General features: G+C 40.7%; 3 protein-coding genes across 3 annotated transcripts; 2 read left to right on the top strand and 1 right to left on the bottom strand.

Moving 5' to 3' along the window:
* The first annotated feature begins 4621 nt into the window (after window positions 1–4621).
* On the top strand, window positions 4622–60798 carry si:ch211-212o1.2 (uncharacterized protein LOC492735 homolog). Its single transcript, XM_049574024.1, has 6 exons — window positions 4622–5188; window positions 34910–35029; window positions 35354–35445; window positions 46854–46998; window positions 54477–54689; window positions 60460–60798. The coding sequence occupies exons 1-6, from the start codon at window positions 5029–5031 to the stop codon at window positions 60582–60584; spliced, it is 855 nt and encodes a 284-aa protein (XP_049429981.1). The 5' UTR covers window positions 4622–5028; the 3' UTR covers window positions 60585–60798.
* Window positions 60799–93608: 32810 nt separating this feature from the next.
* Window positions 93609–96529, top strand: LOC125887273 (uncharacterized). Its single transcript, XM_049573969.1, has 8 exons — window positions 93609–93747; window positions 94466–94704; window positions 94808–94908; window positions 95034–95203; window positions 95551–95745; window positions 96020–96106; window positions 96198–96446; window positions 96525–96529. Exons 1-8 carry the CDS (start codon window positions 93609–93611, stop codon window positions 96527–96529), a joined length of 1185 nt encoding a protein of 394 aa, XP_049429926.1.
* Window positions 96530–97337: 808 nt separating this feature from the next.
* Window positions 97338–100589, bottom strand: LOC125887507 (uncharacterized). The gene is made up of 5 exons (XM_049574371.1): window positions 100551–100589; window positions 99590–99737; window positions 99240–99488; window positions 98853–99123; window positions 97338–98548 (listed from the first exon to the last, which is right to left on the bottom strand). The coding sequence occupies exons 2-5, from the start codon at window positions 99685–99687 to the stop codon at window positions 98348–98350; spliced, it is 819 nt and encodes a 272-aa protein (XP_049430328.1). The 5' UTR covers window positions 99688–99737; window positions 100551–100589; the 3' UTR covers window positions 97338–98347.
* Window positions 100590–121896: the final 21307 nt, after the last annotated feature.

Genomic DNA, 121896 nt, shown 5'->3' with positions numbered 1-121896 from the left:
GGGCTCAGCCTTAGAGATAGGGTGAGGAGCTCGGACATTTGGAGGGAGCTCGGAGTAGAGCCGCTGCTCCTTCGTGTCTAAAGGGGTCAGTTGAGGTGGCTCGGGCATCTGATCAGGATACCTCCTGGGCACCTCCTGCTGGAGGTGTTCGGGGCACGTCCCACTGGTAGGAGGCCCCGGGGCAGACCCAGAACACGCTGGAGGGATTACATATCTCATCTGGCCTAGGAATGCCTTGGGCTCCCCCAGGAGGAGCTGGAAAGTGTTGCTGGGGCGAGGGATGTCTGGGGTGCTTTGCTTGGCCTGCTGCCCCCACAACCCGGCCCAGGGTGAGTGGATGAAAATGGATGGATGGTTCTCTCCTGCAGCTTGACTGGATGTTGTTGATTGCTTCAAACAAAGCTCATCTGGGGAATTAAGTGTTGACTTGCTGGGGATAAATAGCGTTAATGTTAGTTGATTAGCACACAGCACACTTTTTAAATAATATACTTTACTGGGGCTTGAGGAATGTATTACATATTTTCAAGTCAAAAGGCTCAAGTTCAAATGAAGTGACAACTCACTGGTGTTAAAATCTAAATTGAGTTGCAATTCTTTTTTGATTTTGTCAAGCAGAATCTAAAGTCACTTAATTTGTGATTCAGGTCTGATTTGAGTCAAAGTCATGTGACTCAAGTTCACACCTCTGGACCACAGCAAGCAAAACTTGCTTCAGTGCTTCTACTGAAAGCATCTATTGCTTTAAAGACAGACTTGACATTTTGTGACCTATACTTGAAGCTAACTATTCCGACAGTATTATCATGTTGCAACTCAAAATGGGAACAGGAACATATTGTAAGATTGTCATTGTGCTTAAACATTCACAAAAATGGTGAGTCCATTAGTCTGTGACATATTGCCCAGTGGTCCGTCTCACCAGAAAGAGCTCCTCTATGGTCGAGTATTGAACAAGATGTGTGCCTGCTCGTCACTCAGCTAGCATGTTTATCTACTAGACTGTCATCTGAGATGCAGTCCCCCCATTCCTTTCTCATCTACAGGACAAATGGAAAAGGCTAACTAAGACCCTTAACATAGACATTCACCTTAACTTGGAGTCCAGCATATCGTTTAACCTGAAGTTTTGAATTGGTGGAGCCCTGTTCTTATGGAAAGTGTGGATAAAAAAGGGATTAGGACACTTGGAGATCTGTTTAAAAACTATTTATTGACATTTTTTGAACGTTTAGTGCAGAGGTTTAGTCTCCCTCAATCCAGTAGGCTACACAGTACTTACAACTTAGGCACTAGTTGTTTACTGTGCTGGACTCTCTGAGAGCACATTCTAAACTGCTCTCTGATATCATCAAGATGCTTGGACTGGGTCATGAGGCCTCTCAAGACAACACATCCAACAATCAATCAATCATCATTTATTTGTCACATAGAAATAATACATGGTACAACTCCAGTGAAATGCGATCCCATCAGTTCCTTTAACTTGTGCACTGTAATTTAGTCCTTTTTTGTGCCCGCTTACATCTCTGGCTGGTGCCTTATAATTGTCCATGGCTCTGGATGGTTCTGGTAATCCATGGTTTCTGGTTGTGGATTTAACTGTCCGCGCATTCTGACCTCAACAAGACAATCTGCAGGGTCGCTCCTCCTGAACATGGGAGGAGACTGGTGAGCTGATTTCCTCATCCTGATGATAACCTGCAGACACATGCCACCATCGTCTAATGCAAAAAACAGAAAGCACCACCATGACTCGCAAAATACACATAAAAGCATACATTTAGCAAAAGTTTAGCAGAGCTGGCAGAGAGGGAGCTGGAAGCATTTGTGCCTATGACATAGTATAGCATCAGAACTATCAGGGAGAAAGTTTTAAACCTTTCATTTAAAGAGTTAGAATGGAAGAAGATATGCCAATACCAAATATAGCTGTCAAGATATATAAACACAGGACTTATTCATTTTCATATCCTTAATTGACTTTACTGGACACCATCTATATTAAATCGATTAGGCCTCAGACAGAAGCAGTGGTGTTACAAGGCCTGGGTGTCTGAGGCTTCAACCCTACCCTACTTCAACCCTAAATGAGCACAGAGCAAGTTGCCATTCACCTCAGTCCGTGTTGAACTAAGCTAAAAGTCTCTCTGGTGTTTGCCACCAGGCTTTTAAAAGATTTTTTGTGAACAGTTTTTGGTTCTACCTATTCTTACCAAAAAGTAAGAATAGGCTAAAGAAAGCCCTTGATCTAATAATGTGCCCTCAAAAATAATATGAAATTGTTGATCAAAAATGCAAGTCCTTATTTTGTTTGATCGTGTGCAGAGACAGAGTGCATTGGTAATCACTTTAATGTTGCACCTGAGAAAGGTGGAGCTCATTTTAAATGCTTTATATACTGCTGTGGAGTTTAATCTATAAATATATATCATCATTTCTTCTTGATTATATTTTCTATTATTAATCTAAGTTTTCAAAACAAACAGTTTCTCAGGCAAATAACATGCCAGAGTGCATAAAAAGTATCAAAATAGAGCTTGATCATAAAAAAACATTCATGGGGGAGGATCCCTCCGGCCCCCTTTACAGAGGTCCAGGCAAAGTCCCCGATGGCCTCTAATCCTAGAAACACTCCTGCTCAGAAAGACAGTGGACAGTTGGAAATGTCAAAACTGAGAGGGTCCATCATTCCATGCTCTCTGGTATATGCCCTATGAAAACAAGTCCACAGGAGATCTCTAACAATGACACTGAATTTTCTTCCAGGTTATATATGCTAGGTGACGGCTGCACATGAAAGATTGTGGAAATGCAGACCTGCAATAATGGCGAGTAGACAGACTTTATTAAGGGGAAGTAAAAATGGAGTGTTTCACAGAACTTGGAAGAAGGCCACATATGAACAACTCTTTTATAGAAAGAATGACAGATAGGAGGATTGAACCTTAACGAGGGGAAAATATCTCTAAGAATAAACAATGTTTTATTCATTCAATATTTGTATCTGTATGTTTAGGCTGCCCTTAATGGCTTTGGTGGGTATGTTGTGTTGCTTATTATTTATCAAATTTCTTCCCTTTTTTCCACCTGATATCTATTATTATTATTATTATTATTGTTAATATTGTTATTATTATTAACATTATTTATTTCTAGTATGTTCGTTACTGTTTCTCAGAGCTGTACAATGCTAAGTGTTATGTATGCAAAAATTTAAAATTGGCAATAAACGTTCATCATGAAAAAGGTGAGACCTGCAATACCACACAAACAGAGTGTATTTGAATTTAAAAAATGTATGACTTAAATTAGATATTTAGATGGCTTTTTTTCCATTTCAGCCATATTGTATTTTTTTTTTAACTCTTTATTTAAAATATTTTTAGATGTTATGATAAAGCATAAACAGTATAGAGAGCACTGTGTGGGGGCACACCAGTTGAATACATGAGTCCAAGTGTTTAATGTCCTTTTATTGCCCACAGACATTCACAGTGAAGCGGCATCCACATCTTCTGAAATAAAGACAGTCCATTTCTACCTTTTTCTGAGGAATATTGTTCCTCGAGACCTCAGAAAAATTTGATCTTTTCCATTGTAAAGATCTCCTTGATGATGTCCATCCATTGTTTAAGGCTTGGAGGCTCAGTTCTTTGTAATCGCTCGCTTACTGGCAATAAACAGTATAAACACACAAATACCAATCTTTCTTTATTAATCACATCTTCTCCTATTGCACCCAAATACAGTTTTAGAATGAAAAATATTTTTCGCCAAAATACTTGACCTTCTGGACACGTTAAAAAAATGTGGGAGTGACTGGCATACATGCATCCGCACTGTTGCCAACACTGCTGTTGTGACTGGGATAGTTTGCCCTTAATGTGGGGTGTGACAAAGAAGCTGATCAATACTGTAACTTTTTAACTTTTTTTTCCTTCTGGCGACTGGACTGACAGACTTGTTTAGATGTATATTTTTGTCAGTTTGCAACCTTTGTTTCAGCAGTATCCATGTGTACAGTCAGCTGACAGCGTCCCTGTCAGAAGGCTGTTGCTTTAACACTTGCGTATCACTAGAACAGTTAAACATTTCCTCTGTAGGCTCATATTCAGTATTATTATGTAAATCCACTAGTTGTAAGGTTTTCTCCAGCAAATGGGCCCACTGAATCTGTAAAACAATTGCATGGCTGACCCTTAAAGCATGGTCTTTAGGAATACAGTAACATTTCTCCTTAAGTTGAATTGTTATGTGTTTATATTGGTAAACAATTAAGTCACATATGTTATTTACAACCACATAAATAAATGACATATCAGAAATAGAGTAAATTCGTCATTCTTCAGCATGTTACACATTTCATTTTGCTACTTCTCACCAGAGGCAGCTTCTTAGGAGGAGCTTGGACCTCACTGAGCTTTCTTGGAGCTGGGAATATAGGGAAAACTTTAAGGCGGAGGTAGTTAAGCTCCCACTAGATGTTAAAATGCATTAAAGCATCCTAATTAATGTCTCTAATGTTGTGTATAGGGGGACAGACAATATAATAATTTAAGGCACCACTTTCACTTTTTATCATAAGTGTAAAATGCAGACGGTCCCTGCAGCTGACGCGACAGCTGAACTGGAGGCATAAATAAAGTTTGTTGAAGAAAACCCGTGCGCTACGTGCCGTGCTACAGGAGCCTCACGTTTTCTATGTAAACACACATGCAAACATTGTGTCTCTCTTACAAAGTGACAGCTGTGTGTAACAAGCTGCAGCGGTAAAACCCCGTGAAATAGGTCTGTGTGTCAGCGCAGCTCCGTCCGTGTATTTCCGGGTGGTACGAGGCTGCTCCGGTACATCCCAGCTAGCATCAGTTGTTCCTGCCTCCGCTCTCAATCCAGCCACAACAACAGCTACCGGAGGCCGGGACGTAAACAAAAACAACCAGTTACTGACCCAGACAGATCTATAATTGATGTCTCATAGCTGAAAGCCAAAGCAGGGGGCAGCAGGGCGGGCAGCGGGCAGGAGTTATGGCGGCGTCGCTTCTCTCCGAGACCGACATCAGGCACCGGTCCATGGCGGAGGAGGATCCGAACGGGAATGAGCACGGGGCGGCTGCACGCAGCGCGGCGCCTCGCTGGGGACCGCAGCACGCCGGGGCCCGGCAACTAGCAAGGCTCTACTCTCCCGGTGAGGACGTGTTTATTGTCGTGTGCGTTAATGTTGTTGTCACTTGCTGTGTCGGTAAAGGGGCTGAGAATGAGGCATGGTAGCAGCAGAGGCCTAACAGCCACAGTGCGACATCAGTGGTGATGATGGTAACAAGGTGAAGCTGACGGTGAGACACTGTGGCCATAGGCTGATTGTAATGATATAATCAGCCTGCTACACATACAGGAGGCTACAGTCTGTCATATAACCTGCTGCAAATTAGTGCATTAAAAGCTGTGGAGGCCTGTCACCAGCTAAAACCACAAGTTCATCCTGCAGCTCACTGAAAGCATTTTTGTCCTAAATATATTTTGCTTACTGATATCTGCTAGACCATGTCTGCTCTATAGGCTGTAATAACACTGTGCAAAATACAGTATTTTAAAAATCAGTCTCACTCAGTTAGTGTTTCTCTTTTAACTCAAAGTGGACCTCCAGAGGACATTGTACCCAAGGCCTCTGTAAAGTTAGGTCTGTCGTCAGGTCTATAGAAACATAAAGCCTGCTTTACATAATTAAACTAAATGTCCAGGAGCAGTTTCTGAACTTAGACCTACTGAGTCTAACTTTTTTGTAGACTGGCTAAAAGACTAGTGACTGTTCACATCATACCAGCCATTCATCAAATAAGGTTTGTTTGTTGTTTGTTTGTGTATGTTGGCTGGAGAGTGGAGCAAATCTACCAGCCACTTGTAGGCAGGGTTAGGCAGCCTGCAGCTCTGGAGCTACATGCCCCTCTCCAGTGGATCCCTGTGGCTTGACAAAAACATTATATGAAAATGAATAACAGTTTAAAAAAAAAAAAAAAAAAAAAAAATATATATATATATATATATATAGTTCTAATGTTCATTTATCCTTGTTATAGTAGGCCCAAAGTGTTTACAGACTATCACAGGGCCAAGTTCCAAACAATCATGAATAGCTACATTGTGGTAAAACTAATGAATGCTCATTTAGCCTATTAGTAATGCTATTAGGTTAATTTACACGTAAACATTGTGCTACGGTTATAGGGCTCAAATATGTTTTGCAGCTGCTTAAAGGGATAGTGCACCCAAAAATGAAAATTCAGCCATTATCTACTCACCCTCATGCTGAGGAAGGCTCTGGTGAAGTTTTAGAGTCCTCACATCCCTTCCGGATATCGGCAGGGGGAGCAGCTAGCACACCTAATGGTAGACAGCGCCCCAGACTAACGTCCAAGAACACAAAATTGAAACCACAAAGTATCTCCATACTGCTCATCTGTAGTGATCCAAGTGTCCTGAAGCCCCGACATAAAAAGTTGTTTCAAAAAACGTCATATGAACTCTGTTTTCAGCCTCACTGTAGCCTGTAGCTCTGACTGCTTCTCTGTGATCCGCGCTCATGTGTACGCACTTGCGCGAGACCAGCGAAAGCGTGAGCTTTGCTTACCACTGTTTACATCACGTGACATGTGCACGGCAGGGGGAGACAACAGTAACCACAGTAGCTAAAAGATAATTTGCACTACAGTCTTTTAGCAAAGGACAGCCCAACATGTCTGAAGCCTTCCTCAGCATGAGGGTGAGTAGATAATGGCTGAATTTTCATTTTTGGGTGCATTATCCTTTACAGATTTTTTTTTATTTTTTGATAAAAAATCCATTTTTGATAGTAAAGATTGCTGACCCCCGGGCTAGCAGATGTTGCTAATTTTGTGCCATGTTTCTATCCATACTTACAAAGACCCTGAAACTTGGGGGTTAGGGTGAAGGCAACGAACTGCAACGTTTGTGTCCTGGCTGGGAATCTTTGTTGCACCTCATGTCCCCATCTCCTTCATCATATTTCCTGTCATCTAATTACACACACACGCACACACACACACACACAACAAACAAAAAAATATTACAAGGATATTTGTGTATACTGAACTTTACTTAACCTGGTACAAGTAATTTTATGTCTGTCCACAGTCCAAATTGTGGAGGTCAGGCAGAACTTTGTTGTACTGCTCTGCTAACACATTTTAGTGATAAACATTTAACAGCAGCAGAAAAAACAAAGCAAGTTTAAATCCTGTGTTTTGCTTTTGCTGAGAGGGTGACCTCTGTGAAAGGGGAACTCAAGGGGTTTTACACATCAAGATTTCATCATGGAGCACTGCTCAGTCTGGAAATGCTGTTGCATGATGTCTTCTGTGGATCTGAAGGCAGCCTTTCAGATATTGAATGTTTGTAAGATATGGGCATTCTCCAGGCATGAAGGATTCTAGAAAATGATGAGACGCATTATGGAACATTTAGGAGCCAGTGTTTTTGGGTTTTGACCTGAACTGGAGGTTAAAATCAGGATATCTCAGACTAGCTAAATACATTTTAAATATTTTCTTTCAAATATGTCTCTTGCTAGTCCCCTGGTATTACAGACGTGCAATTATTAATTTTTATCACAAACCCCCTTGACATATGGAAGATTGGGTCTTAAAGGCCAACCCCTGTCAAGTGCTCATATGTTTAAAAAGCCCCTAGCATTTGCAGTCAAATACCTCAGGTAAAGTCCCTTACTCACTCCTTCTGGATTCATGGGTACGTTTTTTTAGATGCTAGTGAAGTTGTTGCCTTCAGTTCAGAGAGGCGTTTAGTCTTGGGACAAAATCAATGTGTGTGACACAGTCTACAGCAGTAATCTTCAAGTCCAGTCCTTGGGGTCCAGAGTGTTGCTGGTTTTCTTTTTTCCCTGCTAGTTCAAATTCACCTGGCGTCCCAGTCCAAATAAGTCTCTGATTAGACGTCTAGAATAAAAACTGCCTGGCAGAATAAAAACTAAGCAGCAGTCTGGACCCTGGAGACTAAATTTCAGGAGCAACGGTGCACAGGCTACAAATTCTTACATAAAATGACAGCAGTTGTTATTGTTGGCAGAATTACCTGCCTCCATCATAACTAAGTGCTGTGTCTGTGTCATAACCCTGAGGCCTCATGTAGCAGCATGCATTTTGGTCTTGCTAAATAATTTCTAGAGAATATTTTTCCATCAGACAGATGTCCCATTTGAATTTAGCAGCTTTTTTGAGGGAATTGTTTTGACCTTAATTGCCTGATTTCATGGCAAAAAAATTTTAGGAGCAAGAGATATAACAAAAAAAAAAAATAGTTGCAATTTTGTCATTATTTAGTGATAATAGTTTTGTGTTGTCAGTCAATGACTTTGTGTTCCACCTAGGGATGGGAATCGAGAACCGGTTCCTGTTAAGAACTGGTTCCAACTGGTTCAATTCATCGACATCATTAGCCTTTATGCTCAACGATTCCCTTATCAATTCTTTTCATTACTCCAAATCTATGCTTGTCAGTCAGCAGCACGTTCAACAACAAAGAAGACGTAATGGTGGAGAGACAGAAGCGGTCAAAGCCGTGGCTTCACTTCACGCTGTTAATAGACTCCCTGAAGCTGCTAGCCCGCTGTGGAGCCTCGCGCATCCCTGCTCCAGGTACATGGCGGCAGGACGCTGTTGTTAGCCTCACTGGAGCTGTTAGCCCGCTGTGGAGCCTCGCACATCCCCGCTCCAGGTACACGGCGGCAGGACGCTGTTGTTGTTAGCCTCACTGGAGCTGCTAGCCCGCTGTGGAGCCTCGCGCATCCCCGCTCCAGCTACACGGCGGCAGGACACTGTTGTTGTTAGCCTCACTGGAGCTGCTAGCCCGCTGTGGAGCCTCGGCGCGTCCCCGCTCCTGTTGTCCTGTTGGGGCTGCTTTTTTTCAAATCTTTCTCATCGTCTTTCTAAACTAGACCATGGCTTTAAGGTTCATAAAATGTCTTGAGTTACAAACAACAGGAGGTGATATCATTAATTCACAGGAGGAATCGATAAAGAATCGGATCGATAAGCAGAATCGATAATGGCATTGATATCAATAAAATCCTATCAATTCCCATCCCTAGTTCCACCACAACGTTGCACATGGTTTAGAACAGTTAACCCTCGCTTTCGTGCAGAACATCAGGGAATTGCATTGCAAAGTCTATAGCAATAATTTCCGTTGGTAATTGTGAGATGTTTGTATTACACATGCCCATATCTTCACAAGCAGAAACAAGGAAGTGAGTTTGGCGACGTTATGGTGATGCTATGATTGGTAAAAGTAATGTACGCCAACAATGACTGGTCAGATTTGTAGAGAAGTTGCAGTGTTTGGACAAAATTGCAATGTCGTTCAGAATTCACAGGGATTGATTGAATATGTGATAATTGTTGCCATCACCACATTGTAACATCCTGCAGGGGTTGATCAGTCCCACCACTCTCTACTCTCTATTGTGTTTGTTTCAGTAGCCCTTTTTTATGCAGAGATCTCACTGTAGGGCAGCTACGAACAGAACCAGATAACAGCGGTGTCATTCTGCTCCCGTGTGTGATTTTAGATAGCATGCCGTCTAGGGATGCACCGATCCGATATCTTGATCGAATATCAGACCCGATATCATCAAAATACATGGATCAGGTATCGGAAAATGCAACCTATACCGATCCTTTCCCTTTAAATCTATTGCAACGCCAGCTACGTCACACGTCACGGAGCGAAGGAGAGAATCTGCTGTGTGGACAGACGTGACTTGTAACACATTAGTATTGGCCTCTAGCGTAACATATAACATACGCATTGGCTATAACAATGGGTTAACATGGCAATAGCAATCGTTTATCGTCCCTGTTATATGGTGGCTGATCTCACCCACTGCTCAGAAGGTAAGGGGCTTGCAGACCTCATTGTTTTTCCAATGGGCTGACATTTTCGGCTGCTGTTCTTCTCCTCTGAGTTAGCCGCTGACTGCTACAAGCTACCTTTTAAAACTGCCTTCATGGGTCACACACATAACTGGTTGTCAAAATGTCACACCTTTGCTGCCCATGATCCCATCCTGCTAGCTGGCCCGTTTATACAGACATCATTTTGGCGCTGTTACTTTGTTCATGCCCAGCTCAGAGGCGAGACAACTTTGTTTTTCCCGCCTTGAGTAGGCAGTGTAAAAGGGGCTAGTTACCATCTTTTCGTCTCAATCATATTAGCTTCAGGAGTCAGTCTTCTTTCCCTTCTGGAAAGCAAGAAGTAACGCACACTAAGAATCATAATGAAGTGTTGATCACTGGCAATGGACTTGATTGTAGAAAACAAGTGTCGCACACTTTGGTTCCATACACATTTCTTTTATTTTAATGGCATTTCGGCCTTTGGGCCTTCTTCAAGATCAAAAAACATATGCATTGGATCGTGTGCAATGTGCAAGATTTTTTTTGCTGACACTACATATAAAACAAAAGCTAGAGACTGTCGTTTTAAGTAGCTGTGAGCTGTAAATTCACCACTTCCAAGCAGAAGACAGAAGGTCATGCTATCTCGTTGACTTGATGGTGGAAAGTGTTTCCTGCTTTGTGCCACCACATTAGGTCTGCAGCTGACTGTACCAAATAGTAGTGTGACAGTTGAAAGTATTCACTCTGCAGCAAAATCTAGGGACTAAAATATCCCAAGAAGTACACTGCACAACACACTAACTAGCAAAAAAGGTCTCTGACTGACGATTCAAATCTCCAACCTTCAAAGGGCAGCCCTAAAAAAGACTGATGAGTTCCATACTCGTTCCCATTCTTTCTTACGTAAACCTGCTCAGTGTTTTCAGAATTTTAACTTTATGATCTGTGCTTGTATTCCCAGGCATGTTTGTCACTCTCTGCAGCCGTTTGGCATCACAGCTCAACGCTGACATTTATTGGCTGCCATTGGATTGTGATCAAATGTGGGTTCAGAATAGTGAGTGGGAAAGCAAAATTTAAACAAGATAAATTGAGCCATTTTACCACTGTAGATGCATTGATTTTAGCGTAATGATGGAAGGCACCCTGTGCCTCAGACCTTAGCAAATAAAACCTGCCTTACCAGTTGTGCATCAAGCTGGACTGTGCCACATTTTGCCTGACCATCTGCCCTGCTTCTCACTTCACTGAGCATTTTAATTGCCTCTAGCCGGACCATGTTGGCCACTTGTTAACACTTCCTAAAATAGGAATGATGATCAGAGAAAAGAAGGGTTTGCACTGTTACAACCACATTATTGTGAAGTTTGTATAAGGGCACGACATGTGTCACTGTGTTGGCACTTGAAACCAAAGCCCTTACAGCGCTTTAAGTGCGTCCACGTTCACACACCACTGACCCCGGCAGTGCCTCCCTCGACTCACTGAGCTGAAAACGATATTCTGACCTGACTGGTGACTTTTGTAAACTTTATTATCATTGAACATCTGTCAGCATGCCGGCTGTCTCAGAACAAACCCTTCATTCAGCTGAAGTTGGTGAGACAGGTAGTCCTATTTTTAGACACTGTGAGTGAAGGCGTCACCTTCGCCATTAATGGAATTGGATCTACTTTTTTATTCACTGTCATTACATTAGAGAGATAACCATCTCCACTCTGGCATTAGGTCTTTTCTACTGCTAGACAACGCTAACATTTCACATTCATGTAAGCAGGAGAGCTCACATACGTGCAGTCACACACACACACACACACACACACACACGGTTTATTATGTAGCTTAATTGAAGCTGGATAGGAGCTGATGACAGGGAGTGAGAGAGATGTTGGACCAGGACCATGAGGGTTTTGTGTTTGTTTTGAAGTGTGTTTTTATTTATTCATGGATCACAGCGGGAACTAATCAGCATTAGTAATAACTGTATCAGAGATGTAAACATTTTAACAACTGACGGTTTAAGCACTGGCTCATTGATTTGGCAGCAATTTACAATCAACCTCACTGGTGTCTTCAAAGATGGCTGATTTACTGTTGATGCCTGGAGATCAGCCACTGCAAAATGTGGAAAATATGTCAGCTAGCAAAGTGTGATAATACTGTGCTTATGCTTGATCTTGCACTTGGAAGCTGGGTGACCCATTCAACTTGTATTGATAGTGAGGGATTTAAGCTACTGAAGGATTTTGTCAGAATATATGCCGTCCCATGTAATAGAAAAATGTAGCATCCTTTTAGGTGATATCTCACTGTTTTCATCTGTGTTAGTATCCATTTAAGAAGATATAAGAATTTAAAAGTACACTTATCTTTGCCAAAATGAACACACGATACAATATAGATTCTAAAATTATAAGTCCTGAAATTAAATTAAAATGCAGTAGGCTACACTTAAAGGGACGGTACACCCTGAATTCAAAATATATATTTTTCCTCTTACCTGTAGTGCTTTTCATTAATCTAGGTTGTTTTGTTATAAGTTGTGAAGTGTTAGAGATATTGTTTGCAGAGATGTCTGCCTTCTCTCAGATATAATGGAACTAGATGGCACTCGGCTTGTGGTGCTCAAAGTGTCAAAAAATCTCTTTCTACCAAACTACACCTACCAACAGTATCACCGCATGATACTAAATATAAGAGGAGGGTGAAGCGCTGGGAGAGCTTAATAGACAAAACACATGGTAAACGTATGAAATGACAAGGATGCAGATGAGAACCTGAGTGGTGTTTGCTTTGCCGGCCTGTTGTTGTTGAGTGTAGCACTGATTGAGGGTTAAGAGGATCACACATGCATTTGGGGTCCCGACTCTTTATCCCCTCTCACTTAGTGGCCACAGAGCTTAGGTAGACTGACTGTGGGTAAAAATAGCCCAGACGAGGCTGCGATATGAGCGGCATTCTGACGCAACACACACATTTTGCTGCTCAACTCCAAACTGGTGTGTTACACAACTATACTCATCAGTGAAGTTCATACTTCATCATTGAAGTTGAAGTTTTGGTGAAGCTTTAGTTGAGATTGTTTTAGTGATGCTTTTTTTAGAAAGACCTAAAGAACAGGTTGACTCTCGAGGCCGATTCACACCAACACTGTTTTCAAGTACACTTGTATTTCTGCTGTTTTTTCGTCCTCCTGAAAGCAGTTATTCAAATCGCACACATCTCCTTCTTTTGTATGCTGTGAACGTGTGAACCTTACCTGGGGCTGAGAGAGAGCATGAGCAAATATGAGAGAAATCACCTGAGCCTGTTCTGTTGAACAATGAGTAACCAACAGTAAAACCTTACCAAGAAGATGAGCAATAAAAGCATCATAAAAATGTGAATGTGGCTCTTTAAGTTTTAATTCTTTAGAAATCTCACACCCTCCAAAAATTATTATCCCCACCTAATCCTTTTGGTATTCTTACAGATAGCTTTGGTTTTATGTGGCAAGGTTCTCAGTCAATCACTGAAAAACTTGTGAACTCTGCAAACAGTTTTCATTGAGGAGTACCTCATGTTAAGAAAAGGTTAAGTGTAAGGCAGCTGTAAGACAGAGCTTTGTCATGATGAATTTACTACTGTTTGAGAAATGCTGAATCACTTATGATCCTTTTGTCCCACATTTGGGCAGTCATGAAGAGAAATATTATTTAATTGACAGTGAATTCTTATTTCAAGACACTTTTGTAAGAGAACCCAGCTGATGCTGGCTGAGAATTTGAAAACAGGATCTGGATGTGAAGGTGGGGGTTTGATTCCACAGCTCCTCCTGTTCGCATCTCAAAATGTTCTTAAGCAAGACACAGAATTTGAAATTGCTCTCGATGGTTAGGCCAGTGCCTTGGTTTGGCACAGTAGCCAGCTTTGGTGTGTGATTATTTTTGTCTGTGTGCATGAGTAACTTAAGGGCGAATTGTAAAACATGTTTTTACTTCGGCCACGGAGGTCATGTTTTTGGTGCTGTTTGTGCATTTGTTTATCAGCAGCATTACAGAATAGCTAATAGCCCAATTGTTATGTAACTCGGAGGGCGGAAGTAGCATGGGCCAAGGAAAAATCCATTATTTTCGGAGCAGATCTCCGTCATGCCACAGATCCACAAATGATTTTTACTGTGAAGTGCTTACAATGGCAATAGTGACAGAGCTAACATTGTTTTTGAGCTGTCTGTTTGTCCCATTTTGTTTGTGGAACTCGTTGCGTGAATTTCTTTAAATTCTGTACAAACATCCACCTGGACTCAAGGATGAACTGATTAGATATTGGTGGTCAAAGGTCACTGTGATCTCACAAAACACATTTCTGGGAAATAATTCGTATGCTAATAATAACAAATTTCAGACAAACTTCTAATTACATAAAATGATGAATTTTATATCTGAAAGGTCAAAGGTCATCTTCACTGTGACATAATAACGTTCTACAAAAACACTTTTCTGGCCATTACTCAGTACTAGGGGTGTAACGGTACACAAAAATCACGGTTCGGTACGTACCTCGGTACACAAGTCACGGTTCGTTTTTTTTCGGTACAGTAATGAAAAAAATAGACAACTATTAAATACCTTTTACTTATTGGTAACCTTATTAAATCATACCACCACAGCAGTTAACTCTTTTTACACAATTTTTGAATGAAACAAATATATATAAAATCCTGCTTTTTCACATTGTTTGAATGAAAATAGAAATATAAAAGTGAAAAATAAAATTAAATAAAATAAAAAAATTTAACACATTTTTTGAATGAAAAATATAAATATACATTTCTGCTTTAACAGTTTTACTCAATTAAAATAAAAAGTATAGTGCAGCTGGTCAGCTTTAAAGCCTGCTCAGATTCAGTTTTACTAGGAACTTACTTAGCTTTCCCACTTTGTTAAAGTGCAGTAAACAAAACATGCTGGGTGGGTCTTCAGGTTCGTCAGGCTCACTTGCCATGTTGTCAAAATGCGAGAATGCGCTGCACAAAGTTAAAGCGGAGATTTACGGGACTCGGTCCGTCACTCAATTATGTCCGTCGGAGAACTAGATATTTTAAATGGTTCGGCTCGCAAAAACGGAATTAAAATAAAACAAAATAAAATTATATCCTGCGCCCAATAATTTGGTACAGGGTCGTGCCGAACCGAAAGTCGCGTACCGAACGGTTCGACACAAATACATGTACCGTTACAGCCCTACTCAGCACTCAGATACTAAACTGGTGACACTAATCCTGAAACTGCTGATTGTATATATTCTGTGCTGTGGGGGAAGATGTGTGTGAAGCAGCATCCATATTTTCACAGACATAGATGTAAACTATAGTGCAGCTCGATTGGTGCGCAGAGGCATACGACTGCAGTACAATATTTATAGTTTCTCTTTTTCACTTAGATTTTTAAATGACCTCAAACATATCTTTGGCATTTTTTACTGCAGTTTCTCATCACATATGGCCAAAATACCTGTAACTGAAATGATAGTAACCACTAGTGATGCACGGGTCTGGGTTTTTTCCAACCCGCGGGTCCAGCATTTATGAAATAATTTGACCAGCTCCGTCCCGCCCGCACAACCGCATCTATTTTCACAACCCGCCCCTCCACTATTAAATACATGTTAAATATGTCATTGAATAAGGCTTTTATTTGGTCTGACAAAGGTGCTTGAAAACAGCCCTTCAAGTGGCACTGGAAACTGGCAACAACAAATTCAAATCTTAAGCCTGGTATAAAAATAAACAATAAATAAATCCTAAAATAAAATAAAATTAGGCTTGCATTTCTGTAGCTATTATTTGCAATAAAAAGAATAAAAGAACATATTAACTACATTAGGCTAAACCAGAGCGTCCCTGTTTGGGCAAACGAAGGAGACTAATAATAAACATAAATACTTTCAAACATTCCAAAAGATGCAAAAATAACAACAAAATAAAGCAAAACCACAGATTGCATTGCTCAAAAAGCGACACATCGCATCAAAGTGCATTATGCTCAGTCAACTGTGTGTGTGCTAAAGTTCATCTTAATAATAGACTAATAACTTAAATAATAGGCTAATAACACCTTTACACTTAAATGCAGAAAGTAAAGAACCTCTATCACAAATTAGCCTAAATTATTTTAAATCTAACAAAACAAACAGAACAGCCTTAGGCTACACCTGTTTTCTAAAGATTTCTTATAGCACATAATACGCCACCGAATTATAAACTGTTCCACATATGGCTATTTTCATGAAGGCATTAGCATTTAACTTGCGACACTCTGCAAACACAGAATGGCATCAACTGTTCCGGGATTTAGTCGTTTCGCCTGGACTCGAGCACCCGGCCAACTGACTTGAACGTACGCTTGCTCCAATCAATTGTTGCTGGGATGCAGAGAATCATCCTTGCCACCTTGGCAAGCAGAGGGAAGGCCTTTGACTGCGACTCCCAGAAACTTAGAAGATCACCCCCATCCCACAAGAACTGGCTGTCAATGTAGCGCTGAACCTCGCCTTTCTCTCCATCTTCTTCACCATCATCCTCCCACTCGCTGAACTCATCCCTTTTTCTTTTGGCTCTCTCGGGTTCCTCAACTTAAAATAAAATGGAATAATATAGTTTTACTATTTTGATTTACATTATTCTGCTGTAGCAAGTTGTTGTTAAATAAACCATTGTATTAATACACTGTTATAAGATTGGGCCTATAGACTATTTGTTGTTAGGCCTATTATCATTATAGTCACTGGCGCTAACGTTACTTACCTTGAACGTGGCCTCTGGCTCCCCCGCTGGGGGTGGTGTAAGCGCTCTGTCAAATTCTCTCCTCAGCTGGAAACATCTTGAGGGACTTGAAACGTGGACAAAGAAACGTCCCAAGCTTGTGGGTGATGCCGATGGACAGTTTCTCGTTTAAGAGCTGCATTGCCCGTGCTCGAATATAAACCATGTACTCCGGGTCATCGTATTATGGCTCGCAGTGTTTCTTCAGTTTGTAAAACCAAAGCACCACTAGTTGAATGGTTGGATACTTGTCACCTTCCAGCTCTTCACTCGCAGTTTTAAAAAGCAACAAGAACTCAGTGATCGTGTTCAACGCGTCCAGCTGATTGCTGTCAAGCTGATCTTTCTCTTCCATGGCTTGTTGGATTTCATGGTACTGTTTGCTGACTGACTGCATCATTGCAACTTTACTGTTCCACCGTGTTTCACATTCCTGTATCACAGCGTGCAGGAGGTGTACAACGGTGCTGGATTTCTTGAGGTAAGTCACAAGGCTTTTGCATTTGTCAATTACATGACTCACGTTTTGCATATATGCTGGTGTGTTCTCTTTGACATCAAATGTGTGTTTGAGGACGATGTTGATGACATGGGCTGCGCATGGCATCCACTTGTAGCTGCGGATGGCAGCTGTGATGTTGGCTGCCTGGTCACTCACGAACATGACTTTTGGTAAACGACCAGCTTCCGTACCAAAGTCATGCAGCTCCTTGATCATCTGCTCGTGAAGGTTGTAAGCTGTCTTTTTGAGAGTAGAGTCAAATTCAGCTGTCGTTATGACGCAACTCTTCAATTTCCAGTCTTCACTGATGAAGTGACCGGTAAATGCTGTGCATGCCCGTTTGTTGTAATCATCAGTCCACGTCAGTGGTAATTGCAATGCCACAATCCAGAGCTTTATTAATCTCTTTGTGAGAGTTAATCTCTGCCTATGAGGGAGTACACTGCTGGCATCCACACATCCATAATGTGCACCTACGTTAATAAGGCTGCCTTTACACTACCATGTCTTGATGCCCAATTCCGATTTGTTGCCTATATCCGATTTTTCCTGACTGCTGTTTACATGTTCTATTCACCTTATTTTTCACGGAGACAGGGAGGCAAAACAGAACGCAGCCAGCTTCCGTTTTTTGTGCGACACTTCCGGTCCAGCACTCTTGACCACTGTGTAGATGTCCCATGGTATTTGCTACAGTGACGTTACTGCGCACATGGAAATATTTACATTACTGAAAGCAATTTTAAGGACTAACTTTAAATATTTGAAGTTAATCGTTAAAGAATAAATCACCTGGAAATAATGAAATAAAAACAACATGTCCTGTTTTAGGAGTGAATCTGCTGAATCTGATCTGACAATATCTGATACCATGCGTTTTTTTTCCTGTTTACATGTTCATGTTGCAGATCCGATCTGTGCCACTTGAGAGGAAAAAATCGGAATTGGGTCACTTGAACCATGTAGTGTAAAGTAGGCTTAAGAGACTGGGCTACAGCACAAAATCCATCACCAGAAACAGTGTCAAAGGGCCACAGATCTTGACAGCACAATTCAACACAGGCGTCAGTGACCTCAGATTTGACTTGCGCTGGAATTTTGTTACTTTTTAGGAAGGCGGTTATACTACTCTGAGACACGTTCTTCTTCTTAGACCCTCCACAAACATGTCCACAAGTCAACATGTCAAGATGGCCCACCTACAGTATATTTATCCACCGTCTTTGCTGTTAGTCTCCTAAAGGGGCGTGGTGGTCGCGAACCCCACGTGTCACTGATAGAGGAAGCTGACTCGCAGTGGACCGTCTTGGTTTATCCACCATCTTTGATTTACCTAACCTACAGCAGTGTTGTTAACAAGTAGGCTATATCCGTTATATTTAATCTTAAATGACCTGCCCCACCCGCCCCGCCAATAAAATGAACATTTCTTGACCTGACCTGACCCGACCCGCGGGTTACAGGTCGGCCCGCGCATCACTAGTAACCACCATCCTGCATATCTGTCAGTCAACTTGGGGTTTATTGTGTAAGTGATGGCAACTAGAAACCTTAAATTATTTCTTTTTTTTTAAACATGCAGTGTCTTCATATATATTTTTTGTGTCATTTATATGTTGTTTGTTTTAGTTTGTTAATAATTATCATTATGATCTCATGAACTTGAGAGTTGACTGAAGTCATGTATTAAGGTTTTCCAGCTCTCTCCATCTGTCCCCTGCACAGCAGGATTTTGACTGAGCAAGTTTAAGTCCACCTGAAATTATCAAATGACAAGCAAACATCCATTGTAAAGTGAATTTACAGATATGTATGAAACCTTTACTGTGGCGTTGATGCATATAGAAGTGTTAAAGGAAATGCTACACACATGAATAGTTTACAGGTTTCAGTGATGGATTAATGTTTCTCAGATGGGGATTAACACCAGGGACAGAAATAGTGCTTTATTAGCATGGGACAATTTTAGTCCAAAATAATTCAGGTTTAAAGTTGATTTATTTATTTTTTTAATGTCAAGATGTAAAATAATACTGTAAAATATGTTTCTTACAACTTAAAATATTTTTAGATGAATCCAGTTTTCCAAAAATTTCAAAATTGTGTCAACACTAACACTGGTGGTGGTAGTGTACCAGAGAATTGTGAATAATAGTTACTGTCAAATGTCATAATTGTAGTGCAGCTGTCACCAAAACAACAACAACAACAAGTGTTACTAGATAAAAAATGTAATATTAGATCATGTTTTTCCAATGCACTTTAAAGACTGTCTTGGGGGGGTTATAAAACACACGCTTATTTTAGGTTGGAATTAGTGGTCACTGGTTTCCTAGCTGTAATCATAAAGGAGAACATGGCTGCGTGTGCACTTTTGTGTCTTCACCAGGTATATCTCCAGATGACTTATAAGCTTTCCCTCATTTCAGCCAAAGGGCACAGCAGGCTGCAAGTGGAGGCTATGCTCTGCGACGCTAACAATGCTGCCGGGCCATTTTATGAAAACTTAAAAGCAGAAATGTTCCCCACATGCTGACAAGTGTCTGTTAAAGAAAAATAAACAGCTAAAATTCAAAATGTCAAAGTGTCCATTTAAGGGAGCGCCACGCTGTTATGTGCTTAGTTGTTTGGGTCCGGTTCAGCGCTGGTAGGAGGTAAATCTAAATAGCAGTTTGGCTTGTTAGAGTTTGGAGAAGTTAGATGAGGCGTTGGCGATGCTCCATAGAGCCAAACATGTGCTCATTACAGCAAAGCTGGGATGGACAAACAGCTGGATACATCTCCCTCTCCCTCTGTTTCTGCGTCTCTCCATTTCTCTCACCAACTCTCTATTCATCTCCTCGTCCCTCTTCGGTCCTCCCATATGTCTGAAGTGTCACGCTCCGTTGACTGCCTCTCCTCTCCTCTTCTCAAATGCTGTCTCACATTCTTTCTCCTCTGCTTTCTGTATGTTGTGAGGTGTGAGTCTAGTCACACGAGCAGCATGTATGTTATGTCTTTCTGTTAGTGTGTATCACTTGACTTATGTGTGTGTGAATGTGAAGGCACTAGGGTATGTGTCGTGTTAGTGATCTTGAGTTACCCTGGAGGATCTGTTGTCAGCGCCTGTAAGCGATCTAAAGAGCGATACTGATCTTCAACCTCGTTCAGCTCATCGCGCTCGGGCTGCTCGTATGTCAACCTGCTCCCATTAAACACAAAGACGTTCTGCAGCACAGAAGCTTCTCGTAAAGCTCTCTATTAGGCATGCACTGCTGTAGAAGTATTAGTCTGAGTGTCCACATGGTGAGTGTCAGTATCCTTTTTCAGTTGTTCCCAATGAGGAGAAAGTGTATGCCACTGACAAATATACATTGACGCCGCATTGAGTGTGTCAGCCTGTTGGAGCCATGGGTTAATGCTGCTTAAAAACGTAGTGACATACAGCACTTCTAAAGAGAGACTGGGTAAAAATAATCATTCACAGGTACATTTAGTTAATACTGAGCAACTCCATTGATGGGAAAATTGCATCTGTGAGATGAGTACAACTACACTAAAACAGGTGAATGATGTCAGTTTATTTTTAACTGAGCAATGCAAAGTGATCAGTTTGAAAACATCTGAATTGGGTCTGCAGGATTATGGTAAAATATATTTTATTGTGGAGCACTTACAATATTTTACAAACCTATGTTTTTATAGTCTCAAGATGACATCATTCATACAGCCATCCATACATATAGTCAATCAGCCAGTCAGGTTTAGCTGAATTTATAAACATTGGATCATTGATTTCCACCGTTTCTTCTACCAGAGTTGAGATTACCAAAAGCTCTTTTCCCATAGGCCATGGCCCTGTTACCATAACAACAGAGCAGGGCAAGGTCATTGAGTTAAGTTGAATTCGGAAAGGTGGTCAAAGGTAGAAACCACCAAACAGTGTGCCTGGTTAACAGATAGAGGTGTCCTTCAATGTTCCTTACGTCATGTCAGTCCTAAGTCTATTCATATATGACATTCACATTTCCTGAGTCCACAGTACATACACATGAACATGAAAGTATTGATAGGAATGTATGATTTTTTAAATTTTTACTTTTACCAGCCTCCAATTACCAATAACTTCTTTACAAATTTCAGCCAATACAATGCGGGTTGGGGGTGTGGTGATACACCGGTATTGACAATAACTATGATATTTCAAAATGAAATACTAATATCATGTTCATAATATATAATATTGTGTAAATAATCTAGCGCCTCTTAAATAATTTCACGATACACTGAGTGTTATAGATTTTTCCTCCACCTTCGCACACTCATATTTTGAGTGTAATTTATTTGCTAAAAAAGACGAAATACACAGTAAGCCAAATTAAAGATGAATTTGACAGATAACATTATTATTATTATTATTATTGTTATTGTTATTAGTAGTAGTAGTAGTATCCTTTCAAATCTGCCTATCGATAGTGTGATAATTTCATTATTATGGACTCTTTTGACCACGATGATCTTGATATCCTGCCAGCGCGAATACAGATACTGTAGTAGTTCATGGCAGTGCCACTAAGTAACAGGTATCCTTCATTAGACTGTACAGCACAGGGGGGAGTATGCCACACATGTGCAAGTCTCACGTCTTAACCTTCAATTCTCAAGCAAGTCCTAAGACACTGTGGAGAAAATCAAGCAAGTCAAGTCGAGATGATAATCACACACTTTTATAAGCCTCAAAACACAAGCGGAGCAGGAACTGGAGGACAAACCGAGCTACGGTGTTGAAGATGTCTCATGGTGTGTGGTAGTGCACAGCAAGCACACACAAAGTGAACTTATGTTGGGAGAGCAGGCCGTAACAGTCATTATGGACTTTGGCAGTATCAAAACCTCGTACAAATAAATTAGGAGAGAGCCTGAGCATATGACAGCTCACAGCGCTTGTATCGGCTCTCTACAGTGACGACTGTGTGTGTAAAGGGCCGGAGAGGACAGTGTGTTGCTGGTTGCCAAGCACGTTTAATGCTTAATGAGTTATTGTAAACTGAACTCACATGTATCACTCAGACAGAACAGATTAAAACGTCAGGATGAAGCTCATAATGCAGCTGTAGAAACTACAATTCCTCCGAGGAGAGCTGTAGAAGACTCGACTGCTTAAAGTCCAAGTCCAGTCTCAAGTCATTAAATCCAACTCAAAATCAAGTCGAGTCTTTGATCAGTGATAGTCTCAGGTCCTCAAAGTTGCAGCTTGAGTCAGACTCAAGTGAAGTCCTGTAACCCGAGTCCCCCACCTCTGCTTTACAGTGTGTGTAACATCATGTATGACTTTACACGCAACTTGCTTGAGAAAACCATCAGTGTCCACAGTAAATAAATAAAGAGCAGACTCGATGTGCAGGAATATAATTTTCCTCCACAGAGCAGTCTCTGTGCTGCAGAGGAGTGACAGGTCTCAACCCTGAAATCTGACTGATGTGAATTTGTCTGTTGAAGACGTGCTGCTGTAATGACGCTCACTTCTCACATGTGACAGTTGACACATTCACACACAAGCGACCAGATTCCCTGAGTTGCTGACCCTGGGGTCATGAAGGTCAGGGGTCAGAAATCATTTGAGCATGTGTGTCACATGGGCTGTACTTGGCTTTGACCTCTGTGTGTGTGTCTGTGTGTTCTCGTGACCTCAGTGTGCATACGACCAGAGTGGGAGTGTACTTTAGCAGAGTCAGCAGAATCTGTAGATTGAACTGCTCCAATGAGTAACTGTATACGGTAGTAGGGTGTGAGGGTGTGTGTGTGTGTGTGTGTGTGTGTGTGTGTGTGACAGTGAGTGTATTATACTGCTCCGGTTGTCTATTATTTAGGACTACAGTGAGAAGAACGACACGCAGCTTACTTTTTCTCACGCTCTCGCTTTCTATGAACAATCTTTCTAGTTTCTTCAAGACTCTGCAGACACGAAACACTCGGTTAATAACCAAACAGGTGTTGCTTGGTTGCCTCAGTCACAAACCACAACATTTTACAATGTTAGTTACCTATCACACTACCTTTTTACCAGTTTGTGTTGCTGCAGTGGAGCACTTGCGAGCCCAACAGACTGATTCAGTTTTTCTGTGAAATTCCTCGAGGTATAATGTTTTTGGTCATGGATAGTGATTTGTGTTATTGCTATGAAAATAGAGATGCACTTTTTTTCTCTGATGTTGTTCATCCCTGAGGTAAATAATTTTTCCTTGAAGTTTCGGCTGATGCTGTTTCTGTAGCTGGCTCTCGTTATTTGTGTATAACTGTGGTGGCTACTGCCACTCAGAACTGCTCTTTACTTGTCGTTTTTTCTGTTTAATACAAACTGATGTTGCTGCATTAGGAAATGTAAAATGCATAACTTCCTAATCCAAAGGATTTGTAAGGGAAATACCCTCCAGGTTGTACTTTGCATTATATAAGTAGATGACGGCAGGATGAAGAGCCCCACTTTGCCTTCATGGAATCTGTTACAGTCATTGGACGTACAAGTTGGAGAGATTATCCATATTAAAGGGGAACTCCAATATTTTTCAACTTGGACTTCTCCCATGTTTTTGTGTCAAAGTGACTTGTGGGAACAACCATTTTTGGAATTGGTCCAGTACTGAGCAAGAGTGCTGCAGTCGGCAGAGGCAAACCAGGCTTTAATCACTTGTGGCAGGTGCACTCTGTCAATTTACTTAGAATAAAAGTGGTTGTTCTTGCTACTAACAGGCTCAGATTCTTATTATGAGTGTCTTATGATATTACAGTAAAGACGTTACAGAGAAATTAAACGTTTTTCCATAGCTTTTTACTTGTTCCTGTCTGTTTTATGTTCAAGTCGCACTAAAGGAGAGTTCTTCTTCTGAAATTTCACAGATGTTTTCACATTGTCAAAATCATCTTTAATTTTCAGCTATGACAATAAAAAGAGAGATTTCAGAGATTTAGAGATTTTTAGATGCTCTCTGTACTCCAAAACAACAAACTGTTAGTGGCAGTTCTGTCTCCAACTCTCACTGATGTTTCCGCTATTTTCTTTCTGCAACAAGTCACCTGTCGTGTTTCAGAATTAGACTTTTCATTAGCAAGACTTGAACACAAAATAGACAGAAACATCAAACTGTGTCATCAGACACTCATAATAACAAGCACTTATAAAAACTGGTTGTAAACTGAAGGGGTTTACATAGCAGCCTGTTTTGCCCCTGCTGGCTGCTGTGCTCTTTCTCAATACTAGACCAATTTAAAAAAAAATTGTTTTTCCCATGAGTCACTTAGACACAAAAACATAGGAAAGTGGGGTCCAGGTTGAAACTATGGCCACCTGCAAGGAAAAAAAAAAAAAGAAAAGAAAAAATTATGTATTCAATCAAATTAATAATATTTGTTAACGTAAATAGCTGATTTGGGGCAACCTTTAGCTCATCTGGTAGAGTGTGCGCCCCCTATAGTCTGAGTCCTCTGCAGCGGCCTGGGTTCGATTCCAGTCTGTGACCCTTTGCTGCGTGTCATACCCCCTCTCTCTTCAACATTTCTTGTCTGTCTGAGCTGTCCTGTCAATAAAGCGGAAAGATCCTGGTCATGTTCTCTGCCTCCTTTCCCCCTGCAGCTGTCCCTCAGACCTGCAGGCTGCTTACTTCAGAAGTCCTCTCTTTCCTCCTCCTGTGGTTAGTTGATTTAGACATCTAGATTCTTGCAGGTATCAGACATGCTGGAAATTTGCAATAATCTCAGTGAGAATCTGTTCATTTTTTTTTAGGGGAGTTGTTGTTTGTTGGCCACACAAATAACACTGGCTATAATCATGTAGCCTCACTGTTGCTGTCTTTACCTATGGTTTAATACCGGCACATTCATGTTCTGCAATCAAACACTTCTCTGTGTCGTGCCTAACAACAGCCAGCTGTTCTAAAATCACTGTAAACCATGGCCTTGTGTGGCGCTTTGCTTATTTGTGACCTAGCTCAAATGAAAGTCACTTTTATTGTCCCAGTTTTCAATATCAAACATCTGTTAAAATTAAAATGTTGCAGATTATTACTTTGAATTCACGTTTTATTTATTTATTTATTTATTTTTTAATTAAAATCTAATTTCCACAGTTGTAAATAACTAGTGAGGCCTTACCTACAGTGTGTGTATTTTTGGAAGCTAAGCTGGTTTAATTAACTGTAACATTTGGTCGGAACAAGTCGGAAAGCACAGGTGTCTTTTAAGGCAGACATTACATTTCTATTTTCTGTGACTCAGATTTTCGGATTGTTGTCCACACTGATGAGGGTAAAGCACAGCACACATACACATAAATGATGTGCACACATATTCAGACACAGGCACACGCGCAGTGTACACACACTTTACACACATACACAGTACATTCATGGCTTTAGGCGAGCCTCCTAGGCAGGATTTTGCTGTTGACCTTGACCAACGCAAGAGAAGAGCTGGGAACGCTGTGCATTTTCAGAGATGAGCTGTGTGTGTGTGTGTGTGTGTGTGTGTGTGTGTGTGTGTGTGTGTGTGTGTGTAATTATCCTTATGAGGGCCGCAGATGAATATGGTGGTAGCAGAAAGCCCAGGAGATGAGGTGATGGCATACAGCACACACACTCGCACACAAAGGAACACACACATGATGGGATCTGTCCATCCTTTTTTTTGTGTCTCCACAGGGGAGGGAGGCTGGAGCAGGGCCTACTTACACTGGCTCTCATGTGGGTTAAAATGTGTGTGCGCGTGTTATTGTGCCTAGATGTATGCATCTGTTTGTCTACATGCATATGTGTGTGTGTGTGTGTGTGTGTGTGTGTGTGTGTGTGTGTGTGTGTGCCATTGTGTCGGTATGCCGTTATTGAATCTCATTTGCCACATTCCTCTCTTTGTTGCTGTTGAATCTACAGGGTAATGGATTTATTAAGTTTGTCTGGCAGGGTTGTGTGTGTGTGTGTGCACTTCCACATAAAGACATACGTACTGTGTGTGTGTGTGTGTGTGTGTGTGTGTGTCTGGTTTCTTCATCTTTGGTATGTGTACTTTGCGTTGATGTTGGTTTTGTGTGTATGTGTGTGCCAACGAGTGTGTGTTTGCTTGCGTCCCTGTGTTGTGTACTATTAGTGTGTGTGTGTCCCAGGTTCTGCGGTCCGCTGAGATCAGATGAAAGGAAAGAGGCCTGTGACTGATCCACTCCTTCTGAACAAGGGAATTCGACCTCCCCTCATTCTCCCCCCTCTCTCTCCCTCACCCTCTTTGTGTCTCTCTACCTCTCTCTCACCCAGTCTTCCCCTGTTATTGTCGTTCTCTCTCAGTGTCTCTCTCTCTCTCTCCCTCATCTCTCTGTCTTCCCCTCTTTCATTCTCTTTCTCTCTGAGCATGTGACCCACTTTTACCACCCACATCTCTCTCTCCCTTTCTCTCCCTCTCCCTCTCACTCTCCCGAGTCCCATCTGAAGACAGTCTACTGAGAGCAAACCAGGGGACACGGAAAGAGAGACGGAGAATAAAAAGAGTAGCAGAGCTGTCTGTATTCTGTTCGTACATAGTGTATCACCCTCTGTGATTTAGCGCCTAATGTGTTAGCAGTCTATACACGGGTATGAATAAGTGTTCGTAAACACAGTTTATCTCAGAGACAGACTGTAGGCAACAGAAAGAAGAAAAGGCACACAAGGCGTGGTCGAGGCGTGTGACTCGGTCTTTTGAGCCGCTGTCGGGCTCACTGTTCAGAGTGTGTGACTTTCTTTTTGTCAGAGGCTCTGTAGGTGCTTTTTCAGTGTGCAAGGCAGTGCGCCCGGCTCACTTGTTGTTTGCAGTTTTTCTGTTCTCGCCTTTGGTTTTGTTCCTTGCTGGGTGTGTGTGTTCACTTGATTGGTCATAACAGAATCAAAAAGATTTTTTTTCTACCACTTAAACATGGGAATATGTCCTTAGTGGTGGAAATGACAGTTTAGACTTGTATACCAGCCCACTCGCCAGAATAAAATGTTGGCATTGCAAATGATTGATATGTTACATCTGTACATTTTATACTCATGACGTAGTTCAGATTACATATTTATGAGCAGAGTTTCTTATCAGGAGGAGGAGTGGATGGTGGATGACGTAACACATGAAGTGGGTGTTTTTTGCTGATGTTTTTTAACCTCAGTCCGGGACATGTCCGGCCATGTTTACTTTGCAAAAGTGGGTATTTAAAGCCAAGACGCAATGTTAACCTAACCGTGTGTTTTTTGTGTCTAAACCCTAATGACTAATGACCCTAATGAATATACCGTCCTCCTGCAGCTGACCCTTGTATGTCTTATGCTCCTCCCACCACACAACCACAGGCATATGTGTGCACTTCATAGAGTGACCCAGTGTTTCCAATACATTTATGTAATTGCTCACAGTGCATTTACTCAGCCCTTCCTTGCCTCGGTCTCTCTCTGTGTTCATCAGACCACAGATTAGACAAGAATTAGCCAGCTAGCCACCCCATGGTCCCTTTGCCTTTGTCTCTGCTGCTTCCCAGGAAGGAGAGTAGGCAGCAACTTGACATTCTGTCTGCAGCTGTAGCGGCTCAGATTCAGTCAGCGCTAAGCCGCAGTGCTGGGTAGCACAGCAGGCTGCTTGCCAGCGGCCGGGCTAACCGTTGTAATGGCAGCAACAGAAAGTTTGCTGATCCAGCAGGTAGTCAGTCGGGGCTGTCCAGTCCCCCAGAGGTGTGATTCACGGTGGTTGAACTTGAGTTTCTCAGACTACCTACTGGGGGTCTGTCTCTGGAGCTGCTGCCCACCCTCATCCCGGTTAGGTGGTCTGAAGCGGGGGGGGAGTGAGGCAGAGGACACACTGTAATCAGAGGCTCTAGCTATTGTTACCAACATAAACGTGAACTTGAAGCTGCAGCTTTGAGCCTTTGGCTCCGGTTAGCAAAAGGCTAAACTATTAACAATCTCTGAAATGCTTCACCTGTAATGTTTCATTTTGTTGATTGACTTTCAGACTGTCTTTTTGATAAGTCTGTCTCCCTTTTTTGGGTTACTTTGCAGTGTAGGCAGTTGTTGTCAATGCGAAAAATGCAGCTTTCTCTGTAACATTCTCCGCCAATAAATCAGGCTTTCACCGAAGGAACATGCAAGCAGCCAATAACCAATAAGAATGCATGACTTTCCAAAACAAACAAACAAACAAAAAAAAAAACCTGGTGGATTGTGGAGAAGTGTAGTGTTATTTCAGACCGCTTCAATTACAGTGTGCTCAAAGTTTATTATCAGACTTTTTAACCACAGTGTTGTCAAAGTGTAAACATATCTGAGGTTTAACGTACAATGCCAGGTGTTATTATGGCGTTTGGGTTGCATGTGTGACAAATGCAGTAATACTGCAGCACTCACTCTTGGGTGATTACAGTCAGACACCTAGGAGAGGATCAGCTCAACTCAAGTCAGTTCACTCTTCACTTTATTTGCAGAACAGAGTTTTGCGTTCTTTTTATAGTCCGGGGGCCTTTATTATAATTGTCATTCTATTGTGTAATACAGTTATCTTTCAAGCCAGGTGAAGAGCTTGTTCTAAATGTGTGTAGGAACTGCCACTTCATAAAGAAAACTGGTTATTATCAGTACACACAACTCGTGCAGGAACAGGCATGTCGAGAAATGTAGCCAGAATGCAAAATATGGTCAACCACATCTTTTTCAAAGCCCAAGTATCCTTAATGTAGAGTTGTGGCCAAAGGTAGCAGAAAAATAAAAATAAAGATGAAAAACATCACAGACAACAAGACTGAGAAAGAGCGCCCTGTGAGCAAAAAAGTTTCCTAGAATGCACCAGGGCAGTGAACTTATGCACATAAGTCTCCTTTTACATGTGTTCCGTATTATCTTTCACGTTGTGCTATATATTTCCACTCCTCCACACCCAATGATTGACATACAAGTGGATACTACAAGTAAATGTGGTGAAACCACAATTGATGTGATGCGCACAAATCCTCATAATCTCCCTACCACGCAAGTGCACCTTGTTTACAAGAAACAAAGTTGCGCCTGTTGTCTGCACATCAAAATACAGTGGAACATCCAACTAGTCTTTACTAATGCTTCATAGGTGAGAACCAGAGATCACCACAGTCATAAATGAAGAAATGTGTTGCCAAACTATTTACTTAGCACTTCCACAAGTGGCTTGTCCACAGATACATGAAGATACAGTGTGGGGACAGATGATTCACTTTATTTGAGATTAGCAGAACACAAAATAGATATAGGGCAGAGAACCACTTCAGTGCAATCGGTGCACTTTTTCAGAACATAAGAAAATGGTTAAATCTCTTCTTGCTCTAGTTTGTTGTGGATAAAAAGGCCAAAACGGAGAGAAAGGAACAGATGTGGTTTCAAATTTAGCCGGCTTAGTGTGGAGAAGGCCTGACCCTGCTATTCTCTTTTCCTTTTTTTTTTTTTTTTTTTTTTTTTTCCTCAACAGTAATCATAGTATGACTCTTCTCACTGTCTTATTGTAGCAGTGCAGATTTTGTGCAAATATTTTCTCATTTGGGAGCAGCAAAGACTGTAATGGAGTGGTGTTTGTGAAGAGAAGTGTCACATCTCACAGACGTTGAGGTTGATTTATGTGTCATGAAATAGCATGGCTTTGAATTTTTTCAGGCTTCAGTAGACTGCACTGCTGATATGTGGTAAATGTGTGACTCACAATTTGGCCCCATGACATTTTTGCTCATTTTGTGTCATTTGCTTGCGTTCTGTCACATCAGTTTGGGATTTTAATCTTTTCTTTTCTTGTTAGTGCAGGTTAAAATCCTCAAACTGTATATTTTTTTTAACACTCTTCACTCGCTCTTCCTATTTCCTTGATACCTGACAAACAGCAGAGAGGTAAAGGGGTCTACTTTCTGTCTACCCTCTCCATTAGTCCATTAGTATTCAGGATGTGTTGCCTGCCTGCCTGCTGCCCGCCACTCATTCCCCAGACAGCGAATCAGCCGGCGTTGATTAATTTCAGCCTATTAGCACCCCTCGTTCCCCTCCCCCGGCTCCGCCCAGGTTAAATCCCCGTGCACACCCGCGTGCGTGCTCGCAGGCGGGGGGTGCTGCTGGGTGAGCGATGGCAGAGAGGTTGCCAGGGAGCCAGTTGTTGTCAGAACGATATTAATGAGTGCGCTGCTCTGGCCCTAAGAGTGTGTGTAGATGTGTGTGTGTGCCAGTGTGTTTGTGTTTACGTGTGTCTAAGTGTACATCTTTAATTTTGTGTTTGTATGCCAAGTGAAGGCAGGTCAGGTGTGTGTGTGTACGCTGTTGAATGAGAGGTTTTCTGTCGGTGAGAGTGTGTGTGTGTGTGTATGTTCAAACATGCTCACATATGTCTGTCCATACATACATGCTTTTAGAGGCTGTTTTTGTGTGTCTGTCTGTAGCTGTGTGTGATATCCAGCAATGCCATGGCCTGAGGGACAAGGGCTTATGTGTGTGTGTGTGTGTGTGAGAGAGAATGTGTGTGAGAGTGTGTGTGCGCTCTGCGGAGGCCTGTCCTAGTTTCCTTCCCCTCACCAGGGAGCCGGAGGATCCAAGGACTGACGCACATCACCTGACAGCCGCCCCACTGCTCCACGGCCCTGCACCACATGTGTGTGTATGTGTGTGTGTTTGTGTGTGTGTGCGTGACGGAGATGGAGTGTCTGAATTTGTGTATGTGTCAGAGGATGTGTGTGTGTGTAATCGAGAGAGATGTGAGAATGTGTTAGGAAATCCATCAGTTGGAGCATCATTCTATGTGTGTGAGCGCTTGCATGTATGTTGAGTGTGTGTGGCTTCAGACAAAAGTTGGAGAGAGTGAATTTTGGTGTACTGATCCCTTGAGGTGTGTGTGTTCGTCTGTGTGTGTGTGTGTGTGTGTGTGTGTGTGTACCTTGGGGCGGAGTGGAGAAAATGGTGTCACATCAAGCTCGGAGACAACAGGGCCAACTGCGCTCTACTTAACCTCAGTATGGACTGAAAACACATTACTTGGACTGTATGATTTTAACACGTATTAAGTTATTTCATTGGACCTGGGACAAAACAATGTGAGAAAAGCCATTTGTGTTTTGTTGCTGCCAGTCATAACTCCTCTCTCCCTCGTTTGCCACAGTCTTTGTGCTTTCAGTGTGGTTTGCATTTCTCTGAATGAAGCCTTAAATTATGCGCCATTGGCTAATGTGTTCAACAGTGCGGATCTTTGGAAATTAAAGGAATACTTCACCCCCTAAATGACAATTTATATATCAGTTACTCACCCTGTGTTACATTGAATTTATGAAGAAAACTTTGAAGTCATAAGGGGTCCACATTTAACAGTAGCAAAACTATATCAAAACGTCCGTGTACAAACGCTCACACAACTCGTGCAGTCAAATCCAAGTCTCATTCATCCAGTCATATGATCAGTGCCTCCCAAGCAGACAGCCCTTTCTGATTAGAAATCAAACTGAAAGTGAAAGTTATTTACACCGATCAGCCAAAACATTAAAACCACTGGCAGGTGAAGTGAATAACATTGATCATCTTGTTACAGTGCAATGTTCTGTTGGGAAGCCTTGGGTTCTGGCATTCATGTGGATGCTACTTGATGTGCTCCACCCACCCGAACATCATTGCAGACTAAGTAAACACCCTCATGGAGACGGCACTTGTCGATGGCAGTGCCCCCCCGCAGGACAATGCACCATGCCACACCACAGAAACTGCTCAGAGATGACCTGAGGAACAGAACAAAGAGCTCAAGGTGTCAACCTGGCCTCCAAATACCCCAGATCCTAATCTGATTGAACATTTGAGGGACATGCTGTTTTCCCCTGGAGATACCCCCCAATCTACGGTGGGTCCTCCTTGGACTGGGCATGGCTCTGAACAGTCAATGCATGAACACAGGACTTCTGGAGGGTGTCAATTGGTGTCTGGCACCAACACGTTGTCTTCAGATCTTTTGAGTCCCGTGGGTTGTAAGGTGGGGTACCAGCATGTCCCGCAGATGATTGATCAGACTGGGATTTGGGGAATTTGGCAGCCAAGTCAACACTTTGAGGTCTCTGTCATGTTCCATGGGCCACTCCTGAGCAGTTTTTGTGATGTCATTTGTATGTTGAAAGTCTGGATTTTTGAAACACAGGCAAAATTTAATGAAATTGTTATACTTGTTAAAGCAGTAGTTTTGGGGGAAACATGCATGCTTTCTTTTTTGCCAAGAGTTAGAAGAGAAGATTTATACCTGCTTCATGTTTGTCTGGTAAATATGGAGCTACCGCCAGCTGCTGGTTAACTCAGCTTAGCATAAAGACTGGAAACAGGAGGAAACAGCTAGCCTGGCTGTCGTTGTTAACACATCCCATCTCTTTTGTTTAATTCCTGAGTGCCATGTTTTCAGCATGGACACAAAGAAATGCCGCTCCCAGCCAAGAAATAGTCTCACAAAACCCCCCGTAAAAGTTTCAGTTTTTGTTTTTACACTTTGGTTTTATGTAAAGGTTAAACAAATGAATTGTAGTGTTTCAATGTGTGATCTCCAGAGGTGCTTTAGGTGGATTTTGTTACTTTAGTACAGAGTCAGGTCAGCTGTTTCCCTTTGTCTATATGCTGTTAACTGGTGTAGAGCATCACAGCACCCAAAATACATCTAAAACAAAAATATCTGTTAATCTGCCATCTCTAACTGCAGTCGATAGCAAAAATGAGAGTTTTTCAAAACATCTTTGAGTTGCAAAGTCAAACTCATTTAGAAGCTGAACTTGGCTCTCCACTTGAATTAGCCGTCTGTCTCCTCACAACTTTGATGGCATCTATTTTTAGAAGGTGAAGGGTCACATTTGATGATCCGTAAAATATCCATAATCACATATTTTAAATCTCCCTTGACAACTTCAATCCTTACCTTATGAGAGGCTGATAGCATATTCATAGTCACACAGGCCTATAGGCGCACTCACTCACAGGTCTGTGTGCGTTATTAAAAAAAAAAAAAAACTGTCATGAATATCTTATAGGCTGCTAATGCTGTGTGATACGTTAGGATCTGAACACATTAAAGTTTTAAAAGCACATTTGACTGGCAAAGAAAGAAGGATTAGGAGAAGGGCGACGGAGAGGGGGTGATGAGAGACAAAGAACAAAAAGTAAGAGGCTTAGAAATAGAACAGTGGTAGTTTATATTTGTACGTTTTAGAGTTTATTTCTGTAAGTGGGTGAGATCTTCTATAATCTAATTTCCTTCTTGAGCTGACAGGTCAGACAAGTCAGAACAAAGAAAAGATGCAAATAAAGGGACAAGTCATAGAAATGTGAGTTCATGGAAGATTAAAGACATCATAAGTAATATAAAACACTGCAGTAGAATGTGGTGCTCTAAATGAGCTATAGATCAGCTATGTGTGTTTTCAATAATTCAGCGTCTCTAATCTTCAGGGTTGTGTGGCTTAAGGGTTCTGAGTTTGACCCTCTCATCTCCCTCTCATAATATTGCTGATGTGTGAAAGTATGAGTAGTTTTAGTTAGTCCCTCTCCCTTTGTCCTTTAGTTAATACTGCTGACCTGTGAGTTTGGCCTCGTCCCTGCAGAGGCCTACCTCCCACCTGAAGCAGCCTGTGTGTGTGTGTGTGTGTGTGTGTGTGTGTATCCGTGCAGCATCGGTGCTGCGTCAGCGTTGGTGGTTCACATATGAGAGGTCATGACCCTGCAGCCAGGAGTACACTTGTCTTCATCTGACTGATTACATATTAACACCCTGGACACACACACACACAGTCATTGTAGTCAAATGGTCCTTTGACCCTCAGTAAGGAGTGGGTTGTTCTCCCAGTGGGTGCAGGGACCTCACCCAGTTCATTAATACAACTCATCAGAGCCGAACACCCTCAACTTCTTATCATTTCCACTCTCGTATCAGTCTCCGCTCCTCGATGATAACCAATGCGCAGTACCCAACATTAAAATCTGTATTTTATTTCTTTCTTTAAAGTCTGACGCTCTATTGACAGAGTGAGCTTTGGCGCTACATTTCAAAGCACTATCCAATAAGAGGTGGTGAAATTTTAGTGTTTTGTAATGTAGCGTCAAATATCTTGCCTTTTAATTTTATTTTATGTTGGCTTTGCTGACAGACAGCCTGCTAACTGCGTTAATATGCAGAAGCATCGTGACCACTGCCCACCCTCTCATCGCCATTGGCTAGCTAGCGATGTTGGTGATTATCACTGGTAATCCGCCACCAGAACAGTGTTGCTGTGCAAACATGGTGGCCCTGGAACCCTCCAGGTATCCCTGGTCTGGAAGCGGCTTCATTCTGAGCCGCAAAACCCTGTTAGTATTAACTATGTTAACACCACTAGCCATGCTGACACTGCTAATGTTGCAAAGAGAGCTAGCAGTTAACAATGCTTAGGGGGTTTTGTAGCTCAGTATTGGGTCACTTACTCACTGGGGCGACCTGGTGGGGAGACCTGAGGATGGTCACAATGTTTCCTCAGCAACACTGTTGGGTCAGGACAGCCTAGCTTGCAGATGTGCAGTGCAGTGAACTAAAGTAGCAAAATCAACCTGTAGACCAACATGCATAACCGGTCGAAAATGTTCTCTGCGGTGAACAAATAAATGGTTGACTAGCTAAGATAACTAAAATGTATTTCCCTGTCTTTGTCCTTGTCAGGTAAGCGGCTCCAGGAGTGGGTGTGTGTGATTCTGTGCCTCTTCCTTTTCATCATCAACTTCTCCTTCCTCCTCCTGCACTTCTCCACTGTTCACATCTTCAAGATCATCCTGGGCATTGGTGAGCTGGCATTCAGAAAGACTGTGTTGTAGAGAAATTACTGAGCTAAGATGAAGCCTCCCTCTGTAAAGATATCACTTTAAAACTGCCTATCACAGGTACCATGTGACAGTTATTTATATAGATCTTTTTTTTTTTTTTTTTTTTTTAGATAGATGTTTGAAATCTCTCCATAAAAGCAGTGCAGTCCCAAAACATTGTTCTAGTCCACATGAGGTTTTTGTAACACTTTTGTAAAATAGTGTTTTGGTGTTTGCTTGTGCATCTAATAACAACATATGTTATGCCTTTTTTCTTGTGTCTCTCTCTGTGTTTGTGTGCCAGTCCTAGGAATAGTGACGGCAGACTTCGCATCGGGGATGGTGCACTGGGGGGCGGACACCTGGGGATCTGTGGACATCCCTGTTATTGGCAAGGTGAGCACATATACATATAGCATATACACACCGCCTGACTGTGTAGGCTGCATTAAATTGACATCAGTTAACTACTGTACAAAGCAAAGCCTTACTTTCCTCACTTTCCCCTGAAATTAGTATTCCACCACAACTGAACTTGCAAATTGATTCAGCCCTGGAAATGAGGTAAATACTTTTTGGCCAATGTAACAATTGCTCTTTTGTTGGTGCTACGATCAGTCTGAATTGTTCTTTTTTGGGCATTTTGCCTTTATCTGACAGTAAAAATGGGGACATATACCTCACTCCAGCATCTTGTGATGAGCTGTTCAGCTTTTAAATTAGTTGACAAAGTCCTTCCTTTCGTGCGGTGATGCGGTTGGCAGATGTAGTTCTGTGAAAAGAAAATATACTCAACAACAATTTAAATGCAACACTTGTTTTTGCTCCCATTTTCCACAGGTTTTATGACTTTTTTATGCACTCGATAGATATAATCCTGTCAATTTTTTGCTGCAAATCTGTTAAAATCCGTGAGCACCTCTCCTTCTCAAAGATATTCAACCATATCAAATGAAATGAACATTCACTTCACAAGCAACAGCTCTGGTGGACATTCCTGCAGTCAACATGCTAATGACACGCTCCCTCAAAACTTGTGACATATGTGTCACACATTGTGTTGTGTGATCAAACTACACATTTTAGAGTGTCCTTTTATTGTGACCATCCCGAGACACACTTATGTGGCAATGATGCTGTTTAATCCGAAACGTGATATGTCACACCTGTCAGGTGGATGGATTATCTTGGCAAAAAACAAGTGCTTACTAATGCAGATTTGAACAGATTTGTGACCAAAATTTGAGAGGAATATATCTATTGAGTGCGGAAATAGATAGATCTTAAACTTAAACCTGTGAGAGAGATTGCTATAGAGTTTTACAAATGTATGTTTTGCCACACTCTGCTTCACAAACCAAGTGTCACCTAGTTATAAATCTTCAACACTCTGCAGCTAAAATAATGATGACTAGTAACAAGTAGTTAAATAAATAATGATAGATATCTAAGAGTACCTACATTAATATGGCACTACACAAAGAGGAAAAATATGTATTTTTTATTTTGAGGTGAACTGTATCTTTTAATTACAATTCAGCAGTAAACTTTCATCTTATAAACCATTTAGCTGTGACATGCATATGAATTTGGTGGCCAGCACACAAAAAAAGGATTTCTTTCTTTTTTTTCTTTTAAATAAAGAATAGTTTACTCTTCTTGGGCATCCAAATTTATTTCAAACATTTATTTCCTGCTTGAGAGACATCAGTTTGGTATATGCCTTGCTTTTCATAAAGCAGTGTTTGGCAGCTGAATAGGATTTTTTTTTATGCCTTGGCACTGGCGATAGCCATGGCTGGAGGCATTATGTTTTTGGGTTGTCTATCCGTCACACATGCTATCACAAGAGCATCTTGAGGGAATTTCTTAAAATTTGACACAAACATCTCATTGGACTCTATGATAAATTGATTTGATTTTGATAGTCAAAGGTCAAGGCCACCGTTTCCTTGTCTATCTCGATCTTGTTAATGCGATATCTCGAGAAAACCTTGACAAATTTTTTTTCAAATGTGGCACAAATGTTCTCTTGGACCCACTGATGAACTGAAGAATTTGATGGTCAGATGTTAAAGTTACTGTGACCTTGCATCCACCTCATTCTTGTGAATGCATCATATCATGAACTCCTTGAGGGAATTTCTTTAAATTTGGCACAAACGTCTACTTAGACTAACAAATAACTGATTAGAATTTGATGGTCGAAGGTCAGGGTGACCCTGTATCCAACTCATTCTGTGAACACAATATCTTATGAACTCCTTGAGAGAGTTACCTCAAATTTGACACAAATGTCCACTTGGACTCAAGAATCAGAATTTGCTGGTTGAAAGTCAAAGGTCACTGGGACCTCACAAAACATGTTTTTGGCCATAACCCAAGTATTCGGATGTAATTTATGATAAACTTTACACAAATGTCTGATAGGATATAATGATGAAGTGATGACATTTTATATCTAAAAGGTCACAGGTCAGCTTCACTGTGACATCATAATGTTATGCAAAAACATTTCTCTCACCGTTATTCAATGTTACTCAGGAACAGAAGGGGAAAGATTTGGTCAGATACTGAATTGATGACACTAGTCTTGGGTGCCCACCTTGAAACTGCGCTGAATGTATTGATCTTCTGGGCTGTCAGGGGGATGATGTGTGCGAAGCATGAGAAACTTGACTGGTGCGCAGAGGCATACAATTGTAGTTTTACTTTTGGAGGTTTTGTCAAAAATAAAAGCTTGTAGCCAACTCTTGAATAATATTTAAAAATGCACTAAATATTTTTGTGACCCAGTGAATTATGGACTACAGAGGAGAAACTGTACTGTATCAGTGTCCCTACCCTCCTGAGGCTGCGTCACCATGGCAGCATGGCGGTTGCACCTTAATCCCCTGAGCCTCAGGACTGCCATAGTGACCTGGAAACTAAATGTCAGTGTCTCACAGAGGGATCTCCCTGTAGACGGTAATGTCCATGGTTCCCCAAACACACATAACACACACCCACATGTGGACACATACTGTGTACGGCCTCACCTTGTACAGCACCAGAAAACATGCATGCACATAATGTGTGTGGGCGTATATAATGATGGATGCACATACACTTAATTCTCACATTACAACAAGTCACCTACATTAATGCACACACACATTTTGCCCCATTTCCCAAAGCCAATTAGAGTAAAGGTTATTCTCATTTCAGCCAATTAAAACCGGTGTGATCAGGTGTGGCTTACAGATTGGTTCATGTGAACTTTGTTTTGATTGATGGGATGTGAGTTCAGTGGGTGTGTGTGTATTTCATCCTATATTTCTTGTATTTATGAAATATTCATTGATAATTAATCAGTGGAAATGTTCACGATTGTGTGTTTAGAGACCTGAGGCATCCTAATTATAACAATAGTTATCATTTATGTTGAACATTCACGTTATTAATGTTTGCTTACTGTTGTAATATTATTCACTATTTACTAAAAAATGATGTAATCTGAACCCCCTTATACTACAAACTGGGGAAAAAATTGCCCTTTTATTAAAGATAATTATGTTCATACATACTATATGATCAGAAAAAATGTGAAAAACTAAAAGATGAAAACATCCAAGCCTGGTATGTGCAAAGTGTCATGATTATAATGAAGCAGTACCGTCTTAAACACACGTCACATTATAGTTAGAGTCATCACTCTCATTGATATTTATTTGCAGAATCCAATTTGTAAAATGAGTTATTAGAGTTAGAAATGAAGCCTGCACATTGACTTTGATCCACATAATATTTACATCGACAATGTTTCTATCCCAGCTGGACGTGAGTCTATGTGTATGTCTGTAATTTCAGTTTTTGTAGTTCATTCCAAGCAGATGGAGCTGCCCATATGACAGCTCTTTGCTAAGCTCTGTATTAACCCTCGGCAGGGACAGCAGCAGGGAGTCCTGGAGAAAACTTGTCCCATTTTACACATTTAAAGTCAAGAGTTGAAGACGTTATATCTAATGTGGCTGACACACATGACCTGATACTTGATATAATGCTGTTTGATAGTGATGTAAACTAGAAAGACCTTAAATTATAAAAATGACATAACAAAGCTGAAAATACAAAATGGTATAAAACTGCATTTTATATTACAGTTTGTGAGGCTACAGTGAATTCCTTTTCATGTAGAAAATGTGCCACAGATGTTTCCTAGCAACCTATATACACTTACTAATAGGTCTTTATTGGCAAATAAATTTCTGCTGGTTGCACCTAGGTGTGTGAATCGCTAGTTTCATCATGACATGGTATTATATTGATTTTTTGGACAACATATGATATTTGCCAATATTAGGGGTGGGTGATATGGCTGAAAAGTATATCATGATATAGCTGGTTCTTATTGGTCGATAACGATAATTATCGATAATTTTTTTATAACCTATTTAAAATAAGGACCAGGAGAAAATAAATACATTTTAACACATTTATTTTAAACTCAATAGCTTTCTTCTGACTTCAATCACAGTCATCAGTCAAGGCACACGGAGGAAAAGGTAATGTCAACACAACCATTAGAAAACACTCAAATAAATGAAAATACACAAAATGGTATAAAAACTACTACTCGACTATTTCCTCGCTGTCCGCACTCATTCTTGCTACTCACTCCACGCTGTGTTGTGTTCAGTGCTGCCAGATCTAGGGAGAGAAACATGCAACCAGGACCAGCAACCAAAATTACTTTACAGATACATTATATTCACTGCCCTTGAACTCTACCAAACCAACTAGTTGACCAAAAACGTGGAAAGAATAAATGAAAGAATGAAAATGAAAGTAAAGAAGTTGCATATAACGAGCCATTTTACTTTCACTGTAACAGTGCTGGTATGCTGAACAAGATCTGAATAATGAGTACATATTTCACACAGAATCTGAATCTGCACACTGCCTTTGAATCGTCCCCCTCTTGAAGTTGAATCTTTTAATCCTCTCTCTTCCTACAAATCTTTATTTTATTCTTTCCATATTTCGCCCACTTGTTAGTGAAATAGTTAAGGAACCTCCATTAATTGCCCAGTTTAAATGTGAAAGTCTAATTGACTGACCGTCACCTGTGTGTATGCAGAGAAGGAGAAGGGCGGAGGGAGCGGAGCTGTGGAAACATCCTGCAGTCCGGCATACTATCATGTGTTTAAATAACTTATTAGACGGATATATAGAGAGAAAGGCGACGTTTAGAGAGCAAGCCCAAATAAGCAACTCTACTTTAGCAGCAAGCCCCAAAAAAAGTAACCCGCAACGACCAATATTTGTGAGCGACTTCACAAAAAAATAAGCCCCAAGTCGCGGCTTATAAGTGCAACCAAACCTGACATTGTTAGCTGTTTGCGTGACACCGTTGCTAGGTTACCAGGGAGCAAGTGAGTGTGTTCATGCAGCTAACCTTGCACAGCCCAACTCTGAGGGTAACTTGCGTGGCTTTGCTCATGTTTTTTTCCCGACAGAATACAGTAACATTATGAAACGTTATAGCGAACGTTTTTTCTATTGACAGTGCATAAGTGTTTATCGCGAGATGATATGTTATTATTTTATCGCCCACCACCACTAGCCAATATCATAAAGTTTGCCACAATAAAATCTCAATTTGATCCAGTTCAGGGATTTGCGATTGATATGAGACGATATCACATGTCTGTTACAGAAGAAGCTGCCATCCTTTCATTTTTGCTTTTGAACAAAAAAAATATAAACTATTCATAAGTAATTGTAAATAATTGTAGTCAGTCAGCATATGTAATCAGTTAACCTTCAGAGCTTTCTGTCAGAAAGCCTATTCTGGAAGAAATCTTTTCATTTGAACCCAAACCATCATCTTTTCCCTAAAACTTCAGGGCTATCTGGCTTAAACCACTGAAGGCAAACTTTTCCCAATACCCATAAAACATGGATCAACAACAAGGGTGTTTACAAAAGTATGAAATTGGCTCAGCAATAACCGTCAAAGCTCACAGACAAAACAGTTGATTCTGATAGTGACCCATTGTTAGCTTAAACACATTTTCATTGCATAAATTAGCCTAGCTGCTAGTGGACATTTCCTCTAATGATAACTTCACAAAATCAATTAAAATTTTGTGAATTAGTTGCAAATTCGCAAAATGCAGTCACTGTAAACAGCTTAATAAAGAGCTACATTCATGCCTCTGAAATGTTAATATTCCATTTAATAAACTATCATGAATTAGTATTTCCACACAGGAGACTTTTATTGTCGGAGGCTTTGTGTGGCTGTGGACAGCACATTATTGGCAGTCTGATCAGTGTGATAAATTCTCAGGATTGATGTCATTCTTTTCGATTTTATGTTGATTGAGCTTTAGAGTAATACCTTCTGTCAGGTTATTGTCCCATCATTGTGTCCAGTCAGTGTGTAACTCTAAACCTTATGTATTTTGATTCCTTTGTTGCCACATTGTGTTATCTAGATAACAACACATTTCTTACACATGTATTGAACCCTCAGTAGAGTCTAAACGATGCTTTTTCAATCTCTGTGTTACTGTTTGTGTTTGCTAAAGGTACTCTGTGGTTTGATGTTTATTTACAGTGTGGCAGTTATTGGGGTTTGGGGTGGTTACTGGGACCAAAGGCACGGCGGCAGTCAGAGATTTGCATGGTGTGTTGGACACTGTAGGAGACTTCTAATAAAGACTTTAACTGGAAGAGAAGAATGGACCTTTGCAGAGAACAGAGGGATGGCAATAGGCTAGTGGAAAATATAGTGTGTGTGCGTGTGTGTGTGGAGACTGAGAATAAAGCAGGCCTGTGGTCCCAGTTAAGGTTAGTTTGAATATCAAAGATGCGCACAACAGAGAACACCTGAGGCTAATAGTGGTTGCAGTTATGAACGTAGACGAAACATTTGAAGCCAATGTCGCTCTTTGTTACTTGTGTGTTCTGTCATTTCTTTGCTTTTTTTGTTGTTTGTGTATGTATGTATTGCGTGTGTACATGTGTATGTTCTTGCTTTGTTCCCTGCTCTCTGTTGTTATTTGTTAAGACCTCTTTAAAGAAGTTGCTCAGATTGTACTGTAGACACCGTGTAGAGCCCTTAATGTAGACATGACACATGTTGTCCGTACATATAGACTCCTGCCCTCTGTAACTTCACCACAAGGGGATATCTGACAGTCCTAAGAGTCGGCTGTTATAGTGTACATAAATAATATTTCCAGCAGTGGAGGCCACGGAGCAGTTAGAGCGGCTCTGGAAACTGCATTTTCTATCTGTCAAAGCTGTTGGCCAGTATAGCTCCAGGATCTGGGGGAAATCTTTACAGAAATTACATCTAATATGTTCCATTTCTATGAGCATTTTTGATTTGCATATGAAAAAGTTTAGGTGGAAACGTTGCATGAAAAAAAAAAAAGACAAAAAAAATTTGTCAGATTCCAGACACATGACACCCTGCTCTTTAACATCATGGCTGCTGACAAAACTCCAATTCAAAAAGCAACAAGGAAGTGCTGTGATGTATCCGAGCCAGAGTCCTGCATCAGCTTGGGTACTTGCAGATACCCGGCAGACGACCCACAAAAAAAAGTGATTTTATTTCCAGGTTTGTTAAAAAAAAAAATATATATATATATATATATATATATATATATATATATATAAAATGAGAATAATAATAATTTAATTTAATGTTTTAATAATTTAATCCTGTGCCAGTTGGAATATGAGAGCCCCTTTAATCAGGTTAGTTACTAACAGGCATGTGGAGATGTGCTGCTTAATATTATGAGAATAAGCAAAAAAAAAAAAAAAAAAATGTTTTAACTATATTTTCTGAATGAATCTTATTATCTTCTCATGTCCTCTTAAATATATTTACACAAAGGTAGGGGAATGGAAACATGCACCGATTCACATTTTATTGTGAAATTTTCTTGAAACTTAAAATATTAATTTAATCCAAGCAAAAATATTGCTCATATCTTCCGAGGTTCACTAACTGAAAGTCAAAGACAGTTACACCATATAAACATCAGGGCAGTGACTAATGATGATTTTCATCTTGGATTAATATGCTGATTATTTTTTCAATTAATCATTTTGTCTTTGAAACAAAAAGGTGATCCCATTTTAACTTTCCAGAGCCCCAGGCAATGTGTGCAAATGTTGTTTTGTTTAACTAAACCAACACTAAAACCCCTGAGACATTCAGTTTGAGATATGAGATAAAGCAGCAAATCACCTGATATGAGGAGCTGGAACCAGAGTATGTTTGTCATATAGCTTGAAAAAATACTGAAACAATTAATCAATTTAAAAATAATTGCAGACTTTTATTTTTTTTACTGTTAATTAACTAAACGGTTAATCGATTAATTGCTTTAGCTGTAATTAACATTGTTCCAATAAAATGACTGGATTTCTGGATAATTGGGGTTCTTTTCTCGTGTGTGTTAAATCCCTTGGCTAAATTGAAATCCACTTCTTGTTATTATTCGTAGTGAGCACATTGTAAAAATCACAACATTCACAAAATGCTCTTTTTTGCCACCAAAATCAGCCTCCCTTAATTGCAAGGTGACGCCGCTCTACCTCAAAGTTATGCTGTACGTAAAACTCTCCCATACTGCACACTGCTAATGCCCCTCATTAGGAATTGTATAACAATGATTTGCTTTGATTTGAATCCATAAAAGCCTTTTCACTCCCCAGTGCTAAAACTGCAACACTATCTTAAAAAGTGCACTACGTTCTCCCAGTGGTGTTTACAACTATTCCTTAGCGAAGCTTTGGGCCGTGCTGTTTTTTTGTCGTCGTCATGTCGTTGAGCTTTAATTGACTCAACAAGGATTTAGCAGTCCTCTAATGACACCACTTTGAGGACAAAGTCACGCTCATTAGTTCCCAATGATGCTCGATTCACATTGAAATTTGCCAGATGTGCTTACAGTTTAGGGATATATGTTTGAAAATCCTTCCTCTCTAACTGTTCTCTCTTTTAAAAGCATCAATACTTTCCTCCTTATGTCAGTTTCTCTCTTTTTTCTTACATATCTAACAAGCATGTCTCTAATGCTGCTCTCTGATGAGACTGATTAGAGCGTCGAAGTCGAGTTAACTAAATGGCTTGTCAGTTTCTTCTTAAAGACCAGAAGGAAAAAAAGGATAAGCATAGATGGAAATATGTGGCCAGAAAGAGGAACCAACAAAAAGTGAGATGAAAATACAGTATAAAGGTCGGAAGGACAAAAAAAAAAGAGGGAAGGGGGTGGAAGGGCGTGTCCGTCCAACCAGTGGGACAGCGCTGGTTGCTGGGGCGATGGGCGATGTGAGCTGGTGATTAACGGACGTCGTGCGAGGCGGGCCGTTAAACGGTGTGGGATTAGAGGACATGCAGCGACCGGTGGCCCGCCGTTAACTGGGATCGCTGATGCCGCCCTGCTCGGCACGACCTCCGCGGCTTAGCCGGGCTTTCATCTGGCTGAGGGCTGCAGCGAGAGGAGGGGGGTGATGGGAGAGCAGAGGTGGGGTAGAGAATACGGGGAGGGGGAGCAGAGATGGGTACATAATTGTGGAGATATCAACAGATAGTTTCTGTGTCTGCCGCGGCACCTACCAACGACGTTCGCTGATAGGCTTGTGTGATTGGTTCGCACAGCTAACGCGACAATAATGAGTTTCCATGCTGATGCTTCCACTGCTCCACACACGCACAGATGCACACTGTGGAAATACAGATGCAAACCTACCTTTTTTTTTGCTTTTTCCACAGAGGGAAATAAATTACCTTTATCCTGTGTGTGCTTGTGTGTGTGTGTGTGTCTCTTTTTGTCCTCTTTTGTGCTTCTGAGATTCAGATTCAGTCTTTCATTTGAGACCCCCATGCTCTCACAGACAGGTGTCTGCCTCTGCACAGTGCAGGTGGGGTTTGCGAGCTTGTGTGTGTGTTGGTGTGTGTTTGAAGCTTACATTTTTGAGTTTGTGTGTGGCGTCCATGGGTCATTTATGTGTATGAGTGTTTTTGCGCAAGCCGACTGCTGTTCTGTGGTTTATTAGGATGCTGGATATGAGCTTTGGGGTTGTGCAGGCTGCTGGGCACCGCTGAGTCGTGATGTGTGTGTGTGTGTGTGTGTGTGTGTTTGTGCGTGTGTGTGTGTGTGTGTGTGTGTGTGTGTGTGTGTGCGTGCATTTGATCTGCATTTGCGTAAAGACTGTAAACAATGCTTTCCAGTGTCTGTTTTGTGTTCCAATTTAAAGTGAATGTAAATGAAGTAGAAAAATCTCCTGTTTTTGTGCCTATTGTTTATCACATCACTTCCATTTGGAGGAAAGTGGACATGTGTGTGTTTAACCGAGAGATCAAGAGGAAAGACACTGAGGAGAATTTTCTATTTGCTGTTTATTTAAATGATTGCATTTGGCCTTCAGGATTAAATTCTGCCTCTTTTGCAATGTTGATTTCAATCTTCACTTAATAAACCCCGTATCTTACTATATAATGACGAAAACTCTGTCTGTGTCTCTGTTCCATGTTCACATGGACTGACTTGGTCAATCCATGTGAAATTTGGCACAGTGGTAGAGGGTCATGGGAGGATGCGAATGAAGCAATATTACATCAATTGGCCAAAGGGGGCGCTATAGCAACCGATTGAAATTGCAAACTTTGAATGGGTGTATCTCATGCCCCGTATGTTGTAGAGACATGAGACATTGCACAGAGATGCCTCTCCTCATGGGGAACACATTTGCCTTGAGAACCCATAACTTCCAGTTATACAGATTTTCCACCATTTTGAATTTTTTTAATCGATCTGCATGAAACTCGGTGAGCATAATCTAGGGATCAATATCTAAAGTTCCCTCTTGGCAAAAGTTGGCAAACTTACTAAAACTGAGCTTCTATAAGACAATGAATATTGCGGAGGGCGTGGCTCATCACATAAAGGTGTATAACATCTCAAGGGTTTCACCGATCACCACGCAACTTTGTAGGCGTATGACCACACATAATCTGAGGAGACCCCTCCATTATTGACCTGATCAAACAAAATGGGGGCGCTAGATTTTTTGCCTGTATTTGACAGGACAGTGAAGCATGACAGGAAGGATGGGAGAGAGAGAGAGAGAGCAAAGAAGACACGCAGCAAAGAACGAAGGCCGGATTCCAACCCCCACTGCTGCTACAAGGGCTAGCCGCACCTTTCCCATGTGAACTACCAGTGCACCCCACTTTTAAGTCAATACAACATATAAACACTTTAACTATGTGTCTTTCAACATGCTACCTCAACTACTAATGTACAGTTTTAGCCCACTAACTCTGCCACCATTGGCAATGGTACTACTGTACTTTAAATAAAGCAGTCATACTATCAAATTCACAAAAACTCTGTCTGAATACATTGCTCTTCTTAATGGGTTCAGTTGACGATTTAATCTGCAATTTCCTATGACCTGTATCCCAAACACACACCATGTGAAACTGCACGTGGGCACCTGTGCACTCAATGGGTATGGACTAGTATAAGATGCAGCCTTTTCTGATGTACACTGTTGCAGAATTGATTAGCTATAGTTTCAGTAATTATACGGCTCTATGTTTTGTGCATTAGCCTGTAGACTCCATGCAAAAACTGCTCTGGCTCACAGATAAGCTCATGATAGATTATTATATTCATTCACATAAATGCTGTTGCTTAAAGGTTGGGGGGATTTACAAAAATGATTATTTTGTTTTTGGTTTTTTTTTGTTTTTTTTTTCATAATTTGTCTTTCTTTTTTATCTGCAGGCATTTATTCGTCCTTTCAGGGAGCACCACATCGATCCAACCGCCATCACTCGCCACGACTTCATTGAAACCAATGGCGACAACTGTATGATCCCCATCCTACCACTGGCTCACATGGCCTACAAGTTCCTCACATACACACCAGGTAACACACACATAGGCAGGCACAGATCTTAAATTACTCCTCTGGCTTTGTAGCACAGAACCAGTTAAACACGTGTACTTTTTTGCATCCTGTGTGAAACATTTCTTCATTCACGTTGTTATCACCTGTGAGTGAGAAGCTTGGAGCTGTAACACCTGTAGAGGTTCAAGCTTTGTCCTGTGATCTCACCCCTTCTGCACAGATGTCCTAACAAAACAGTGGGAATCGCGAGTGCAACAGCATGGATGTTATCCCTCACCAGTTTCCAACCCACATATACTGTTAACTTGCTCGCAGTCACATTGCATAAAGCTAGAATGTCAATTTAAGGACTTTGGAAGGTCAACTTTGCAGGATCCAACAAAGTGTAGCAGTGACTCATATTAGTGTTGCAGGATACCAAAGGTAACACAGACTCTGCTCGCTGAAGTGTGTCCACTGATCGTGGGGAAGCATGGGGCAGTTATGCAGGTAATCATGTGCGCTGACCTTACGGGTGCAGGGCAGGAGGGGAGGGACCGGAGGAGGAAGCTCGGCAGGAGAAACGGAGCAACCTGTTATTGAGGAGGGGACATCTCCACCCGTCATGTCTGCACTTCAACTTGAGCTGAAAGGTCACTGATGGGCAGAGAGGAGGGGAGTTGACATCAGTTGGCTGTGGTTTTATGGGCTTGAGCTGCTCACAAGCATCTTTGACAGTCTTGTCTGCTGCCATGAATACAGTAAACCATTCCGCTTGTTATGTACTCAAAGACAGAGGAATCTGCCAACAAAAAGGACTGCCTTTTTCTTGCACAAAGTAATAGCATGTTACACTGGAAAGAAATTATAATTATATTGCTTAAAAACACTATTATTTTTTAAAAACACTACATTATGATTTTATTGGCCAGAATTGTCTCTGTACATGTTATAATTTCAATAATTACTAACCTACGAACCTTCCGTCTATGACAGGCTTGAGATGCACCCTCATTGAGGACTTGGCTCAGATTAATCTGATCCTGTTTGATTCGACAATGGGTACCTGCTGTAACTGCATGTCTTTGCTGACGTCAACCCCAGCAGGATTCGAACCCTTCCTTATGGAAAACGAGTGTTCTAACCACTACACTATGAGGCCCCTCTATTGTTATCACCTCTGTGCTGACTTGAAATACAACAATGAAGCACATCAGTGGATTCTTTTTCACTTTTTCTTTTTCGCTGCACTGCATCTTTAGTCACAAAGCAGCAAGCTTGCTTGGAAGATGGAGATATTCCTATCGCTTGATATTGCATGAAGAATGAGGACAAAATCAGGTACTTTTGAGAAGTCTCAAAAGTAATGATTACATTTTTAGGGTAACAAGTACCGGTGTGCCAAATCACCTCATTCATTATAATACTGGTTTAATTTCTAATATGATATGAAAAAGTCATGTCATGATACTTGTGATATTTTGACTTGCATACTAATTCCATGTCAACAAGAAGCATGGCTGAAAGTGAAATTACTACCAGCTCTGCAGTGGTTCCAAAAAGAGGAGCAGCTTCAGTACCGTGGAATAAACTGTGGTGTCGTTAGGCCTGGGCGTCCTGAAATTTTTATGAATAACCCCGGATTTCTCAGGCTCTTTTTTTGTGAGTTACCGCTCAGAGGGAACTCAGTCAGCAGCTCCTCTGGCAGCAGCACAGCATCTCTCTCTCCATACAGTGCCGTCAGGTGATTTTTGTCATGCATCGCAATTATGTTGCGCATAACCAGTTAAAAAAGTATTTCAATGCTGGAAAGATGGTCTTTTCATAAAAGTAGGCTGTCTACGCAGTTGAAAGTCACAAATACTTGTGAATTTGGTGCTACATAACTAGAGAAGACAGAGAAAAAGGACTGTGGTATTTGCTTTTGCTAAAGAGATGGAAAACCTTCAACTACCAGAATGCGTTGTGCAGCATTGGACCAATAAATGCTCCCGCTGGTGGATGACATAATGCGAGCATGGCCGTTTTGACACAGAAAATAATATGGCAGCTGGCTGGAAATCAACGATCTTGAATAACAGTTAAACAGTAACTTTGTTTCTGACAACATTTCAACATTTGAGGTGAGAAATAGGCAATGCAGTAACATAATCTTGGTTCATATTTGATCAGCGCTGCCTAGTTTTACAGTTTGATCTCTTTTTTTTTTTTTTTTTTTCAGCCTCTGATTTTCCAAAGCAGGAAACCGTATGGTGCCCATTTCCTTTTCACAAATTTTCGCATTTAAAGCCAATCAGTGCACTAAACTATGTTTCTGAAAATGTGTCTGATTGGTTGTTTTCGTTCAGCTGTGGCAAATGCCATCAGAAGTTCTGAGAGGAGGCAGAGGAATATAATTTTTCCACAGATTATATGTCTTGTGCAGTACTGTCAGAAGAGTGACAATAGTAAAGTATAAATTATTCTTATTACAGTTACCAACTGTAGCTATAGGAAGCTGGATGATCTCTCAAATCCTCTTACCTCATGCCTGTTTTTTTTTTTTTTATGTTTGGTTTGCAGCAGGGCTGTAACGGTACATGTATTTGTGTCGAACCGTACGGTACGCGACTTTCGGTTCGGCACAACCCCGTACCGAATTATTGGGCGCAGGATATTATTTTATTTTATTTTGTTTTATTTTAATTCCGTTTTTGCGAGCCAAACCATTTAAAGTATCTGGTTCCCCGACGGACATAATTGAGTGACGGACCGAGTCCCGTAAATCTCCGCTTTCACTTTGTGCAGCACATTCTCGCATTTTGACAACATGGCAAGTGAGCCTGACGAACCTGAAGACCCACCTGCAAACCTTAAGTCCTCCGTTTGGGAACACTTTGGTTTCAGGGTAAAATACGAAGATGGAAATAAACAAGTGGACAAGACAAAAGCAGTGTGCCGACACTGCAGAACAGCGGTCGGGTATGTACTTGGAAACACGTCTAACATGCTAATGCATCTAAAGCGACACCACCCGAGTTTGAACATTAACCGGCAAGTCTGGTGCAAACTACGATATCGTCGTCGTTTAAAAAGAAAGAGCGTTTCCCTGACCATTGCGCTAAAGAAATAACCAACGCCATTGGAGTTGAGTAAAATTGTTTAAGCTGCACTTTAGATATTGAAGCATGTTTTGTTTACTGCACTTTAACAAAGTGGGAAAGCTAAGTAAGTTCCTAGTAAAACTGAATCTGAGCAGGCTTTAAAGCTGACCAGCTGCACTATACTTTTTATTTTAACTGAGTAAAACTGTTAAAGCAGAAATGTATATTTATATTTTTCATTCAAAAAATGTGTTAAAAAACAGCAGGATTTTATTTTTCACTTTTATATTTCTATTTTCATTCAAACAATGTGAAAAAGCAGGATTATATATATATTTGTTTCATTCAAAAACTGTGTAAAAAGAGTTAACTGCTGTGGTGGTACGTTTTAATAAGGTTACCAATAAGTAAAAGATATTTAATAGTTGTCTATTTTTTTCATTACTGTACCGAAAAAAAAACGAACCGTGACTTGTGTACCGAGGTACGTACCGAACCGTGATTTTTGTGTATCGTTACACCCCTAGTTTGCAGTGATGAATTTGGATAGAAATTGAAAGAACGTAAGGAATTTTTATACATCAAGAGATGGAGAAAAGAGGAGCAAAGGGAAACTTGCAAAGGTCAGCTGCTTTTCTACAGCAGGAAGCAGCGAATTGGGGGGGTGAGGGAGAGAAGATTAGAGGGGAGAGAGCTGTAGTGAGGTTCACTTGTAGGTGACATCCACACCTGTCATGTCAAACACCGCAGGGAGTCAAGAGGTCACGAGACAGAGACGGGAAGAGACGCGGTGACATCTACACCTGTCATGTCTGCACCTTAAGAGGTCACTGCTAAGAGTTTGAGACAGAGGGTGAGAGTGCATGAAGAAGAGAGGGAGCCAGAGAGCGTGGGGGGTGGCGGAGGGTCATGTAGCGGTTAGATGACATCTAAACCTGTCATGTCAAGCTCCTCACGGTGTCAAGCGGTCACCAGACAAAGACGGAGACAGAGGTAGATGGGAAAAGCTGAAAGCCGTGAGGTGACATCTCCCGCTGTCATGTCTGCACTTGAACTGGGGTCAAGAGATCGCTGTTTTAACCAAAGAGAGGGAGAACGAGGGATGGAAGTAGACGGGGAGAGGACAGCTGTAAGTCATACCGACAGAAAGACTCAAGTGAATAGCAAGAGTTAGCGCTGTGACCGACAGGCTGTAAGCTTCTGTTTGGTTTAAGGCAGAGGACAGAAACGAATGACAGAAACCTCTTACTGAGTAAAATGTTGGTGGCTCAATTAGATCCGAATCCGAATTCTGTTCAAATGACAACAACAGCAGCAGCAGCAGCATTTCACACCGTATGAGTCCTGACATGTTAGTCACCTGTCAGCTCACATCAACACTGACACTACAAACATGAACTACTTCCCTAAAAAACAGTCTCATCTTCAAGTACTCTTGCTACAGCTTTAGGCGTAAATCTGCTTTTAGGAAACCTAATGAAATACTTATGCCCAGCTGTCAAAGATGCTTTTAGTTCACATTTTTGCAGTGTTTGAAAAGAAAAAAAGATTTGCATGACAGGTGTCAGTAAAGCTGGGTACACTCTGAGCTAATTCAATGTACAAGAGTAGTATAAAAATAAGTAATACACTCTAAAAATACTCTATTACAAGTTAAGGTTATTTGATCTGTTGAATTCTTTAATTTATAACAGTGCAACATGTTTCATAAGATCATTTATGATTTGTTTTGTAAAATCTTAATCTGTAAAGGCACTAGTAACTACAGGCATCAATTACACATAGTGGCGTAAAATGTATGTTTCCCACTTAAATGTCATGGAATAGAAGTATAAAGTAGCAATATTTGTATATACATACCTTATTAAGGTACAAGTACCTCAGATTTGCACTTTCGCAAATGTACTTGTTTACATTCCACAACTGTAAATGATATGTATACAAATCATCAGACTAATAAAAAAAAATATTGCATCCCCTTTCAGGTTTACAGTTTATATAGTTGTTTATTTTCCACTGTGCATCCGTTCTGCGTCCGACCAGTGTTAACAGTAGCTCCTGCTGCCATCATGAGAACAATATAAACTGTTGGATGCTTGTTGCCCTTTCACTTCGTTTTTGAAGCAGCTTGTGTGATGACTACCATCACATATTTGAAGAGCATCTTTTTCACGTTGATGGCTAATTGGCCCAGTCACATACTGTAAATTCTTCTATAAAAGTCTGTATTCAAATAATGCCCAGACATTTCTTCTGCTGTAATCAAAACTTAAGACTTCCTGCTGATTTTTCACAGTGAAAGAAGGAAAGTGATTATGGCTCTTGAACAGCTGGAAATGTGAATGGAAGCTTATTGTGAAACAGGGAATGTCTTGCGAGTTTATTTTTTCATGTATGTTAAGCATGAATGTTACCTTTTGATGTATTGATTGAATTAAAACATCCACACTGTAATAGAACACCATATAAAATCAGCAAACAACATGAGGCGCATAATACAAAAGGTCGCCCAGTAGAAACTGCTGGTGAAGTCATTTGGAGCCAGAGTCTGTGGACAGTGGTGATCAGGGGGTGGAGCCACGATAAAGGGGCCCCCTGACTCAGTAGCCAGTCAATCACAGCTACGAAGCATGATGTCACAGCCCCTTTTCATAGCATGAAGTAACTAATTAAAACCAAACTTGTTAGAAAAATGAACAAATAAAACTAGCTAAAATGACCAAAAAATATTTTGGAAAAGTTAATTTGACATGTTTGATGTTTTAGTTTGGCCCATCTGCTAACATGGAAGGGGCAGGGTTTATACTGCAGCTAGATACCAGGGGGCAGTCATGATAATTTGGCTTCACTTTTGGGGAGCTTTCATGTCTGCCATCTCTGTTATATAGTCTATGAAAGGCATGGTCATCATTGAGAATTTAAATCACAAGTTTCATCACAGTATGATATTATATTGATTCTTCTAACAGTTATACAATATTAGCTGATATGACAGTCTGCCACAATACTGTTTTGATTTAGTTTAATTCAAGGGCCAGCGATCACCAAGAGACAATATCAGTAATTATCTGTATTGTCTTTCTTGGCTGACACTCACACACCAATGTAACAGCCATTGGGAGCAATTTGAGGTTCAGTATCTTGCTCAAAGATACTTCGACATGTAGGCTGGAGGAACCAGAGATCAAATCGCTGATCTTCCGATTGGTGGATGACCTGCTCATCCTCTGAGCCACAGCCGCCTGGTGACATGGATGTGCCATGGAAATTTCAAAATAAAGGCGTATCTTAAAGATGACGATATGTATTGATGTTTTTACTTTGCATGATAATACTGTATCGTTGATCATTGAATAGACATATCAATCCAGATTGATATTGTTACACCCGTACCTCACTCTAGACCCAGATTACACTAAACTGAAAATTTTCTTGCAGTCCCCCTTCAGCCCTACAGAGTTAATTTACCTTTTATCCAACTGGTTTACAGCTTTGAAAGACCTCCTCTTGTTGTGTTAAGTCCTGGCTTTGTTTCCAGATTCAAAAGAAAGTACATCACATTAAAGAAAGATGCACTCCAAATGCTGTTTTGGTGTGACTTTCTCACACAGTCAGTAAACTGCTGTCCCCTGTTCCTTACCCTCCATCTGAACTCCAACTTCAACTGCACCTCCATCTGAATATCACATAAAAACATGGCACACATTCTGTCCAGTCCCAGGGCGCCTGTGTAGGAATGATGTGTAGTTCTTTTAGAGTATGAGAGTGGGATTGCAGAAGTTGTTTAAATATTAAAAGGTGAGGGGGGGGGGGGGGTGATGATTCATGGTTCCATCTGAACATCAGTTGGACTTTTACTTACTCGATAAAGAACAGACAGAATGCAAAGACAGATTTTCTTGTGTGATGACACTCAGGCGTGGAGGGCTGAAGTGTCTCATCCTCTGAATAAGTGCCTTAACTTTTCCTCTTGATGTCTGCGGTGCTGAGGTGATGACACTGTAATAGAAAACAGTTGAATACATTGATGACAGACAACTGATCTCTACTTGGCCTCTCTGATGTGGGCAAACAGTCTGTGATTTTTGTAAGACATCTTGACATCCACTGCTTACTTTCTTCCTGGTTTGATGTTATGTTACATTTTACCCTCTCTCCTCTTTATCCTCCTTGTCTTTGTCCTCTCCTCTGCCACTCTTCCCTATCTTCCTCCGTCTCCTCCTCTTCTCCCCCCCACCGTTCCTCATCCTCCCCCTCGGTCTCTTCATCTCTCCGAGGCTCCTGCCAGCATCCTCTCTGTGGGAGTACTACGCCTTCATGCTGGCCCTCTTCATTACACTAAACAGTTTGATCAATTATTCTATTAACTTTACTCTGCATTCTTTCTTTCACTCTCTGTGTGTAAATGTCTGTCTGTCTCCTGTCACCTTTCAGAGGCCTTGGCGGCATCCTATCCCTGGGACTGCTACGTCTTCGCCCTGGCGGTTTTTGTGACGCTTACCAATCAGATTCATAAATGGAGCCACTCCTACTTTGGCCTCCCGCGCTGGGTCACACTGCTCCAGGACTGGCATCTGGTGTTGCCACGGAAACATCACCGCATCCACCATGTCTCGCCGCATGAGACATACTACTGCATTACTACAGGTAAGAACTGGTGTTACCATAACTAGTAAAGTTTTGGGTTTTACATGCTAAACTTATTATTTGACTGCATTATTGAAACAATGTCAAATAGTAATATTTTTACTACTGAATAAATCAGAGATGAACTCTCATCTTGATTTTGTAAATTCGGTCTGGTGTCCCCATAACTTAAAATGTATAGAAAAATTTCGAGAAGAGCTACTGAATTTATACCAGGTCTGAAAGAGATTCCATATGAGCAGCAACATTTACTAACTCTAGCATTCAGGAGACAGAGGTGACATGATTCAGATCTTTAAGCTTGTTCACAGAATCTATAATTTTTTGGCAGGGCCTGTTATCTACTTTCGGAATAACAGATAGGTTTTATGAGAGAACTCCTTAAAATTACTTCCACTAAGGTGTTTCTCTGAAAAGAGAAAAACTTCTTCACACTCTGTGCTGTAAAAGCAGGAAATGAGCTTCCAGATCATGTAGTGTTGGCTCCTTCAGTCAGCTCTTATAAAAACAGATTGGATAAATTCTGCTCAACAAACGAAATTTTTGTAGAATTTTACAGCTGATTGTGACTATTTGTGTAATTATTGTTCGTTTAAACATGTATATTGTGCTGATGTTTTGTTGTATGGTTTGTGTGCTCAGTTGGTGAGTCTTGTGCAAAAATTTTTTATTTGATTTGATTGAATATGTATTTTCCCGACTGGATTCAAAACAGGTATTTGTGCTAATTTTACTGACATTACATGGTCCACGTCTGAAACCCCAAGGTCACCCAATTAATCATAACAATAACACACAACATAAAATTGCCTAAGCACAAAATAAATCAACATGACAAATATTTTGACTGTTATCAGACTTGAACCAGGGCATTTTGTCATTTCAACACTAAAGTATTCATTTAGCAAGTTAAAATTGTTTGCATTCAAATTTGAGTTTTGACAGTTATAAATTGCTATTCAGAAATTAGAGGAGAATTATTCAAAAAGGCCCTTATCAAAAAAAGTAAATTTATAAGAAGTTGCGTTTCACCAGCTTTGGACAGTTTTTTGTAATTGTTTTCAGACAGAAATAAGTATTTTGCTCCCTGCTTTTGTGTTGATTCATGTGCCTTCAGTTTTTGAGGGAATGCCTTAAATGCCTCCATTTAAAAAAAAACAACACACACACACACACACACACACACACACACACACACACACACAAACAAACTTCAGTTTAGAGTAGAAAAGCACCCAGTGTCATTGTTTTTTCTCATTGTCCGATCAGATGAATTGTGAGGGGGGCCTTCCATGGTGTTAGTAGCGTACATGGCATGTGTTAGGTTAAAATTAGCTCACTTTCATCGTCGTCCTATAGGCAAGCTGCAAGACACATCTGAAAACACTGTAACCTAAACTAGTTTATAACATTTTACCAACCATAATTAGGCTCACGATTAAAAACAGATTGTCAAACCGTCCCAGAGAAAATAAGCCTTGAACCTGCCACCATCCAGGCAAAGCTCCTGGACCAGCTGGTGGTCCTCACCGTGATTTCTCCTTTTTCTGAGGGTCTAATGTATTTGCACAGATTTTGTTCTCCTGTGTCCAGTCCTTAAATGCCCTTCGTCTGTCCATTTTTCATGCAGATTTTAAGGTACAGGTCTGTGAGTTTACTTCACAGCAAAATAGCCATTAAGCTAAGAAAAAAAAAAAAAAAAAAAAAGACGCAGCAAGCTGCAAAAATCGCTCTGTGGGATCAGGGCTTGAACAAAAAAGGCAGTGTGGTGTGCCTCAGGTTTTGCAACCGGGGGCCGATCAGGGCCTAAGTCCAATTATTGAACTCACTCAGCCTATTATGTAAGTGCTGCCTTCAACTCTGCACTCATGTTAACTTCCTTTTAAAATAAGAGCGTATTGTTATTTAGGATAACTTCATCAAAAATAAACAGACAAAACCATTGATTGCAAAACCCCATATTTGCTATATGAAGATCATTTTTACTTGATTACTACCCGTTCCATTGGATTAGTTCAACTACATTTAAGGGTTCAAACTATGGATATCAGTACTTAACATACTTTACAAACATATTGTCAACACTTATGTTCACCCCACAATATTGAGACACTGAAGTACATAGAATGTGTGTAATATGACTTTTGAATACTATCAGATATTATTAGTGTGTATGTTGTGGGCGGCCATTTTAGATTGCCATAATTGAAGCTGATGACTCCAGAATAATTTCACTAACAATTCTCTGCAGATTTGGACAAAATGGCGGTCGAGTCTGTCTGTCTGTCGGCTTCGTATAAATAACTAAAAGAAAATGTTCTGTTTGCGTGCGTGTGTGTCTTTAGAGACACGGGGCCTCCGTAATAGATCCACATTCGGTATTCTGTGTGCATCTGGGTGAGAGGGAGAGAAAAGAGGGAGGATACACAAGGGGGTTTCAGCTTGTACGTCACCCTGCGCCCCTGCGGACGACAGATGTGTGTGTGAGCGAGTTGAGGGGGGTGTCACAGGGAGAGTGTGTGTTTGTACATGCGCACACATCTGCATACTCGAGCATCTGTGTGTGCACTAGTCTTTTTGACCTCCTCTTCGGTTTCTAACCTGTGTGTGTGTGAGTGAGTGGTGGGAGGTGGGTTGGTGGCGGTCGCGGGGCCCACAGGGGACGGCGGCGGCCCCCCGCTCCCCCAGCCTGGCTGCCTGGGCCGGGCTTGGATTCCACTGGGGCTTGCCTAGCTGCCTTTGTGTTCGCCACCGGCTGACAATCCCCATGTATATTTAATGCTAACCTGCTGTCTGTTCTAACAAATAGGACTTCACAGGCAGGGGGGGGATGGAGGACAGGGGAGGGAGGAAGGGAGGGGAGAGAGTGGGAGGGCGAGGAAGGGGTGGGTAGCAGGGATTTGGAGGAAAGTGTGTGGCGAAAGAAGGCGAAATGGAAGAAGAGGAAGAAAGAAGGAGAGATGGAGGGAAGGAATGAGTGAAATCAAACAAAACCTCTGGCTGCTTTACTGTCTTCCAGCAGAGAGAGGGTCACTGGAGGGACACACACACACACACACACACACACACACACACACATATCCCCGCAGCTATAGCATGCACCCTATGCAAACACATCATGGGTGGTGGTGTGTGAGCATCAGACAAGGGTAGCCTAAGTACACACAGCCCATGTGGATGTCTCTATTTGCTTCTTGCCAGTGTGTGTGTGTGTGTGTGTGTGTGTGTGTGTGTGTGTGTGTGTGTGTGTGTGTGTGCTTGCGCTCGTGTATCTGACATCTTTTTTATTTCTGCATTTGTGTGCTTGTGTAAGTGACTGTGTGGGCTTACAGAAGTAAAACTGCATTTATGCTAGTGTTACACCCTCCATGCAAACGTACGGATTGTGTGTATGTGTGTGTGTGTCTGGTAATAATAGTAAAAAGGCCTTTTATCTTAAATATCATGGGACTGCTCGGCTGTGTCTAAAGCTCCGAAGCTTGTACATGTTTGTGTATGTGTGTGTTGGAGCAGTATGTATGTACAGAGACCGTGTACAGTCATGCATGCATGCATGTGTACATGTAAATGTACTTTGGCCCGCAGCCATACATACATTAATGTATTTACTCTGACATACTGTAGAGTCATAGCTATTAAAGTTCCATAGACTTTAAAAGAATCTGGGAATGTGTGTGTGCGAGCAAGTGCACGTGTGTGTCTCTGTGTTAGTAGGGGCTAAGGACATCCTTTGGGAGAATCCCCTCATCCCTCCACCCCCACCTAAAATCTAGTCTGCATGATGATGAGAGTGAGACAGGAGGTTAGATGTAGGTAGAAGGAGTGAGGATCAGGTTGCAGATGGGGATAAAGGAGGGAAAGAAAGAATATAATAGAGAGAGGAGGAAGTTAAAGGGGCTGTAGGTGAAATTAATTAGTTGTCACACACATTTCTCAGCATGGAGTTGCCTGAGCCGGTGGCTGGCAGCTAACGGTGCTAATTCCATAAACAATGGCAACAGTGCAAACAGAGCTAACAGTGTTAACCAGGGGGTAACCAGAGGGTGGGCGCTACACTTCATTTACGATGCACTCTCAATATCAGTGTTAACCGGCGTGTAAGTACTGTGCAAAGTGGCAGCAATTAGCTGGTCAGTGAAATACACACATACACTAACATGCATGCACGGCTGGACCAGCTTACCACAACACAACCATAGAGACACTTGTGTGCGTAGAGTGTAACTTTATTCTCTGCTCTTCTGTCTTTACATAGCAAACATAGGGGTTTGCTGCTATATCAGGCGAAGAGATGAAAAAGGAAAAGATACACCAGAAACATGAGTCCAGGGTGTTTAGAGGAAAAAGTGAGGAATTGAAAGATGGAGGTTGGAGAATGGATGGCTGGAAACGAGCCAGTGTTCGTGCTGTGGGTGCTGCTGGAGCAGTGGGCGGGGCCACAGACAAATCAAATATCTTAATACGGTAGCAAAATCCCTTCAGGGCTCCAAGAATATGGACTGATCTGTCTGGGCTCATACATCAGTGTCATTCTTCAGGTCATTCCATATAATCTACTTGAATAATGAAACGTTGAGCTGTATCACATTATATTATGATGGTTTCATTCATGGGCTTTGTGTCTTTTGCCTTGCTTTTTAGCCAGGATAGCAGCATATCTATGGTAATGTCTGTCTGTCTGCAGTGATGTTGATAGGTTTTTTAATGCAGTGACTCCATGGGGACCCACAGGTGATCATCTGAGTGGCTCACAGGGAAATTGGGTCCCCAATAAAATGTGTGGGGTTTTTAAAAAACTATAGTGTATTTACAAAACTGTGTAAATTTCACTTTTTGAGTTGAGTATAGAGAGCACCAAAATCATCTAGGCAGTATCAAGTCAATCAAATGTGAAATATGATTGTGATTTGTGATAAGACGATATAAATAGAATTTCTATGGATAATCGGTAAAATATTAAATAAGCTCAGCTCAACATTTTGTTTTCCTCTCACTCATTGAGAAAAATGAGCAAAACAGGAAGCAACAAAAAACTGTTCTTGCGCAAGATATGATATAAATAAAGCCCAAGATGGCAGTACCTTTTAACATGGTACATCCTCTGGACGGTAAAACATCATCAGGGCATCATAGACATGATTCAGTACAGTATCGATCAGTAGTTTGGGGTGTTTGTTTCGTCAACAGTTTTTCATATTTCTCTTTTACAATGGTGGTATAGAGAGAAAATGCTATTTAGGCCGCAGGGGATTTTTTTTTTTTACTGCAATACCACGAGTGGCCACTGGTGAAAAAATTGTCTGAAAGGCTGAGCACTGTCCCTGGGGGTCTGAGTAATATTGTATATATTCATGAATTAGGGTAGATTCTATGAACCTAAAAACTTAAGGTTATTGTCTATGGGCGGTCACCAGGGACCTCTGCGCCGCCTTGCCCTAACCGCCCCCACAAAGCCTCAGAGAGTCCTGGATGAGTGCAGGTGGGTCATAGTGAGTTCACTGCATCCTTTCAGGTTTTAATGTGTGAGGGACACATGATCTGTGTCTAGCAGCATTACTGTGTCTGTCAGTCAATCCACCACTTTGCTCCAGACTAAATATACCATTGTACTTGGAATTCTTCAATTTATCCACATTCTCTTTGTTCCTGTCAATTCTTGCTTTGTTACTTCTTCCTCTCTAATCATACATTGTCTGCCTTGCTGACTCTCTTCTTTCACTTCTCTCTGCTATATTTTCCATCTCTTTCTCTTTGTTTCCTCACATCCCAGGTTGGTGTAACTATCCACTGGACCAGCTGGGCTTTTGGAGACGGATGGAGGAGTTGATCAAACGACTCACAGGGCAGAAACCACGATCAGATGACATGGCATGGGCAAAGAAGACCGACAGATAAACACAAAGACACACAGAGGGATGGACGGACAGATGGGCTTGCAGACGCAAACACATAGAAACAGGCGGATTGGGAAAAACACACACACACACACACACACACACACACACACACACACACACGTTACCCATGTCTCCATGCTTCTTGCTTTTTTGCTGAAGAGCAAACATTCAAAGAAACTGTGTTAGCAAAAAAAAAAAAAAAAAAAATCAAAGATGGTTTAAGTGATTTCTGTATTTGCTGGAGTCTGTAGTGTAACAAGCTGTGAACGTACGAGGTGAAAACATTACTAGGTGGTAACTTTGCTGTAACAGCCAGTCAGCTTGTGGTCCTGTTTAACCAATAAGGTGTTGTGGTGTGTAGGTGTAGGAGGTTTCTGGAGGTTGGGCTCTCCAGGAGTGACACCGCGCTGCCTGTTGCAGGCAGCTTCTTACACCACACACACATGCACATACGCACACATACACACCTGCACACCAACATTGAAAGTCAAATTTCGTCTTTGTCTCTCCTGACTTCTTCTCGTGTGTTGTTTTCTGGCCCGTCCTACAAACATACCACCCTCCTTACATTCCCACAGCTGTTTCTACACACAAGAAGGTGAAAATCTAATGATTGTGTGCTTTAGCTGAAACATTTACACAGTTCTAACTCCCCCCTCTTTTTGTGCCTGTGCTCAGTGACCTCCACAGGCAAGACCTTGGAAGGACATACATGTAAAAAAAGGTTTGATAAAATACTGTAGCTTCCTTAATAACCTATAGCACTAACACACATATGTGAGCAGTCAAGTTGCAGATGAAGACTGACGCGTGCAACTAAATCATGTCATCCAGTACTGATTAGTTTTTAACTGCACTTTCTGATCATCCTGCGTGTGCTTTGACAAATCATGGGACTTTTCTTGTGCAGCTATTTCTCACTCATCCTTTTGTACAGAAAGATACTCTGAGCAGTCTAGTTTATTTAGGAATACGCTTCTCTATATATAAAAGCTTCTAAATGAATATATTAACTGCATAAAACTAACCAGTAACACCGTTTGACTCTTGAAGTCGTTATAAGGAAGTTTAATGAGAAGCTATATTTCACTTGAGTGCTTGATTTTGATTTGATTTATGTGGCATTTTATACAGATCTATTAAAGGTCATACATACATCGCACCAAACGCATATTAAATGACAACGCTATGGATAACACAATAAAGTTAAATGTCTAACTTACTTCCATTGTGGTCCCCTAAATCCAGATGAGTTTAGAATTTTTAGCACAAGTGATAAGTTAGTAAACAAGCATTTCATCTTTTTGCACTTTCATGCAAATTAAAGAGGCAGCCAGACTTGTATCTGTTATCTCTTAAAGTAAAGTACATTTTTAGCAAGAAGGTGTCCCCCAAAAATAAAAACCATGTGGTTGGATTTCCATCATTCTTGACCAATAGAGAGGGGACACAGCTGAACTTGTACCGTGGGTACCGTGGGTGAAAGCTAATCAGTGTACTGCAGAGGGGGCCGGCAACAAAACGTATTTTAGCCACCTAAAAAAGCTGACATCAATTCAAATTGTATGTTATACCTAGAATATTTTTACTACTTAGCCATGCTGTCAGACAACACTTTCTGACAGGGAACTGAAGCCATTGTATTGCTCTCCTCAGAGCCAGACTCAACTAAGTGATCAAGGCAGCAGTTGACCCATGTTCAGCTAGCTGAAATTACTGTTTCTCTCAATGGAGTCTGGTGGCTTTGACAAGAGCATAGATAGACCTCCTCGTCGGAAAGGGCTGTCTGACAGAAAAGTAAAGCAGTGAAAATACTATCAAATTAGCATACTTTTTTTTTTTTTTTTTTGAGGCGGCTAGATTAAATTTTGTTGCTTCTTGCATCCACAGAACTATACTGCTTAGCTTCCTTGTCAGCACTCCTGCTGCCTCTCCAAACTGGGGACGTGCCGATTGCCATCCGTATGTGATACACTGACTATGGATAAGCACCCCAAACAACGCCTCTTCAAAAGATCCGAACTGTTCCTATAAGGTAGGCTAGCCCGGCTCTAGCTAAGGTAATAAAATTCACCTACCAGCACCTCAGCTTACTAATTAATACATTATATTTTGTTTGTTTAATCTGTACACCAAATATTTTGTTACCTTCAAACAGAGCCAGGCTGTTTTACCCTGTTTCCGCTCTTTGTGCTAAGCTAACATAGTTGGCATACAGTCACGAGAGTGGTGCTGTATCAGTCTTCTCACCTAACTTTCAGGAAGAAAGTGCTTCCTTGTCAAAACACTGGATTCTTACTTTCTGCAGTGTATGTCATCAAAATACAAAAACTAAAATGAAATGGAGAAAGTCCGGCATGAAGGTTTGGATGAAATGTTGATGTTCATCTAAAAACATGAGTCTCTTTCCTCCATTTTAACATGAAGTGGCTCAGACAGAGGCAGAACCTTTTCGGCATCAGTAGTTTCTTCCTACTGTACTCGTGCAATGCCTGCAGACAGAAATCAATCCAGCAGAAGCTCAGTTTCTTGGAGGAAGCTCGTGGCTGGCCCAAAGGCTATAAAATGAATCCTACATATGTAGTTAGCATTAGCTTTTCACCACCACACTGGACGTCTTCTTGACACATTCTGCATCACTAGACGTTTTCATTCAACTTTTATTCAATGTAGAACAACTGAACCGCTACCTAGAGCACATCCTAAGAATTTAAACTTATAGGAAAGCTTGAAAATCCTTTTTGTCACTTATTTTCTCAACAGATAGCCATTTTTGTAATAATCCTGATTCATTGCTGGTTTCACATCCCAAATCTTCCAGCAGAAAAAAACAAGGAAATCTCGTCAGCAGTTCCACAAGATGCTAATTGGCGCCGCTGTCTGCCCCACTGTGCTGCATATTTGACTGCAACTGTAAATACAAAACACACAACAACAAGAAATGTGTCACAAACTTCTCAAGCTAAATCAGAGGGATTCATTAAAGAAATGCATGGCAACATTTTTACATGTGAGCTGACATGAAATGTAGAGGAAAAAGGGGATTTTTTAAAATTGCACTTGAGAGAAAAACAAATTATTTTTCAGCAAAAAGCTGGTAACCAAGTCGCTTGTAGAATCCAGATCATGTATCTCTGTTTCATACAACTACACATGCACTTTAGTTGGCTGTTACTAACTCTGTACTAGAGAGTCTAGCTGCTTGACTTGTAGTTTATTCCTAGGCTGGAAAACCCTTCAGTCACAAGAGGTCAATAATAACAGCACTTTATTGTTTTACTGAGTAAATGTCTGAAAATGTGTCCTGCAAGCACTCGTTCACTCATGATTACACACATACAGATTGAATCACACATCTCACTTGTATGCACGCACACGCGTAACAGATCTCCTGAATGCAGTCATACACAGACAAACACACACACATGCTCTCTCTCTCACATTGCGTTTTCTCTGGCTTTATAATTTTCTATTTTTTTATTAATGGATCAAGCCTTGTATAGTTAAATTTTGACGTTCCATTTCGCAGCTCAACGCTCGCTGCTCGTCTTGCCTTAATGTTTTTATCTGCTCTTTGATTTAAATAAAGGTTTATGAACTCCAAGCTTGGTACGGTCATTTTTAATATGAAAAACACATTTGGAGATGTCTCATTTATTTTCAGCATGTAGTCTGCAGAGGAAGTGTCACATCATTTTAATGCTGTTTCCAAGACTTCCAGTAGAGTTTTAGCTTTAGTGCAGAAGAGGCCCATTGATCCAACAGTATTTACACATATGGACAAAGCATGTGCACTTTTCATAAACCTAAGGCATGTTTCTGTGTCAGGGTTAATGCTGTACCTGGCACAAAAGTTTAAGTGTAAAGAAATTCCATGCTGTACTGTAAAACCACTGCTGAACCACCAGCGCCCTCTAGTGTGAGGTTGAAGTTTCTACTCCTGTCATATTTGTTTCATCTATCACAATCCTCAGTCAGAAATACAAAGGTGGAGGAATGGATGAATGGATGCAGAGTGCAGTCCTCAGCAGAGGTCAGAAGGTCACCTCGTTCTGCTCTACATTCCCGCCATGTGACCTCCCAGATAGGTTCAGTGAGTCTCGCCATCCAGAGCGACCTCCCCAGAAAAGGGAGCCCCCGCTGGGATCCTGCTGCTGCAGCGGCCCCTCTGGATCCTGTTGAGAGCCGGAGGCAGGGCCAGTGCAGGGGAGGAAGGAAGGGAAGGTAATTAGAAGGGAGAGGAGGTAAGGACAGGGGAGGGGAGGAGGGGCAGAGACAGGTGATGAAATAAAGGTGAAACAGAAGATAGATGTCAGTTCAATGTTTAACTGCAAGAAGTTAGTCGATATTTTTATTTGCTGGTTTAAAAGTGTGTGGACTTGCCTGATATCAGACAGAACTTGACAACTGGTTACACTCTGTTAACATCTCCAGTCTGACATTGCCTCCACTCTAACTGATTTCCATTGGGGAGCGGGATTCGATTTTCCCTAACCAATCATTAGAGTTTAACGTATTCACCTGACTCTAGAGTCATTTTAATTTGACACTGATGCCTAGCTTTGCCATGAAGTAAAAACAAACTATGATTTTTGGTGGTGTTGGGAAGATGTGGATTTAAAACAGCCTTGATATCAGCATCTATCTTGTCTTGTGCTGTCGTCATTGTTGTTATTACCCCTGAGTGGTTCCAGCACACTGCATGAGAACACTTGTCCAGAGCTTGACAATGGCAGTAGTCCTGTACATGGTGCTTGTCTAACAATTATTCAGGGTTAATTTTTGACTGCTATTTAAGATTTAATCTTCGTCCAGAGAAGAAAATGTTTATTCATTTTAGTCATTTTTATACTTCCACAGATACCTAATCTGAGACAATTGAAATTTGTACCCAGGCTCCTTGCGAAGTCTGACTTATTGATCTCACTGTTAAGAAGCAGAGGAGTAACTTGATTTAGCCTGAATTATTTCTTAATCTACAACATGTTAGTCTGGAGGTTTAAACTCATGTCTCACAGAGTTGGTGATTAAAACTAAACTTTCATCTCTGTCAGAGAAAACTCTGCTGAGTTTGGACTGTTTACTTAAAGCACAGATAACCAAGCCTCCTACCTGCCTGTCAGACAGCATCAACCCATAAATGTTCCTCAGGGTCTGAGTGGAGTCCTGTGCTGCAACTAACAAACTCCACAAATCTATTCAGCAGCTCCACCATCCACAGTCAAGACACACACAGCTGCTTATTTATTGCTGAATTACAGCTCACAACTCGCACCAATGGCTGGAGCTTAAGGTGTGAGTGCTTTTGCTGGCTAGCAAAACATCCTGGCACCAACTATTTGCTATTAAGTTTGCTAGTTCGCATTCGAAGGTCATTATAAGCATGGCTGTTCTTGGCCTTCAGTGTCCAGTAGTCCAACACTAAAAAGTTTGTCCCATCTCGTCAGTGAAAATGAAACATAGACTTTGTCTTAGTTTTTATTGTCAAGATTATTTTTTAGCTTGTCATTGTTTCATTTTCATCATGGAAAAGAAACGACCTGTTATTAGTCCCCCTGCAGTGCTGATCGGATTGATTGTTTTTCAACCAAGAAAACCATTTCATGTGATGATGCCACATGAATCAGTCAACTCAGTGGAGTGGATGGATTTGAAGGTCTAGACCCAGGCAATGTGTGGACCACTGAACTCAAACAAACACAACCAGCATTACTACTGCAGGGTAGTGGACTAAGTGATACCACGGCAGAGTGAAAGCAGTGTTGTCAGTTGTTGGTTGTTTGATTTTATAATAATAATAATAATAATAATAATAATTTTAAGCTGGTTCAACTTAAAAATGGATGTTCCCCTGCTGCCTTAAAACTGTGAGCTAACTGAAGTTATGTTAAATAATTAGTTCAAAATTGTCTCATGAGTTGTGTTAAGAAAAAAAAGTAAAACCAACTGAGCTTAGTTAAGTGAACTTGAGAAAACAAGTCATATAAACTTAAGATATTATGTTGAATCAGTAACTTTTAAAAATATCAGTTTGATGACACATTTCTGCATCTGACAGAAGGAAGTTACAGCTGCTCCTCTTGGAAACTGTTCCTGCCAGGATGAGTCTACAATCACAACAGACAGGGCAGCTGCATGTGATCTTGTTAACTTATAAACAGAAGGGAGCAGGGACTAAACTCAATACTAACACTTATCAAGGAGAGCATTATTTTTATTGTAATAAAAAAAATTACTTCTGTTAATATATATCCCATCATATATGTTTTCTATAGAAGGGTCTTTGGAGAGTTTTAATTCTCAAACAATGCATGCTGGGAAGTCTGCTAATATCATGAGCATGCTTATTTAGAAACTTAATTTAATCAGTTGAATGAACTCTCAGCTGTTGATTTGTTCATTCGTTATTTCAAATCAAAAGACTTAAAGTTTGAAGTAATCACATTTCATAGTTCAGTTCTGGAGAGGTCTAAAAATAATAACAGCACATTTTAAGTTGAAATGATTTGAAATGAATAAAACTTGTAAATGCACATTATGTCTGGTGTACATCATACAAAAAATAGGTTTCATATTAGACTGGCAAACAAATAAAGACAGTAATTTCAAAATATCAGGATTCAAACGACAAGGAAAATGATACCCTAATGAGACAGAAACTGATGCGGCATTATCCTCTGCAAGGGTGTTATTATTAGAGAATGGAAGAAGTTGTGTGGTGGCGAAGAGGCCCAGAAATGTCAGACAGTTACGCAAAACATGAACAACCTTGGATGGGGCAATGGGACAATTAAGGGCAGAGTGATCTAAAGCAAACATTGTGTGATACTGGGGCAGAACGAGCTGTGGTAGAACGCCAGGTATTAAGATAAAACAATGCAAGTGCTGGAAACTGCAGGAAATCACACACTTATACATGGAAAGTTAAGTATGATGTTTGTCTGAGGAGGAGTATAAGAATGTTTGGTGAACTGATCTACAGTGCTGTCTCATTGTTGAGGCATTTAAAGTTGTAAACTGTGTCTTCAAAAAAATATCCCGCAAGGCTGCGATTTTTCCCGTTTCATAAAGAGTCTTTTTCAACAGTTGCAGGGATGCAAAATGCATTATTAAAGACTAAGGTAAGTGTTCTGAACATCCAGACCTTCAAAAAACATGCTAATTTAAGCCTTTCAAGAATGTTCACATTTTATTACTAGAAGAAGACAAAGGCCAGAAAAAAAATCCCATTAAATGGTGCTTGGAGGGCAAAGACCCTGAAAAATGAAGGCATATCAGTGCAAACAGACTTGAACAAAGACCAAATGACTCCCAAAAACTCTCAGAAAATTCCTCTGTAGCGAGTGTCCAGTATCCACTCGTGGGATGGACTCATGGAAATCCAAACACAACTATTTCCACCAAACAGTTGCTAAACAAGGCATTTTTGGATAATCCTCCTGGGAGGGAATTTTTTGTTCACGCATTTGCACCATGTTTTTTGGATGTTTTATAACCTGTTTTTTCTGTCTTTTGCTCGGCCTCTGACGAAAACTGTTTGCACTGTTATGCTGTCAATTTATATTGTTTCAGGGTGAACAGTTCCTTTAAAGCTATTCTCCATTTTCCCTAAAAATTAATGTATTGACTCATACAAAAGTAATCCCTCTCAATCAGCACTAGAAGTGTGTAGCAGTGTATTTATCTACAGAGATATTTTATTCATTTTCTTCTTATTTTCTTATGTTTGGGACATTCCTGGGTGCAGGTGAGGTCAGGACCTTATAAAAAGGTAGCGAGAAGGCGCCAGATCACATGCAGCATGCATCCAAGAAGAAGCTACGGAAATTGCGGACATAGTGCTGAAAAACAAAAATACAATTACCAACTCCTACAATGCAGGAACCAACAATTCATACAATTCCAAATTCAATACGGGATAAATCATCTGTACAACAGTCACTGTTCACACATGATCGATTTTTTAGCATTTAGGTATTCAGTTATTTATCGAGTCAGCCTCTCTGAGTTCTGCAGTGTTTGTAAGGTTTTCATTGAGAAGTTAACTTCATTTTGTCTCTTAAATAAAAAAAAAAGGTTTCAGTTAGTTATTAGTACCTACTTTTTGTTAATTCTATACATCTGCCTTCACATTTTAGGGGTGTTAATTTCTTGGAAGTTTAAGAAATAACTCAGCTCTAGGTTAGCATTCACACATACAAACATAGAGACAGTGTCTGTTACCTGAGTGTGAAGTGCACACACACACACACACACACACACACACACACACACACACACACACACACACACACACACACCAGGAGATGTGACATGTTGCAGAACTCCTGCTGATCTCTCACGTCTTCATATAGCTCACAGTTAGAGCTCTTTTGTCATTCCTACATTACTGCTACCACTTCCACTGTTACACCCAGCGCTAACAAGACACACATGCAGCTAGCCTTCCTCACACACACACACACACACACACACACACACACACACACACACACACACTCTGTCTCTCTCTGCATGGTGGTGACATATTGGATCTCACAATGCTGATGTGCTTGGCTGATCAGTGTCTCATGCTGGTAGCTATTAAAGTTTCTATCAGACATACTGAGACACAGAGCTTGATGGCAACACAGCAGTTAGATGCAGGGACACGAATGTGCAGCTTTTAAGTTAATACTTCATTATTATACAAAAGTTCGAGTTTTTACCAAGCAGTGGCTTTATATAGCAGTGCACGCATGTCGTTAAGATGTCCAACTCACAGTTCATTTTGTGTCACACTCTCAGTCCCTCTGAATGAGTCAGAAAATCAAAAGCATATATAAATTACTTGAAGCCAATTTCAAAATCTCAAAGGAAAGAAAAGAAAAGAAAAGAAAAGAAAAGAAAAGAAAAGAAAAAGGGTAATTCTTCTTAGCTGTGTTTTCAATCTTTACTCCAGTATTCTCAGTGTGACACTATCATCTGGTCAGTCATCTGGCTTCATCGTTCATTTACACTTTATGTTCTTCTACATCATCAACAGTATCTCAGCTTTAGATGTTTGAAGGACATGAGTTTGACCTGCTTCACCGCCTTAAAGGGATAGTTCAGACCTTTTAAAGTTGGGTTTTATGGGGTACTTATCCATATTCAGTGTATCACATACAGTAAAAGTCGGTCAGCATTCTCCCAGTTTGGTATAGCAGAACACTGGAGTCTGACATGGACACTAAGCCATGTACTGCTCTGGAGGGGTCAGCAACAAAATGTATTTTAAAAAATGTCAGTTCAAGTGTACATCATATTTAGAATATTGTCACCACTTTACCTTACTGGCAGCATCGTTGAACAGGAGCTGCTGGTCTACCGCTGCATCCATCAGTTAGTTAGTTAGTTAGTTTGTATTATTAAGTAACTTTTGCCATTTAAAAGGGTTAGTTGGCAACAAAGTAAGACATTACCACAAACTAATCTATAATCAGTGGTAGACCAGCAGCTCCTGTGTTCTGTCACCCAAAATCACACTTTGTGCCAGTGGAGTCTGGTGGCTTTGATGAGAGCATAGATCGGGAACTGAAGCTGTTAATGGTCAGAATGGGCTGTCTGACAGGAAGGTAAAGCAATAAAAACATTCTCAATATAGCGCACACTTAAACTGTTCATAGATTTCACAGATCACAGATTATTTTTAGGGTGGAATTTTTTTTAGGTGGCTAAAATGCATTTTGTTCAGCCCCTGTCCACAGCAGTAGATTGCTTAGCTTCCATTTCATGCATCCAGCTGCCTCTTCAAACTGGGGTGTGCCGACACACATCTACTGCGTATCGACTATACACTTCAAAAAAATCTGAAGTATCCCTTTAATTGCATTTATTAAAGACCCTGGGTGACCCATCAGGTCTGCAAAGACTGGTTAGTTATAGTGTCAAGGGGCTGAGCAGAGTATGGCTACATATTCTTAGTTATGGTATCTTTAAATCTACAATAATTGATTTATTTTTTGTCAATTCACTCATCGAGAGGACATGGAACAATATCATTTTTTTCCAAATTAATTTGAAATTGTGTTTCTGTGTACATTCTGGGTAAATGCGAGCCCAATATCCACTCTCTTTTAGTTCTGTTTTTGTCCTCACCAACTCCTGAGGGAAATATCTTTTTCTTTAGTTGCTAAATGCTCCACTGTGTTCACCAGCTAGTTCCTACCTTTGTCTGTCTGCTGTTTGGTGCTGAACAGGTAAGTTAAATTGGGTTTTTAGAGCTTTTTTTGCTATTCAAGCACTGGAAATGAAGGTTTGATGAGAGCAGTCAATCTAAAATTGAGCCATTGAAGGAAAAATTCAGTCCATCTCTTCCCATGTTGGGTCAAATAGGGTTCATCCGAGTTTAGCAATGAAAAAGAGAAGTCACGGAGTGGAAATAACAGAGAGCCACGACTCCTCTTTAATGACATCGGCGTGGCTGCAGGTGATTGTTGTCAGACAGGGTGTGAGAACCCCACAATGTCACTCGTCAGAGATCGAAGTGTGTTCACACCCTTTGTGGTAGCTTGCTGTGTGTGTGTGTGTGTGTGTGTGTGTGTGTGTGTGTGCACACCTGAATGCATTTGAGTGCTTGTCTGTTGCAATTTTTACAGAGTGTGGATGCATTGAAATATATGCATCTGTGTCTTCAAAGATGGAGTGTGTGTGTAGGCCTCACCTGCAGGTGCCTGTACAAGTGAGAAAGCCAATTATGAGAGCTGACAGAAAAGCAGTGAAGCACCAGAGACTTTGACACTTTCACCACAAGACTAGAGTCAGACTGGAAAAAAGTTTTGTTTTGTAGATCTCTCTCTTCCACAGATGTCAATGCATTTGACTTTACCTAAAAGGTAAGTGTGGTGATATTCTACAGTATATTCATCTTACTGTAAACACATTTTGTAAAAACACAAAAATTGCCACCCTGTTTGTGGCAAGTATTTTTTTTGTGCCTAAACCTATGAAATGTTTCAATGTATCAGCAACTTGATAACGTGCAAATGGTACATTCATTTTTTTTGGCTACTGGGTTGACTGTGATTTGGCTAAGTATGTCCATTGCTTGTCATCGAGAGGTGCAGGTGATGGTGTGTCACCTATGTGAGAACAACAAACAACCAAACCAGTTGTTTGATTTTCAGCCTCCAAATGAGGATGTTTCCTAAGAGACTTGTCACTGTATTTCCAGCAGGGATTGTGCTTGCAAAACTGGGAAGTTTGAGCCAAAGCATGATCTTATCCTTACCATAATCAATTGGTTTTTTTGGGTCTTAACCCTAGCCACATCTTAAATACAGCACTGTTGAAACATAAAGTTACAAAGTATGTGCTACACAATCATGTGCACATGTAACGTATCTGTGGTTTACAGAAACCAACAATACCAACATTTTTCTCCGGTTAAGTTGGTTGGCTCAATATTGTGAATGTTTTTCATGTTGCCATGGGATTTCGTAAGAAAAAAGGATAATAATAACTTAGGACATCAACTCTAAAATTTTTTAGGTTTTCAAACTCTGTGTACTGAATATTTTGATTGAGGGAGTACTTTTTGGTACACAATGATTTTTTTTTCTTGTAGACGCAGCCTAGTGTGGCTGCGGACTGGAGACAGTAACACACACACACACACACACACACACACACACACGTAAAAAATGAACATTACCGGAATCTTGTTCATCTTTGTCCAGTTCCACAGAGATTACAGCAGCTGTTAATGAAGGACATATTGTTACTCATTCTCTTGTCTCGCCCACATTTTTCAAAAACCTACTTTAGTAAAAATTGCTGACCTCCAAGCCATCATTGCTTTATTTTTTTTTTTTAATTTTTTTTTTTTTTTTTGGGAAACATCAGGAACGTTTTGTTTTGTGGTTTTTAATATCTTAGTTTCTTTGAGCTATGTTGTTTTTTTGTTTTGGTTTGTATTAGTATTGTTTGTAGAAAAACAGTCAAACAAGACAACAGCTCAGCAGCGGTGCAATTGCCAGTTAGGGCTTTTGGTTTTAGTGCGCCACCCCAAGATTTTCAGAAGCCCCATCTGGTCACCCCTGTGAAGAAAATCTGGGACCACCACTGCAACTCAGATACAATCTTCCCTTTAATGTTCACACTTTATAGCTCTTGTTGTTTTTCCTCACATGCTGACCCATCAGCATGCAAACAGACAGAACAAGATATATTTTCACACATCTGGCTTTTACAGGAGTGGTATCTGTTTATATGATGCATGCAGAGGAGGTGAAAGGAGATGTGGAGATATCTCAGTTTTTGTCAGTGGCTAAGATAGGGGAAGTTGTTGTGATGCCACCTGCTGGTTGCATTCTAAATACTAACACTACAGCATGTGGCAAGTTGATTAGAAGTATCTATATACAGTAATGTTTAACTGGCATCCAAACTGCAGTCTGTCACAATCAAGCAGAGGCATGCGTGTTGTAATTTTATGTGTGTTCTTCTATAATATCTCCATGAATAATAAGAAAAAAAGCTTCTTTATAGCATGTAAGTCATGAGTGCCTGCCTACACTCTCTGTTGAAACGGATGATATTAAGATATCCAAGTGCTTACACAGATTATCCTGTAGCTTATAGGTAACAAAAATCACTCTACAGCAGCCAGCATGTGTCCATAAACAGCCAAACATCCTTCTGTGAGACATGAACACATGCTTATTCAGTCAGATAATCCAAATACACATGTAATACATTGTATGTGTAGATTTAGTAACAGTTTATTTTTGTAACATACTGAGAGTAAAATTATTAATTATTAATTAATTATTATTAAGGACAAAAATGACAACATGTATATGAATGACTGTGTAACCTGTATATTCCAATATGTGCATTGTGAATGTGTGGACGGTAACTGAGGCTGTGGAAAAAGAGGACAGGAACCTTATAATACATTTATTATAAATAACTAAACAGGAAGGGCTCACCAACACACCTGAGCTCATCATGTATCCATGACAACAACTTATTACTCATTTGCAAAGTAATTAATTAAGACAAATTTAGAACGTTTGAGCGCTGCTTGGGTGGAGAGGGACAGTATTTTTTGGTGGCATGTCATTGCATCTGAAAGTTAGCATGTTCACCTGAGTGCTGTGTTTCCATTAATATCGGGTATGAATGCAGATTGTAACCTTTCTCATTACATACAAAAGCCTGATGTAAGCGGGTGTTTGTGTTTATTTATTTTTTAAATTTTTCTTTGTGCCATGCTAAGCCAACGGGCTGTGTGCAGTAGCTACATATTTAACACATAGACATGAGTGTGGTGTCAGTTGCCTCATCTACCTCCAGCAAGAAAGCAAATAAGCACATTTCCCACTATGTGGAACTATTCTCAGTTGATAAAATACCATCAAAACTCTAAAACAAGAAAAAGAAAAGGAATGTATATACACATCCTCAGGACCAACTCGTCAAATACAGATGCTTGGTCAGTGGCCCTACACGTCAAAATATGACACTCTAGATACCTCTCCAGCGTCAATTTTAAAGGCTGTGTCAATGTACGCTTGTGACATGCATTGTCTTTTCAAATAAACTTAAGTTTTTCACTGGAAATGTACAGTTTATGCTCATTAAATGCATACAGTCTCTTTTCAAAATAAACCTAAAACGCTAGTTATATTAATAACTAATGTAATGTGACTTCACATGACATCACTTGAATTTATGCTACACATACTACCACACTACGCTGTCATTAAAATAACTGGACCGACTTTGGGTTTCATGCGGGACACAGACAGCAGTCTCCCCCAGGTGAAAGTCTTGAGTTTCTTTGACCCATCCATCTTAAGGGGAGGGGGAGAGCAGTGAGGAAAGACTGGTGTAGATTGAGAAATTTATCCTAAATGTATAAATTATTGAGTCTTTAAAAAAACCTTTTAATAAATTGTTTTTACCCTGAATGCTTTGCAGCCTTCTTTTAAGATCGTATGAATCAAAAGAGATGGAACACAAACACAACCCTAACTATTAATATTGTGGTTTGATAATTAGTGTTTGTTGCTGGCAGAAGAAACAGCCAAATATGTCAATATAAACAAAGAACATGGCAAGTTAAAAAGAACAGTCTATTCATACTTCATATCTCTTCTTCAGGATGTAAACAGTTAAATTATTGTACTCAGTAGTGCAGAAGGTGAGGGTGATGGGGTAGGGGTGATGGGTGAGGCAAGTGAAGGGGGTGGAGAGTCAGTGTGGGGAGCAGGGTGGGAAAGGGGGCGTTGCTGGTATCATGGGACTTGTGATGAATAGCTGACACAGGACTACAGGGACCTGAGCACTGTCAAACTGTCATAGCACTCCCACGCACACACACTGGGAATGCCAATTAGATGTGTGTGTGTGTGTGTGTGTGTGTGTGTGTGCGTGTGTGTGTGTGTGTGCATTGAGACCGATGTACTCACGAGTTGGAACTGTTCTTGTGCCACTGCCAACATGACTGAGGAGACCCAGAGTCAGTTATCGGGAAGTGAATCCTTTTCACTATACAAACTGAAAACCTTTTAGAAAACACATATCCCATTTGTGGTAATGTATGAAAATATTTTGTGTCTTGAAAAAAAAAAAAAAGTGCTCCACTCCACAAGAACAAGTGGATTTAATTTCAGATATGTAATTTAGGTGCAACTCCAGCCCCCTCTCTTGCAGGAACCTATATTTCTTCACACTGTACACACTGTAGAAATGGAGCAGACATCAGCCTGGCTTACGATTTTTCAAATCCTAGCTGATGCTGAAAGTGTGAGAGAACCCACACATATTGAAATATTAAGATAAACTTAACAGCTGTGTTCCTATAGTGTGTGGAAATTGTTTGCAATAAAATGGAATTTAAGAGTAAAAAAATGGCTGTTAGTTTTTGCACCATTTTTTCTTGCAGGAAAATAACAAAGAAAAAATTAAAAATGTTTGAAATCAAGGAGACATTATAAACATGGATTGAATATGATGTGAGCTGGAGGTGAGTAAATTCTGAGTTGTATCTCATTTGATATTGCGTGAAAACCCCCTGGGATCTGCAGGATGGCCGGTGGTCCCCTGGGTTACCCCCAACACAACAGGACACCAGATCCTAAATACTGAACATGTTTATTCCTTGTGATTTGAAATCAGTGTGACCAGGATGGAGTTGTGGTATAGTGGAAGGTATACGCAGGTTTACAGGGTATAACCACATTTTTTCTGGCCATTTACAGTATACCTACTAATCAGCCAAAAATAACCACTTCCTATATCAATAACCTGCCTATCTACTTAGTAGTACACCAATCTCAACAACTACCACTACACCACTAGATTGTGATCCACTAGGATGTGAAAAACACTGTCAACATACCCCTCACTCAGGATTGCAGCAGTATACCGGTTTCAAGGTAATATGATATAAAAAAAAAAAAAAAAAAAAAAAAGCCTAGGCGCCAGATGCAACCATAAGCATGACCAACCCCGCCGGATGCAGGGGTTGGGTGCAGGAAGGCCGCTCAGTTGGCCAGCCTGCTGCCAGGCCACATACGACATCACCCTGGCTGGGTAAGGCACACCCCAGCATGGGGCATGGAATTACATGGTCTACTGTGTGGTGGCACTCAGCACATGTTACCCAAAGGAGGTGCCAGCAGCCACATTCAGGCAGTAAAATCTGGCAGATGTGGATGGACTTGACCACATAGCAGCTTCACAGACCTCAAAGAGGGTGGCACCATGCCACAGGGCCCACGAGGTGGCTACACCTCATGTTGAGTGTGCCCACGTACCCACTGGTACTGGCATGCCCCCCCCATCTGTAAGCCTGCTGAATTGTCTCCGCGACCCAATGAGACAGCCTAGATTTCATAACAGAGAGTTGGTCTGTCTTTCTAAATGCTGCAGTGCACCCGACATAGACCGTAATGGCTCTTACAGGACTGAGTTTTAAGTCTTTTTGACCCTCACGACCCTCGGGAGGGGTTGTAGGGTTGCAACTCCACCGACTGATTGAAACGAAAGTCTGTGAGTACTTTTTGCAGGAATGCAGGGTTTGGACACAATATGACACTAGTGGAATCCAGCAGGAAACAACAGCTCTTATCCACTGACAGAGCGTGTAGAATCCCCACTTTAAAAGACAGCCACTTAATGCTGACTGACTCCAGAGGCTCAAAAGGTTCCTGCTGCATGGCAGCCAACAATTGACCCAGGTCCCACAATGGAATGGCCGGCCTCCTGATGCGCAGTCCAAGCCTCTGCACACTCTTCAGGTACTGAGAGATGAGGCTGCAGTCACCATCTGCCTATAATCCCCTGTACAAGCAGCCTTGACAGCTGCCATCATGCCTCTAATGGTTGATTTTCCTGCCTCAAGCAGCTCCTGCAGGTTGAAGTGCAGCCCTCCTAGACAGTGCACGAGCACTCTGCATGGTCTAAATCCCAAGCCTAGCCGCCCGGCCCTCTCAAGGGGCCGGGCCCAAAGTTTGAGCCCCTGTTGAAAGAGATGAGCAGGGCCCCCTGTGCCTGACTCAGACTGGTCCCAGCGGACAGGGAGCTCCCATGGCCTCCTTGCCAGGAGAGGTACCACCTCTGAGAACCATGTCATGTGGGGCCAGTCTGGGGCCACCAGGATCAGCTGCACTTCCTCCTTTCGAACTCTTTGCAGCAGATATGGGCGGAGAGTGAAGGGGGGAAATGCATACAGCAGGCCTTGAGGCCACTGGTGTGTCATAGCATCGACACCTGACAGACAGGAACCATGTCCATGCCCAGGTCCACAGCCTGTGTGCTATTCTGCAGAGGTCTGGGGAGCCCAGTTCCCTTGCCTTGACAGTTCTTATTAGCACGTGATGGCCTTGCAGACTCGGGATAAAGTGCTGGAGGGCCATGTGAGCAATTCTATGCTTGCCCTTTCAGGGGTGCTCCAGACCCAAGTGGTGCACCTGCTGTCGCAGAGTGTGCCCCCTCCAGGGACGCATCCGTAGAGAGCATCTGACGACACAATACCGGACCAAGTATACTTCCCCTTGAGATGTTGGCTGGGTCCTGCCAACACCTGAAGAGATGCCTCTGGACTGGTCGTATGTGCAGGAAAGCCAATGGAACCACTTGTACTGAGGCTGCCATAAGACCTAAAAGGCAGCGATACAGCTGCCACATGGCCCTGCCACCCAGCCGAAACTGAGAGTCAGCCCCTGATTGAAACCTGCCTCTCCTGTGACAGCATCACCAACCCTGCTCTGGCATCCAGCCACATGCCTAGAAACTAGGCGGCCTGTGCAGGCTGGAGACTGCACTTTTTCTCGTTGATGCGCAGACCCTGAATGTGATCCAATAGCACAAACACATGATGGAGGCACAGCTCCTTTGTCTGTGCACATATTAGCCAGTCACCTAAATAGTTCAGTATCCTGAGACCCAGCTGCCGTAGAGGCTCCAAGACTGCATCCATGCACCTGGTGGGGTGCCAGTGAGATGCCAAAAGGGATGATACAGAACTTGAAGGTTTTTCCCTTGAAGGCATATCTGAGAAACCTCCTGTTCCCCTCCCAGATTGGAATTTGAAAATAGGCGTCCTTGAGGTCGATGGTTGCAAACCAGTCGCCTACCTGGACAGCCTGCTTGAACCTGGGTACGGTCAACATTTTTTTTCACTTCAGGGGCCTTGAGGTCTAAGACAGGCCTGAGCATCCCATCCCGCTTTGAAACTAGAAAATAGCAGGAATAAAACCCTGCTTGCAGATCTTCTTCCTTCACTTCCCTGATAGCTGACTTGGCCGTGAGAGTGAAGATTTCCGAGTGCAAGACCTCCCTGTGCTGGTAGTAGTAGTGCTGGCTAATTGTTTCACTCCTTATTGTAAAAAAGAAGAAATGGGACCGGCGAAGACCAGTTCTTCAACCTAAACAAAGGTAAGTGGACAAAATGCTAAACTCCTCTCTATTTTTAGTTTCTGCTCCCACATCGACTCAGCCAGGTGGAAATCAATGAATCAGTGGGTGCATGCGCAAAGTGGGGCTTTTACAGCCTGGCGCATGCCGGCCATGTAAAGTGGCGTGTCTTAAAGATAATTAATCTTCCATGTCGATTACCCCAGATGGGGATAATTCCCATAGTTATGATATAACTACTGGGTGTGGCGATAATCTTGATACAAAGAAATATGAGAGCACTAGCTCAAATTGCTGCAGGACTTGGAGGGAGCCAGGGTCACAATCTGTGTTCATATCCCAAGAACAGGTTAAACAGAGAAAACAGTAAATAAAGTTAAATAAAGTGAGCATGCACAGCTATAAAAAGCTCTGCAACTGTAATTTAAACAAATTATACTGTTTCTTTTTTAATTATATCACTTCAGATTCTTACAATTTTTCCCATTCAGACATAAGTGTGCTATGCACTGTCACACCATGAAAGCTGTGATCGTGGAGGTGGGTTGAGGATTGTAAAGGGCACTGTTGATTGTAATGTTCAAGTTACTGACACTGCCATCCACTTGTTTTACACGTGCCAAAATAATAAAAATACAAAAAAACCAACAACAACAAAAAAATCCATACCAGATACAGTAACTCAAGTTCCTTTAGGAAGCTGGTCAGTAAGAGAGGAGGTTGTAAAACTGGACCTTTCTGTATGTCATAACTGTAAAATATGAAAAATTTATTAGCCATCTGAAAGCATAAAATACAGTCACATATTCAGGGTTTCATTAAAGGTTTCATGCAGTAATTAACAGTTCATAACTAATGGGTCTGTGGGATGCCACACATCACACAATTCTATTTAAAGGGACGTGCTCAAGGTCTCAGATCTTCACCTTTGTGTTTTCACATCTGTTCACTTCTGTGGAGCAAATTAATTAAACAGAAATAAATGTGCTGCAATACAGCAGATGACTACAAATTAAAACACACACACACACACACACACACACACACACACACACACACACACACACACACACACACACACACCTCTTACAAACCATGTTTTCCTGCCAGTGGATAAGATTTGAGGAGGATGAAGTGAGGATGAAATCCTCCACCTGTTTACTTGTGGCCGCTGCTGACTGTAAACATTTTACTGAAGGCCCAGCAGATGGCAGCATTGCACCTCACACTGCAGCATGGAGACTTCAAACACAGAGGGCAGTCAGAACATGACTCAAATACTGGAACTCAGAAATAAGTGCTGTTTGATTGATTTTGTCCTCCCAGATGCCCACTGTCCTCTTTAAAGGAAGACCCACAGTGTGCGGGTTAATCTGAGCCCAGTTTCACTCGTTTTAACTAAATCTGGTTGGCGCCATTGTTGGCCCTGTCTGTCTTCATTCTTGCCTTCGCCCATCTGCTGTTGCTTGTCTTCGTCCATTCATCATTCATATGACCAGATATGCAGCTTCCTCTCCCTCCATCATCCATCTCTCCCTGTAATTTCACGTCTGTATCATCCATTGGTCTGTCTTTCATTCTACTGTGTTTCCCATCACAAACCATGACTTTGCATAGGAAATTGGGGATTCTCAGTCAAGAAAAAACAAACAAACAAACAAAAACAGGAAAAATCTTATGGATATGGAGAATAATTAAGACAAAAGCCACTTTTACTAGACAGTGAAAGTATGATGGTGTATGTGTACAATACACAAAGGTGTAGATTTCAGGTCGGGGGGGAGCACAGGGCACATGTCCCCCTCAATATGTAGAACATATGCATTTGTTTCCCCCAATAAAAACATGTAATTAAATAACTTTTGTTTAACAAAATCAATGACATTTATCCCATAAAGTGATGAAGAAAAGACACAAATTGCTGCATAAAAATTCACCAGAATGAAGGAAATTAGGTGCTCAGAATTTTCTGGCAGAGGACCCCCAGACCCCTCTATTTCATATGTGTCCGCCCAATGTTGACACAAAACCTACACCCTTGAATTTGCATGTGTGTGTGTGTGTGTGTGTGTATTTAAATAAGAATTATTAAAACTTGTACAGCAATAATTTTAAAAGAAATGTTTTATTTATGTTAAAAGGGCTTCAACTTCATTTGCAATTTCGCACAAGATATAATTTAACAGAATATCCTACATTTCCATCTATACATACTGTAATTTGACAAGTACACTAACAAGTGCTAAGAGATGTAAATTAGGTTTTTATCTATTTTTTAATCATGTGTTGAACATGCATTTTTTTATTCTATAATTAACTCCTCACAAAACTAATTATGTCTTAACTGAAAAATATTATTTGAATGTAGGGATGTAGAAAAAAATAGAGAACAGCAGGTAAAGACAGAAAAACATGCAGGAAGGAGCAGAGAGAAATAAAGGAGGAGAGGAAATTAACACAAAAGAGTGAAACGAGGAATAATAAACAAAGAGGGAACAAAAGGGGGGAGGTGGAGAGAGAGAGAGAGAGAGAGAGAGAGAGAGAGAGAGAGAGATCTGTCTGTGGGTTGAAAAGACGTGGGCTGTTATTTTATTTCCTCTGTGGGTACACAACAACAGCGCTGTCTGTCTGAGGTGCTGACACAGCAGAAGTATGAGGAGACATTTCACACACACACACACACACACAGACAAGTATAAACACATGCATGCACGCACGCTTACACAACAGACGAAAGCACACTTTCACACACAAACTTGTGTGTCTGTATCCATCTTTGCAAGTACAGAAAGCAGTCGTGCTGATTTACATGTGTGTGTTTCTATGGATATTCCTCAGTATGCGCATGGTCACACACATGTCCGCAGTACTGTTGGTGTGTATCAAAATGTTAATATCCACTAAAAATCTCTGCTTAAAATCTTCCCCTGACAGTGACATCGTGTGTGTGTGTGTGTGTGTTTGTGTGTGTGTGTGTCTGTCTGTCTGTCTGTCCCTGGAGCCTTGCGGTGATCTGGGTTTAATTTGACCAGTCAGGCGGTCGAAGCAAGGGCCTCAGCAAATATGTGTGTGTGTGTGTGTGTGTGTGTGGGCTGACCTTAGTGTTGAGGTGAGGCAGAGATCAATGCCGAGGCAAACAGAAAGGTTGAGACAAAACTCACCACCATCTCTATCACTCACCCCTCCATCTCTTTTTAGCTCTCCTTCCTTCATTGAGCTTTCGGCAAACCGTTCCTCCTTCTGTGATATTAGGTGTGTGTGTGTGTGTGTGTGTGTGTGTGTGAGATAGAGGGTGAGAATCAGTAGAGAGGAGAGCTTGAGTGATCGCAAGCTGATAACCACAGTTGAGTCTCAGCCGCACCCTGACCGACCGACTGAACAACAGGCTTCCAGCCAAAACAAAGTAAGGTTAGCTGTCCATCTCTCTCTCTCTCTCTCTCCCTCTCTCTCTCTCTCGCTCTCTCTCACACACACACACCACACACCACACACATACACACACCACACACGCGCACGCACACACACCCACACCCACACACAGATGAGGCAAGTAACACACATGAAAAGACACAAATGTAATCCTAAATATGGCAACCTCTGAGCCACTGTGACGGTCTGGTTGCCTGAAGAAAATGTGACATTGTACATTTCTGCAAAACACAGATAGGTTACATTTGCACATTTCACACATATCAACGTTTCAATAGCCATGTAATGCAATTGGTGACTTTGTCATCGGGTGGTGGAAGGAATGGTGGATGGCATGTCAGGTCGGAGAGACCTCTGCCAAGCTTTAGACCACAGTTTGACACCAATAAACAATAAAAACCAGCAGTAATTTAGTGAGTAATTGCTGTTTTTCCATCAGCTTTTCTGGCAAACTGTTCCTGTTTTTCTAGCCACGTTTTTAGTGATCCATTGCTGTCTATCCAGTGGCCATTTTAGCAACCCGTCGCTCTTTTTTAGTGGCCTTTTTAGCTACTTGTTGCTGTTTATCCAGTGGCTTTTGAGCTAGCTGTTGCTATTTTTCCAGAAACTTTTTCAGTGCCCCCTCACTGTTTTCCAGAAGACTTTTGCGTGACCCATCACTGTTTTCCAGCGTTTTGTTTTTTTTTTTTGCAACCTCATACTATTTTTCCTGTGGCTTTTAAAGCACCAAACACTGGTGTTTTGTATTGACCTGTCACTATGTGTCAATGTTGCCAGATATACGATGATTCTTGTATTTATACAAAAGTTTTAGGGCCTATACGATATATGAAAAATACTTTCCAAAAAGGCCAAATATACTATGATTTTGCCATTTACGTGCACCCCAAAAAAACCGTTGTTTTGATTTATGTGAACACCGACACATCACCAGAAACTGATACCTGCTCATACCAGATCAGCTCATACCTGGCTGGCGAATCCCCCCTCCTCACTGCCAATCACATCAGCAGCACTCACCTCTTTTTTGTTTGAACAGCTGCACTGGCACCGCAACAAACTCAAAGGAGCTGCTGGAAAAAATAAGTCAACATGAGTTTGGAGTTGGAGGAAAAAAGTACTTAAAGAAAAGAGTCCGGCAGCACAGACAGGGACACCCGTAAGAAGCAGCCTCGCACAGCAGGTTTATCACCCTGCCTGGGAGTTAGACCCCATGTTTAATTGATGGCTTCAACCTGTTGCTTGGAACGAAGCTAAAACCTTTTGCCGCTGCTACGGCATTCAGTTGGTGTCGGACATTACAGTTCTGAAAAATCATGCCAAAGGAAATAAACACATATACAACATAAAGTCTCTGGCTCCAAATCAAACCTCCATTGCCCAGTTTTTGGAACAAACAAATGAAAAAGCAAAACTGGAAAAGGCGGTCAAACAGCCAAAATTAAGCTAGCAGGATTTCTGACTATGCACTGTTCTAGCATGTGATTTTTCAAAATGTTTTGGTACATATGATAATTTGGGTCAAAATACGATAATTTTAACGCAACAGTATGATATTTCTTCATTTCCCATCAGGCAACACTGCTATGTGTCCAGGTTCTTTTTAGGCACCAAACGTGCGTTTATTTGAGCAAGCCGTTACTGTTATTCCAGCAGCTTTTTAGTGACCCATTGCTGTTTATCAAGTGGGCATTTTAGCAACCTGTTACTGTTTTTCAGCAGATTTTTTAGCTACCTGTTGCTGTTTTTCCTGAAACTTTTCTTAGCCACCCATTGCTGACAACTTACACTGGCTCTCATGTGGGTTAAAATGTGTGTGCGCGTGTTATTGTGCCTAGATGTATGTATCTGTTTGTCTACATGCATATACGTATGTGTATGTGTGTGTGTGTGTGTGTGTGTGTGTGTGTGTGTGTGTGAATCGAAATTGAGAGTGTGTATGTTGTGACCCACCAGACAATAGTTATATCCATCCAGTGGTTTTTTAATTGGCTGGCCACTCATTACTAACAAGATAAGTATGGATCCTTTTGTTCTCCGTAGGTTTATGTATGAGTCTGTTGTGCATGCACATGGTGAGTGTGTGTTTGTGTGTGCGTGAATGAGAGAGAGAAAGACAGCAGCAGTGATTTCTCTTGATCTCTTCATTTGTGTATGTACAGTAAGTGTGTTGGTGTGTTCAGTTTTAAAGGAGAATGACAGTGGCAGTAGTGTGTGTTCGTGTGTGTGTGCGTGGATGGTACAAGGTCACACCTCAGGGTTTCTGTGCTGACACACACACACCTGTGGTGCGCTCTCTGATCATGTGACTAGCTGTCATGGTAACTGTCACCAAGCACAGTGATTGATCAAAGAGTTGTGTGACAGGAGGGGAGAGAACAAACATACACTCTCTGTCTTTTTCTTACACATAGGCACACAGATGATGACAGTGTGGCACAACGCGAGCTTAGGAAAACAATTTAATTGTGTTACCTCCATATACTCAGCATATAAACAGTTTATATTCCTGTTAGTTTTTAGTCATGCTAGCAGCGTGCCTCTAGGAATGACAATGTCCATCTGTCAGTCGTGGGGTTGGTTGGTCCATCTCTTTGGTCCAGACTGAAGAACTACTGGATGGATTGCCATGAAATTTGGTAGAGATATCCATGGTCTCTAAAGGATGACTCCTACTGACAAGATCCTCTGACTTTTCTGTTTGTACAGACATTCATGGTTCCAAGATGATGAATCCTACTGACTTACTAATGGCATCCCCGTCAGTTTTGATCACAAAATACTATAACCATATCAGCTAGTTACAGTAGCCATAGGCTTTGCAAAGAGTTTTCCCCAATTCTGTATTCCCATTTCAACATTTTGCTTTACAATCTCCTCAATGTTACTCCACACAGAAACACAGGACTCTCTTGGATTATGTAACAACCCTACAGGTTTACATTATCAGTTTTAATGATCTTAACTTTGTTTGTTTTTGCATGCAGGATGGAGGCTAGTAGTTGTTGCCATTATTGGTTGGATTGGTTGAGTTTACGCAAGAAGAGTGAGCCAATCAGAGGCAGAGTAAGAAACAGTAGGATGGGTGATGCCTTAGCCATCTGAGGAAAAAAGCTTGCCACTGGTACTGCCACAGCCAGTTTATACAGATGTTTGAACGACCTTTTTTTTTGTTTTTTTAGAACTCATTAAGAAAAAAAATCGTACAACTGTGCCATAAAATAACAAGTCTGAACATCAGCCACATCAGCAACGAATTTGAGAAGACACACTGAGTTGAAGCATCTGACCATTGCGGAACATATGAACATAAACTAGATCATTCTGGGGGACTGTAAACTGTGAAAATTCAAATAATCAACAATGAATGAGAAGTAGTTCATTTAAATCTGTGTAAACTGAACTTTGGGCTAGGGTACTCATAAACCTCGGTAGCTTATGTAGCTTATAAGCCCATTTATTAATAGTTTTCTTTTAAACTTCTAAAGTGTCTAAAGCTTAAAGGGACACACCACCCAGATTAAGAACTCCAACATATTTCCATGGCCTAGGAAAGTTCAAACAATATTTGTGAACATGAGCTGCTCACTCTCAAAGCCAGAAACTAGAGAAGTCACTGTAAAACTTGTCATGTCTTAGGGTATAATGTCTGAAGCTTCTCTATAGACAATGAATTAGAGACTGATTTTGCAGAAGCAACAGAATGTTTGTTTTCTTTTTATATCCAAATCAGCTTCATTCTATTTTAGTTTTGTCAGCTCTGAAACAGAAAATATTCCCATATTCACTCCCCTGAGTGTCATCTGGAACATCTTTCACCATTTATTTTCTGTGGAGCAGCTCCAGACTTTATATCCTATGACATTACATATTTGAGTTGTATTTTTTTTGGATTTGGGAGAGAGTTGTTTATGTTTACTAATATTTCTGGACTGTTTTAGTCAATAGTAATAATATGTATGAAACTTCAAAATGGGCGTACTTCCCCTTTAATGTATGGTTGGTAGCGCCACACAGAGTTGTGTGATATTATCAGCAATATAAAGTGTCACAGGGCAGAGCTGTCATAATTGTTGTGTACTTGTGGAATTCTGTAATCTTGAAGGCAATAACAAAGACCGGTGAGCAGCATGATTGGATTGTTTGTTGCCATGGTAACACTTATCATATCTTTGAACAAGTCTGTCAGAAAAGGTAAGAACGATGTCACACACTATGCTTAACTTTTCCATGAGTGAAACAGTAACTGGACTAAAAATGTAAAAAAAAAAAAAAAAAAAGTATCTTCTGTTTTCTTGACATCATAACATCAACTAGACTTTTAACAGACTTCGAGAAACATGCTGTATTGTGTTTTAACATAAAAGACTTACCAAATTCTCCGTATGCTCACTTTCTTAACAGATTGAGTGAAGTGGTTGCCTCTGCATGAGAATGATGTTATAACTTCTAATCTCACCCCCTTCAGTTATGTAATTTAAAACTAAATCAACAACGACAAAAATCTATACTTGGAGGAAAATACTGCAATGTGTGTTTATTTAGGACAACTACTGCAGGAAAAGGCTTGTTGCAGATCCCAGACCAGAGGGCAGATAGGCTGATAATAATATCCTGTGAGACAGAGAAGCATTATCTGCTGTCAAACAGGCCACCATGCACAGTTTGTTGAGGTATAAAGCACACAGTCAATATCTAGTGTCCATAACTTCAGCATATTTATCATTTTTCTGCTAAGCCCAAAGAAGAAAACATTTTTTGCATTATAGTGCTATTAGAGCTAAGCAAAAACTGTCTTATAACATTTTAAATTAACAGTCAGAAGGAAGGTCTTAGTGTTTCACAACAAGTAATTGTGAAAGAGCTCTTTGATTTTGACCACATCATTACAGCAAACTACACCTCAGAGTTTTATTTACTCAGCAAATGAGACTAGTGCATACTTAAAATTCACTTCTTAGTCCCAAAAACATTCAGTCAACATCATTATATTTAATGTTTATGTTGTGGATTAGTTGAACAAACTACCCTGCTACAGTAAGCTGGAATGATGAGAAGGAGAAGTGTTTACAGCCGTCAGTCATCCCTGAATAATGGCTATCCCCATACTGCAAATGTACACAATAAAATTACATACACAAATAAAACCATTTTAAGGGCATCACACCCTCATAGCAAGCTGTTCAGATGGACATAAACTATATTGCGTTTTTATGGCATCTTTTATGTCTGGTTAATTGATTATTCATATTTCAGCCTTCAAAGTAATTGTAATGTAACAACCCAATTATAGGAAAACAGCTGAGTTTTCTGTCCTGGTACCACATGGGTGTGTCTTTACTCATAGTTTCACAGTTGATATTACATGTGCATTAACAGTTTGATCACATTAGGGGAGCATGGGATAAGATGAGCCAATACTTACTTATATGTTGTTCACTCGGCAAGGAAATATAAGACAGAAGTACAATCAAACATCTACTCTTATTTCAAGATGTCTCCTATCAACTGATATTATAAGAATGCATCTACAACAAAGGGCTCTGTAAATATAACTGAGAAAAAGAAATTAATGTGGCTAAACTTGCCACAGGTTAAAGTGAAGTTGATCCAAGTCGTTGGGTAGGTTGAGCCAACTGGGGATAAACTGACCATAATTCAGAGAAGTCATTAACCTCTTTTGAAAAAGTAATTTAATAATACATTTTCCTTCTCCAAATGTTCATATTTTTTTCTTAAAGCTTACTTAAACAACATAAAACCAAGTGAATAATGTTTAATATTCCAAATCATTTAATGTTCGCCACTGGTTTAACAGTTTTGAAAAGTTCTGTTAAATAAGGTTAGTCATCCAAATTAAAAGGACAGCCAGGCTAGTTTTGAGAAAGAAATGAGGTTAATGAAGAAAAAGTTAGAAATCTGCTAGCATTGTCACATTTAACAAAACAAATTAAGAGTTTGCCAGAAAAAAAATAACAAAGAGAAATGTTAGTGTAACAGGGTGATTCCCATAGTCCTCCCATGTACACCCGCACAGCCCCTGCCAAGCCATTTTTACCTGGCTGGTCACTACCACATCACACATCACTTCCTGTTCTGCTTAGCTTTCACTTTCCATGTTAGGATGATGCCAACACTGCAACACAGTTGAGTTAATTGTCATAGCAATCAGACTTTAAATACCCTGTGGGGCACACACTACCTACCACTACTGCGTGGTGGCTGCTGTCTCCAACGCTGTTCACCTGGCAGATTGGGAGTTTGAATTCCTATTCGAATTCCACAAAACCCCAGCACTGAGACTTTGTCGAGTAGCAGATTGAGCATTTAAAGTAGCAGACTGAGCGTTTGGAGTGGCAGATCAGCTTTCTGGAGTTGCAGGAAATGGGTAAATCCCACCTGTGGAGGTGTCCAGTGAGGCGGCTTGCAGTGGTGTGGCTAGAAAGGGGATAGTTTTATTATTTAGTTAGCTAATTTTGTGTTTTGTTTTGCCCATGGTGTTTCTTTGTCATCATCATCATTATTATTATTGTTATTGCTAATCTTGTTCATTATGGTTAAGTATGTATATTTTTTAGCTTATTCTGTGGTGTTCATTTCTGTTAGATTTGTGAGGCCGACCCACTGTGCCTTTTGATCCAGGATGCTTTAATGCTGTTTCTGTGCTCATTGATTTAGTAATATTATCCAGGCTGTACTGTTGTTGTGGCTGGTGACTCAGTTTTCTGTGCACCTGCAATGACAGTGTGTATGTGCACATAATTTAAGGAGAGCATGTGGTGAAGTAGAAATGGGTAAAAACTAGTTCACATGCAGTCAGCCTGTTTTATTAATAAATCCCTTTTTTTTTTGGTAGAGTAATCATTTCTTTTTCCCTTACTATAGTTGCCCAGCACCAACATACTGTAGCTTCTTTGGACCTTGATATTGCTGTTTTAAATCTGAGAATCTGGTTTTGTATTTTATTCAATTCTATAACAATAAATCTACTATTTTATAGTCACTCTTACCTTTTTTATAAAAGAAAAAAAATAAATGTTTGTACAATTGCACTTGAAGCCATGTCTCTGTTTAACTTACTTTACACCTATGTGTGTGTTGACCTGTAGATAATAATAGGTCTTGGGGAACCTGGGTGAAGGGTAGTTTCACAGTGCCCTATCCTCCAGTAGGGCGGGTGCCATAAAATTCTTAAACCAATCTCAACATTAAAGAACATAATCAGTTCTGTGAATATACTGTATTTAACTACATGAAATAAGTTAGCATTACCGTACTTGCTAAAACCCAGTTATTGGAGACAGCAATGTTGTTTCTTTCTGACATTTCTAATGCCGGTTCAAAGCATTTCTTTGGAGTAAGGCCAAAGAAACAAGCCAGCCTTTTTGATGTTGTCTGCAAGCTCCGTCTCTCCTGCACCTCCTCTGTGAAGACCCTCTTCCACTGTTCCACTGTACCTCACTGTTTATACTTCCTTTACACCCTTCTTTTTTTTATTTACCTCCCCAGGGTTGACCTGCCCATAATCTTGTCTTTTGCCACTGATCTGATATTTCACCGTTGACATCATTGGCTGCTCTCTCCGTCTTTACAAGGGGTGTTGGTTCTTGTCATGTAGGTTCTCGGTATGATAGCTTCTACAATGTTTAACATACAATCAATCAAAGCAGTTGCATGATACGGTGTTGAAACACCATTTTATACTTCAGAGACTTTATTTAACTTCAGTCCTTTATGGTAGAGTGAGATGGACCACCGGCTTAATTCACCCCATTTGGTGGATAAATTTGCTTTGACAGAACAGTTGTTTTACCTGACATGCTGAAAATTCACTTTGACAGGCAAAAAACTGTTTTTATGTGTAAATATATACTTATGGTAATACCATGCGCCTTTCTCCATCACAGCTAGGTACAAAAGATAGGTGCTTCCTGAATTTATGGTCACATGATAACAAATGTGCACAGTTGCCTAGGAAGTTGGGGTTGTGTCAACTTACCCACTGGCTCATCTCACCCCACTCTCCTCTACCACACATAACTGAAAGGCTGCAGGGACACAGATTGAATGAACAAGAGGAATAACCAAACTGAAAAAAATGACAAAACTGGCCTGGTGGTGTAAAAGTTAGAATCAATCGTGGAATTTTTGGAATGAACAAACTCTGATTAAATAAAATGATAAAACATACCACTGAAACATCCCAACTGATGGAAATCATTTTCTATAACTGGTTGAATAGAATATGAGTCACAAATGATTTGAATAAGATGAACAACTGTTAGTCACATGATAAGAGAATGAACCACAGGTGAGACCTTGTCTCCCACACACACACACACACACACACACACACACACACACACGGTGCACCACTAACAATAACCCTCTGAGTCTGAGTTTTTTGATTAGAAACTGGACTGGTGTATTCAGACAGATGAAGGGTGTTGATTAAATGATGTGGATACGTGTGTGTATCATTGTGTGTGTATTCCTGTGTGGCAGCTGATAAACCGCAATACTAGAGGCACAGCTACCTGATCTAAACTGCACTATACCACAGTCACACACAGACAGTAAGAAAAAAGAGCACTGAATAACCAAATAACTACAGTATTTGGAAATTAAAAAAACAAAAAACATTTGCATGCATTTTTAAGCTGTAATTTTCATGTATGTTGGCTGTCTGCTGCCTCTACATTATGACCTCTCTCTGTACAAGTTATACCAGGTTTACTTCATAATCTGAATCCATACAGTATTTATCAGTTATGATGATGTGGGAAACCACGTAAGTGTTACAGGCACTGAGGTAACAGCATTTAATCAACCAAGGATGCAACTCCTCTCTTCTCCAGGACTGAGCTTTAGAGTTAGTACATACCATGTGATGAGTGACTGAACAAACATGACAGATTCCAGGTGTAGAATTGAGTCAGGTCAGAAAGGGATCTTTCAATGGCCAGTATTAACAGGAGGAATGATTACTGCAAACAAAAACAGTGTCATATCCATATGTACATGTTAGTATGTTTTAAAGGAATACTTTACTCCCCAAGTACTCATGTGTGCATCAGTTACTCACTGTGTCTTACACTGAATTTGTGAAGAGAGCTGTTTTTCTTGCATGCCTCCACAGTGAAAGAATCCAAGAACTGAGAAAATTCTTGATGAATTAAAGTCATACAACGGCAGAAAAACTAAATCAAATGATTCATTTACAAACTCTTACACAACTCATGCAGTATAATCCAAGTCTCACTGATCCAGTTGTATGCTCAGTACTTCCTGAACACATGCATTTTGGCTACACCACAGTCACACACATGCTGAGAGGGGGGCTCTAGTTTCCCGGCGCAGCGCAGGGGGGCGAACCCCGCGCAGAGCTAGTTTTGAGCAGCCGAGACGTGCTCAGTTTGGTAGTTTGGCAGACCGAGGTGCGCTGAGATGGGTGGGGCGGCGCAGCAGGGGGAGGTGTCGACAGATCCAGCTTGGCGCAGTGACAGTTTCGTGCCAAAAGGCATCGCCGAAGGTGCGCTAAAAGCTCGCCAGCTGAAACCAGGTCTACTGTCAGCGCAGGCGGAGCGCACCCGGTGTAAGCTGAAGTTTGGCTGACTGGCGGACAGTGCGCACACGTCACCAAAACCTCACAGGCAGGTTTCCAGAATATCAGGCACATTAAAGATGCAATGAATACCCAAAAAACACTAATCAATGCAACTATCTGCAATCAGCACATAAATGTATCTCTATACCGACTGTTCCGTCACATCTGATGTCAGATCAAAGGGGATTGGCACCGTTTGGCACGTTTGGCAGGCGTAATGGAAACCCAACCTGATTTGATTAACACAGCTGCAAACTGAGTTCACATCCCTCTCAGCCAACCACAAACAGCCACAGCATCAGATAGGGAGTATATATTCAGCATCTGTCATCTTAGAAAAGTCAAAAGAAAAGAAACAGAGTGAGACTGCGAGAGAGAAAGAGAGAGCGCGCGCGCACGAGAGAAACGCAACATTGATTTACAATTGTGGTGACCTCCTCCCAGGCTACCTTTGCATCATCAGCCCGTGGAGGTCTGCTCGCAGTTCCGTATATTCGGACACTGCGAGCTTGGACGCCCCAGACCAAAACATCAGTTTCCTCCTGGGAGAAGTTTGGCTGTCTGATGCTGCTGCTCTCTTCTGCCATGGCGAATTGAGTAAACTCTCATTACGCCTTTGCGCGGCACATTTAAGGGCGAGGAGAGGGGCTCATTTGATTGGTGTGATGTGTGTAAAACCCACTCCACGCCTTCTCTCCTCCCTCTTTCCGACTTGCGCAGGTAGGAGGGACGGAGGTGGGAAAGAGGAGTAGCTGCGCCAGGCGCACGGTGTGCCAAACTTACAAAATCCGCCTGGCCACACCCAGTTGGCGAAGTGCAGGTGCGCTGCGCCTCCGCCTCGCCCGGTCTGTGAAACTAGAGCCCTAGGTGTTATTTAAAACACCTAGTCTCATGCAAAGATGAGTAAAGCACCACGGCAAATGCGTATGTTGGAATTCTGCTCATGCATTCTGAATAGGTTTAACTGCATCTGGAGCAGCTATGTGACCCACCCTCTGGCTATCGGACCCACCCACCATACCTACACGTCAGTCCACAATGAAAATTGATTAAAGATAATATTTGATATGAAATATGAGTGTACAGATTAACAGGTGATTTGTGCTGATTAAGGTTTAACATAAGTCTTTGGCACTTGGACCCCAGAGGTAGATATTTTGTGATTAAGGGACATCTGAGGAGCAGTAAGATACTGTACATCTCCCCATGGAGTCCAGACACTGGTGGAGGTGGTGTGGGCTGATGACTCTGAGGATGATGACTGATTAGGCAGATGAGGCTGATGAATCCGTAAAGACTAGGTGGTGATAGGAAAATGGAGGGCGTGCACGAGTGCAGCAAGAAAAAATTACAGCAGAGAAAGAGCCATCGGCTGACAGAGATGGTGTGTCACTGCGCTATGGGTTGATTGTGAATCAGCTGAAACACAGGAGATGACTCAATTGACAGGCCTAGACAATGACACCTAGAGATTATGGAGGACTAAAAGTGCCAAAATTAAATAAATAAATACATCATTAAATAATTAATTAAATATGTCATTAATTAATTAAAATTGCAATTAAATACATAAATGTGTTATTAAATGTGTCATTAATTCATTAAAATACCCATACTTTTAAGTGCCAAAATTAAATAAATAAATACATCATTAAATAATTAATTAAATATGTCATTAATTAATTAAAATTGGAATTAAATACATAAATGTGTTATTAAATGTGTCATTAATTAATTAAAATACCCATTCATTTTAGGTAGAAAACATATTATTATTTCACTATTTAATTAATTATTTCATGGTCCTTATGTTGCAGTGGATCATGAATTTATTTTATCTGTCAACCTCGCCCATCAAAGCCGGTGGGCGGATCCTAATACCTGATTGGTTACCCTGCACATCAAGTCAAGGCAAATCGATTCCAGATAATGGATTGATGCACAGCTTGTGAACACATTCCGATACACTGGGTGGCGCTATTCACCTCTACGTTGGTTTGGATACTCTATTAAACAAAACTTTATTGGCAACAGCTAAAAATCTAGACTCGATCCTCTAGCCCCAATGTTGATACAGCGTGTGAGGTGCAGGACAAAATGTCAAAAACCTGCCCAGAGCTGCTGAGAGAAGCAGCGAATTTGATTGAGGAAGCTCTGAGCAGAACTCCTCCGGCTCCGGCGGCTCAGTCACAGCAGATACCTGCTGCTCCATCACGTAACGTTACACCTGTCCAAGGTAAGCTAAATGATTTAATGTTAGCCAGGTGTGCTACTAATCAGTGACTCGGGACCCAGGTGTGGGTTAAATTAGATAACAATTTGGAGTTGGATCAAAATGTATTTGCGGCAGGCCCATTACTGTGTGCTTCGTGTACATGTTCAATGTAGCTAAATGGTGGGAGCATAAAACTAGTTCTCTAATCGACAAAATAGTGTTAGCTGGCAGTGACATGCCAAGATAGAAGTTGAGGCTGTTTTAGCTGACTGGTGACCATTGAGCTGTGACATTTTTCTGTGTTGCAGCTGAGGCAGCAAGGCTCTTTGCGCCGTATAACGGTGGAGCCAGAAGGAACATGCCGAGACGACCAGCACAAGTCCAAGTTAGTCGTAGAAGCTACACACACACTGTCTGTTGTTTGGCTGACCACAAGGCAAATAAAGTTCCAGGCGTGCTGCTTAAAGCAGACCTCCTTACTTCTGGGCTTGGAGAGCAAAAAGTGACATTTTCAGGTCAGTATGAAATTAGGGATTTACCAAAACCAAAAAAAAAAAGTTTGTACTGTCTGTGGCTCGTTGAAATTATTTGCAGTTCAACTCGGCATTTCTTTTTAGTCAGAAGTATTTCCATATGTTCATATTCGACTCAAACATGATTGATTTTCATAGTGTGAATAATATTTGTCACAGGCTTTAGGTCAATCAATATGAGTTATGTCTATTTTTTTTTTTTACAGGGAATGACAACGATCCTATGGTTATAACAAATAAACTGATGGAAGTGTTTCCGAAGCTCAAAGAAGGGGGAGGCTTTGAATTTCTAAAAATTGCAGGATCTACTCGTAGCCGAAATCTTGTGCTGCTTGCGTGTCCCAGCACTGGATACACCCTTGCCTATCTGAAAGATCCATCGACGATGATTGGACAGGCTACAATCTACATACGTCCACTTCAACAGGATCTACCCATAGATTGTGTACATATTTACAGAGACTCAGTTTAATACATAATCAAAACAAAGCTCACTGGTGACTTTTAATCATTAGTTAAATGCTATTTGTTGTTGTTGTTGTTGTTAGGAGAGCTCACAAACTGCCTCTGGTCCAGTCATCCCCTGCATCACCTGTCAGAAGGAAGTTCCCTTTGCAGAGATGAAGCTGCACAGATTGAGCTGCAATGGGTATGTAATTCCTAAAGAAATGCAAGGGTAGCATATTCATTTTTATTTTGGAAAATGTCTCTCTTAGAGTGTTGTGCACACAAATAATAAAGTATGACCATAATTTCAATTTTGTTAACTTCAAGGACACCCATACAGGAATTGGAGAGAGGACAAGAGGGAGGCCGAAGTGAAAATGATAGAGAGACAGCCCCAGTCAGTGACAGTGTTCCAGTGAGGCCTGGAACATCAGCTGAGAATGCAGTTGTACCAGCAGTGACTGACAAGGACTTGGATCACAAAGAAACAGACAATGGTTTGTGCCATCACAATAGGGTTGCTGTAAGATTGTAACTTAAACTCAGTCAATAGAAAAATGACACCTGCAAGATATAATTAGATAAGAGAATACAATTACACACAATTAATAACTTAATAATAACTTTTAAAATATTTAGTTTTTGTTCAGAATGCTGTTATTGTGTCAACTCAGCTTTGTAACAGATTCTGCAGATGTTGGGCCTCATGTTTGTCAGTGACATGGCCAGAACTTTCCTCCTTTTCTGTAGACTGAGAGGATATCTGTATCTGCAGGTGACATGCCAACTCACAACATGTCTCTCCAGAATATATAACTTTATTATTATTGTTGTTGTTGTCTAGAATGGAAGCTTATCAAAGAACCAGCTCAAGCTGCCAAGGTTTTCAAAGAGAATCTGCTAAGGGAACATGCATCTGGGAAACCACTGAGAATGAAAATGGATGTAAGGGACTCTGAAGAGGACAGGGAACGGGAACTTCTCTCATTCTATAAACAGCCGCAAGAATGGGCATGTCCACTTCACTGTACTCTTCTTGGTAGGTAATATAAAGTTTGTAATATAAATGTATCAGTAAAGTTTATACCACTCAAGTATCTTATTTGGAATTGTTACATGGGAGAATGGGATCCAAAAAATTATATAATTTGATGACCACTCATGAAAAGCACAATATTCTCCTGTTATCTGGAATAGTCAATATTAAGGATGCTATTCTAAAATTACAGCCAATAGTTATGTTACCTTATCCAGTCAACTGCATTAGTCAGCCACTATTTTTCCACTGTGTTATTATCAGTATTTTGTTTCAGGTGATGTTGCTGTCGGAGAGGGAGTGATGCGGTACTTTATGACAACAATAATATCCAAACTGCAGTTTGGATTCAGTCTAGATCTTGGTAAGTCTCTTACTATTTTGAAGGTTAATATGATGCAATTTTTAAATGTATATCAGTTGTCTTTATCCCCTGCTCTCTTGGTACTTTACAGGAGGAATGGGCCGAACACTGCTTTTTGAGGGTGAACCTGACCATCTTGTTCCAGCAGCATCAGAGGTGCTCATTGAAAGTGACCTCTTCCGGGTTGCAGGAAGGATGTTGGCCCACAGCTTTCTGCATGACGGCCCCCATGTCACAGGATTAAGTCCTGCTGTAGTTCATGTACTGTTCAACGGGGACCCTGAAACGGCAACTGTTGTTACAGAAGACTGTCCTGATCTGCACATCAGGAGTAAAACTGGTATGTATCATAAAAAACTTTGCCTTGCAAAATTATTGTTTGGGCAAATGTAATAACTTGTATGGTCTTGATTTTTAGCTTGAACATGAAGAACTTACACCAGAACAGAAGGACACGGTTTCAGATCTTTCCCTGTCTTGGGATCTCCCAGCAGTCAACAAAACAAATCGGAGATGGCTACATAACAAACTTCTACTGCATGCAGTGAGTTCCTGCTGGTTAAGTGACAGAATTCACTGCTGTAGTTGTTGAAATTATCGAAAGTGTTGTGAACCCTGGCTTGTTATGTTATGTTATGTCAACACTGGCAGAGATGGAAAACATTTAGCATATTCTTTAGTATTTGCTCATAGTCATGTTAAAGTTCTTGAAAACCAGCATTTAATTCATATACAGTTTAACTACTTCAATATTTCTCACTCATGCAAGTGTTGATAGAACACTGGCGTATTAAAAAAAAAAACAATTTCACAAATGTTGACAAAGTAGGAAAATGATTATACAAAACAAAATGTAAACCTTTACAAAAAAAGAGCAGCTCAGCAACACACATCTGGTTTTGTGAATTTGCCTTTTGATAATATACTTTAAAAAGGCGATACAGTCAAGTGCCCACTGCATTTGAGCACTAAAGACATCAATTGCAGAAATGTATAAAATGGAATACATTATTCTAAAATGTGTTAATGTCTTAATGTCTTTTGTTAAAGTTGGGTTGAGGATTTGGTCTGTAATATGGGTTGGGCCTGTCTCTTAGGTCATTGGGAGGACCATGCACCAAATTAAACAGCTGAGAAAGGGACTGAAAGATGTGATGGTATGGCCCCTGCTGACATCTAGGCCAGATGTTGTCTCACTTCTTTTCCCTAAAATGGCTGAAATGCAGTTCACACCCCAGGTATGTCATTTAATTTAGTTACATTTGTGACTTTACTTAATGAATTTACATGTTTTCAATGACTGAGCTGGTTATTTTTCCATTTACCAAGAATGTGATCTGCATATTCCTTCACCAAAATAAGTTCTCCCTTTAAAATAATTACATTGATGTGTTTTCTAAGATGCTCCTAGAAAAAATCACATGGCCAGCTGAGGACAGTGATGATGAAGACTTTGACATAGAGTCCACGTGCCGCATCACTGGCTTCCTGAGGATGTTCATTGAAACAGGTATTAACACCTTATTTGGCAAATGTATTGCTCTCTTTACAAATGCTTCTATGTCTCATGGATAGATATGATCAATTAAAGTTTAACTAAATATTGTCTTGAATCCATTTTATGACTTTTAGCTTCATCAGGTACACTGGCCCAGCTGCTGACATTCTGGGTTGGCTGGGAGAAGCTTCCTCCTGAACTGAAAGTGGAGATCTCTGGGGGAACCCTTCCTACGTCCTCCACATGCTTTGAAACACTAAAGCTGCCAGCTCATTTCAAAACCTACGTGGACTTCGAGGAAGCAATTGTCTGTGCCATAAGTAGTGCACAGACTGGATTTGGACTTATTTAAGTTTTCAGACAGATGTCATTGAATGCACTGTTCAGTAGGTCAGGTCAACTGACGCAAGTTCGGTGTCGTTGAAAACATTTAACATACTGTGCAGTAGTTGATCAGTGTTTTATTCAAAATATTTTTTCCACTTACTGAAACCAAACAGTTCTGCATCTTCAGCTTTCAGTGTTAACAGAACAGCATTCATGTTATTCATTCTGTGGCTAATAATGAGACAGGAAGAAAATGAGCGGAGCTGTGCATAAAGTGCATTTACAAGATCTTAACAATGATTATGGTAGAGCTTCAAAATAAAACAGCTGTTTTTCTTTTTTTTTTTTAAGAAAGCAAACTTTTTCAGTTTATGCTCGCTTGTTGTAAGATGCTAAATAAAAGCATGGGTTGGACATCAGTCTGCTATGATTCTTGATAAAACTTGCACAGTCTCTACATATGATCTAAGTGCATCAGTTACAGAAACTCCTGGAGCTGGCAAAATGGCAACCTCTTCCAGCGAGAGCTCACGGGCCAGCTGAACCTCGGGGACTGACACAGTGCCTCCATGAAGACTGTGAGGTCCGTTCCAGTCGATCCCATAGTCTTCATAAACCTGAATGGAGGACAAGCATGATCAATCTTGTACCTAAAACTAGTCTGACACGTCATTACACAAAATATTTAAGATTGTTATTTTTGGTCACCAAGTCGGTGAAAAACTAAATGTTGCCTATTCAGTTTTGTAAAATAGTACAGTTATGGACAGTATACACAATAGAAACTACACCTCAGAGGTTGATCTTTGAAAGCTCAGGAGACTTTGAAGATGCTATAACCTCTGTTTCAAGTAAAATATTTTCTCCCATAATTCCTTTGAGGAACAGACATTTAAAAAGTGTTAAAAGTTGATCTTTAACCTCAGTAGGATCCTCCATAGGGCCTTGCTCTCTGTATCTTCTCCAGAGTTGCTGTGGTGACTGATTCCTTTCAGTTCTAAGACCATGAAAGTTCCAAGCATCCCTGAAAGAGTCGAGGCTTTGCTGGATTAGTGGAAGGAAGCTCCGGTGCAGTGCGAAAAGATGGACCTCATTGTCTGGATTCAGTGTTCCCTGATCTTCCAATGAAGTGAAGATCTGATAGAAGAGGTCCAGGGTATGTTCATACACATCTCTCCACATCCTTTCTATTCTGTGTTTAGGGAAAAAAAATGACAAGGTGTTAATTTATGTGTGACATATGCTAAAGAAGTACATTCAACTGGTATGCTGCTTGTGTGAGCCTAGTTGCCAAACATATTTATTTACCGTTGATTGTGGACACTTCTGCCTGTGATGTGCGAATTCCTGTCGGTACCTCTGCTCCTGATCATGAATTCTGCTACATCTGCATTCTCGCCCCCTTTATCAGACCGTACCCTTGATGGCAGCCCGTACTGCTCAACAGCAGCGATAAAGCTCCGTAAGACCGTACTAGCTCTGTTATTGCCAGCCACAGTCAGGTAGACGACTAAACGACTGAATCCATCCACCCCACCATGGACAACAAATCTCCACCTGTCAGGCAATTGTGAACACAAAAAGGCACAACTTTATTGTAAAACAATTCTAATGACATCTATGGAAAGAGCCATTGTTTATCTGCTAGTATCACTGACCTGATGAGCTTATGATTGCCATCTATATGCCATAAAGAGTTTGGGCCAGAAACAGAATACTGCCGTCGTCTTAATACACGCAGTCTTAGACGTCTCATGTAGACTCCCTCTGCATCAACTCTGCGTAAAGACTCTTGCAGTCTTGAGACTGAGGGGAGGAAAATAAAATAAATAACCATAAACTCAATGCCAACTTCATTAGAAACACCTGTTTAACATACTAGACCAGTACTGGAACAAAAATACTTCAGGAGTCACTTAATTTGAGGAAATAGTGGTGTCATAATAAAAGACAATATAATGATGTGTGTAAAACTACTACACTACAGAACCACCACAGCCTCAAAAATAATCAGAGTTCACTTAATTTTCTGAAATAGAATAAACAAGTTGCAAACCATAGTTCAGGATAGGATACTTTAATGCACGGCTATTGGCTTCAAGTAAACTGCAAATAAAATTACTGATGCATTACAAATGGATACATGAATATTATCTTAAAATTAGCTAGGCTCACTAATTTACTTTGTAGTTCATATTTAAATAATAAATACATTAAAAATAAATCCAATCATACAACAGTTAGTTCCGACCGGGTAATTTGATCGGACAAGAGGCATTTAACAGTAAAATCACTTCTCTCACAGGTTTTCGAAATATAACCTTAGCCAACTATTACACTCGCTATATTGTTGCAAACTGACGTTCACGCCGAGAAGATGGATAGTGTGGATAGTGTGTGTGCTGCGTTGCCTGGCAACAGACTGAGGGAACTGTTTTTTTTCGCGGAGCTATATAGCCTAACATAGCCTACTTGAATAATTTATTTCATCACCCTCTATTAACATTTCCTTACTCAGCATTGCTAAAGGCTGTGGTTGAACTTTTGTATAAAAGCAATATCACACGAGAGGTAGTGATGTTGTACTGTATCGTTAAATATTGCCCATATCATACTCACTTGGAACACGCACACCTCTTGCATTCAGATGACCACGCATTAGCTCTGCTTTACACGCTACATGCTCGGGGTCAGCAGGTCCTGCTTCCACATACTCTGCAAGGTCTAAAATATCTCTCATCAACTCTCTCTAAAGTTCATGGAGATCCTCCATCAACACAGCCGCCATGTTTAGAAAGACTTCTTCTACTTTCGGTTTCAAGGCAGACCAAAGCAGTGGATTAGACTCGATTCGCGTTAGCCCCGCCCACCGACGTTGATGGGCGAGGTTGACAGATAAAATAAATTCATGATCCACTGCAACACAAGGACCATGAAATAATTAATTAAATAGTGAAATAATATATATATTTTTTTACCTAAAATGAATTGGTATTTTAATTAATTAATGACACATTTAATAACACATTTATGTATTTAATTGCAATTTTAATTAATTAATGACATATTTAATTAATTATTTAATGATGTATTTATTTATTTAATTTTGGCACTTTTAGCCCTCCATAAGAGATAGTCAGTGAGCATGCGTGCAATGGATGAATAGCAGGTTAAGAAAGAAAACTTACAGCCTGAGCATGAAAAGTATTGTCTTCCTGATTGAATTTTTACTAAAGCTTCATTACACTGCATTTTCCCGTACTGTGCAGTGAAAATGTACTTAGCTCACTTCTGCAATCAAAATATGACACAAAATATGAGACACACTGTACATCTTATTACTAACGCTAATGCTACATTAGAGATTAGTTAATGTTAGCTATGAACTACTATGCTAAAAGAGAGATGGTTAAGGTTACAGAAAGTGTCAAGGGAAGGGCTACATTTTGTTACATTGAAAGGGAATCACGTACTCATGTATTATGAATTATAAAGTGGATTATTGCTACATTTGGTCTCACTTATTCACAACAGTGTAGCATTGAAGGAAGGTTCAGATAGCTGTCGCCTTGGTGGGCTTGTCTTCTACTGGTGGTGGGCATGTTTTTTAGGGGCGTGTTGTGTACGCTTCAAGCAGAATGTGTCTTCAGCTAGTGTTAGTGTAGCAAGTACATGTAGTAATGCTCAATAAGAAGAGTATAAGTTTATTAATTTTATAAGGTGGTAATTGGACTAGATCAGAAAATGCTAAGGTTCGGCTCTGGGAGGTGCGTGTGGCAGTATAAAGACAACACAGACAAATATTTATGGTTTAGTGGCCAGTGCCTTATTATTAACAGTGGAAAAAAAGTGAATTCAAACAGTAGCCCCAAAATATTTACAATCTGCAGATATGACTTTGTTCAAGCTTGATTTGAAATTATTAGAGAAGTTTGAAGAGGGAAAAAGTGCACTTTGTTTTAACCATTCGTTCTGACCACAAATAAACAGTTCAGTTTACAGTTTCACAATAGCAACAGCAAAAGAAATGCAACAGTCCTAGTCCAGGAAAACACCTGGAGTACCTGTACTCCACCAAGTCACCTCACTGGTGATAAATCACAGTCCGCAGTAGAGATTGGTAGATTGATTGATTGTCCATAGTTCATTCAGAATGTTCATTGGTATTATAATTGTCTATGGGCGCGCAAAACAGAGTTCATAAGCGGATTGCAAATGAGGGGAAAACAAAAAAGGAGAGTGGACTGGCTGCAGCAGCCCCTACCGAACCACAGGAGTGCTGTTGCTGTGTGAGGATGGTGTTCGAGGCTCCTTCTTGGGCTTAGCTCGCCATCGGGTGGTGGCACCAAGCACGGCACACCTGGCCTGTGTTTAATTAAACAGGACCAACCATGACTAAAATTATTTAACAATAGATCATTAATACTAGCTAGTTTGGTTGTTTTGTTCTCAGTTCTCAGTGCATACACAATTAAATATCAACAGTAAATCATTACATTCAACCAGTAATAATAAACATACAATATACAACAAGCGTTGGCTTTAAAGTGCTTCGGCTGGCGATGCATAAACCAAAAAAAAATACACAGTGTAACCATTCAGTCACTGTAACCTTAAATAGCTTGTAAATGCTTTAAACAAGAAGCAGAGTGGGCTACAAAAGCCGATAACACCGCTACATTAGCATAACAATGCTCCGCCATTAAGTACAGGCATATGGGCGCAGCTAACAGTATGCTAATGCTAACGGCGTGTAGCAAAATGAAACTAGACCAAGCAGACTCACCAATTCCACTCCTAGACAGTCACACAGCGAGTACCCAGCATCAGCACGCGGTTGGTATCAAACTTGTGTGTACAACGCATAGCTGGAGTTAGAAGTGCACACGATATATTATTATGTGAGAAACAGCGTGTAAACGAGTCGCGTACCTGTTGCAGCCGTCCCTGCAGCCCGTCTTGCCTGTCTGCCAACCGAGCAGGACACACAATTGAAGAGGACTACAGGAACGCGATTGGCTAACAGGCTCGCAAGGTGCTCAGCGTGCGTGCACACCATAGACTGTATAAAATAAGGTGCGCACGTAACTACGTGACTCAAGGGTGCGTTTAAGGACACGGGAGAATGTAGGAAATAAATATTTGTTACATTTATCCACCATAAGCGCATTTTCTATGTGGGTTACATTAGCAGTACTCCTGTCTAATGAACGAGCTCAGAGGCAGAATTTCAGTGGTTTTAGGAAAACATGTTTTTTTTAAGCATGTGTTTAGGAAGTACTGATCATTAGACTGGATTATATTGCACAAGTTGTTTGTATATGGATGTTTTAATATAGCTTTACTATTGTTAAGAAAAAAAGAAAGAAAAAAATATTCACAAATTTAAAGTTAAGGCAGCTGTGCGAAACTTTTTACCATTTATAAAACTGTCAGCACCATCTAAAAGAAAAAGAACAGAAGAACAGAAGAAGGCTAAATGAGACAGTGAAAGGGCTCGAGCCCAAAAGTGTGTAAACCTCGGTCGGGCATTCACCAAGTGGAGAGAGCTGAGAGATTTGAAAGGTTTTAAAACTGATCCCGAGTTGGCCCTTTTCCTAATCGACAGGTATGTAATTTTTATTTTTATTTAGAGAATATACCGCAACTTGTTAGACGTTGTTTCACTTCAATATATGACGACATGGAAGTTATGAGCAAGCTAAATGTAACGTTAGCTGATGTGAACCGCTTTTGTCTAGTAACGTTACAACAAACGCCACAAAATTATCTGTGACTGTGACCATGAACACAAATATACAGCAGGCAGTTGTCCTCAGTTTATAAGAAATTCAGAACTACATCAGAACATTTATGATTTACCTCTCGCTCTCCAAAACAAATGCATACAGTAATTGCCGGCTGCAGTCGAGATTTTACGAATGAAGCCAAATGCCGGCTGCAGTTGGAATTGTACGACACCAGGCTGTGGGTGTCATACCGCTTCGACCAAAGGGGGCGCTATAATCAACGAAAACGTAAAGTTCCGCACAGCTGCTTTAAACGGTATATACAGATAATCATTTGGGGGTGAAGTATTCCTTTAAGATGGAAATAAAGTTGTCATGAAACTAAAGTAAATGTTGATTTATTTTTTTCTTAATCACATATGTCTTGCACTGATACATACCTATATGCCAGTATCTGGTCAAACATAGACAAAAAGTCATTTTATAGGTATTCTTAATGGTGTTTTAGGGTTTGTCATCTACTGGAATCTTGTGATGACTCATCCTGCACTCCAGACACTTTATTGAATTGTTATGTCGCTCCTCCATGACTAGAATATATCCATGGCCGCAACAAGTCCCTCCCTGGCTTCCTGTTTCTCGCAGTAAAAACATGTAAACTTGCATTATCACATAGCACTCTGTGATCTGTTTTATGAGAACTATTAAAACAATGTGAACTTACCCTTTAATATGTTTTTCCTGTAAGAATCCTTTATGAATGAGTGCATATCAGAACTACAGAGAAGATTTCATCAATCATTTTATTTTACAGTTATGAACGTCACAAAGCGGAGATGCAATGCCATCCACTGTCAAAGGAGAACTTCTTGCTGAGTGTGTTTTGGAAGTTTCCCGCGTACAAGTTGTGTTCTGGTGAAGGTGGTTTCACTTCAAATGCACTCCCGAAGAGTAAATCTGAGAGCACAGGCTCTGATATAATCTAAGAGTCATCCTTGTAACAGTTGTAACAGTGTGCCAGTGGGAGTTAAACTCCAGGAAGATGGATAAAAAAACAAACTGGAAGAGAAGGTGCTTTTAATGTTAACACTTTAACATGATTAGATCTCACTGAACATGAGATAAATATGTGTATACCAGTGGTAAGTGGTCTTATCTGGTGACTCCAGAATGCTCTTAACATATGCTGAGTTATCAGTTCTATTTTGCTCTAATTCTTTTTCTCTGGGTATCCGTGAGGGAAGCTGCTGCCATGGGACCTGCAGGAGAGATAAAGTAACCCTGTGAAGTGTTGTGATGCTGCTGTTTTACCTGTGATTTCTTTGACTTTGTCTTGTCTGCCATGGGGAATGTATTTTTGTAGCTTCTGAGGGAAGATGCTTGGTAGTGTGTGTTTTTTATGCATTGTCCATTTTGAGTTATTCTTTGTGCACATGCCTTTTACTCATAACCGGCCACTAAACTATCCGTGTCAGCTGACTGAATATCCCTCTCGCTCTTTGGTATGAGTCCAAAGATAATGTAGGAATACAAAGAGCAAAGATGGATGGATTTCCCCCTTTGAAACAAAAGCATGGTTTGATGTGGTGGAACTGGGTGTCTCAGCCTGATGATGTTCATGTCACTTGTTTCTGTCTTCATTAGTCCCTGTGGACTGGCACATTGCTCCCGTTGTGCGGTTCTTTGTCACATCTTTCCTTTGGCTTTCGCACTCTCTTTCTACACTGGGTTTGTAGTTTGTGTGTGTGTGTGTGTGTGTGTGTGTGTGTGTGTGTGTGTGTGTGGCCTCCCGAGTCTTACGGATGATGAGAGGAGGGATGCAGTGTCACTTCACTCAGCGCCTCTCATCTGTCTCGCCCCTCTTGCAGGTGCATTCATCCTTAACACACATACACACATGCGCAGACACAGAGACACACACCTGGGCAAGCAAGACCTCTGAGATCTCTCTCTCTCTTTTTTATCGCAATCTTCTCTCTCTCTCTCTTTCTGTCTCACTTGTCCTTTTTCCTCTCTTGAGCTCCCTGGCCTTTCTATTTCTCCTTCTTACTCTCTCTTTCATCTTTTTTTATGCCCTCCACATACAACCTCTTCTTCCTTTCTGCATCACTCCTCACTTCATATTTCCTTATTGCTTCTCCTCTCTGCTCATACATCCTGATTTAGCCTTTTTGTCCATATTTCCTGGTTTTAGACATGTCACCTTGTTCTCTGCTCTCCTGCTCCTGCGTGTCCCCGGGGAGCCATTTGTGGGATGCGGCTCGCCTGTGTCCCTGCTACAACATCCCTGATAGCAAAACAAATGAACTTAAATGGAAGCAGGGAGACGAGGGGAGGGGTCTGTGTGGGGCAGGCTGCAAACCTGCAATCCTAGTCAGTAGCTGGTTTGTAAACCTGGGAGTAGCACTCAGTTACACTGATTGTAACATGCCATGTCTGTAATGGGGAGCGTAGTAACATTGTTCAATTAGATAAATAGAGAAACTGACACAGGATCAGAGGAGTTTTAACATGTAACATTCCTGTACAGGTTCAACTTTCTTGGACCCTTCAGTGCTTTATAGATTTAGACCACTTACTGGTTTCATACATTCAACTGTTCAGACCCTGTCTATCAACAACTAATTAATTAAATGGACAAAAAAGTATAAAAAACACACTTTAGAATCTTCAGAGAGATCAATAAAACACTTCCAGTCAATTGACACCTACTGTGTCAAAGGGGTCGCTCATGGTGACAAACCCACTGTGGGTTTGCCTCAGCTGCGGGAACTACTACTTTAAACACAGACTACTCCTTTTTTTATGTTTGGAAGCAATATAAAATCTACTGGAGCTCAGAGAAGAAAGTAAGAAAAACAAAATTCTGCTGGTCTGTTTTCTAAGTCTGATCTAAATTTTCTCTCCTGTGTTTATGACTTAAGAACAGATGAAAAAAGAGGTGAAATTCTTTTTTTGTTTTTGTAAGGATCATTTCTTAGTCTTTGTTGGTAATAGTCATTTTGGACACAAGAGGCTGTAGTGCACCACTATCCCTATCACAAATCTTAATTTTTTTTATGATTTTTAAAGCATATATGCAAACACCTGAAGCCTCATTGTGACCACCACAATGAGGCTGTACAGCTGTGTCAGCATGATCACATTCTGTAGTGTCATTTAGCCACTAGTTAGCCACCGCCTTTTTTAAGAAGAATTTAAATTTTTGCTAAATGAAAACTTGCTGAATGACACACCAAAAAACTTGTGTAATATGATCAACTGATAAACATTTATAATACCACATATTTTTGTGTATCATTAGTATTTTTTAGACTAGTAGTAGAAGTACTGTTAAACTTTAGTTAAAAGCCTGGGTATGGAGATATGTTTTATTTTGGGTCCAGGCCTTTACAGTGCATAAATGGTGACATATCATAATCACAGTATCTGTATGTCTGTTTGTGTGTATTCTTTGATTTTATAAAATAAGACATGTTAACCACCAGTGCTGGGTTTCGGTTAAAATAAAACATTGCATTGTATTCCCCCAACAGCCACATTGTTACATAAAATATGCCATTTTCAGTGTAAGTAGATACTGTAGGTTATATTTTTTAATAACACACATTTCAATCTTCAAACCAGAATGGAAAAGATAAATGCATTCTAACCACAGTGCTAGAAAATCCAAGGACAATAATGATGTTGAGTATCACAAAAGTAGAGCAGACTTGAATAGTCCACTGATTGTACTGTATAACTAAACAATATGATGCTTGCTTGATGAAGGTTAATTGTTCTGAAGGACCAATTGCTTCATGAAAATTGGTGCTCCTTTTTTTGGTCTGAGGACCAACCTTGGACAAGCGCTTTTCAAACTGAGCTGTATTAAGCCTGAAGTACTGCTGGAGCGTGGCTGGGTCCAGGCAGAGCTCTCTGACAAGATGATGATACTTTCGTGCACCTTTCAGGGTGAAAAGATGGAATGAACCCATCATCTGCGCTGAGAATGTGAGTGATACCAACAAGACAGCAAAAGAGCACCAGAGAAGATCTCCTTGTGATCAATGGTGATACAGAGGTAAACACAGCTGGCTCCAAACCTGTTTAAATCCTCTCTTGTTTACATCATGACACATGCCTGTCAACCAGACTTAACATGCCCTTAGCAACAGGAGAGAAGTGATGAAGGTGCCAAAATATTAAAAATAAGCCTTAGCCACTACCCTGGCTCTATGAAGCATTATAGTGTCTTTCAGTTCATTGTTTTGGTCTTAATGCCCATGGCCCTGATGTTTTGGTTCAGTCTCACAACTACCTCTGCAGCAGGTAGTAAACACCATACGACTGTACACTACCTGCCCAACACCAATAATCAGCCCTGTCTTCTGCAAATTACATTGATATACAACTTATTTAAATAGCAAATAGGTTTTGAGGGAAATGTACTGTAGAGCAAATTACATTTTCTATGAACGTTATGAAGAAATGTTGCTAAGTAACACACCTGGCAAGTCACAGAAATGTTGCTAGAGAATGTAGTAGCAAAATGTTTACTGAAAATGTTTTTTCCACTGATTTCCAGCAAACTAGGTGATCTTTCAACAGAGTATCCAGTCATTGTGACAACAGCATCATTTTTTCATTACATTTTTTAAATCAAATCACAATCCTCCCTAAACTCAACCAAAGTGCATTTCTTGCCTGAACTTATGACATGAGTCTTTGCTATTACATTTTTTTTATTAAAATGTAACCACAAACATTATCTTTCCCTAACCCTAAGAAAAGTGTTTTTGTTGGCTAAACCTAAGCCACAAGTCTGGAAACTCATCCGGGGTTCTGGTGTCAAGGTCCTGCACCTTGTGAACCTGCCATCCTCCCCAGCAGCCCGCTCTCTCTCCCAACTCATCAAATACCTTTGTGATGGTATGACAGACACAGGGTGCGTCAGTTTTAGAGGCAGTGGGCAACAATACAAGTCATCAAATACTGCCGCTTTGTCAGTGGACGTCAGCATCAAATACGGATGCAGAAACACCCTTCACAGTGGTATGATAGGACCAACTGCTGCCGGCATATGGAGAGCAACAAAGTCAGTATATGGTGGGTAGGAGGAGAGGTGGATGGGTCAAACAAACTCTGGACTTTCCACCAGGAGCCCATTGTTTGCTTCCGATGTGAATTTTAAGCCAAACCATGATGTTTTTTTTGTCTAAAACTAAGGAAATGAACCCCAAACTAAAACTAAACTAAGAGTACTTTTAAAGTAAAACTAACGTAAAGTTATTTTGAAAAATGCTGTATGTATGTAACAAGCGTAAATTGACACTGTCCCTGAATGTCCAAAACAGATGCAGGAGGGTACCTAGCGCATCATATTTTGACTGACAAAGCTGCAGTATTTGATGAGTTGGGATGAGAACGTGTCCAACCACATCCTCATGAAGCCTATGCACTACATGAATGTAGTGTTTTGTTACCTGACAGAAATGTGGCCTCTGAACATAACCAAGGCAGCAATGACATTTACACAACAACATCATAAAGCAAACATTTTCGTAAATACAAATGAAATTTCTTTGAGACAGGTAGAAATAGTGGACAGGCAAAGTTAGTGACCAGATGGTGAATATACTGGAACATTCAGCAGCTGGAGTCAGATATTTTTTGTGAAGATAAAATAGGAATGGAATTTATTTGAAGTAGAGGGAAAAATATTACTTATAAAAGTCAGTTGGCCTTTTACATGCCTCCAAACAAATGCTAATGTTGCTCGACACCTGCTTGATGTGTAAATAACACATTTGCTATGTCAGCTCTATAAGGTGATATGTCAGTGTTGTTTACAACTTATCCCCCCCCTCCTCCGGTGACATAAGAACAGCCAACACTGATTTTATTAAATGTATAACTGTCATATTACTTCCCTATTCATTTTAATTTCTTATTACTTCTCTGATAGCAGATTTTCCAGATGTCTCAGTGAGTCTAACCTGGATGGATAAAGATTAAAATCCCAGTCTGTCTAACAGTCTGTCCATCCATTCATACCTCCATCTATCCCTTTGCCTGTCTGCTCTTTATTCTCGTCTTCCATCCATTCATCATCCATCTGGCTAGCTATTTAGCTAACTCCCCCCCTCCCTCCCTCTCATTCTCCCGTCCTCCGCCCATCAGCCATCCATCTCCCTCATTCTTTATGTCTGTTTCTGCACACATTTCTCCCTCCATCCGCCCGTCTGTCTATGTGTTTTCCTCTGTGCACTGTTGGCAGCATTGCTAAAAGGCTGTCAGCTTTGACCTTTACCTGCACCCCTATCCCCCCCCCACCCCCGAAACCCTTCACCACCAACACACACACATTCTGGAAAGAGAGGGAGTATACAGTGAAGAACAAAAGAACTAACAAAGGAGGAGGGAGAGCACACATGAGGGAAAACTAAGAGAAATGAAAAGAAAGAAGGAAACAGAAAGGGGAAAAGTGTGGAAACAGAGGTGTGAAAACGACCCCAAAAAAACCCAACAACCCCAAAACATTCTGAGAGGATAAAACTGAAGGGTTGAACCAGGCAGACAACAGGTATTGATTTTTGTCTGCTTAAGACCAAAACACCAATAAATGACCTTTTGAGTTATTACAAGATGAAAATTCAGTTGAGGTCATTGAACAGCTACAATTCAGATCTGACCTCAACTCAAGTGTTTAGGGAGAAATAGAAAATGTTAATATATAACCATGGTTCCACATTGAACGGAGCTGCTCCTGGTGTTACAGTTTGTTAAAAAACAGACAGGTGTGACAAGAGAGTGGAAACTGAAACTGCAGAGTAGGGCACGTCTATAAGGACTATGGCTGTATTACAAATGCAAGGTGGATGCAGAGTGCAGGACTTTTACAGTGAACACTGCTGTTTATTTTCTGGGAATAATCGGACTTGTAATGTGACCGGACAGGTGTAAGTGTGTGCTGTTTTACACAGCTGTCAGCCTTCTCAGCGCATCACGTTGGTGATTTTTCACAGCAAAGAGAGAAAGGAGGCTGTGACCGGGACGCTGCAGTGACTCACCCTGCTAATGGACTGCCTCTCAACCTTTTTTGGTAAAACACAACAATCCTAATGGCAATCCAGCCGCAACATTTTGAATAAATCTTGTGACATCAGTGCTTGTCTCTCTTTTTCTCCTAATTGGATGTTATTATTAGCGTGTAAGGGCAACCTGCAGTAGATAAAGTTATTTAATTTATCACCTCTACCAACATCTGTTATCTGCACCTTGTGTGTTTAATCCTGTCTCTAGTTTCAAATGTTGAGTTGTACCACAGAAAACAGCTGTTAGCTAGGTCCTGTAATTCATTCATCGCCAATTTATAATTTCTTGTAGAAAGTAGAGAGTGACTTATTCATTTCACCAATATCATTTAAGTCAACAAATATGATGTAATAACTGGTGCCAATAGCAGATAACTAACAAATAACTATGTATATATATATATATATATATATGTTTTTACTTCTGCAAGTCAACTTACAGCAACTTGTATAGGTGCATCAATGCCAAAAACTGTAGTTCCTTGAATGGCCACTTGAGGATGAGCTCCAAAAGTGAGTCAACTCCGATTGACCCCCATGTTACAAAATATAAACATGTTTACAGCCTGGCACAAAAAGAAAAGGGTTTTGGTTCTTTAGCTTATTTCACCATTCATGACAGCTGTAGGGGGGGTGAATTTTACATAACTCAGCCATTTACATTTTTGTAATGCTTAAAGTCATTCATGTCAACTTAAGGGCTGGGTCACTTTGAGTGACCCAGTCGTCTTTCACGACGTGTGTGATGTCATGGGGTTATTCTTGTCCTATTTTTATGACTTTTACTATTATTTCAGTCACTGTGTCTGTTCATGTGCCAACCAAAATGTTAGTGTAGTAACAGATGGCAGGAGCTACATTTGAAGCACTGCATGCAAACCATGCAAGTCACCGAATCCTCCACAAGTTCCTGCAAATGTTTCACAATAAAAGCCTTTTTAGAAAATGATAAGGGGCTTTTAATTTTATACAGATACAAGAAGTGTTGAGTTTGAAATGACAGTGCGATGCATTAACTTTATCAAACGGACAGGAGTGGACAAAAAGTGAAAATATAAAAATACAGAGGGAATAATAAACATTGTCCCATTTATAATGTAGTCTGTTTCAAATGAAGCCGGTAGCCTCTGAGTAAAAGCGCTGCCACTATTTGTTAATGTTATTACTTTATGTCCATCCACATTATGAAGAAATAACATTCTTTGCTAGCTTGATGCTAATGGCAGTGCTCACCGGGTTGACAAAGTGCCTCTGCTGTTTCACACCATCATTTTTCCCTTTTTACACTGTTGTGGTAACATCCCAAGAGGAAATATTAAAAACGCTGGGGTGTTGTTGTCGTACAATTGTCCATGGCAGCAGATCGCTCTGTGTTTCTACTGGTCAAAGTGATGGCTGTGACGGGAGAAGTCGTGAACTACAAACAGAAAATAAAACATGCTAGACTTTCTTTGGAACATCGTGATACATCCCAGACGTGGCATCAGTTGTCGTTAACTATGACACACGATGGATTATCGAGTACGGCACTCATTGTCGTTCACGATCTGAGCCAACGCTGCTTCGGGCTATGATCGGGTTGATATCGTGTAGTGTGTAGGCTACTCATCAAATATGACACGCTACATGAGATGAAACGATGGATTATCGCGTACGACACTCATTGTCGTTCATGATCTGAGCTGACGCTGCATTGGGCTATAATTGGGTTGATATCGTGTAGTGTGCTATCATTGTCATTCATGATCTGAGCCAACGCTGTGTCGGGCTATAATCAGGTTGATATCGTGAAGTGTGTCCCCAGCATTAGAGAAGTATAACCCTAACAGTGAAAGTAACTATCATACCTGTTTGTCTTAAGTACATGTATTATATGGTATTAGTATATGAAGGGCAGGTTAAAGGACTACAACATTTTGAAAAATATGCTCATTCGTTCACTTGCAAAGAGGTAAAGTTTAGCTGTATACAATGCTGTTTACTGCTGTGCCTTGTTAAATGTTAGATGGGGTGGAGGGTTGGGGGCGGCACACAATTTTAGAATTTTTTAATTCTACCCATCGTGATTTTGAGTCTGCTCACTGGGTGAACACAATTAACATTTCTGTGAAATTTGACAAATTGCCGATGAGTAACCCAACTCTGTTAAAAGAGTACTCCAGCAATTTAGTAGGAGGGAGATCTGAAAAAAGAATGGTGCGTCATTGCAATTTATCCTGTGAGCAACATGAATGTCTGTAACAAATTTACTGGAAATTAATTTAATAGTTGCTAAGCTATTTAGTTCATAACCATAAACTTGAAGCTTATGGTAGTGTTAGAGGAAAATGCAGAAGATCATCAAAGTTGGCGGGATTCATCATCTGGGAGCCAATTCACACAGAAGATTTTCACAGGATAAGTAAAAACAGCCTAAGGCACTGGATAACTTCAGGAATCTCTTCTGGGTGATCTGTAATGGTTTTCCTGGCCTTATTTTTGTTGTGCCTGCTGTAAACATCCTTTAGGCAGGGTAGAGCAGTGCCTACTGTACGTTTTGCCAAACACACTCTTTGCAGATGTGGTAGAAATTTTGTCTTCTTCATACATATGCTTATATTGTTTCATTCTTTGCATTCCCCTTCTGTAAACATCTGCTGTTACTTGACATCATCAAGAGATTTACACTCACTATAATCTCTCCTTCAAACACAGTCCATTGACTGTCTAACAGATACAGCTGATTACCTAACATGTTATATACTAGATTGCAACAGGTATGCTCCTCTCATGTAATCAAAATTATATCAGGAAAGCCCAAGAAAGCTACAACTGATTTCTAATCATCTTGTCATCTGAGTGTAGGTATAAAGATGCCCTGTATTCACTGTTCTGGGCACAAACTCTGAGTTCTTTAGAGAATAAACTCTCAAGCATGAAGCTATTTAGGCTTGTTTGCTGACTCCCAAGCAGATGGGCTAAAACCTGCCACGACACAGAGCTTTGAGGTCCTGTACAGTGCTGTTTCCATACCAGACATTCTCAAGCAGAAATTCCTGAGTACTTGGGGAGAATACCTTGAATATCCTCAGGCGTCTCTGTAAAATCGTCCCTGCCTTTTCTTTCTTACCACTGAGTCAGTATGCAGCACTCCAGTTAGGCCCTCAGTGATGTGGACACCAAAGTACTTGAAGCTATCCACTCTCTTCATTGAGAACCGGTTGATATTAAGAGGGGTGTAGTTCCTTTTCTGCTTCTTCCCAAGGTTCACTATCATCTCCTTGGTTTTACTGACATTCACGAGTAGGTTGTTACTTCTTTCAGGCAGGCAGCAAACTTAATGATGGTGGTGGAGTCTGAAGTGGCTACATAGTCGTGTGTGTATAGGAAGTACGCAGCTCTAGGGTGCTCTGGTGTTAACGATGAGGGTGGAAGAAGTGTGTTCGCCCACTCTCAGCACCTGGGGTCTGTCCGTCAGACTTGTTATCCATTGTTATTTTTATGTGTCAAATCAATGTGTGCTTCTTTCACCATTTCACAATTACTATGATAATGAACATAATGTGAGTAAGAGAACTTTGTTACGGAGTTTACACGACATTTTCATGCCATAATTGAATTATTGTTACAATCCAGGGCAGAATCACAATGATAGAGTGTGTGTAGTAATCCCCACCAGCTATTTCCCTCTTTTTCCTAAGCTCGGATGTTTTTGGTAGGCATCTCCACATTCTCTCAACCCCTTACCCATTTCCTCCTCCACTCACAATCTTTCCTTCTATCTATCCATCACTCCATCTTTTCCATTAACTGCATGTGACCTGTAGGTAAGTGCTAGTTGAATTGGTCCTCTCCTCTCTTCACTGTGTTTTAAATAGCTCTGCTTTTCACTGGCCTCTGTCTTCTTCTGAGCTCTTAGGCACCCTCCCCACCACCCCTTCCCCATGTTCTCTCTGCAGCATTGCCATCCCCGCTCCTCCCATCTCTCCCTTCCCCTCACACTGAGTATATGTCACAGCTGCATCGTGGTTACTACTGCTGGTACTGATTTTATCTTAGGCCTCAGGCTGGTCTGTGTGGGTTTTGCATGTCGTCAATGTGTTTGTGTGAGCTCACTTCTAAATTTTACAGACATATGAGTGAGTTGGACTGGAAACACTAGAATGCCTGTAGATGTCAATGTGTTTGTCTGTATTTATTGTGTGTTATCACTGCGATGTCTGTGTGACCTGTCTGGCTCATTTTCCTGCCTTCCACCCACTTAATACTGGGATAGATCCAGCCTCCCTGGGACCCTGAAAAACAGTCTCTCTGTTCCATTTTTAGGCATTTTTTACTTACCTCTTGTCAGTGCTGGATGGGGAAATTACCTGCAAGCAAAAGAAACATCCAAACAAAAAAAATAAAATAAAAAAAATAAGGAAAATGTCTTCCATTCCTTGCATTTACCTTCTTGCCTCTTGGTTATTGTAATGCTAGATATTCTAACAGTGGTGTTTTCTGCTGTTTTACATATAAGCTGCACCTACGGCCAATTTGCAACCTCTAATTTGAAAATTATACACAAAGATCTAAAGCATCATTCTCTGTTTGGGAACTTTGACTTATCAAACACAGGTGTAACTAATTACATCACTTATTGCTGCATTGCAATAATTGCTGGAACTGAGCCATCGTTAGTGTCATTAGTTCCACCTGTGCTTTGCTGCTATGACAAGTCAGAATGTGTGCTGTGATACATGTCTTTGAATCCAGTTCAGTTGGGCAGGAGGTAAAGAAAAGAAAAAGAACAATAAAGAAAAGGAGTGCTGTGATGCTAGTGGTAAATGGTCATGAATTGTTCATTAAAAGAGGACATTTAACCATTCCCTTTGTTGGGCAGACTGATTCTTTTATTATTATTATTATTATTATTATTATTATTATTATTTTATCTATCATATTTTATTTTATCTTAACAACTGGTACTTCTACAGCCAATCAGAATGAGGTATTGCAATGACAGCCTGGGTTAGGGGGTCACCAGGGGATTGGCTCAGGATCATTTAACTTTTGCCAGAGCTTAAAAATAAATCCTTAAGAATGGATTCAGAAAACCCACAAAAAGTGGGGACTTCTTTGGCCCTTCTAAAATTAAAACAGCTGGATAACATCGATGCAACTACAACCTCAGGTAACAAATGACGCAGCAGAGAAATCAACACAACAGGGGCTGTGAGTGAGAAGGATGGAGGGTCACTGGCAGCTGCTAATACTACCTGTAAATGTGTGCTGAAGAATGCTAATGCATCCAAGCCCTAACCCATCTGGTGCCCTAAGGGAGCCCCCCACCCCAGCTCCTGTTGTACATGTGTTATGATAATTAGATAAATCAATTAAAAAAAAAATACAAATTAACTAGTTCAGAAAAATAATCAGTAGGATAATATTTGACATTGTAAAATAATAAACAAAAGGTACAAATTAACTAGGGTGAACTAGGGATAAAATTCTGGGCTGATACTGATACTAGTGTTTAAAATAACATTATAAAAAAAATAAATAATGAACAGTTTTAAAATCATCTAGTCCTTCAGGACACTATCTTTGAATGAGCACAAATTCAATAATACACATTTATAAAACAACTTTAAACATAACCTTCTTTTAAATGAAAAAACATATTTAAAAATTAAGCAAAAAACCTCTTTACTATATATGATTCTACACTGTCAGGGGATTTTCTTGCTGTCTGAAAGTTCAGTGGTATAAGAAGTACTACATCATACCAATACAGCAGTATAAAAATATTCCATCACAAATAAAAGTCCTTGATGTGTGGGTGTTGCTGCTCTGAACTTCCTGCACAAACAATTATTTTGCTCTCCATTCAGTGAGCTTTTTTCCTTTTACTCCACTGAAGTCCCTTTCCCCCTGGATAAAGAACCCACTAACACCTGCTAACATCTGGCTTTTTTCTTTATTGGGAAAGGATACAATCTGCATTTACTCCTGGGTCAAATGACTCTGCAGTAGTTTGTAATAAACAGTTGTAAAGGATGACAGCCACGAGGACACGATTATTTTTGCCCTTTTTAAAGTGCAATGCAATGACATGTTGCAACATAGTGAGTCCTTCTCTATCCAAGCAGACATCGCTCCAAAATGAGTTGGCACCAAGTTTGAAAAGTAGTAAAAAGAAGCAACCATCACAACATTTTTCACTGGCCTCCATGCTGCTTTCATCTGTTTACTTACCTTTTTTCCCAGTGTGTTTGTGATGTCAACCCTGACACACCAGTAAAAAGACACACACAAGTATACTTGTCTACTGCTGCATACATTGTTCTGATTTACTGGCAATGGGAAAGTTGTCCATCACCTATTTTAGGTGGTCTTTCTGCACCACCTAAATTAAGGATTCTAATATGTTATTACCATGGCCTGGAAAAGTTTATATTTGTGAACATGAGCTACTGTCTTTCAAAGCCAGAAACCAGATAAATTGGTCTTAAACTTGTGATGTCATAAGAGACTGGAGCTGCTGCCTAGACTATGAATTGGAGCCTGATTTTGTGGACCCACAGAATGTTTGTTTTCTTTTTTATATTCAAATGAGCTTTATTCTATTGTAGTGTTGTCAGGTCTGAAATAGAAAATGTACCTTTATTCTCAAAACATTCCCCTACCCTGTCACATCAAAAATTTGAGTTTTAGCCCTCTAGTTTTTAGATTTGGGAGAGATTTGTTTATGTTTACTATTGTATATATGGGCGTAGTTCCTCTTAAAGGGCATGGTCACATGTGAGTGACTGCACGCAAGTGATTATTGATCTATGTGCTGCATACGGGCAGTGCCTGATGTGACGGACATGGAAAGCTAGCTTTCTAGTGAATATCAGCTAGCTTGCTAATAAATACAGTAAAATATAATGCTATTGGTACATTTTCCTTGGCTTCTCAGATTGAGTCATCTTAAAATTTTAAGGCAATCCAGACACTAAATTTAAGTTCAAACAAATTGCTTCTTTTTTGTGGGGCATAGCCAGTATCATTCAATATTGGCTAGTTAGACACAGCATCTCCTCCACACATACTTCTTTGCTATTGTTGAAGCTGTGAATTCGCCAGACAGTTTTCACCAGTGTTGAACTCTATGCAAAGCAAAGAAGCAAATTTTCTTTGCCACCTGATGCACATGTTTTATTCACCCCTCTGCACTCTCTGAATCAGCGTGAATGGGAGGTGAATATTTGCCAGTGTTTATTTCACTCATGTAACTGTGTCATGAATGTTAGTCTTTTAGATTAGCAAATTCCAACATCTGCAACTGAACTGTAAGCATGCTGTTAACACTTAGATTTTAGATGACTTTGCTGTTATATTTTCTAACCTCCAGCAATGATGCAGTTATGTCCTTCTGCACCTCTTTCTACCTCCTCAACCTTCTCTCTCCCCCTCTCTTTGTGTCCTTCTCCACACTCATCCTTTCCTTCCTCTGTCATCACACCTGTATCAGTTTCTCCCACTCTCCCCCCACAGCATCTTATTCCCCCTTTCTCCCTCAACTTCCATCTCTACCTTAATATGCGGATGAAGTGAATGGACCAGTCAGGCTCTCCTCTCTGCATATATTTAATTTAATTGGGGGCATGAGAAGCAAACTCAAGTTTTCATCTTCACAATCCAATCAGGTGCATTTAACACACTAACAGACTGAAACACACACACACACACACACACACACACACACACACACACACACACACACAAGCTGGGAGTGTTAATTAGTGTGCTGAGCCACTCTTCGCACTGCTTCGCCTTCTAGGTAAAGGTAGCTGCAGTGGAAGAGTTTAAGATGGCATATCTTTTTACCTCATTTATGGGTGTAGACTAGTCGAAAATGTTTTCACCATCACAGATGTCATTATTGGTTGGGCAAACTTATTTTAATACCAAGAAAAGAAGATATTTCACTTTCCCATTAACAGGTTCATAGGATTTTTCTGTTTAATAACATCAAATTTTCACTTTAGCTGCAGAATTTCAAGACTTAGCAACTTGGCACAAAAATAACAAACAAATATTTTGCTGTGGGGCTTACTGTAGCTGTGTATGCTTACAAACTTGTATACTGTGCCATACATACATGCCAAGGCACATCAGATTTATTTTAGATACTATTCCTGGCTGCCTTCAGAATTCAGTGTGACTCACTGCTGCAGTTTGACTGATAGCAGGACCACTCTAACAAATATTTTTTTGGGCCACTTGATGGCAGCAGAAACAAGCTATAAACACAGTGCTGACACATAATCACCTTTTAAGTTGAATCACCTTTTACTTTAAGTTTACCCAGTTTAACTGCACATGCTAACGGTGATTCAGTCTGTTCTCATGCTTATAATAGAAAACCCCTCAAAAACTCAAAAATTCACTGTCTTCGGAGGTCTGGACCCAGTAAGGTAGGCTGTTCTCATAAACTGTTTGCACATTTTCCCATGAAAAGTAATACACCCAAATTCGAGCATGTGCCATGTATTTTGAAAGGCTGTGATCACATGTCCAACGCGCTGACAGGAGTAAACAAGGAAGCAGTCCCCTGCAGTCTTGTAAAGAGGCAGCTTTTGGTGGCGGATATGTCACGAAAACCAAAACTTTCCTTTGGTCCTTCCCCTGGAGTGACATGCTCGGAACCGTGTGATCTATTTAATTTTAATTTAATTTAATTTATATACTTTATTAATCCCCCTGAGGGGATTTTTTCTCTTTTTTGTCATTAACACACAGGTCCGAAAGACACACACATGCACAAACAGGACCTATACATGCACAAAGTGGAGAGATGTCAGAGTGAGGGGGCTGCCTTGGTCAGGCGCCCCAAGCGGTTGGGGGGGTTCAGTGCCTTGCTCAAGGGCACCTCGGCAGTACCACTGCCACTTCACCTCAGTTGTTCTCCAACATGTCTGGCTGCCACTTCACTTCAGTCCAAGCTCCATGTTTGGTCCGGACAGGGACTCGAACAGGCGACCCTCTGGTTCCCAACCCAAGTCCCTATGGACTGAGCTACTTCTGCCCCTGTGAGTTATTTTAAAGTATGTCCTCACCATGTTTCTTTTCCAAAACCCAACCACTGCAATTTTACTTGCCTATACCGGGCCTCTGTAACTTGATCTTAAACATGTTACTGTATGTTGAGGACGTAACAATGTTTGTGGGGTGCTAATTCGTAGGATGTCATACAAACCGTTCTTGAGGATATGTTGACCAAGGCTACATAAAACTTAAACTTGCGGACACTATACCACACATAGTACACATATATTTGTCAAGCCCAGAGTTGGGTATAATGTGTTACAAAGTTACATTTTCAAACAAGACATCAGTTACTTACGTTACTTTTAGAACGCTGGTCCTTGAGCTCTGAAACAGCAACGGCCGTCGTTTGGTTCTAATAACAGAGATAACATTAAACCTATCAGTCTGAAATTAGCCACGGAGCTTGTGGCTCGCTACGTGGTCGGAGAAATGCTGCCGTTGTCTTGGTGAAGTCTAAACAGGTGGAGTAGGACTCGATGACAGACATATTTCAGACTCAGGACTTGCATTATGCCTGGTACACGCTACACGCTGGTGCTCACCAATTATCCCCGGTCGTCTTTCACGGCGTGTGTGATGTCATCGGGTTATTCTTGTCCTATTTTTATCACTTTCACTATTATTTGAGTCACTGTGTCTGTTCATGTGCCAGCTGACATGTTGTTGTAGTCACCTGAAAGCGTCAGCAGGTGGCAGGCGCTACATTTGAAGTGCCATATTATGTAAACTATCAAGCTACTGTATCTTCCACAGGAAGTTTTGACAAATGTTTCAGAATAAGAGCCTATTTAGAAAATGGAGGGATTCTCTAGCTGAGGTTATAAGGGGCTTTTAATTTGAAACAAGTGTTGAGTTTGAAATGATGGTGCGATATGTTAACTTTACAAAGACAACAGAGCAGATAAACAGTAAATATATAAACACACAGAGAGATTAATAAATAACGGACCGTCTATAATGTAGTTTGTTTCAAATGAAGCTGGGAGCCTCTGCAGTTGTGGTGAGTAGAAGCCCCACCACTATTTGTTAATGTTATTACTTTATGTCCGACCGTGAGGATGTAGCTACCATTGTTTGCTAGCTTGATGCTAATGACAGTAACGTTAACTCAGCGGGTTGACAAAGTGTCTCTGCTGTTTCACACCATCATTTCCCCCTTTTACTCTGTGTGGTAACATCCCTAGAGGAAATATTAAAAATGCTGGGGTGTTGTTGTCATACAGTTGTCTACGGCAGCAGATCGTTCTGTGTTTCTACTGGTCAAAGTCATGGCTGTGATGGGAGAATTGGATCTCAGTGAAGGGCAAGTGGTCCATAACTAAAAAATGTAGGCTTAGCGCCCTGTGGTCCATTGCCCAATAGGAAATGTAGAATACTCAAAAGTACTTTAAAAGTGCTTGAGTTACTTTTCTCAGGGAGTAACATTGGAAGTACTTTTAAAGTAATTGAGTTACTTTACTCAGGGAGTAACGCAGTAAAGTAACTGGTTACTTTTTTAAAAAGTAACGCAGTAATGTACTTTGATTACTTTTAAAGTAACCCTTACCCAACACTGGTTAAGCCAAATGCAAGGTTCTTGGAAAGCTGCAGTTGTCTTGAGCTTTTTTTTAATCATTGCTGGTGCATCCAATATTTCTGCTTGTCTGACTTTCTTATTTCAGTTGCATCTCTACATAATGTGTTGAGTGAAATTTGTAACCCCTGGGTCCATAAAATCTGTTGAACAGACCTGAATAATTTAATGATGAATTTCCAACCACATCAGTGAGAAAGAGAGCTTCCACACCTTGCCTTAATTTGCTTTTGGAATGTGATTTTTTTTGTCCTTGACAGTTGCATAATGTAATAGGGACACACTGGGTGAAAAACAAAACTTAACATAATACAAGAAAAAATGTGGCCAGGAATCAAGACTGATGATCGTCTCATCTGTATATTGTCCCTGTAAGATGAAAGCATTGGTTATCATGTCTTGTTCGTGTATACTATTTTTTATATTACCTTTTTTCCCCTCTTACAACACACACACACACACACACACACACACACACACACACACGTGTAGTGTGCCACTGTTATTACAGTAGAAGATTGGCCTTTTCC

Source organism: Epinephelus fuscoguttatus, linkage group LG4 (genome assembly GCF_011397635.1).
Source record: "Epinephelus fuscoguttatus linkage group LG4, E.fuscoguttatus.final_Chr_v1".
In the NCBI taxonomy this organism is placed as follows: Eukaryota; Metazoa; Chordata; class Actinopteri; order Perciformes; family Serranidae; genus Epinephelus; species Epinephelus fuscoguttatus.
Note: the sequence above shows the minus strand (reverse complement) of the source record. Positions and strands in the feature narration are given on the sequence as shown.

Bases quoted from the DNA above. Each gene is read 5' to 3' on its own strand.
- LOC125887273 (XM_049573969.1), top strand. From the start codon at position 93,609: ATGTCAAAAACCTGCCCAGAGCTGCTGAGAGAAGCAGCGAATTTGATT. The intron at 94,705-94,807 runs GTACATATTTAC...TGTTGTTGTTAG, and splicing joins AGGATCTACCCATAGATTGT to GAGAGCTCACAAACTGCCTC. The intron at 95,204-95,550 runs GTTTGTGCCATC...GTTGTTGTCTAG, and splicing joins TCACAAAGAAACAGACAATG to AATGGAAGCTTATCAAAGAA.
- si:ch211-212o1.2 (XM_049574024.1), top strand. From the start codon at position 5,029: ATGGCGGCGTCGCTTCTCTCCGAGACCGACATCAGGCACCGGTCCATG. The intron at 35,030-35,353 runs GTGAGCTGGCAT...TTTGTGTGCCAG, and splicing joins CAAGATCATCCTGGGCATTG to TCCTAGGAATAGTGACGGCA. The intron at 35,446-46,853 runs GTGAGCACATAT...TTTTATCTGCAG, and splicing joins ACATCCCTGTTATTGGCAAG to GCATTTATTCGTCCTTTCAG.
- LOC125887507 (XM_049574371.1), bottom strand. From the start codon at position 99,687: ATGAGACGTCTAAGACTGCGTGTATTAAGACGACGGCAGTATTCTGTT. The intron at 99,489-99,589 runs GTCAGTGATACT...ATTGCCTGACAG, and splicing joins GGCAATCATAAGCTCATCAG to GTGGAGATTTGTTGTCCATG. The intron at 99,124-99,239 runs GTAAATAAATAT...CCCTAAACACAG, and splicing joins AGAAGTGTCCACAATCAACG to AATAGAAAGGATGTGGAGAG.